This window comes from Pseudochaenichthys georgianus, chromosome 7, assembly GCF_902827115.2.
Source record: "Pseudochaenichthys georgianus chromosome 7, fPseGeo1.2, whole genome shotgun sequence".
NCBI classification, from domain to species: Eukaryota; Metazoa; Chordata; class Actinopteri; order Perciformes; family Channichthyidae; genus Pseudochaenichthys; species Pseudochaenichthys georgianus.
The window spans coordinates 14910058-15054236 of record NC_047509.1 but is presented as its reverse complement, the minus strand read 5'-3'; the positions used below and the strand labels follow the sequence as shown (position 1 = coordinate 15054236).

General features: G+C 41.1%; 7 protein-coding genes and 1 long non-coding RNA gene across 14 annotated transcripts; 4 read left to right on the top strand and 4 right to left on the bottom strand.

Annotated features, from left to right (window-relative positions):
• The first annotated feature begins 11534 nt into the window (after positions 1 to 11534).
• On the top strand, positions 11535 to 14138 carry bhlhe23 (basic helix-loop-helix family, member e23). The gene has a single exon (XM_034087732.2). It carries the CDS (start codon positions 11916 to 11918, stop codon positions 12600 to 12602), a length of 687 nt encoding a protein of 228 aa, XP_033943623.1. The 5' UTR covers positions 11535 to 11915; the 3' UTR covers positions 12603 to 14138.
• A 25902-nt stretch (positions 14139 to 40040) lies between these two features.
• On the bottom strand, positions 40041 to 53312 carry slc17a9b (solute carrier family 17 member 9b). Its single transcript, XM_034088203.1, has 13 exons — positions 52734 to 53312; positions 51928 to 52125; positions 51285 to 51424; positions 50737 to 50836; positions 50338 to 50468; positions 50110 to 50206; positions 49378 to 49474; positions 44653 to 44740; positions 44517 to 44551; positions 44283 to 44398; positions 43148 to 43203; positions 43027 to 43056; positions 40041 to 42651 (listed from the first exon to the last, which is right to left on the bottom strand). The coding sequence occupies exons 1-13, from the start codon at positions 52865 to 52867 to the stop codon at positions 42473 to 42475; spliced, it is 1401 nt and encodes a 466-aa protein (XP_033944094.1). The 5' UTR covers positions 52868 to 53312; the 3' UTR covers positions 40041 to 42472.
• A 682-nt stretch (positions 53313 to 53994) lies between these two features.
• On the bottom strand, positions 53995 to 56551 carry LOC117449188 (glucose-induced degradation protein 8-B homolog). The gene is made up of 5 exons (XM_034086647.2): positions 56438 to 56551; positions 55972 to 56101; positions 55666 to 55862; positions 55359 to 55556; positions 53995 to 55065 (listed from the first exon to the last, which is right to left on the bottom strand). The coding sequence occupies exons 2-5, from the start codon at positions 56087 to 56089 to the stop codon at positions 54892 to 54894; spliced, it is 687 nt and encodes a 228-aa protein (XP_033942538.1). The 5' UTR covers positions 56090 to 56101; positions 56438 to 56551; the 3' UTR covers positions 53995 to 54891.
• A 734-nt stretch (positions 56552 to 57285) lies between these two features.
• Positions 57286 to 85619, top strand: dnah12 (dynein, axonemal, heavy chain 12). Its single transcript, XM_034086646.1, has 74 exons — positions 57286 to 57377; positions 57574 to 57804; positions 57924 to 58005; positions 58100 to 58126; positions 58220 to 58409; positions 58489 to 58552; positions 58656 to 58814; positions 58909 to 59104; positions 59334 to 59522; positions 59633 to 59786; positions 59871 to 59962; positions 60036 to 60214; positions 60315 to 60450; positions 60556 to 60681; positions 60768 to 60902; positions 61503 to 61696; positions 61775 to 62018; positions 62113 to 62298; positions 62403 to 62603; positions 62717 to 62911; positions 63018 to 63139; positions 63221 to 63356; positions 63441 to 63587; positions 63715 to 63834; positions 64648 to 64804; positions 64904 to 65076; positions 65186 to 65338; positions 65440 to 65679; positions 66231 to 66476; positions 66601 to 66720; positions 66812 to 66921; positions 67506 to 67689; positions 67836 to 67976; positions 68059 to 68142; positions 69898 to 70086; positions 70200 to 70319; positions 71196 to 71381; positions 71458 to 71609; positions 71761 to 71899; positions 72354 to 72520; positions 72961 to 73216; positions 73335 to 73631; positions 73730 to 73908; positions 74095 to 74287; positions 74406 to 74567; positions 75020 to 75214; positions 75325 to 75458; positions 75545 to 75707; positions 75798 to 75878; positions 75971 to 76147; positions 76237 to 76368; positions 76470 to 76559; positions 76645 to 76785; positions 77679 to 77920; positions 78418 to 78565; positions 78663 to 78808; positions 78911 to 79125; positions 79218 to 79410; positions 79503 to 79695; positions 79789 to 79961; positions 80763 to 80903; positions 81019 to 81177; positions 81834 to 82129; positions 82196 to 82449; positions 82560 to 82700; positions 82793 to 82930; positions 83010 to 83243; positions 83323 to 83511; positions 84155 to 84258; positions 84356 to 84560; positions 84650 to 84787; positions 84886 to 84977; positions 85087 to 85154; positions 85318 to 85619. Exons 2-74 carry the CDS (start codon positions 57590 to 57592, stop codon positions 85506 to 85508), a joined length of 11910 nt encoding a protein of 3969 aa, XP_033942537.1. The 5' UTR covers positions 57286 to 57377; positions 57574 to 57589; the 3' UTR covers positions 85509 to 85619.
• Positions 85620 to 100628: 15009 nt separating this feature from the next.
• asb14b (ankyrin repeat and SOCS box containing 14b) lies at positions 100629 to 104447 on the top strand. Of its 6 annotated transcripts, XM_034087527.2 has the most exons (11): positions 100631 to 100714; positions 101281 to 101443; positions 101518 to 101570; positions 101655 to 101786; positions 101861 to 102019; positions 102110 to 102355; positions 102610 to 102778; positions 102869 to 102966; positions 103072 to 103403; positions 103536 to 103689; positions 103758 to 104447. In XM_034087527.2, the coding sequence occupies exons 2-11, from the start codon at positions 101319 to 101321 to the stop codon at positions 103931 to 103933; spliced, it is 1644 nt and encodes a 547-aa protein (XP_033943418.1). In that variant the 5' UTR covers positions 100631 to 100714; positions 101281 to 101318; the 3' UTR covers positions 103934 to 104447. The 6 variants fall into 6 exon arrangements, with proteins under 6 accessions (XP_033943417.1, XP_033943418.1, XP_033943416.1 ...); XM_034087526.2 differs by having other exon boundaries at positions 100629 to 100714; positions 101286 to 101443; positions 102869 to 103403; XM_034087525.2 differs by having other exon boundaries at positions 102869 to 103403; positions 103758 to 104446.
• A 1098-nt stretch (positions 104448 to 105545) lies between these two features.
• On the top strand, positions 105546 to 120505 carry tasorb (transcription activation suppressor b). Of its 2 annotated transcripts, none has more exons than XM_034086870.1 (23): positions 105546 to 105950; positions 107266 to 107411; positions 107634 to 107726; positions 107818 to 107890; positions 108302 to 108393; positions 108485 to 108619; positions 108730 to 108854; positions 109177 to 109208; positions 109426 to 109531; positions 109763 to 109866; positions 110118 to 110227; positions 110672 to 110744; positions 110859 to 110933; positions 112273 to 113127; positions 113666 to 113976; positions 114068 to 114170; positions 114264 to 115117; positions 116548 to 116670; positions 116935 to 117094; positions 117494 to 117602; positions 117729 to 117907; positions 118396 to 118530; positions 118779 to 120505. In XM_034086870.1, the coding sequence occupies exons 1-23, from the start codon at positions 105647 to 105649 to the stop codon at positions 119990 to 119992; spliced, it is 5511 nt and encodes a 1836-aa protein (XP_033942761.1). In that variant the 5' UTR covers positions 105546 to 105646; the 3' UTR covers positions 119993 to 120505. The 2 variants fall into 2 exon arrangements, with proteins under 2 accessions (XP_033942761.1, XP_033942760.1); XM_034086869.1 differs by having other exon boundaries at positions 118776 to 120505.
• Positions 110155 to 127721, bottom strand: LOC139434178 (uncharacterized). The gene is made up of 4 exons (XR_011643592.1): positions 127601 to 127721; positions 126111 to 126269; positions 124026 to 124085; positions 110155 to 110237 (listed from the first exon to the last, which is right to left on the bottom strand). It is a non-coding gene; the product is annotated as an uncharacterized lncRNA (long non-coding RNA).
• Positions 127722 to 139076: 11355 nt separating this feature from the next.
• Positions 139077 to 141489, bottom strand: LOC117449897 (amphoterin-induced protein 3). The gene is made up of 3 exons (XM_034087811.2): positions 141402 to 141489; positions 141072 to 141166; positions 139077 to 140456 (listed from the first exon to the last, which is right to left on the bottom strand). Exon 3 carries the CDS (start codon positions 140406 to 140408, stop codon positions 139077 to 139079), a length of 1332 nt encoding a protein of 443 aa, XP_033943702.1. The 5' UTR covers positions 140409 to 140456; positions 141072 to 141166; positions 141402 to 141489.
• Positions 141490 to 144179: the final 2690 nt, after the last annotated feature.

Here is a 144179-nt window from a genome sequence, read left to right as displayed (position 1 = left end):
TATCTTTGTACATCCAGCACTAAACTGTTTTATTGTAGAGATCACTTAGTATCTTCTTGACTTTTTATATTCTATATTTCTATCATTGACCTTCTACTTTCCCCCTATGAAAGTATGTACTCTTAATATTGTTTTGATGAAATAAGATTATTCAACAAAAATAATTCAATAACATGCTTTAACCACTAGGCGGTGCACACAAGGTACACACAGCATACTAATAATAACTTTGTATTATTAGTGTAGACACTTATGTATAACATCTGAAGATGTGTAGTTTTATTCATGTTTTTACATAATTTTACAGGATATTGCTATACTATTTCTCTTGTTTTACTTCTACACATTAATATCTGATTTGTAAAACATCACAGACAGAAAGGCATAGGCTATCCGTCATTTAATAGTAAGCTATTGAAATTGTGATTCCATAGATGTGTCTCCCATCACCCAAATCCCCTGACTATTCTCTCAACTCAGTATTTAGATTCTTATATTCAAAGAAAATCAGTAATATCTTTAAAAACTACAAGTCCTTTTCTATCAGCTGTGCACCGTTATGGTGTAAATATAACCTATATACCAATTGGATCAAATATAAAAGTCAGCCGAATTACTATTGATACTGCAAGGAGACGTATTTTGTGAAAAGAAATGGAAGATGTTGTTTAATTGTTGATATATTTATGATCCACGTCAAGTATTCAGTTTTGGCAGCAGTTCTCCTGTTTGTATGTGTATGTGTTCTCCGGCAGATGTGTAATATTTAATGCAGCCGAACCGTGTATTACAATGCCGTTATGTGATGACTTCCAAAGAGAAAAGCAAGCACACTCTGAATTAGGTATTATTTTATTTTTCGTTGTCGGATATCATATCTCCATATCATATCAACACCATATCAACACCATACCCCCGTATCCCCCGTATCCCTAGTTCATATTATTTTTGCAAGTAGTCTAAGAAGTACTAAGTACAAACATGGCAGTTTCATAAACTACTTATAGAGGAAATGTTTTTTATCCCACATCAAAGTTGACAAAAATGCTCATTCTTGTTCTCCAGAGAGGACTTTGAAACTCAAATTACTCAAAAAGTACACAGTAAAAGTAGTTCCTATTATTTGTGCAAGTAGTCCTAGACGTGCTAAGTACAAACATGGCAGTTTCATAAACTACTTATGGAAGAAATGTTTTTTATCCCACATCAAAGTTGACAAAAATGCTCCTTCTTGTTCTCTGGAGAGGACTTTGAAACTCAAATTACTCAAAAAGTACACAGTAAAAGTAGTTCATAGTATTTGTGCAACAAGTTTATGAAGCAATAAGTCCTAACATTATTCTCATAAATTACCCTGTTCCTCAATCGCAAATAATATAAATGAACCACATGCCATCCTTTACTTTGAAATCCTCACCGGAAGTGTTCCTTTTTTGTGATTTTCTGTAGCTTTAAAGTGGTCGAATATATAATACTGCACACACGAAACGTCCAGCTTCCCAGGGTTGTTTTTATTGCATTACCGTAAACCTGTAACTAATCGCGCACTCGAAATACAGGGGCGGCTAGTTTGACCACGCAAAAGTGAAAGACGGCTGGCTTGACCGCAGTTATCAGTATGTCGTTACGGGCTGGGACAAACCAAACTGTGCTACTGCTGCACTGGTAAAGCGCCAACAGTGAATCTATCGAGGCAAACACACTCACCTTTTAAATCGCGCTGTTCATATTTCATTGCAAATATAATATTCCTTGACCACTTTGTCCTTCTCTAGGCTGCAGTGAAACTGACCGCATCACGTAGCGTCGCACATACTGTTGAGTATTTATTTTGTTGAGCTGGAGCCATGAACACCCCCCTCTCCCGAAATAAAAAACGATTCAAATTTTAAAAAGTGCGCCAGTGCCATAGTTTCCATTATAAACGGCGAATGCCGGAAAATAAGCCTTTTAAAAATATATATTACATCTGATGTGTGCAACTTGCATGAAACCGGGCTAAGTTTGCTAGCACGATATCGAGCTCGTTAGCCAGACTCTGTCGGCTAATGTTAGATAGCCTTACATTTTTAATAACCAAATACTGACTTCAGCTGACAAGCTAATAGGAATGTAACAAGTTAACCAAGCACATAAACATACTCACATGACTCCACATCGATGAATATTCAAATGAAATTGTCGACCAAGCAGTCTTCAAGTTCCACTCAAATGTCAACCTTCTGAGTGGACTGTCCGTGCTTGTCTGCGGGGGCAATGTGGGCGGGAAATACTCTCCCCTGACGTCACCCACAGTTGTTAACTCGCATTTCCCATGTACATTTTAATAGCTTTAACAGGTTGTACAGTCAATACAATAATGTAGGTCATATTTACTTAGTGCTATTGTTAAAATTCACTTATCAAAATGAAGATTCAAAATTACATATAAACACAAGTAACACATTAAATAAAAGGAGACATTTTGAGTAAAATTACTGAAATAGTAATGTATTGTAGAATTTAAACATATAATCAAAGTAATATTTACAAAGACAAAAAGTCCTTTTTTTCAGTGCTCCTTTGAATATCATTTTTATATATTCCTACTCAACCCATGTTTGTATTGTAATGCCACTATTTTTTTTAATTGTATTTTAAAGTGACATTGAATGCTTTGAAAGGTGCCCTAAAATAAAGTGTATTATTGATCTTATATCTGTGCCTCTATTACATTACATTTCATTTTCTATCACATTATTAATGTCCTTATTTTAGACTAGGTTAATCCTGGTGTCAATAGGGAAGATCTGCACTGTTCTCTACATAACATGTTCAGAGCAGGTATTTCTCCTGCCGGATTTGGAACCCTTGCAGACACAACTAAAGAGTGGCTTCCAAATCCGGCATCCGGTATCCATTTAGGTTGCGTTCCAATAGTCCATTTAGTTTAGGAACCTTCCTAACCAAATGAAATGACCCGGAAGTACGTCAGTGGCAGCCATGTTAAGTGCCGTTCCAATTCTCCAAATGAAAGGAAAGGAGGTTTCAAACTTCCTTTATAACCTCCTTTAGCTTAGGAACCACTGGACCTCCCTCACCGAAAGGAGAGGAGAAAATGCTGCCCCACAATGCATTGCAGCCGCAGCATTTACCGTCACTCAACAGTCGGCCGTTCACGGAAACAACGATTATGACCGAGAAATTATATCATGAACGTTACGGTGCTTATTAAGCATTTTAAAACGTATGTGGTAAGTTGCCAAAGTGCTTTGTTCTGAACGTTCATCAGTATTATAATAAAGAGAGAAATATGAACGTTAGTTTTTACTGAAATGATCAAATAAAGTCAACATTTCACAGTCTTTACTGAGCTGTGTGGAGTTTGTTCAACTTTTAAAATATGTTTGAATGGTGATATACACAGTGATAGATGTTAAGGACTAACGTTTATAATAAATACATTTGTATTCATTTTAAGATATTTTCATAGTTCATAAAATCATACGTATTGGGATAATTTGTATTAATGTGGACCGGAGGGAGAGGGTGACGAGCATACATTTCACTTTCCTTTTTTATTTCAATTCCAACTTTGGTCATGAAGAATATGTTTCTCTGTTGTCCACGTTCATAAAGCATAAAACAACAGCATCAGAGCACGGTGCAGAGTCTCTAGATGAGTTTACAGTAGTCCGTGGTTCTTATTGAACATCCATGTTTTAGTCCGCTATAGAAAACTGTAGTTTCCATAGTTTCCCCACAGCAGCAGACGCACATTCATGACGTCCGCTGGCGCATCATAAACACGTCGGATAGTGAAAGTGCATTCGGATTCTAAAGTACCGCAGTCTCTTCTCCTAAGTCCTTTTGAATTCTCCTATCCACTATCCTTTAACCCCGTGATGTTTCACTCAGAGGTCAAGGAATAGGAGATAGGGTTAGAATTTAGGAGCTGATTTTTGGATTATCGGAACGCAACTTTAGAGAATTGGAACGGCACTTATCATGGCTGCCACTGACGTACTTCCGGGTCATTTCACTCCGTTAGGAAGGTTCCTAAGCTAAATGGACTATTGGAACGCAACCCGGTACTGCGTACCGGTAAGTACCGGCCATAGACTGTATATATCATCAGCAAAAACACGTGGGTTTGCTATCCTGGCTCCAAAATGGTGGAATGAGCTCCCCATTGACATCAGGACAGCAGAAAGCCTGCACATCTTCCGGCGCAGACTGAAAACTCATCTCTTTCGACTCCACCTCGAGCGATAGAATTACTAACAAAGAACTGCTAACAGAGCACTTATATACTAATAAAGGACTGGCTTATCTATAGCCAGTTGAGTAGCACTTGAAATGATTGGCTCTATGAAACCTGATGTACTTATATGATTCTGTTTTCTTCAAGGTTGTGTCTTCCTGGTCGAATGTACTTATTCTAAGTCGCTTTGGATGAAAGCGTCAGCTAAATGCAATGTAATGTAATGTAATGTAATATATAAATTCAAGCACTGGTTTCATCCAATCACAGAGCTTCTTGACTTTGTCGGACAGGCGTAGTCACAACAATAGCTGGGGATTGTGGGTAGTGTAGTTTCTGGAGCTCCACATTTCAGAGAAAACAAGTTGTTTCTCAGAATTGAAGGGAAATACACAAAAGCATTGCACACAATTTAAACCTATCAAAGTCGTTTAATTAACAAGGATAATCTGGTGTTTTTGAGTTGATGAGTAGTGGAGATATCACTGTCAAATCAATCGACAGTAAGGAGAATACTTACATCCCGGTGTACAATTCTCCGTTATCCAATGGGAATGGACGCTCACATTGCCTTTTAAGAGCTGCCAACATAAATGGATGCGGTGCTTCCCTGAGCGTAAAATACCGCCGCCGATGGGAATACAATTGCAATCAGTTGAAAGCTCCTTGCGTCCGTTTATGAAGCTGAAGGAGGCTCGGCGCGTCCCAACTGTACGCCACGGGACCCTGACAAGCATCGCTCCTGGACGTTTAGGGAGTGAGAGTGTGTTGTACTTTGCATGTCATGTGAAAAATGTGTATTAGGTCAGCGTGAATGTTATAACTCATTCATAAATGGACATGTGTATTATACTTTTTAAAAAACGCACCCTTTCAGTAGTTATAAATGTTAGTGACTCATCAATAGATGGTGATGTGTTTCACACTTTACAATAAGGCTCCCTTTTACCAATTATAAATGGTTTTAACTCATTAATAAATGGGAATGTGTTTTACACTTTACAAGGCTCCCTTTTGGCAGTTATAAATGTTAGTAACTCATTCATAAATGGTCATAAGAGATGCCAAGAAACATCAAGATGGAAGGGGGGAATCAACTAAGTGAACAACAGATACCAAGGAAGCTGGCTGATGAAGAAGACGAAGTAAGCTAAGTAGCCAATATAAGGCTTAGCAGTACAGATAAATGTGGGCTCACTATTTAGCAAGCAACCGGTCACAGTTGCCCTGTTTATCTCATGTCTTATAAAAGCTTATTAATGATTTATAAAGTGTTCACAACCTAATTAATAAATGAATTACAAACTATTTGTAAACCCTTTATAAGGGTAGTCTTATTGTAAAGTGGTACCAACAGTTCTTATTTGTTATATCTCTATTGTTTTGACAATTCAGCAATGACTTTATTTAACAGACTCACAGTCATGGACCCAGTGACTGCAAATCAATGCAGCATTGTGTTACTCCACTTGACAAGAAGAACACACATCTTTTTGTAATTAGATGTTTGTCTCATTCCTCTTTTTTATTGGTTTCTAGTACTATTTCGATTTCATACAAATCCTGTTTTTTACAAATTCATAATGCATCATTGCATATCTATGCTGGAAAAGTAGGACAAACTTATAGTTTTTCCCATTTTACATGAACATTGTTGTGTAAATGCAGTTAAGTAGGGTTAGGGTTAGCACTATAACCACTTGACAAGTAGGACACACCTATTTTCATTGGATTTTAGTACTTCTTCTTTTTTTTTAATGAATATGATAATAGAAAAATCTGCTGTTTCATCTATTGAAAAACTCTTTGTTATGTTGTATAGTTTCCATGTTATGTGACCTTATGACTCCAAGGCAATGCAGAATTGTATAACTACTATATTCAACAATCAGGAATGTTTAGTAAACATCGATAACAATCTCCAGCCTCTTTTGTATATTTATTGAGGGACAGATGCAAATAATACAACCTACTGGCAACATTTTTTTTTGCTCAGCTCCGGTAAGGCTGGAGTTCGTTAAACGATAACAAATTTAAATAGGATCTTGAAAGAGGTTGTAACCTTGAATAAACACTCTTGCTACCATCAAAGAATAATATTCAATCTTTTTGAGGCAATACTTCCTGTTCATGCCAACCGGCAGCCCAAATGTCAAGAAATACCACACAGACTGCTTGGTGGCCTCTGGACACGCCAGATTCATTCATGTACTAAAGTCACACAGAAATCTCTGTTGTTAGCTTCTATTCCGCTGCCTGCAGACGTTGGAAGATGTTTAGATTATTCACCGTAAAATAATAATGCACATAGCATCAACACATTTATAACAGGAACGTTCAGCTTTATGTTGCCTAAAGCTTCATATTTTGGAAGGATAATGCAGCATACAGTGCTTTACTTTCACTCCTGTTAGCGTGACCTGCAATCTTGTGGTTCGCTCGACATGTAGACCCCTTCACTTTCCACAAGTCATTATATGCTCCAAAAAAACTCTTTAAATAACGCTCGACAGAGGGTATGGTAACATGGATAAGCAGATCCTATGCTTGCTCTGTCATTAAGTGGGGTATAAACAGGTCAAACATTTCTTGGATAGCTGCAGGGATTGATCTTGCGGCTAAGATGTTGAAACTCACCGGTGAATTGGTTGATGCGTTTGTGCTGCTTTAAACTTCCTATTTTGACTTTGGACAGAGTAGGGCTGCGGCACCTTTAAGGGGTCCGAAAGGGACTCCTAAGTGGGTCAGAGTAAAAATATCTTCAACAATTATTCATGGTACCCCGTCTATCTCTACCATACCTCCACCCTCTGGAAAATCTGCATAGCACTGCAATGAGAGGAGACAAAATGGAGATAAGGAGTCAGGAGAGACAGGAAGGAGAGAGGGTTGGGGTGAAAAGAGCAAATTGAAAAGTGGGCACATTGTTTACTTATTGTGGCTTGGCTTGCTATGAAACGTGGGTGCAATGTGCAACACACAATGTACAATGTGTGCCGTGCAAACACTTCCTTTGATGCTGGATGCAAACATCTTCCGACATTTGCTCTCTTGTTGACAGCAAGCCTCCCACCAAACACCAACACTGTACCCACCATTGCAAATGTCTGCCAACACTGGCTGAATCAAGCATACACCAAAGAAAACTTCATCTATGTCATGTAACCTTCTGTGTCTTCTAAGATTAAGTTTAATGGGTTTGGATTTAGTGGAAATACCTTTACAAAGCAGACTTTCTAAAGATTGTGTACACTCTCCTGTGAGTTTAGACATCGCTGGAATTTTGTAGTTTGGGTTGGGCGCTTAAGGTTGAATGAGTGTGAGTGCTTGTGTTTGTTTCGTGTTTGTGTGAGGGCCTGTGTGAAAGGCATCACTATTGAAGCAATGAATAAAATCAAGGGCTGTGATTGATTTCGAGGAAAACTAGATTCCAGCGCACAATAAGGGTGTCATGGCTGCCAGGTCCCTGTAGGTCTGCACTGTAAATCCACACATTAATCAGAGCCGGCAGGGAGAGATCAAAGGAGCCTGTTCCATCTTTACTCAGAGCAGCACTTTGATGTGTGCGTGAGAGAGAGGGGGGAGAGCAGAGAAGGAGTGTGTGTTTGAGAAAGGGGGAGAGTTGGGTTGAAAATTAGGATATGAGAGCCTGGAGAGAAAAAACCCTTCTGTGAGAAAGCTGCTGGGTGTGAATATAAAACATATTAGCAATAATCAGGACATGGTGTCACTATTAATATATCAACACCATTTACCACGAAAAGCATGTGCACTCTTCTTAAAAATGCTCCCATCTCACTGCATCCAAAAGGACAAACAGCCAAATCAACACAAAACAGTGGCAGTGTTAGGTTGAGATTGCACATTTACAGTATAGGTGCTTGGGAGTATCTGCATGCATGTATTCACATTTGTGCACACATGCATTGTTCCTGTCAAATATGTCAGCGGCACCATATCTTCTGCAGTACAAAATGCTTTCCTGCCCCATGGTGGTGCTCTCCTGTCACTGCAATATAAACTCAAGCAAATGTGCTATGCCACCATTGTGTGGCACCTGAGCCTACAGTTGCCATGGCAACCCAGAGCTGCAGCACAGGCTTTAAAAAGCATCATGTATTATTAGTTGGTGTGTTGACACTTTTGCGTTTCTTCCATTATCTGTGAACCAGAAGCTTTTAGTCCTTAGTCCCACCTGGAACAAACACATGTGTGTACTGTCGTCAGATGAACACTAGGGGATGTGACTGGAGAGGTGAATCTGTATCTTATTGCCTGCACTGGATACTTCATAAATCATAAAAACTGATGTTGATTTAATTTGACAATAATTCAGCATGCCTACTAAAATATAGACTCAAAGACAATCATTTTTTCTTTATGTCTGCATCTTATAAACAAACTGCGTTTTCATTTTGCCAAAGTTATATTGACCTGATTGTTGTGTCTAATCAAGATGTCCACTTGATAGAAATCACTAAATGACCAAAGATGTCCTCAGGTAATTCCTAATTGTTTTTATTGACTGATATAACAAAGAGTGGGTTGTCCGTTGGGCTATTTTATTTGCCAACTCATGGGCTTTGCTGCCATCTGCTGGACGCATTGTTTTTACATTATCTTTTTGGGGTTTGAGAGAAATTCATCACTTGATAACAAGACATATTTGCTGCAGTGCTGCTGTCATTATTGGATAACTGACCAGGCACAGACTCAGGGGCCCAAGGTGTAAGGGGCCCCTGTCCTTCACATACACAATGTCACAAAAAGAGAAACGTAGCAACCAGGGGGAGACTCAAAATGGGCCAAACACTACACAATGAAAGAGGTCCAAAACAGATACACAAAATGACTCAGAATGTCTATAAAAAGCAACAAAACAACCACACAAAAGGCACAAAATAATCCAAAGACACACAAACCGGTACATAGAGACACATAATGACCGCAAATAGACACAAAAACCACAGAGCGATGTCACACCTAAAAAGAGACCCAAATCAACAACAAAATGGCTGAACAACAAGAATAGTCCCTGTGTATTGCTCCTATGATTTTCTATTGATCACTCCTATATGACTTCATTCATCTTGTGGTGCTTCTCTTGGATACTTGATTCTCCATTTTGAGGTTCTTATTTGGTGTTTTACTGCTGTGTGATTCACTACTAGACTGTATTCCACACTGGTGAACAAACACAACTACAGATCAATTACAATAAATACATTTAAATGCTTTCAAATCAATTATTATTATTATTTTTGCCTTACAAAGTTATTAATAATCACAATCAACTATACCAGCCAATACATTCTCAGTTATGACTGTGTAAATCAGGTCAGGATGTCATGTAAGCTGTCAAAGATGTTCGGAGTACTACACAAAAGTATAGCTGTGTAATATCTGCGCATGGTGCATCAACAGTTCAACACTTCAGGCAACAACTTACCTTTAAATCCTTATTACAGCTAAACAATTAAGTCATTAGGAGTTAAATACCCATTAGGATTTCATTAAGATGTGTTTAATGACAGTCTGGTAATCATTCTCTTAATTTGCATACTTGATAACAACTGCATAAGCAAAAACATTGTCAAAACCAGACTACACTCACTAAAATGTATTTCCGAGATATTTATATAATCAGCACTAGACATAAATATGCACCATTTTGAATAATAGCGTATGTTGATGTGGTTTGGATGTATACAAAACAGCATCGATTTGCATAATATTATGTTAAGTTATAGCTGTTAGGTGTTTACATCACACTTTTTGAATATTTCCCCATGATTGGCGTTCAAACTAGTTGTGATCACTTGATTCTCAGATTGTTCTGTTGGAGGAGCCTGTGACCTAAGATTTCCATTGACATAACTACACTGTATGTACAAATGACAATAAAAGCCTTGAGTCTTGACTTTAAGTGGGACTACACACAGCCTCAAAACCGACCATCAAGTGGAACACAATTATAAAAAATTAAAAAAGGTTAATGTTAGTAACTGTTCACCTCAGATCCACAAGGTGGCACTATCATCTAACATTTTCCCCAATATTGCATACAACCTGCAGAGATCTGAGCTAGCAGGAAGCCATACAGTTTGTCCCATCAAGCTGTAGATTGTTCAGGTTGATCACACATAAAACCTCATTAGATAAGATACAACCTTATTTAACTTTCACAATAAACGTTGCTATGCATAAACTGCTTCAAATATTAAATAACATTTGATGACAATCACATAAAAACATCTGCTGGACAGACATCCAAGTGTAACTCTACTAGACACAGAGTGTCCGGTAGTAGTAGTGTCCAGTAGTCTATTAAGGTTATTACTTAGAACACCTGCTTCTCAGCCTCAATAGACCTTTAATGCAAATAATATGTATGTGTATATATATATATATATATATATATAATATGCTATCATACTATACTATGTCCTTTTTGGATTCTTATAATACAAATGACTGATTCTCTAATCTTACGCATATTATGCGATGTATTTACAAAATAGTAAGTTCAGTCGAGTTTGCTTTACACCCTGTATCACCTTTGGCATCACTCATTTGTATGTACAAAAGCCTAGGGGAAACCTATAATAGTGTCTCATTAAAATGCATTAATAGCAGCTTGTCTCAATGAACACAGACAACAAAGCTTTTTGTCTGATTTCTGACTGGCCAGCACATTACCTGTTTCTGTGCTGAATCTGCTGGCATGCAGGGTGAATGCATTTCCTCCAATAAAAGCTTGTTGATCTGTTCAGAGCAGGCTGGAAAACTACAGCCTGCCATCTCACTGCCATCTTGTCCATGTATGACTGTCAGTATGGTGGCACTGACTTTCCAAAACCAATATTTTAGACTGGATAAGAAAGAACAGAACCTGGATGTCAAAAAGTCCTTACTTATTCTCAGTTTCCTGCTCCTCCACTTTAACCTATGTATAATGTAGACAGACATCTTCAAACATCACTATCCACCTGTATGATACTGCCACATAAGGGCTTGCACAGAGCTCATGTTGTTTGTAACCTGTTCATTTTCTAGTAAGAATATCAATTAACTTTGAGTTTATCAAAATAACCACAAAAAAACCAGATTGAAATCGGTTGTACAGTGTGGCTGGGCAGCGTGTCAGTTTGTGTTGCAATTATCATATTATGACTGAAATTGGGAGTAGACTCGCGCTCTTCCCGAGTTAATTAAAACGCCCCCCTGATTGGACGGGTGGATAATCCCGACGGGCCTCGTGCTCCTACTAACTTGCGAGCAGGGCAGAGCGCGAGTCACAATCTGCCCAAGGCGAGGGAGGGCACGAAAGAAGCGCGAGAGGAAACCGACCGTACGAGGGGGACACGAGCGCTCCGATCTCACCGAGCACAATTAGAGAAGTGTTGTTGAACGTGGGCTCTGCGCGCAGCGAGGGGGGAGCGCAGAGTACAGAGGAGGTGAAAGCTTGTAGAGCTTCAGATTCACAGCCTCTTTCTTGAAGAATCACTACACTGACAGAGGAAAGGAGTGAGAAGAGAGAAACTCCTAGAAAACCGCAACTCTTGGAAAGAACTACGTGAGTACAGAATACAGTTTTCAAAACAAGAGTTAGGATAGAGAAACAAGCGGAAGAGTAGACTTTTCCTGGTCAGAAACTGCTCTGGAAGAGAAAATGAATGTCAGCGAAGAGAACCTGCTCAAGTCCATCAGCAACGACGCGCTCCTCGACCTGACGCAGCGCTACGGCCAATCAGCCTTCGGGTTCGGCCCCGGCACAATCGCGGGGAGTCCCGGACGGTTCCCTCTCACACCGGCCACCGACTTCCTCTCCGGGCAGACCGCGAAGTCCAACGAGAGCGGCGGAGAGCACACGAGCGACGACGAGGACGGCTTCGATTCGCTTGAGTCGCGGAAGAGAGGCTCGCCATTTGGGGACGATAAGTCCGGGGGGCCCCTCGGCAAAAAGTCCAAGGAGCAGCGGTCTCTGCGGCTCAGCATTAACGCCCGAGAGAGGAGGAGGATGCATGACCTGAACGACGCACTGGATGGCCTGCGCGCTGTCATCCCCTACGCCCACAGCCCCTCGGTGAGAAAACTCTCCAAAATAGCCACTCTCCTCCTGGCCAAGAACTATATCCTGATGCAGGCTCAGGCCCTGGAGGAGATGAGGCGGCTGGTTGCGTACCTGAACCAGGGACAGACCATAACGTCACCTGTCCCAACCGCCCTGGCACCCTTTGGACAGGGTGGTGCTGTCTACCCATTTTCGGGCTCTGCTCTTGCCACCCATGCCGAAAAGTGCACCACTTATTCCGGGACACCGTCGAGTCTCTTCAAACATTGCAACGACAAGCCTTGATCTGCTTTAATTCTCTTTCCTGAACTTTTACCTTTACAGCACCCATGTCGGTTTTTCTCCCACTAGTTTTTTTTGTATTCTGTGGAAAGTTAAACAAGTTTAGTCTAATGCATAATCTTGAAATATGGTTAAGTAATTATATTGCAACGTTACATTCAGATTTAACAAACGCTACAAATGAACAGTTTGGGCCTACTTAAAAGATGAAGTGACTTTCTCGCTCGTACTTTACAAACACTTCAGGCCATGTCAAATTATGAGTTGATGTACATTATAGGAAGATTAAGTTATCAGCTTTTATTTGTAATCTATGCAACATTCAACAAAAACAACATGAAATGTGGAAATGCCAAGATATGCGACCTAATCTCGACCTTTATGTAATAGGTTACAGCAATTATGAAAGGACTGCCCTCGTACTGATGCTATGTGAAGGAACAATGTGATATTGGATGAAACGATGTGTTTGACACGTTTGTTTGTTTTTTATTGTTTTGAATTATTGCACATCTCACATGATTGTACAACTTTGAAAAATCAAATGCTCCAAGCCTGGCTATTCTAATGTTTATAGCTATAACTACAGCCTATTCATTGAAGAAGCGTTTTTGGTTGTGTTGCGACATGGATTTCATATATTGTTTATATGTCTTTATAATTAAAACACATATCTATGCTTTGACCCGGTTTGCTTCATTTCAACAACAATTTATCAGCTTCTTTTTACATTGAGAACACATTAAATAACGTATAAAGGCTACACTATAAAGATCACTTTAAAAAAATGACATACATTATTATTTACATTAGGCTAATTAAAATTGTGATTTCAAAAGTCATGTTGCTTGTAGTTATGGTGTGTATATAACGTAATGAGAGTCCTTGATACACTTTTAACGCATATGTAAAATGGCTGTGTTTGAAAAAAGGTAAACTATGACAATTAACCGTAAATTGCAGCCGAGGACCGATACAAAAAACAAATCTGAATATTAAACAGTCACCTCTCACATCGCCAAATTGATTTCGAGTTCTCACCCTCTGAGTGTCCCTCCCAAAATGAGTTGGCAACTTTCCTTTCGTGCATGAGATGCCTCTGACACGAGGCGCTGGGTATACCCGAGCTCAGACGGGCTGGTGGGGCCCGTTTGGCACGCAGTGGGTCGGTGGCGCTGAGGGGAAGGGCGCAAGAGTCGCCCCGGGCACCCAGGACCTGTCTCTGGGTATTTCGGTGATGCAGGCTTCCTTGGCGGGCTCTTACATGGTGGACAGCTATTAACACGATTTCAGCTCCTGTCTTCCTGCTCGAGTTAATGCAGTGAACGTTACAGGGCCACTTTTATTTTGCAGGTTTTGACTTGTGAGTGGATGCATTTAGAAACGAGTTGGTCATAGTGTAGTGGTTTTTATTTCTGAAAACATATCTCTGTGTGATTTTGGTGTCCTAATTGTGAAAAAAAAAATGTTTAGCAACCTTTACCTGGACACTTTCTTGGTCTATGTGTCCATGATGGTCTTGGAGGATGTTGGTGCTATTTTGTTGCTCTTTTTTTAGAAACTTTAAATTCAGGATTTTGAAATAAAAATACCTGGCTTGATAACGGAAAGCATTTCTTCTAATGTTTGTATAACCTTCAAATTAACACCGTAGAAGTGGAAATTATTTTTTAAATAGAATTCACAAAGTACTGAATCAGATGATATTCATACAATTCTCAAATCAGCAAACATGTTATCCCTTTCACGCCCGCTCCACAAAGTTTTGTCATTAAAATCATCTGTCTTTTATAATAGTTTTTAATGGACACAAATAACACATTGCTATCAATCTCATTTGGGCTCCTCTTCTATTAGTCTACATGTATTTAATTATTTACACATGTTTTTAATACATAAGAGCCAACATGTAGATCAGGCCAGCCTATTTATGCTAGTCAGAGAGTGACTAAGTGATCCACCCAGTCTCTCTCTTACAATTTAGCTGTATGTCACAACAGCAGGCCACCCATGGCATCTTAAATTGGCCCTCTGATGACACATGTCTTGTTTGAGGCCCCACGAGACATTCAGGGCAGCGGGGATGAAATGTGACAAATGCTGCTGATGATGTGAGGGCCCTGCGCTCCATCAGTCTCCGCGCATCCTAATTGCCATAAATGAGGTGGTTGCCTTTTTGCACGGACGGTTGGGTGGTCACTTTCCCTCCCTGTTGGCCTCTAATGTCAAGCTGCTGAAATATACATTTTATTGTGTCACCTTATTATCTTAATGGCCATCAGAGTACATGGTGGCACCGTGTCATTTGGCATGTAGGCTGAATCTATACATTAAGACAGATTTGTGATGCTACTGGTCACATGTTGGTGTTTCCTGACCCTTTAGCCTACAAATCATCTTCATCTTTCCCCGTAATGAGATCATTATGTAGTTTAGGGATGTGTCAGCTCAGTTTCTTTGTATATTTTGCATTCCCGAGATGAACGCCTGCAGAGTATTGAAACAATGTCATTAAATAGGTGTGTTTTTTTAATTTGATGGTAGAGAAAGGTATTTACAGTGCTTACATTTTTCTTTTTCTTAATGAATACAGAATTTGTCGCATATTTTTATCTGAATCACAACAGCAGATACATTTAATTTAAGTGTTTTGATAAATGAAAACGCCCAGAAACATATTAATTTGTTATACCAAGCAATAATATTGCATTACAGACTGAAACAAACATACAAGAAGTGGCTTTAAGCGATACAATAATAATTGAACAAACACATACATTTTTGGATGCCACAAAGCAAACAGTTCAATGCCTCAATATGCCCTGGGCATGCCCCTGCAGAAAGTCTGCATGTGCGTCAAGATATACAAATAAAAACTCCAAGTGAGCATGTCCAAATCACTTAAACGCTGCAGTAATTAAAAAAAACTTCTTGAAAATTATGATAGAAATAAATGTGATACAAGTCCCAGAGTAAGAAACATTATCACAATTAAAATATCCTAATGACAAAGCCTCAATAGCATCTAATTGAATTGTTGAACCAAGACACATTTTGACCTGCATTCTCACAAAAAATACAATTTCATCCATGTGGAGTATTGAAGACGGTCATAGTTATATCTGCATTTATAATGTCATGTTATTGTCACACTGTTGCTTGCATTTGTTCCATGAACGGTTTTAAAAAACACCAAATAATTATTGTAGTTTAAACTGTCAACCCACTTTTGTAGGTGTTTCAGAGATAAGGACATTTGTTAGAATGATTAATGTACAGTATTTGTTGTAACAATGACCACTTCTCCTGCAAGGACATGTTTTACACAACTGCTTTTCATTAAATTGCCATTCATTATCTTTTATACGTCTGCACACAGGAGTCATAGTTGTTGACAAATATAATAATGAACACTTCAGTTACGTTATAGAGTGTGATTTAAAATGTAATGTTTATAAAGGCCTACTGGTTATAAATGCTAAAAAGATTAAGACTAAATAGATGAAATGAACAATATATAAAAACAGTATAACAAAGAAAATCATGGTGCTTATTCTTTCCGTTTGTCTGTGTTTGACAGTGTGTTTATGCAGACAAACACACAGCACTACAGTCAGTGCACCACCTCTCTCACGACAGCCCAGTGTGGTGCAGAGTGCGGACAGACTGTGTGATGTCTGTAAACATTTATGTTTGCTCTCAGTGGGATAGAAAGGGAGTGATTTCATTAGCATGGCTCGGAGCTCTGAGGTATGTTTGTGTGCTTTTCTCCAACCCGATGGTATAGTACTAAAACCATATGCCCTTAAGTGTGTACCTCTGCCTAATGCATGTGACAGCGCTGTTTTCTCTAATTAAGTTCTCTCCATGTGCAAGCTCATGTGTCTGGTGCACATTGTTGCACTTCATCTCACACACACAGCCCTGCACAGACTGTACTAACAACAGAGGCCTTGAAGGAGAATGAGCATGCTTCAGCTCTGATTATGCTTACAACGGGGGATAAAGGAGGTTTATAAACATTAGATTTGTATTTTTTTTCAAAATGTGCTTACAGAAGCATAGTTGTGGCTTTACAGGCCAAGTGACACGGAGGATTTGGTGTATTCTGGCAGGTTCATGACTAAGCAGAGAGGTGAGGAGGTGGGATAAACATGAAGTTAAACAAGTGTGCATGTGGGATGGTAGAAGTAGAGTTTAGGATGTGAAAGAAGAGACGGTGCCTCAGTGTTTTTGTGCCGGCGGGGGCACTGCAAGGACCCCCCCCCCCCACCCACCACCCAATGACCCCCCCCCCAACTTCTCTGCTCCACGATGACATCACACTCTGTCGTCCCTCGCAGCCCCGCCTTGTCGGAAGCGATGAGCGGGTGAGTCAGTTGGTTCCGAGGAGCCATGTGATTCGGGGCGACGTTGCTGCAAGTGCAGCAGGATGGGCCGGGGCCCTTCATTTCATTAATCGGACGTCTAAAGGGGGGTGGAGAGGAGCACGCCTGTTTGTATGTGTCTGTGTGTTAGTGCATTGTGTTTGTGTGAGCCTGTGTTTTGTGCTCATATTGACGCAAACCCTCGAAACATGGCAAAGCGTTTTGCCTATCGCCACAAGGCACCTGACACCACGCATGCTAAACCCAGACAGTGTGGCAGGGGCCAAATTGGGCCTGGTGGGAGGGAGCGGGAACGGAGGAGGGTTGTTGAATATGATGTCCTGTTCAGGGCCTCGTTGGCTCACCATAGGTGCTCTTTGCCACTCTGGAGCTAGATCCCATGACGTCCCCGTTTTGTTTTCAAGAATTCCTTTTTTCTTTGTTAAAGCCTCTATTTTCCCTTTTCTCTTTTCTCCTGATAACATGCCTCAATGTTTGTCCTCCCTCCACTATCCCTCCCCCTTTACCATCACTCTCATTCTTCTCCCTTTTAGCTTGTTGTCTTGACAGAGGATACGAGCTGACAATCGGGGGCATCCGTTACTGTAGCACTGCCTAATCTCTGTAATGGCCCCCACAGATAGAGGACTGGTGGTGAGCAAACACTCACACACACTTACACGCACACACACCTCAACTCGCTGGACAAATGTACATGCAAAGCCCTGGGGTCAACAATCATCTCTCTGTTCAGCCTTTTGTATACACCATAACCTCTTCACTCACATAGACAACTCTCTGTATTCTGTGCTCCCTCTCTGTCACACACACACACACACACACACACACACACACACACACACACACACACACACACACACACACACACACACACACACACTCACACACACACACACACACACACACACACATACACACACACACACACACACACACACACACACACACACACACACACACACACACACACACACACACACACACACACACACACACACACACACACACACACTGCCCAGCACCCCTCTCCCTGTTCAGTACCAGCTGAGGAGCACCATGGTTTAGTGGGGAGCAGGGGGAGCTCGTTATCCTCATTAATTAATGACAAAAGCGATGTAATTGGCCATCCATAATCCTCCATGCGGAGAAGGTGTGACAGGCAGAGCCGGGACCATCCTCTCTACAGCAAGTGTGACTCATAAACACACACACACACACACACACACACAGCAAATGAAGACACATTTTGTCCTGTTTGTGTGTGTGATTGGTGTGTGAGTGAGACTAATGACGCACTTGAATACAAAGACTGGCCAGTAACGTCAAGGTGATGGTAAATGACCTAACAAAAGGGACGTTTAAAACTCTGAATCTACACAAATAGAAGACCAATTCGAACTATGTCAGCTGATTTTCTCATTTTCATTATGTTGTGGCATTTTTAGGCACCAGGCTGCAACATGCTGAACCCCCCCCCCCCACTCTCTGAATGAAAAGACAAGATTAATGGCACTTCCTGTCGCCGACGTTCTCGAGCTAGCCTAATTAAAACCATTGGAACATGCACGTGGCCAAGGATCAGTGGCTTTTAATGAGGAGCTTGTAGGCTGATTTGGGCCTCATTTTCTGCTTAATAAGGCCGGTTTAAAAAGTAATTTTGGAGGGATGTGACTCCTTTAAACCTGCTCATTTTCAATGATAGCGCTTCACTTAAGTACTTCAGGAAACGCTGTGTTTAATTAATATTGTCTCGTGCACGTGGATTAGCTGACAGGCTGGAATGGTGGAGTGCGAGCAAGTGAGCAAGGGAGCTGAAATTGATGAAGAACTTTCAAGGGCACTGATTTCATTAAGCAGCTTCATTACAGCCCAAATAACTCTTCATGTCATTTCAATGCTTCAGTCGCTCTAACCACACACACACACACACACACACACACACACACACACACACACACACACACACACACACACACACACACACACACACACACACACACACACGCACGCACACACGCACGCACACACACACACACACACACACACACACACACACACACACACACACAGCTGCTTCTGGCAATTACATTATTTCTCTGACAACATCTTTTTCCCTTCCTTTTTGTGTGTTGTTGTTTTCCCATTTTATGAATTGTGTTTTCTATTTATGATTTCCTTCTCATTTCACAGCTTTTTTTCTTTGAGAGCTCATAAACATAGCTTTTAAGGTCAAGCTGTTTAAGAGCTTGAGAGTGCTATAGCAACTTTCACTGTGCACTGAGGCCACAAAGGCTCTTCATCCCATTTTGATAATCTTCTTAGTCCCTGACTCCACTGTTTAATATGTATGGAGCTGAAAAGAGCTGGACTTGAGGGGCTTTGAGTGTCCTGCAGCTCAGCTTCTGGGATTTCTCTCTAGGACCAATTACCACACACAAACAGTCTGAGCACTTTGCTCTATGACATGGGGCTCCTTTGTTATACTGCGAGGCTTAGTGTACGTCAGTCAATCAAGATCTCGGCCCCCCCGCAGGTGATTATTGCCAATCCATTTATTTTGGCTTGCTGTGCAAAACTGTTTTGCTTAGGCTGTTTTTTATTCAGATCAAAATGCAACTAAATGAGATGAGTTGATTTAGAAGGAAAACAAGGCCAGAGCCTTCATGTGTCCTTGATTTCACTTGTCTATAGAGAATAAAAAACATAATAAGTAGCCTACTCAAGCATAAAAGTAGGATTTGTTGGATGCAGTTTGTAAAAACAATATTGAAATGTGGATAATTCCTAGCTTCCAAATAGGCACAAACACAACACTGGAGCTCGCTGTCATAGGTGTATGCATGGGTGACTTACAGGCCAATTGTGAAGCCATTTGGCCTGATAAGGGTCCTACAAGAAATGTCTAGAGATCATGACGGGCGCTAGACTTGAGCAACAAATTCATATGTATCCAACAGTTGCAGAGACATTTTACTCCAGACCACAGAAGTCAACTTAACTGTGGCACTAGTAAAAAAGTCAGTCAGTCAATATGGATTCAGCGTCTGGACAAGATTTTGTTCCAATCTCTCAAAGAGATCTTGAAATTACCATATCATTATATACCATGAATATTATTCAATATGTTATGGCAATCTCATCCTTGTTGAAATGTTTCAGTGAACCTTCATTTCAAAATCGGTACTTTATGCTACATGTGTGAAAGGGAAACTCCCGACAATGTGCAGAGTTCATAAGAGGAAACAGCCATTGTCTGAAGAAAGAGTCGCGCTACATTCCTACATAGATGTTCCCTAAAAACAGCCTGGCTTGCTAAAAAATGCTTTCTTATGAAACTGCATTGTCAATAAGCTTTGTGGGAAATGTATGTTGTCTATACCAATGTTTGTGTTTTAAGTATCACAAATATGTAGGAGTGGAGACTGCTGTTTGTGTCCCTTATGAAACCAGAACTCTACCTTAACATATAGTTACTACATTATTTCAATAACCTGTTCAAAGAAGCCAAACCATTACCTTTTTTTAAATCCTTACCAGGTAGTTGTGTTTCTCTGGACTCAACAAAGTAGTTTTAGCATTTTTCTTCTTGCTTTATTTCCTTTATTTCGATTTACATACACAATGTGTGTGAAACTGAGACTGTAATCTGGGAGAATATGTGCTTCTGGAGTTTAGTTGTATAAGAGCGTTATTTTGTAGGAGAAAGGGTTGTTCAAACTATTCCTTTACTCTCTCAATATTAACCACTTTCTTCCAATTAACCCCTGTCCTGCACAATTTGAACATGGCTTTTGTTTTATAAGCTTTGACACAAAGGAAAAGGAAAACAATCTTTCAGTTAGATGATCATTTAATCTGGAAAACAGAGGAGGCAAAGCGGGTTAATACAGAGAAAACAAGGCGCTACATTTCGGGGAAGAGATAAATTGGGAGTGGGACATGCTCGCTCTAATCTCCACAGTGGGGACCTGCTTAGATTATTTTTGGCATGTATTGTTGATAGTATTCACACTGTACAACATCCTATCAGGTAATATCACAGTCTTCGAAGGATTAGCAGGAATAAGAGGGATTTTATGCTGTTTTGTGAAAGGGGATAATTCCTTTGAAATACTCTGCTAACATGTTCAAACTAATATGGAAATGGATTTCAGCTTGTTTTTATTTCATCCTGAGGTTTCTTCAGGACACTGTTATAGAAGCAAAGAGAGGATCCTTTTAAGTATTGAAAGAGAGACAGAAACAAATAGAAACAGATGCTGCGTTGTGGGTAGAGGGGAATGTCAGCAGGAATGTTATTTAATAAAGTAATTTCTGTTTGTCTCACTCAGTAAGAAAGAGTCACTTTTAAGGCTTTCAATTTTTGTCACCTTGTCTTTTTGGCTTCATGAAGGAGTTAGCATAGGCTGCTAATGCTAATGCCTCATTGGTGAATGCAGGGGCTCTAGATAAGCCCCAGCCCCTCTACCTTGTTATCCCCTTTTCATAGAATGCAAATAAGAGGATAATAACGCCGGATATGATCCGCTGTCACAGTTTATTGTCCTCCTATTGTTTTTGATCCCGAGTCAAACAACAGAAAAACACCTCTTGTTTGTTTCCGCGGTATCCCCTGCTGATTTTGTTTTTGCTAATATGAATATCTGAAAGAGATGAACTCTTATGTGAGACATACCAAGCACTGCAGTGAAAACATCACCTTGTTAAAAAACAATATTGTTCCCAATTAATGAATCAATTAAGTTATCTAACTGCCAGGCTACTGTATATAAATTATTCATTATCAACGCTCTGTTAGCCATCTAGTGTTATCTCAGTGGTCCAATAGACGTCCCCCTAGTCCCTGTCTCAAGGTTGATCTGCACAGAGGATGGACAAGAGACAGCTGCCCATCAGTCTCCTGTCTCTACAGGCCATTAGAGCACGGCCTGTGTTTGTGTCTATGTGTTTGCCATTTGCAGGTATAATTAGACACTGCTGTTAATGGCAGAGATGACTTTGGGGCGATGGATGAATGACACTCTGAGGCAGCAGGGCTACAATATGTTTCACTAAGAGGTGAGGAGGGGAGGCAAAGAGAGGACACTACAGAAGAGGAGAGGAGATAAAGCAGAGGGGAAAAGTGAAGGGTGAAGGGAGGGTCATATTGATATTATTTATGAATGGGTGGTTCTGTGTGTGTGAAAATGTGTATATATGTGTGTGGTTGAGCGATGTGTGTGTGTGTGTGTGTGTGTGTGTGTGTGTGTGTGTGTGTGTGTGTGTGTGTGTGTGTGTGCGTGTGTGTGTGTGTGTGTGTGTGTGTGTGTGTGTGTGTGTGTGTGTGTGTGTGTGTGTGTGTGTGTGGTGTGTGTGTGTGTGTGTGTGTGTGTGTGTGTGTGTGTGTGTGTGTGTGTTATAATGGAGCCACATACTGTATCTCTGCTGGTCCAGGTCACCTGCCGTTCCCTCTGTTGTGCTAAGGATTATCCCAGGAAGTGAATTGGAGCAACAGTAATGTGAAGTGTGCCTCTCAGGAGGAGTCTCTCTCTCTCTCACACACACACACACACACACACACACACACACACACACACACACACACACACACACACACACACACACACACACAACACACACACACACACACCACACGCACACGCACACACACACACACACACGCACACACACACACACACACACACACACACACACACACCCTAATAATTGCAGCACTGCTGAATAAACTTAAAAAAACTAAAATAAGTGATTTGCCTAATGGAAACATCTTTGCAGGGAACAGAGACTGTCAGTTTAGTTAGAAGTGGACTTGTGCAGTCGTCACCCAACGGCAATAAGACATTTATATACATTACAATTCTCAAAAAAAGTATAAAATCGGGAATGAACAAATTCTTAGTTGCAGCCCTACTTACGACTATAGAACATGGTATGAAAGCATAGCTGATTTGTATTTCATATTTTAAAACGAGATCTTTATTGCCTGATTTATTAACAACCCCAATCAAAAATCGCGCAATGCTTTTGTAATGTTGTTTTGAGCTTCACATGTGTTGTGCAGGTGCTTCTGTGCAACACTATAAAAACTTGTTTTTTTCAAACCATACTTCTCGTAAACAAATTAATGTATTACTTTTTTGAGAATGGTAAAGCTTAATATAACTAATCCAATCAAATCAATCGTAATCTTTCTTCTATTAATATTGCAAAAAATAAAAACTGTGTTTTGTGGTCCGAGTCAGGGAATTACGCAGGACACATTCATATTATCCCCCCCCCCCACACACACACACACACACACTGATCTTCCTTATAAGGTGAACATGGGATTTCTGGTAATGTCCCGGATCCATTTTCATTTTAATCACGGCAATGGGATCAGGCATGCTGGTAGGGCGGGCTTGGCCTAGCATGGTTGATTGTTCTGATTTAGTTTTCTTTGTTTGGCAGATATGTAATACAGCCTGCTTAAGAGGATTTGATAAGAGAAAGGAGGTTATTGTGTGATTTAATCATGTTCAGTGAGGTGAACCTGCACTTGTCCACTTCCTGACAACGGCCTTCATTTCTCAGCAGAGAGGGACTAGTCTGTTGGAATTAAAACCATACTGCTAGTATGCCACAAAACTTTAGGACAATATTTCCTGTTGTCCTTGAGCAATTTTATAACAGTGCATTCGATTTGCTATCCTGGCTCCAAAATGGTGGAATGAGCTCCCCATTGACATCAGGACAGCAGATAGCTTACACATCTTCCGGCGCAGACTGAAAACTCATCTCTTTCGACTCCACTTCGAGCAATACAATTACTAACAAAGCACTTATATACTAACAGGACTGGCTTACCTAAAGCCAGTTGAGTAGCACTTGAAATGTTTTTGCTCTATGAAACCTGATGTACTTATATGATTCTGTTTTCTTCAAGTTTGTATCTTCTTGGTCGAATGCACTTATTGTAAGTCGCTTTGGATAAAAGCCTCAGCTAAATGCAATGCAATGTAATGTAATTCAGAAAGTCCTTTTTGTTGTGTTGCAGCCTCATGCTAACGTTGTTTAAATGATTTTTCCCACTCATCAATCCACACTCATTGCCCCTTAATGATAGAGCACAAACTGGATTTTTATATTGTGTTATTTAAAAAAAAAAAACTGAAATATCACATTGATATAATTATTCTTTTCAGACGTTTGGCTAAAACACTTGAAATTAAGCTCTTATTTCTCTTGGTCATCAGGTTTCTACACCTGTATATTCAAATAATTGCAAACACCTGTCTATATAAGATCTCACACAAAACAAACCCTGTGGACATCAATTATTGAGGGTTTGGTGTGTTATTTTAGCCATCAGGCTGCACAATCAAGGTTTAACCAAAAATAACCTGCACTGTATCACTTTCACTTACACTTGCACCTGCAGATATTATCTATCTTCACTCATATCTGTAAAGCAGATGCACAGACTAAAGCAACATTATAGATGTCTGAATGCATTATGTTTAGTTTGGGGTAACCTTCAACATTATAACTGGAATTTAACAAAGATGGATTAGTAAATGGAACATCCTTCCAGGGAGATAACAGACAGATTATGGACCAAAAACATTTATAAAGCTATGTCATGAACAATGCTCAAAAATGAAAGCAATGCATGCATTGAAATAATGAATTTCTAAAGTGAATAATTTTTTTTGAATGTTTAGAGTTAAATATTTCAATGAGCACAATGGCAAATTTAAACATTACCGTGCCAGGTTTGAATAATAAACAGTATATATCTTTTTAAAAGCTTGTATTTGTTATACTTCAGTTGTTTTTCATATTTACATAAAAGACATGTGGTCACCAAGGTAAAAGCATTGCTCTAAATATGTCCATAAGGGTTTCCCGATGTCTAACTGGTCTTGCCGTCTGCCACTGGGAGGATTAGGCAGGCTGAGGTGGCGGGGTGACCCCCTTCCCCTGATGTTCACTCTCCCTCTTATATTCCCACTCTCTACTCCTCATTAACATCAGTAACAATAATCATCTGAGAAAACAATCATCATCTACATTCATACAGTTCAGTACTGAAGCAACTGTGTGTGTGTGTGTGTGTGTGTGTGTGTGTGTGTGTGTGTGTGTGTGTGTGTGTGTGTGTGTGTGTGTGTGTGTGTGTGTGTGTGTGTGTGTGTGTGTGTGTGTGTGTGTGTGTGTGTGTGTGTGTGTGTGTGTGTGTGTGTGTGTGTGTGTGAGAGAGTGTGTGTGTGTTTGTGTGTTTGTGTGCATGTGTGCGTGTGTGTGTGTGGTGTGAGAGAGAGAGAGAGAGAGAGAGAGAGTTAAGCCTAGCATAGCATTAGCTTTGCTCAGTGTGTGGGTTTTCCTCCATCAGCAGCAGTATTATTTACATGAGTCCCAGCAGGGGGCCTGATCCTCGGCCAACACTTTCGCTGGTTACTCATTGATATTTTGACATGACAGTTTAATCTAGATTTAAATATACAAGTCACACAACATGCTCAATTTATAACTTATTTTACTAAATTACATATCATATAATTATCATACATGTGTCTTTTTACAATTTCACAAAAGAATGTACATGATTTGGAGGGATTGGATTTAAGCTTTACAATATTAATTTACATTTTTTTTAACAGTGCAACCTTAATTACTTAATCCTGTAATCCCCCCCCCCCCACCATGCTCTAAAAAACAGGGTCATCAGTGTGAGTGTGTGTGTGTGTATTTATGTGCTTGTATGTACTTAATATCATGGGAAAATGTACAGTGTATGTGCGTATATGTCTAATATGTCCTGACATGGTACCCCACCCAAATACACCGCAGCTCCATGACCTCAGCTAACTTCACCCGTCAGCCCCTCCCTCACCTCCTTCAGCCTCAAATCATAATCAGATCAAGATGTATGTTTATGCGCAGTATTTATTATGAGCAGCAACAACCAAAGTCATATCTTTAATCTGTGATACTGTTTAAAATGTCTTAAATGTAGCCTTTTGCTGCAACGTGTGACATTAATATTTCCTATATTTTTGACTTAATTTGCCTTCAGACAACTATTCACCTTAGTAGTTTTCAGGCAAAATACTCACATGAATCACTACTTAAGTCACTATCTGCTAAACCATTTCATAAAAATTCCTCTAGAATATTTCAGACTCCTCCTTTCTTGTTACTTTTTGGGCCTTCTGACTGCACAAAGGCTTTGTGGCTGACTTGCTGGCTGGTTGAGTGTGACTGCTTGGCTTAGCGTCAGCTGTTGGCCCAGCCAGGCTCAGCTCAGATTGCTCCAGATTAGGAGATGGGGCACTCTGAGAGCAACTATGATCCATATTAAAGCTGCATAAAATGAAAATTGCAAAGATTTAGAGGCGGATCATAGGCCACGGAGAATTTAATCACAACCTGGCAGTGTGTGTGTGTGTGTGTGTGTGTGTGTGTGTGTGTGTGTGTGTGTGTGTGTGTGTGTGTGTGTGTGTGTGTGTGTGTGTGTGTGTGTGTGTGTGTGTGTGTGTGTGTGTGTGTGGTTGTGTGTGTGTGTGTGTGTGTGTGTGTGTGTGTGTGTGTGTGTGTGTGTGTGTGTGTGTGTGTGTGTGTGTGTGTGTGTGTGTTGTGTGTGTGTGTGTGTGTGTGTGTGTGTGTGTGTGTGTGTGTGTGTTCTGTGTATACAAACTCTGCATAATACAGAGCGCATAGTAACATGAGGATTATCGATGTAGGCTGTATTTACTCATCAAGCGAGTGTTCAGAGATGTATCACAAATGTTTTATCTGTGCTGCAGTTCCTTTTCTGTCATGGCTACCCGAGAGCCTGATGATGCATGAAAACTGTGGAGGTTTTTTTTTTTTTTTTTAAAAACTGTTGAGACAAATGTGATGTGTTCACAGACAAAAACAAAATGTAACGGACATGAATTTGTTCTGTGTTGGTGTGTGAGTGGGCGAGAGTGTGTTTATGTGTGAGCGCAGCCGGGGATGATACTGTTCCGGTGTCCTCAACACTTGTAATCCCCCTAAAGCTTTAAATACTGTTACTGTGTATTCAAAGGGTAGTCTAGTAACAGATAGCTGCACAGGTCCTGCATTTGTGGTTGTATTAATTACACACATGTTCTGAAACTTAAAAATGAAAATGCATACCTGTTCATCAATATATAAACATTGGATATTATGTAAGACTTAAATGACATACTGTTCTCCTGACAATTATACAACTTATGAAATGTCAGCATGACAAAGAATACAATATGTTTAAGGAAATGAATCATCACTCAATTACAATTTAAGATAACTTGTACTTTCCTTCAGTAGTTTTAGTATATGATACTTTATACGTTTTCTTCCCAAAATGTCAAAACAATAGATATTATATTTGTCTGCACTTTATTTATTTTAAAGCTGCATTTATCACCCCTTTCATACAAAGAAACAAAACATGCAATCAGTTATTTAAATATGAAGTTTCAGATGTAGATTAAACTCTCAAGTAGCCTAAAAGGTGTGAACACAAAATATATGATTTCCTTTATTTCAACCAGCTACAACATTACAATTCAAATAATTAATTACAATTATATATTAATTATTATATTTTGCAAATGTTATTACTAGCCAATATTACAATACCAGGGGCTATTCTGTATAATGATTATGTTTACTTCAATTCTTACAGTAAATCATTTTAAGTGATATTATTTCTGCACTTTAACTTAAGTGAAGTAGACGTTGTGTTTTGGAGTATGTGTGTGTTTTGCCAGAGGCTACATGTGCTGGAGAAAGCTGACAGAAATCATGACTTGTGCCCTATTTGTGCTCACCTGTATCTCGGCTACATCTAAACACATAATGATGTTGCTCACATGAATATCATTTCTTCCCCTCCTTTTCTCCCACTTCTATTGTCTCTTCCTGCAGTTTTGTGCAGGTTTTGTTGCATGTCTCTCTTGTGTTAGCTGCTTCCTCCTCTCTTTCTTCCTCCCTCCCTTTTCTTCCATTCCATATTTCCAAATCCCTCTCCAAGAGCACATTGTGTGCGTGTGTGTCGGCAGGATTGTCATACACAAATGTGCAGACACGCACATGCACAGAACGCGGACTTAGATGGAGCAGATGGTGACCGTATTCATTTTTTCCCCGACTAACATTAACCATTCATTATAGACAGCAGACTAAGCCAATCCCACATCCTCCCCCATGCAACATGTACACACACATCCACACACATGTCCAATAATTTTGCCATCAGCCCATTGACAGTCCCAAAATCTTGTGTGCCCCTCAGTCAGTGTTGATACTCTCTCCTTCCAGACGGTCCCAGCTCTGCTCTGACTCAATCTGTTGACATTTCTGATTCCATCCCCATGACTCAAATGTCTCCTCCTTCACTTCAGCAGCCCACCACAGGAATAAGGAGCATCTGACGCTTCCCTCTGCCTCCTCTTCCATCCAATCCCTCTATTGTTTTTGTCTTTGTTCTTTCCACTTTCACTGTCTGGCTTCCTTTGGCAACTTCCCCACAAGTAAGAGACACAATCACTGTTTACTTCCTTTGTTTCTCTTTCCCACTGTGTCTCATGTACGTCCGCTCTTCATTTCTCTCTCTCTCTCTCTCTCTCTCTCTCTCTCTCTCTCTCTCTCTCTCTCTCTCTCTCTCTCTCTGTAATCAGATAGGAAAAAAAAACCTAAAACCTGTTAGGCAGTAAATCAGTTTTAATCTCTGGCTTGAAGAAAAGATGAACATTAATCCACATCTGTCCAAACAACTGTTTGCCGCTCATATTTCAGACCTCATTAGGCCCTGCTGTTAAGCTGCATGCTCACGGTTATACATGCACTCTGCAAGGGAAACTGTACAAGACAAAGGCAGAGGGGTTTTCTGTGTGTGTAAAAATGTGTTTTTGTGTCAACGTTGTTGCGCTCCCAGACATGCCCGCTCACCTCCTCGGATGCCCACCCTGTAGTGAAAGCCATCTGAGCAGGTTCTGGCCCTCTCTGTGTTGTCTGAAGGGTGCAGAGGCAGAGAACGTTCACACACTTACACTAATGAGAGTTTTAGATGCAGTTTGAGTTACTGTTCCTCGGCCACCCGCTGGACATCAATCGCCCTGCGGCCTGAAGGCTTTACTCAGTTCCCCTTGCTAAACTGCACTCACCACTGCCCTTTACACACACACACACACACACACACACACACACACACACACACACACACACACACACACACACACACACACACACACACACACACACACACACACACACACACACACACACACACACACACACACACACACACACACACACACACACACACACACACACACACACATTTGCACAGACCCACATTTACGGACAGCCAAAGCCATTTGAGGAGTCTTATCTGTGATCTGCATCTGAAAGAAATGTATAAAAATAATCTGCAACAAGATCGAGACAGAAGACTTCAATATGAAAGTATTGGGATTTTGCTGCATCTAAGGAGAACACACAACAACTTGAGCAGCTGTAAAAAGTGTTTTGTTTATTAAAAGTAACCCTGTGATGTTGCTGGCCAATTGTAACTCATGCATTGCTGTACACAACCCTGCAACAGTTGTATTGGAAGCGATAACACAAGAGGAGGCAAAGCAAAGGCAGTGAAGGAGATGACTGCAAGCTAGCAAACATGAATGTATACAATGCATTTAAAGCTGTGAAATTAATGAATGTTTTTTGTTAGGCCTCTAGAACACACAATGCTTTTTAACGTAAACATCATTTTGTTTGTTCACATGGTTACTCGAGAGAGCAAGCCAATCCAAGATAGTAACTGTTTTGTTCATACGTATTCATTAAGCTGTTGCATCAATAGTGGGTTAACATTTATCAATAGACTTGTCTAAATGAGAGGAACACAATTCTCTTGTATTTTATTTTATGCATGAGGTTTATTTTATGCATGAGGTTCTCGACCTTCGCCTTAAAACATTCAAAAATGTATCAGAGATCCAACAGTCTCATCAGAAATGTACCATCTTACTCTTCGTATTAATTTCACAGTTAATGTATTGTGTTGTAATATCTTGTGCATATTTCTGCCCACCCCATATTCATTATATCATTATTCCCATCATCAGACATTGTTAGCCTTACATACTGACTTTATTAAGTGGGATCACAATAAACTGTCGATACTTTATTCATTGCATATTCATTTGATATTATCCACACACATAAACCTTTACTTTGTGTGTTGACCGATGATAATCATTCCTATTCCATTATTCATAAGTGTGGTCATGAGGATTATTATACTGGCCGTACTTGACATATCCTTTCATGTGTTTGCTCTAATATCACAGTTGTATCAACAAGCATTTGACTGTGTCCTTATTTATTCATTTTGTCTGGTTTTTTGTTGCTAAATACAACCCTCCCCCCCAAAAAAAGCTGCAAAGACAAAACGCATTAACACCACCCCTGTCTGTCCTTTTGTCTCCTTATCCAGCTCCCTTTCTGTCCGTCACCCCGCTGCCCTAAAACTGTCCTAAATGACTTAATCTACAGCGCGACAGTACTCCAGAGAGGCTGGTGAGTGAGGACGCTCTCTGTGTGCTGTAAGGGGATTGCTGTAATTACTGGGATCTGTGCACCGTATTTATCTTTTCAAGGGACGGGTGATCCCACCATAAAAAGCTCAACATTTGGCAGTTAACTAATGCACACCATTAGATTGATTGTGCTGGATTTGTGTGTACGTGTGTGTGTGCGTGCACGTGGCGTGTGTGTGTTTGTGTGTGTTTATGCCCCATATTTCCCTACTGCTGTCATGCTCTGTGATGTGTGTTAAATAATGCTTGGTTGTTCTCTGTAATCCTGATTAAATGGGGGTTAATGTGTGTCTGTTATACTATTTCACAGACTATCCAGCATGACCTTCTATGACTAAAGACTTTGCATAAATGAACTGGTTTACGAGACATGATTAGACGGGGGGAGATGCGGTGAGACAAGGCAGAGGTGCGAGGTTCAGGTGGCATCAATGGGTCTTTCTGTATTTGCTGTCTTTATTTCTCACTGCGTGGGAACAAGAGACAGAACAACTGACATTTTGTTGCAAAATAAATACAAATTATTGACTGATATGCTCTTTTTTCTTAAACATAAACCTCTGCAGCTTTCAAAGTCTGACATTAGGAGTACAATAAAAGGGAGAAAATAATGAAAGAAAATTAAATTATCACTCTTCTTGGATGTGGCAGCGAAACAAACAGATTGACCACGCTCTTCTTTCCAAAAATCCTCCCCCGTGCAGCCAACATGTTCCTCACATCCATCTTGGCTGTTTTTTCAGATATTTGGTGTCAGTGTGTGTGTCTGTCTTGTGTGTGCGTACGTGTAAATGTGAGCATGGGTTTGTGTGTGTGTGCGGGTTGTGAAGACGGAGGCTGCAGCAGGCTGTCCAGCCTACACACAAACCGTCCCATCGTTAAATCACCTTACTGTTCCATCCAGCATCCACTGCCCTGAGCATGTTTTTCATTTGATGTGTGTTTTGGTTGAAATGAAAGACACACGGCGAGAGGAGTGTGAAAATAAAAAGCAGGGGTATCGAGAAAGGATGCATAAACATTGGACGTCAAAGTCACTTCGGACTGAGCTCTCTTTGCATTAATAGAACTAACTTTTGCCATCTTTTGTCATTTCAAACTCTCCTGCACACACACACACACACACACACACACACACACACACACACACACACACACACACACACACACACACGCACGCACGCACGTACATACACACACCACACTTTCATTTAATCTCTCTACTTCTGTCCCCTTTCTCCCACTTGTTCCTTATTAATTTTTATGTTTCTGACCTCGGGAAGGGGCATGAGTACACAGATATATTACAGTAATTATCTAATTTTACAGTGCCATTAAATGTCACAGAAAACCAGAGTTATGACATTAATACAATAAAGAGGGTTTGGGCTAGAGGGATGATAACTTAATACTTGACCAGACTGTAACAAACTGTCTACGATGGATTTTAGCCCTTTTTTTTACCATCATAGTCAGTATCTTTCATAGTTAATTTGACATTGGCAGCGTGATAAAAGAAATTGTATTACTATCAGGTGAAAATCTAGTACCAGGATAAAGAAAGAATCGACGAAATGTAGAGCTTGTTAAATGTTGTGTGCTATTAAAAACATTTTATAATTAACTGAATATTTAGAGCAAAATAATAGTTCTTCATGATTTAAAAAACATACATTTTACATATCTGTATTTAGACGTTTACCAACAAACTTCAGATTTACAACATTTTATATTTAGATTCTCCTCATTTTCCCGATTCCTGGCCGGCAATAGTGTTATTTACTGTGGCTCTGACTGAGGCACATTTGGGAGCAGTTCAAATTCAAAGCTGTGCCAATCTACCCGTTCCTTTTTTTTTCAACCCCTTCCATCACCCTCTATTTCTCTCACTCACTCTCCCCTCATTTCTACCCACCTCAATCCCAGTAGATGGAGAAGTGAAATATTAAAATACACTTTGTTGTTTGGGGACAATACACTTCAGCAGATGGGCCATCGCCGCACAGACCCCAATGTATGCAAATCTCCATACAAAGCAGCCCAGGATGTTTTCAATATAACACAAGTGCCTCAGGCCCTGTTTTAATCCCTCTTTACCCACAGCCAATGCACTGTTTCATCCAGTCAAACGCCTTAAGCGCTATGTCAACTTGGACATCTGGCCACATAACTGAACCCAACAAAAAAAAGTGTGCATGTGTGTTTAGAAGAGAGAATGTTTGTGGAGGGTTAGAAGGAGATAAAGGTGATACAGTGCATGCTGTTGGCCTAAAATATCTAGAGATGAAATTATCGTCATTAGTGGCAAAGAACATCAAAGGAGCGGCAGAGTGGTTTCTGAGGTGGATTCTTCGCCCTCCACTCCAGGGGAAGCAGGTGCCAGGGTTGCTTTCTTCATTGTCTCTTAACTTGTTTTGCTGTTTTCTCACTTGTTTTTCTCACCCCCCACCCTCTAGGAATAAGCAACCTGAAGTACGCACACAAGCACATGTGCATATGCGTGCACAGATGCACACACACACACACACACACACACACACGCACTTGTGTAGACAAAGTGTAACACACTAGTGCTGCCTGCAGACTTTCTGGTCAGAACACTGATTTCTGTCGTTGTGACATCTGAAGGGTGCTACAGCACAGCCAGACACCTGGATACACATGGCATCTTTCACTACTGTGTGTGTGTGTGTGTGTGTGTGTGTGTGTGTGTGTGTGTGTGTGTGTGTGTGTGTGTGTGTGTGTGTGTGTGTGTGTGTGTGTGTGTGTGTGTGTGTGTGTGTGTGTGTGTGTGTGTGTGTGTGTGTGTGTGTGTGTGTGTGTGTGTGTGTGTGTGTGTGTGTGTGTGTGTGTGTGTGTGTGTGTGTGTGTGTGTGCTCGCTAGGTGTGCGTTGGGTGTGGGGGAAGGTGCCATAGAAGGCAGCATCTCCTGAGGGTACCTCATCAGCTTTTCCTGGACGGACCAGAAGTTCAGATGCTTGTGGCAATGTTGTCCTCATTGACCTACATGATACGGAATACACACATACACATGTGACACATATCTCCATACAAACCTACATGTTTACACGGAAAGATGTAGGCATTCACATGGGAGACTGAAGTCACGTATGCTCATGCAAATCCTTGTCAATGTTGATGAGGATGGGGCGCTTTATAAGGTTACACATTTCTAATCGAACACTGCCCAAACCCTGTTGTCATTTAAATGTGCAATTAACAACAGTTTATTTATTATTTACTTAATATTGTTCTTAAAACTAAGCTGAAATCCACTTTATATCACAGAGGTGAAGGTTTTCTCCTTTGTATTTTAAATGTTCTCTAGTCTATTTGCATAAACAATCCAAAAAATAATTACAAGTACAACTGCACATAATTACGAGACAAAACATTCATTTTGATCAAATAACATGTAAATATAAATCTCTTATTTTCTTCAGTATCTAATATAACATTTATAAAACAAGACTTTGAGAAAAACACATTCAATTGTATTTTCAATGATTTGACCTAAACTTATTTAATTATAATTTCACTGGTTTGTATTTTCTTAAATAAGAGGCAACAGAAATAACGGTATCTTTAGAATACATTGGATACCTGCACCTCCTTTACATCTTTAAAAAAACATATAGATCAAATCAAATAAAGTATAGACGAGTGATTAAATGACAAGTAACAATTGATTTGAAACAATGGTCTTGAGCGTATTTAACTTGGATTTTTAACATCGTTGTCATCAAATTGTAGAAATGTGTTCAGGTTATGAGTTGCTGCTATATATCGGAGTTCTGCGAGCATATTCCTTTTTCACCGTGTTTTTAGCTGGCATGAGAGAGACTGCCTGCAGCTTGTGTGATGGTCTGTGGATATGTGTGGATGTAGGGGGGGGGGGGATTGTGTGTGCATGTGTACTTAAACCTCAGGCCATGAAAGTGTGTGCGTGTGTGTGTGTGCGTGTGTGTGTGTGCGTGTGTGTGTGTGTGTGTGTGTGTGTGTGTGTGTGTGTGTGTGTGTGTGTGTGTGTGTGTGTGTGTGTGTGTGTGTGTGTGTGTGTGTGTGTGTGTGCGTGTGCGTGCGTGTGTCTGTATGTGTGGCTCATTATGTGTATTGCGGTTGCATGTGTTAGCATCAGTGCGTGTGTGTCTGTGTGTGCAGGGGAAGAAAGAGTGTAGGTGAGTGCAGAAGACGAACCTGTCAGTTTCACAGCTGGTTTCTCTGGCTGCAGGGCTCAGGCCGGAGCAGGGTGACACTCGGCATCACAGCAACACAGCACAGGGCCTGGGGTAAACACACCATCATATACTGTAGGCTGATGTACGCACACACCCACACAGACACACACACATACCTTGGTCGACTGCCCTCACCCTGCAAGACCAAGAGACCAGTGAAACACACCACCTGGGCAAGTCATCATATCTTGTCAAGATTTTTTTTTTCTTTCTTTTTGGCTCGTTGGAGGTGTGAACAACATCACAGACCAGATTGCCTGGCAATGGGCTGACCATCATGTTGTAAGGAAGGGGTGGGGGGATGTTGAGAGGAACACTGAGTGAGAGAAATTAAAAGAGTATAATGTAAGATGAGAATGGTGTTCCTTTGAAGGATGGAGCAGGCTTGTCTTCCTGCATCATGAGCCACAGTAGCCTGATCAGGACTATTATGGTCACTCATGACACATTATTGATGATAGGAGTTGATGTGGACTATTATCTGGATGGTCCCTTCCTGCGTCAAGAGGAGACGGCGTTCCCGTCCTTTGGTCTCATTCTGGGACTCGCTTCATAGCGTTTTCCCGAGCGCAGTGGACTCTCTGTGGGGAAAAGAGCCTCAGGCATTCCCCCCCTGCCTCCCTCCCAACCAAAGCGTCTCCCCCACATCCACCACCATTCCCACACATTTCCATCTCCACTATGATGGAAGTGATAGAAATATCTTCAGGGTATTAGGATGATGTTGGCTCTTTTTTTTGTTCTCATAACCAGTACAGTTGTCATAAAAAAGCACATCAAGTTAGTGAAATAAAAGGACAGTTAAAGCACTGAGGTTAAGAGACTCAATTTATCCACAATGTGCAATGTTAACGAGATAATTGTGATTCTGTACAGCGCTCTTGAGCAACAGAGTGTAGGTATGCTCAGAAAAATAAACAGCCACCTTGTGAATTCTGTTGACATTTTGGGGAGAAAGATCCTAAGTGGAGTCAATTATAAAAATAAAGTAAACATGTTGACAGGAGAAACGAAACTGTGTTTTGACTGCTGCTGTCAAGGGAGGTTTGCCTGTCTAAAGTTGACACAACAAATGATTATGCTTCACTGATTCTGCCCTGGATATATGTGTGTCCGTGTGCGTGTGACACTGTGTGTTTGAATGTGTGCACTCAGCGATCAACTTCTGCTAAATACTAATTACTGAATACTTAGTACGGATGCCCTTTCTATTGGGTCCCTTTAGTATAAACATTCATTATGGCTCTTTTTCTCCTTTGTAGCCCCATCATCATTATTCCATCGCATCCCCCGAGGAGTGAGACAGAGCCGAGGCCAGGGCCGGACCAGGCTGGGTGAGAAAACACTGTAGAACCAGAGCACCAGGACCTGGGAATGCACACAAGTGATATTTGTGCGCGGAGATCAAAAAGCATTTACCTTTAGATGTTTCCCTGATATGAATATTCAACATCCTTATTGAAATCTAATTTGGGTCTCCTTGTCTCAGGGGTCTTTTCATCAGTGCCTGTTGCCTGAGGCCACTGCTGATTGACAGCCAAACTTTAGTAAAGAGCCAGCAGGAAAAAAGGGGAGATCTGGTGGTGTTGGAGATGTGAGCGCTGTGTAGCCGGGGAGAGCTGGAATAGATGAGTGGAGGGGTGCTGGGGGGGAACGACAGGGGTGGGGTATTTAACCTCCTCGCGTGCATGCACAACAGAATGCTGCATTATTAGGAACTGTGAGGGGAAATAATAAGCCGGACAGAGAGATTTAACAACTATAAATCTACCTGGTTGGTGTTTGCAAATGGGGATCATTTAGTATTTCTCAACAGCAACAATTAGGAAATCAATGATTTGTCCGTTTTTTATCTTTTTCATTATTTAAGCAAACACTTCAATATATTCGATGTTTTCGAGTGTTTCAATCGAGGGTTCGCTCATTTTCTCTGTTTGATAACATTGTAAACTGTATATATTTGGGTTTGAGTCTGATACTCAGAAAATAACATGGTATTTTTTAAAGCTATATGGAAATGTTCCCAGTTTTCTGATATGGAATAGCCTACGCACTTAATTGATTTGATAAACTCATCACCAAATGAATTGAACACTGAAACAGCCAAAGATCTGCACTCTTGCTAAAGCACATTTTCTTTGGAGCAATCATCTTACCACTATTAAATACTTAACTTATTTCTCGTCTGATTTATTTTCAGAACCACAAATATACTTTATTGATATTCAATCATTTTGTATTGCAAACACAGTAAAGATGGTTTGAATTCAAATGAGCTTTTCACAATTTACAAAAAATAATTTAGCTTTTTATTAATGAAAAAAAAAATCAAACAACAGATAACTGCGGCACATTTCGAAAAAGAAGAAAAACGGATAATTTTCTGATAAATTATTTAACATTTTGATTTAGAGGTCTAGAGGAGAATAAACTGACTGAATAACATTTTAAAGACCAAACAATTCAGAGAGCAGATTGAACAATACTGGAAATAATCGTGAGCCACAGCCCAACTAAAAGTGTACAGATCAATCGTTAGACTGGCGTGTCTTTCACGGTCAATGGCAGTATAAAATCATTCACATTTAATGAAAACAGTTTACGTTGTTATGGAGATAAAATCTGCTTTATTTACACAGTTGCGAGAGTATTTAATTTGTTCCCATCTTGTCTTAAAACTAAGCATCTGACGCTCCCTGCCAAAGGCAAAGCACCATATTGTTTTCTAAAATTATATTTCTAAACATTTGCTCAGTCATTTGTCTCCATTGCAGACTCAGGACCTGTGAACTCCATTACCATTCATTTGGCAAAATAAGAATAAATAATTAAATAAAACTCTGTTCTCTCACTCTGTCTGCAGGGGAGAGATGGTCCACGCAGATAGAGTGAATTTGTGTCTTTATTTTATTTTTTTGGCTTATATAATAGCAAATATTAGAGATTTAAAACAGCCTGAGCTGCCCCTGAATCCAGAAAAAAAACACTGTGAAGAAGGATTCAAACCGAACATACATGTGGAGCCTATAGAATTAGACATCACTGTAAAAACTGTGTTGGATTACTAACAAAGATTTCTTTGTTCTGTAAAGAGTAATATTCCTGTTGCTGGTGGGTCTGAATAAAGATGCTGTGTGCATGTACACACACACCCAGACCAACCTGTCCTCATCTGGCCAGTGGGCTGTGCACGGTTTAATGTTATTATTACGCAGGTGTGGGTCTTGTCCCTCAGGGTTCCATTAAAATGATGCCCCTCTCAATAGCAGCTCGCTTTGCTCTTTAGATTTAACACAGGCCATATGTCTAGCAGGAGGCAAACAGCTGATAGGGTTTAATTGACAGAAATCAACATATTTGGTTGTGTGTGTGGGTCTTTGTGGTGTGCTAATGGTGGATGTGGTTGGGCTCATGGGATCCTTTTAAAGGGTCAATTGTGTATCAGAACAGAGTTTCGAAAGACAGGAAAAGAAAAAAGAAGGGGGCAACAGAGAAGAGAGGAAGAGACACACACAGAAGGAAACAAAAGGAATTCATAATGGAGACTGAGTAAACTACCAAAGACTCAAAGCACAGTTTAGCATTGCAGGACATAACCCCGGCATATCAATGTGTGAATTCATTTCCTTCATTTTGGAGCTGACATTCTTGTCTATTCCGGGAACACCGCTGTGTGCAGAGTGTTAACTTCATGTTTCATCTCGCTTCACAGAGACATTGTCCCCGGCTGCAGTCAAATCATGTAAAATTACCTTTGTCACAGAGCTGATTTGGGCTCAGGAGGGGATCCAATACAAATGAGGGTATCCACCGCAGGGCCCTCAAACTCAATCCGACTATGCAAGACATAGAAATAATTAGATTTGACAAAACAAACCATTTAATGGTAGCTGGACAGAATTTTTTTCTTGGATACATTTTTGAAAACTTGGAGAATGGTTAAAAGTAGTTCTTAGTCATGAGGGATAACGCAACATTAGGCTAACAGGCGCAGCACAATTAGCACATAAACCCTGTCAATGGCCCTCAATATCACAGCCCTCAGAGGAGGAAATGACTTATAATGCTTCCTGATCTACCACTACAAAGTCATTAATCCTTCCTACACAATGACCAGTCTTAAACACGGCCTCCATATTATTAAGTAGCCTTATATGGTTTAGCTTTATACTAATTAGCATTCAGATCAGGGACCAGAGGCAGCCCCTCCACCACCGAGGAAGGACATAGGATGAGATGGAGACACAGTGAAATGTCATTAACTTGATGTTAATTACTAATTAATGGGGCTATTTCATTTACATGTATCTCTGGCTCTCTGATGGGGGCTGCCTTTACTGGGTTACTCTTACTAGCCCACAAGTTGGGGGAGGGTTTATCTCCCCTCTCCTCTACGCTCACCCTCACAGCGTTTCATCTCTGCTAATTAAATAGTGGGCCACTCATCATGATGTCTGCCTGCTTTTACACCACTATTTCCTGGCAGCGAGAGCACTCCAATAAGTGACTGACCACCTCTTTAGCACCATGGCTGTTGTATGAACTATACATCAAAGGCCAAATTCAGTGCCAACTCACTCCACCCCTGACTTCTATCTGACTTGTTACTTTTACTCACTTGTGGCCCTCCTCCCTTCCTTTTTCTTATTGCCACGCGGCAGCCACAAGCCGTCCGTCTCCATGGCAACCTGAGCCATTCTGTCCCATGAGAAGGAGTGGGTTGGGTTGACTAGCGTCTGGCCATTCACACGTGGGCAGTGCCAGCTAGCCAACATGGCACACAGCATACTGCCATATGGTGCCACCACATACGTCCCGCTAGCCCGGACTCGAGATCTGGGCCTGCAGTGATCCGCTGGTGTGAACAGGACGGACCTGATCTAGACGCGGCTCAGCAGCTGATCCACATGCAGACTTGGCTTCTGATGAAGAGTTCTTAGCTTCACAGACAAACATGCCCATAATGTAGTGCTTCTAGGTGTATGATACTAATGTTCATGTAATCAACATTATTAGTAATGGGCAACATTTCCTGTAAGTCAACTCATAAGCTTTAGGAGAAACTCCACATACAAGGCCTCTGGACTTCATGGCATACAAAGTATTTGGAGGCTAGATGGAGCCATGTGCTCTCCTCATTGCTGAAACTGTGCTGCCTCCTTGTGGCACTACAGAGAAAACACATGTTCATCATGATGAAACAACTCAACAGTGTTGACAAAATATATCTTTATTCAAAGTTAATATATGCTTTTAAATACAACATATCTAAAAAGCATTAGAATACTGCATTTTTCCCGGAAATGTATTCTTTTTATCTTACTTACATGTTATCAAAAAGGATTTGTCAGAAGAACCTTCAGTGAGATATGTTGGTGAACAGAATTCCAGATATTTATCATGTTAATGTCAACACAGTCACAAAAAAAAGGGACGATAATGGCAGCTGTATATAATGCTCATCTCCTAAGGCGGGGTAAACATACGAAGATTGTGGGGATTTTTGGTTTGACAATAATAAGGCTAACATGGTGGAGGCTATGGCCTTGTGAAAATAAATTATCTTTATGAAATGTCTAGGCATACACTTCTTGTGTATAATCACGACAAAACATAGTGTAGGTACAGGATCCTAGTTTCATTTGGTGTCGACATAATTTTTCAGATTAGATATTAAATTAAATTATTCATTATGTTCAGTAGATGTATGTGTCCTTGTAATAAGCACACAAACAATTTAAATATGTTACACAGAAAATGCATTTATACTCTGAACATTTTTAAATAAAAATAATTTCTTCATTTACCAAAACAATCTAATAAACATTGGGTATTTCGGAAATGAAAACAACCAAACAAAGAAAAAAACGGACAAAAAGAAAGTACAAAAAAAAGTTGAAGAAGCAAAACACTAATTAAAACAAGGCACAAATGTAATAATGCACAATAATCAACAGATGACACTGTGTGACCACAGTGAGCATATCTTAAAGTTCTCTCATTCCTTAAATCAGGCACAAGAAAATGTATGCATAAATTATTTTAAGAACACGTGTCAAGAAAGCATCTAGATTGAAAGTTACATGTTTAGACTGTGCTTTCAAAGCTAAATCACACAATCACTTTAACATTTCGACACTTCGACAGCCAGAGTTACGTAGCTAGCTTTAATGACACCACACACTTTCCAGTAAAATGGATAAACCAAATGTTTTCCAGTTCCTCAACTCAACCTTACAAATTATGAAACCTGCCCTGCAACATTCATTGTCAGTTTGTAACAAAGACAATTATATTTAGCCTTAACGAGACATAATGCAGACGCACTTCCTCTGACACCACCATGATAAGTAAATGAGCTTCCTCCTGTGCGCAGCCCTTCCCAAATACTGACATCACTTCCTATGCAGCGTTAAGATAACATTGATGTTAATGTGACAAAAAGGTTGTTTCTTTGCAAAGCAAAATAAGTTTGACATCCGGTTTTCACCAAAATGATATACCAACATGTTTCTTTCAACCAAAGTACAGGTCAGAAAGCAATAATAAGTGAGGGAACTAGACTTGCAGAAATATCTTATATAGTTATTCATACTGCATCACACTGTCAAAATTACTTTTTACTCACTATGATTTTTTTTTAATCTTACCATATATATTTATTTTCCGTGTCATCTAACTTAATATATTTATTTTATAAAAAACATTAGTTTGAAATGGACACAAAAAATCATATGATTTTATAAATAAATATACACTCACTTAAGTAATACCTCACTTAATTACACAAAAATAATTAAGTGAGGTATTTCTATGACATGCAATCACATATAAGGAAAATAAAAATAATGAGTTACCTTTGGTCTTTGAATTCGCAAGATATTCGACAAAAAACAATGAGGATGCATTACATCAGAGCCTTGTTGTAAAACAGCATCCTCTTTCACCTCCTCTGACTGTAACAATAAGATGAGCTTGTAACCATGGAGATGGGGACTATAGACGGTAGATCGTACGGGACATTAGAGCGCCTGCCAAGTAATTAGTGGCTGGGTAATGAGGTGTCACTCAGACATTGATGGGTGAGTACTAATAAAAGACTTCAGGTGCAAGAGGCCAGACCCTCCCCGCGTCACCCACCCCCGCAGGGTAAGAACTCACACCTTGGTCCGTCACAACTGTCAGAGAGCGTCTGAGACTGCCACATCTATTATTCTTACATATATTATTATGTGGATAACAATTTACACAACTTCTCTTGTTCTAAGTAACACATTCTGTAACAAATGATGAACTCAGAAACCTTATAAATCACCATTCGCTACACAAACCAGACATTGAGGTTGGGTAGACTTTTTCTTTCCCGTTCTGCTACGAACTGACGCATCCTCTGACACATCTGTGTTTTTCTAGGATATGAAGATTATGATACAAGATTGTTCAGTAACAGTGTGCTGGCTCTGCTTTATGCTTTTCAGTAACTGTTGCAATACTTCCTCGACCAGAACCAGAGCCTATCAACGTTTTCCAGATGTTGTATGCAGGCTTGCCACATGCTATCCATCGGCTAGATCTCCAATGTGGATAATGTCTTAGCTGCTGGTTGCCCAAGGTCATGTCTCCATTGGGGGATAGCATGCTTGATGGCTGAGGATTTAGATGTGGATGTTGTGGTGGCGGACCTTACTGTAGTCAATGTCGACCCGTCGGGCATCAGCGAAGGCCAGAAAGGTGCAGAGGCCCAGCAGGTTGACGGTGGTGATAAGGGCGAACACTGATGTCCAAGAGCCTGTGGACTCGATGAGATACCCAGAGAAATACACCAGTAGGACGCCTGCACAGACACACACAGAAACACCATTAATAATGCATTATCACAAATATTTTAACAAAGAACACAGTGCCTTCAATGTGATTGTTCAGTGTTTCCGCAGAGAGAATGTCACAGTCCATTACACGTTTCTCACAGGACCACAAACTGTCATCCCCTGTATTATTAATCTGACACAAACTCCATTATGCTCTCTTGATGAAATATGCATGGCACATAGGAGCCAGGAAGACTGACAGGAGATACATCAGTGCAACGTTTGAATTTAGAGAGGTGGATTAATTATTTCAATTAATAGATGTATAGGTGTCATTTAGCAACTGCTGGTTAAAGATTCATCACAGATATTTGTTCCCAATGTCTCTGCCAGAAACTCACCTAAGAAAGCACCACATGTATTCATGACACCTGTAAAAGAAATGCAGAGGCACAAATGTAAAATTCAAGACTCAATTAAAATGTTTTTATATAAAGAAAATGTCAGGTTTATTTAACTTACCAAATAAAGCACCAGCACAGGAAGGAGCAAGATCTTGAACATTTACAGATACACCGCTGTAATTTAAACACATTTCTATAGTCATTTCATCAGCAGAATAAGATGCTCAATTGACTCTGATTTGAGTCAAAATAGTGTTACTTAGGATTTGAAGCCATCCCAAAAATGTAAAATAAAATCTGCATTTGTCCTTCTAACCAACAGTTGGAAACTTATTTGAAGTAATATAGTAATACTAGACAATTATATAAGATAATAGATGTTTTAACTTAATAAATGTTAGAAAAAAATCATTGTTGAGAAAAATATATACAAATACTCAGAAAAATGGAAGACAAACACATATTATCGGCAACTTTTCAAATGACAGCTGATGCTTTTTCCTACTTGTGGTTATGTTTCGTCATCATTTTGTTCTGTCTCTATAGTGACTAAGCCATTAGTGTCGACCCGCCCCAACTTAGAATGCAATTATGTTATTGTTTTGCATAAAATGAAGAGCCCATAGAGCAGTTCAAAAAAGGATAGGTCTGGTTATATTGTATGTTGACTGTATTATCAATATACCCGTGAATAGCTTGTCACCATCTTGGTGCCAACAAATATTCATTAGCACACTAAATGTGTTTTGATCTGAACTTAAAAATAGTCCACAATAGATGCACTATTTACTTCCTTACGAGAAATGTTTGCTAAAGCTCTTCTTTTTAATGTATTATTATTTGTATTCAATTAAAGTAACATCAATGACATATGTTTAGCAGGCATGACCTTTGCTATGACAGAAATTATAATGAGGTCCTTCTTTGGGCGATTTTCCTAATGTGGTTAAAGTGCAAAACACAGTAAATCATAGACGACAAGTGGGTCGAACAGCTGACCAAAGCTTTTTGAAGCTGAGATGCTGCCAAGTCTTTCTTTGGCCGAGCATGGTAGGCCGAACTGCTTAAGTTATAACACACTTATTTATTGGAGAAGGTTGTAATATATTTGGCTGAATGGCATGGTTTAAACGGGTTATGAGACAACAACACAAAACGGACCCTAGAGATACCCGACATTTTAGTCTAAAAAGAAAGGGTCATGGTTTTAGGGTGAGAGACAGAGAGTGTAAGGACAATCGAAGAGCCAGTACCTGTGACTGAAGGTGGTGAGGCCCATGGTGGCCGACACAAATGTTACAGCCCAGGGGAAGGTTGTTTTTCGACAAAGAAGAAGGGTAAACACACTCGACACACCCATAGAGAAGAACTAACAGGGGAATGAATGCACACAAAAACCCAACAATCAAATGTTTGCATGATGTTCAAGTATAAATAGGAAAAGGACAATAACTTAACAAACATAATAAGGCTTTCAAAGTTAGTACCTGCATCAACTTCCTCACTGAGGCTGTGTCAAAGCCTGTGGGTATCAAGGGAGACATTAGGACAATCAGGACAATGATTTAGCTGCTTTATAAGTAAGAATAACTCATCTAAATATTTGTTTATCAGTTACCCTACCTTGCCTGATGAGGTGGTCAGACAAGCAGCCACTGAAGAGGGATGAGGGTATGGCCACCAACCAGGGAACGACATTGAACACCCAACCCTGGAGGGACAACAGATTTTCTAAGCATGAATTACCTTAACCAAACAGCAGGGTACAAGTGAGGTCTCTCATATCGTAATAGGTACATTTCTAGACGTGACTCTATAGTTGGCAATCCACAGATGAAAATATCTCATCGTGTAAGTCATGGATTGTTATTAAATTGTGTTCAGACATCATGGTGTCCAGAGGATGACACCCAATGACTCTCCAGAACATATATGAAAATATATGTACCGATTACTATGAAATTCAGATATTGGATATCACTAGTCCCCAGAGGATGAATCCTAATGACTTGGATGATTTCATGCATTTTTGTCTGTGTACAGCAGCATTTCAAAGTTTGTATTTATCCAGAGAAAATCTCTCCAAATACCTGATGGATTGGCATAACATTTTAGACATTCTTGGTTTCAATGCAATAAATCATAATGACTTTCAATCAGCCTCAGCTGTACGTTTCTGTTTAGTGCTTATTCATCATCATCATCATCATCATCATCATCATCATCATCATCATCATCATCATCATCATCATCATCTTTATTTAAAGAGACTCTTGGTCCAATATTACAAGACCTACAACACTCAAATATAAATTTAAAAAGGCAGTTATACCAATGTTTCCACAGAGGTGACTGGTATCGTACAGCACTGAAACACGGATTTGACAGCAGCATAATGACAGAGTTATGAGAAACATTTAATCGACAGATGAATTTGTACATCAGATTTCTCAAAAGAGCATGGAACGTGTTGACTCGTGCATTACAGAACATTTCACTTGCACTGCACCACCTTGGTTTTCTAAGCAGTATACGCAAACAGTCATTATATGCAACCTGGAGCTTCCGGAGGCTCGCCTTCTTATACTTGACCCACAAGGGGCAGAGAGGAGTGCAATAAGCTCTAAAGAGGTTCACCTTAACCTCATCTGAACACCAAGAGAATGTTCTAGCCAACATGTTGGCTTGTATATATAAGACACGCCGCTGTCTGTACATGTCATCATCATCAGCCATTTCATCTGTGATGATGTGTCCCAGATACTTAGTGTTACAGCAAACAGACAGCACCTGTCCTGACAGGTAGCATGTTGGAAAACAAAGGTTCTTATCCCCTTTTGCTCTGCAGATCATTACAGAGCTCTTCTTAGCGTTGTATTTAACGTCAAATTTGACTCCGTAATCAGAACAAACATTTAGCAACTGTTGAAAAACAGCACTGCTAGGAGAAACAATTGCCAGATCATCAGCATACATAAGATGGTTTACAATCACACACCCTGTTTTACAGACACTTAAATCATCTGATAGATCGTTCATATAGATATTAAAAAGGCTTGGTGAGAGGAGCCCCCCCTGGCGGACTCCATTACCAACACCAAATGGCGCCGAGACTGCATTCCCCCATTTGATCCGCATGCTCTGGTTGGCATACCAATAAGCCAGGATCCTAATTATACTGTTAGGCACACCCCTTTGTCTCAATTAAAAAAAAGTTTATGATGGTTAACTCGGTCAAAAGCCTGAGAGGCATCAATAAAACCAATCAGAACAGTGGAATTCTGTCTTCTATATGTTTCTACCATTTCCTTCAAAGCATAGATGCATAGCTCAGTACCATGCTTAGCCTTGAAGCCAAACTGGTTATCTGAGGTACATAAATAAGAACATAGTCTATCTCAGGGGTTCCCAACCTTTATTGTGCCAAGGACCGGCAGATACATTAAAAAAAAAATCGCGGACCGGTTGTCAATTTTAACTGATTTTAATATTTACTCACCACCAGCAGGTAGCAACAGAGGCTAACATCCTGAACAAATACTAGAACAATATGCATCCAAAACATATTAACAACGTTTAAAAAAGAACCGGTATTGTTTTTTGGTTTTTCGGAAAAACCGAAAACCAAAAAACCGACGTTATTCGGTTTTGGGAACACCCGCATATAGGCTACCTATGGAGTTAGCCAGATGTGTGTAAATTACTGCTCATGGTCATTTGAAAACAAATGCCGGTGTCAGACAGACACAAACACCGAACACACAGAGCTGAGCAGAGCACATACACACACATCATGCGCCTTGGTGACTGGACATCTCCTTTAAAAAACTAATAAAAGGGAGAGTAATCGGACAGTTCGATGTGTGTAGAGATGTGTGTAGAGGTGTGTGTGGTTAACACGTAGCAGCCTGCAGTCACTCGCTGTTCTGATGAAGGTAAACACAGTGAAGGCGGTGCGTAAAAAGGCACATCTTTACCCGCTGGCTGGTGCTGCACTTCTCAGAGGCGGAGTATACGTCCCGCTGCCTCCTGATGCTGCAGCCATTTTATGAAGTGAAGGAGGTTTTCCTTCTATAAAACAGCTGCGGGCAGCAGATACCCGAGAGACCCGGACATGAATTCATAGATCAAGGCAGACTGGTTTACTCTCCTGTTTTGCCAATCCGGTGCTTAAACAAATAGCTCCGAGTTTGAAATATATCTCAAATAATGTATGCACTGCCATTTCCCCACATAAACATAACAGGCTGCAATTAAACGGTTGTCTCCTGTGCGCTCCTCTTCCTACTTGGCGCACCGGTAACTTTCTCGTGTGCACGAGAGGCTGAGACCTGAGCCGCCGAATCGCTCGGAACATCATAAAAGCCATTTTCAACGGTTTTCTAGTGAAAGATTAACTAGGCTACTGGATGAAATAATATCACTGGTATAGGTGCGAAAATTAAACACTTTTAAAAAAAAATATTATGATAAAATATTTTTATATATTTATAATTCTGCAAATATTACGATAAACTCACAGCTATTTCGCGGCCCGGGAGTAACACCTCCGCAGCCCGGTACCGGTCCGGGGGTTGGGAACCCCTGGTCTATCTAACAAAATTATTTCCAGGACTTTGGATAACACACTGGCTAGAGCAATTGGTCTATAGTTATCCAAGCTCCCTACCTTGCCCGCTTTGTCCTTAATGACAGGGACCAAAGTAACCGTCAATATGGAGTCTGGCAACATACCATGAGTTATGAGGCCGGTAAAACAAATGGCAAGAATAACTGCAACCTTCGGGCTTGCCAGTTTAAGGTGCTCTGCAGTGATTCGGTCAGAGCCGCATGCTTTGTTATCAGCTAGCTGTGCAATTGCTCGATAAACCTCTTTAGCTGTGATTCCCACTGTGTCACTTTTCACAACATTACCAACTTTGTAGGGGTCACTTTTAACACAATTAAGTATAGTAGAGTAATGTTGCCTCCACAACTCAGCTATGTTATCGGCTCCAGATCCTCCCTCTATGGTACACGGTAATGATGTACTGGCCCTGTTCAGAGCTCTCACCTCCTTCCAGAAGCCAGTCACATCATTATGAAGGAGCTTTTCAGCCATAGAGTCCGCTCTCAATGTTTCTGTATGTTTGTTGACATAACGAACTGCATATTTATATCTAGCATTTGTACGCTTTTTGAGATCCAGGACAAGCTCCTCCCTGGGCCTTCCTACCCGGACCCAGGCCCCAAAAGCATTCTTGGCTTCAGCGTATTGATCAGCCACATGTTTATTCCACCCTGGCTTGACGTTGTGTCTCTTCCTAGAGTAGGTACAGCACGGTCTACTGGCCTCCCATACAGCTCCCACGCAATCATACATGTTACAGAGGATTCACGGTGAGAGCTTTCATTACAACCCACATCAACACACAGAGTTGCCACTTTGGGTAGATATACATCACTCAATAGGACATCAGTTCTCCCATAGTACAATAGCCTATCCTCATGTGTGAGCTTGGACCAGTCCACTTTAGTGGTACAAGCATTTTTAACCTCCTGAGACATCTCAGGGAGACTATCATAATCTAGTGACATTCTCTCTGTGTATGAGACATTGATGCCTCATACACAATCTCAATTGATCTTACAATGTCATGGGCATTAGCAGTGCTGATGCAATGGTCAAGCCATGAAGTTGTATGCCAGGCCTCGCTTATATATGAATAGCTATCTGTAGGCAGAAATATTTGGCTTGATAATATAAGATTGTTATCATCACAAAGCTGTAGCATATGCTTAGCAAACAAAGACCTTTTGTCTGATATGTCAGCATTCATATCACCCACTACATAAACACTGGTGGAATGATTATCAACAATACAAGAATGTATAAAAGCAAGTCTGTTCAGGTATTCATCTTCATTATGTTGTGACTCATATGGTGTATACATTGAGAATGCTAAACTCCTTGTTATTCATTTTGATCTGTACAGCAATACACCAACTTCAAGTCTGATGACATTAATGACAGCGTCCAGCTTTTTGTGCCACAGGATAGCCACGCCCCCTGCTATCCTTCCTCTCACTATTCCCAGAGATAGGTCCGTAGTGGACTCACCAGCCCCGTGAAAATTGTCATTAAGTAAGAGAGTTCAACTTTCCCAAGTCCTGCTTTGGTAAGAAAGTTTCTTGCAAGAATAAAATGTCACATTTTTGTAGCAAGTTGTCCACCACTACACGTCGGATCCTATCAGCAGCGCTGTTGCCCAGGCGCAGCCCGCGACAGTTAAATGATCCAACCCGCATAACGTTTAGCTAAGCAGCTCAGCCGTACACCAAATGTGTGATCAAATGTATCCTGTTTACCTTGGCATCAGGGAACGTGTCTTTAAAGTATGTTGGCAGCCATGACAAAAGAGTGAAGAAGGTGCTCGCTGCGCAAAGGTGTGTAACGATCACAGCACTGTTGACAATAAAGAGAGAGAAACAGATACAATAAGTTAATTGAAACTATATGTATACATACTGTAGGTTTACCAAAAGTTGCTCAATGTTGTTGACAAAAGCAATATCCCAAATCTCATGATCTGACAAATCTTGTGTGCTACGTGTTCGACATCTATTGTTTTCCTGTCTAATAAATCATATCTGTGTTCTGGCAAGTAGCGTCTCAAGAAGGATCAGATACATCAGATGAAAACCACAGAGATTCTCCCTGTCACTGAAAACTGAGCAGATCAGTTACATTACAGTGTATACAAATCATATTGACCACAGGGAGATGCTGGAAGGACATCGAAGAAATTTAGATGAGAACATACAGCAGAGGCAGCAAGAGACGGGGCCTATTGTTCCAACATTTGGTACATATAAAAGCTGGACTTTAGTCTACAGAAACCGTTTTGCTACAAAGATTTGACCTGTCAAGATTCAATAAGTTTTACATATATTTCCACATTCTTCCGCCTAGATAATTTCTTCTTAATCTCTATACCTACATACAAAGGAGTCACACAGAGAAAAGATTGCATTCATACACAGATAGACTTGAACACACATTCAAACTCACACCTAACACTTCCTTTATCTTTATCTCACCAGACTGCTGGTTGTTTTAGGAGCCGTAACCAATGTCTTTTAGACAGTTTGGACTGGGGCCCACCACTTCCCAGGGACTCCAGGGTGATGATAGGCCCTGCAAACACAGACCAACACAGACACGTGAGGATACAAACGAACACTGACTCCTATTGTACAAAGGAATACAAGATAGGACTGTGCTATGATGTCACTAGATAGTGTTGACACATGTAAAGCCTCTCTTGCCTTCTCCCTTGAGCAGATATTTCCACACGCAGTAGGCCCACAGCAATGAGAGGAGACCAGACACATAAAAAACACTCTGCCAGCCATACAGGTCCAACATGAGGGAGCCAGCCCCTCCTATCACCAGAGTGCTGGGGGGAAAAGGTCACAACAAGACATGACAAGTCAGACAAACGTACCTTTGTAAACAGAGTGCTTAATTAGGCACACTGTAAAGGGCATGAGCAGAACTTGTAAAGCAAACACATATCAGTATCATCTGCATAAAGAATATAACAATTCTATTATTGTGGGATCACAACAGACACAGCTTTTAAATTAACCCGTCCTCTTTGCATTTTCTAGGAAAATAAACACTATTTCCCACCATTCCCATTTATTGCATGACGCTTGACTCACCCCAGGTAAGAGCCACTACCCACGGTGCTCATGAGGAAGCCCCTTTCACTTTCCACCACCTTCTGAGAGCACAGACTCGCCAGAGAAGGGTAATGAACTCCTAAAATCAGGACACGATCAGATTAGTTGATATTTAGAAAGTCATTCAAAAAGAAAGAAACAAGAAAGAAATAAAAGCAAGATTTTTACTGTGACAACACTCAAAACAAACATCTGAGAAATGTAGTCTGATGGGAATAATAATACTTGTACAATTTTCAATTTACAGTCTCTTTCAAAAAGGCCTGTCACAATGCATAACAACTTATTCTAAAGACAGACAACCGCACATTCATTTTATCTACTGTGTTTGTGTGATTAATGTTGTCGGCCTGTTTCTAATTAGCAAACACAGCCAGCAGACTTTAAAATAAGTTGCATAATTATGCACTTTCAAGACCTTGAAAAAAGTGCACAGCATGTTTTTACAAATTAAGAATTAGGTTTCTCCTTAATAACTTACAGAAATCTTAAAATGCAATACCTATCATTCACACTGTCCTTCTCACCTTGCAACAAGCCCATTAGGAAGCGGGCCAGTGTCATGGAGAATATTGGCTGGGAGCAGAAGTGGGCCAGGATGGGGGTGAAGGCCGTCATCGACCCCCAGGCTGCCGCGGACAGCAGGAGGACCTTCTCACCTCCAACCCTGTGGACACAGAGTAAAGAAACAGTGAGTATGAACTTTAACTTCTGACCACACAGAGAGCTGCTTTTATCATTTAAAGGTTGCTAGGGGAAGTACAACTATGATCATTTGGATGTCTTATAACATAATGTGGTTATTTTAGAAGATATGAACTGAAAGATAAAGCATTTTAAGGAATCATTTCAGACCGCTAACATTGGTGTGACTATTCTGGAGTAAATAAAACTCTTATCTGTACATGACGCTGTCCGCCTGCAAGAGTTTACAACATGATAATACAGAGTAAACATCAAGCCCTATTTATGGTCTTATCTAATCCACTATGAGCAAACACATCGGGGCTGTTTGCATCACTGCCAGTAACGTTCTCGTGCAAATTACACCTGATGAGCAGTACGCTAAAACAGCTGGCAATCGAAAACCAGTGTCATTTACAGCATTCCTAATAAGATAACACTTTTATCTCACAACAGGACCACTGTTTGAGCTCTAAAGATTCCCACCGGTCGCTGACGTAGCCTCCGAACACTTGGGTGAAGCAGTAACCCCAGAAGAAGCTGCCCAGCACCATGCCTGACTCGCTCTTGCTCCAGTGGAACTGCTCTGCCATGTTGACAGCACAGATGGGCATCGCCACACGGGCGCAGTACAGGAGGCATGTCCCGAGCAGCAACACCACCGTCCATACCCTCGCCACTGGCCTGCACAGGAGAGAAGGCAGAATGGATTGAACAAAGGCAACATTTGGGACAAACTTTAGATTTAGAACCAGTTTAAACGTGAATGTCTTATCTATGTAGGGGAGGTAACCACTGTCCACAATTTGGCTGCACTCTAAGTATATTTAGCCCGAGTTAAAGTGGATTCTATGAAGGTTACATTTAAGAGATTAGCTGTGGTTTGGTTGAATCTACAGGGGATACAGCACTATCTTGAAAATAAAGGAAATTACTTTAAGACTAAGGTGTCAAAAAATGTACAACTGATGATATTTTATGATCTTTATTTTTTCAGAAAGGAAGCCCCCCTTACCTCCCAATTTACGAGCCATGTTTGTGACCTATGTGACACACCAACTATATCCTCAAAGCCATGAACTGCCATAGATGATACGTGTCCTTTAAACCAACTGGTTTAGAGGTACTGTGTTTACAGAATACCTGTAATCCTGATTCATAAATATAGAGCAAAGAGTTGCTAAAAAGTATCAATATTGATTTAAATTAATCATGTTATCCTAAATAGCTACAACTTGGGTACACAGGAAAAACAAACAGCAGTGAAACTCGATGAGGATTAAAGGTGTTACCTTGTCCAGTGTGTGTTGTGTTCAGGCCACTTCTTGTGACATCCAGGAGCTCCGAGTTTGTCGGACGGATGGTTTTCCCTGTGACAGACCAAATCTGGACTACAGCTCTTGCCATGTTTTTGAATAACTGCCATTCAACGCGAGTTAACAGCAGCTTCCGTTCAACCGCTTCGGCTGTTTGATTTCAATGTCTTCCGGTCGATAGGTGTGTAGTCAGAAAAGTAAACCTGTAATATAAATAATCCTGAAAACTGAAACTGGACTGAACAGGGACGTAAAGCGATGTTCGTGGAGCTGAAGCTGGAGAAGGGAGTCTGATACCCTAGGAGGAGTAATCCACGTGTCAGTTTTTCTCTCCAGCCTCCTTTTGCCGGCGACGCAGTTCTTCTTTTGATCGGTAGGGTTAATCTGGAAGTGATTTTTCTAAACGAATCTAATAAACCGATTCAATCCCAAAAAAAAAACAGAGTGACGCCTCCTCTGGCTCCAATCATGACGGTGCAAAATATGTCATAACGGTGTCGTCTATGGGAGCATCGTCCGGGCACCAGGATGTGCTTTCCCCCTGACCCGTGCCTGCCGGATGGAGACGGGATGGTGCCCGTGCAGAGGCTGCTGTGGTGCAGGGAGGTGCGCAGTGACAGCCTCCAAGGTTGTTTTAAGGGTTTGTCTGTCCCTGGCTATGCGAGGCTTTAGCAGGAAATCGTTATATAATACCCCTGCATTCAGCACAACTTTTTTCCTGATTTCGCAAACTCCAGGTGGTGGTGGTGGTGGAAGGAGCACTCACATCCTTTTTTAGGTTGAAGTGATGCATTATATATGAAAACTTGCATTGCACAGTAGTACAACCGGTACTCAAGATAACAGCGAAGTGTCATAATATTATACTGCTAGTTACAGGTCCTGCATTTCATTTAACCCTTACTTAAGTAACAGTACAAAAACATTATTATCCAATGTAAAATTGGTCATTATCCAAATTGACCCTCTTCAGAATCATATTAATTATTTGTTTTTGTATGAAACTCGTAACCTGTAGCTAGTCACTAAAGCTTCCAAATAAATGTAGTGGAGCATAAGAATAAAATACTTCAAATGCATACATAGTGCTTGATTTATGTCATTTCCAATACATGTTACCCTTGTAAAAACACTTAATGTTTAAGTGTTGCAGTATTGAAACTTGTGTACTTGAGTGAATGGACTTAGTTATTTTGCCGTTACACCATTTGAAACATAGAAAGCGTCATTCCTAGACTTGTGCAGTTTAAAAGTCACTTTTATTGCAAAATAATATTCCAGAAAAAAAAAGCACATCACATTTTTGCAAAATAGCTACTTATTCCATACATGTAGATAATCGGTCTGTAAAAGTGTCTCCATGTCTGCGGACATAGATATTCATTCACATTTTTTATATCATCAGTGATATTTTGTAACGGTATGAAACTGAGGATGCCTTTAAGCTTGCAGTCACAGTATGCTGGACAGTTTTTAGCATTTCTGGAATCTTGCCTTATCCCACTTATTTGCTGCCTAGATGTATAGCTCAAATGTTTCTCTTTTCTTTGTTATTGTCTATATTTGCATCTTTTTATAGTGTCTCAAGCAATGATGAAGTACGAATCTTAAGCTAAATTCAACTTTCAAAGTCACAATACTTTAAAAGATTCCATGTATCTTGCTTTGGCTATTGCCGTCACATAGAGGACTAGCTAAAATCTACAAGCTGAAATGTGTGAGAAAAAGTTTGCATTTATTTGAGGCAGTGCACACCGAGCCATCCCTGGACATCAAACTGGTCACCCACAAGAGTGACAGCCTAATTTAGGCTTTATCCACACCCTTCTATGCCAACAACTTTCCCTGCCAACAGACAGAAAAACTAGTATAAATCAAATATACTATTTTACATAAACAAATAGTAAATTATAATACCAAGTAAAATAACTGTCTGCATGTTAGTTTAGTGTGAATATTCATTTTTAAAATGCCATCAATCCAGTTTGCGCATTCTAAGTTATTAAAGTATCAAAAAGCAACCCTTACAAAAAAGAAAAGGTTGTACTCTATATGAGTCAGTTTGTTGGGGTATAAATAGATAAAGGAAATATGTCCATTTTGTAATGCTGTGGTATGTTTTCACTGTGGGTCCTTATTTGGGGTCCTCGATGGTTCCCTTGCTGAGGTCTGTCATTTTGGGATACTTCACTTTCTTTTGGTCAAGTTCATTTTGAGCCCACAGCAGTAGCTTCAGGAGCTTGGCCAGCTTGGGAGTTGACTCTCTGTTTTCGTAGTCTAGCACACACTGATTCACTTCACTCCATACCTGTAACACAAGGACACATACATGTTTGTATTTATACTTTACATTTTACACAGACACACACTAATAAAGAAACTCATATGCAACTGATTTGAAAACAGGAGACACAAATACTAAATTTGTCTTCAAAATAATGCAGCATTAACATTCAATGTTTGACCTTGTGTTGCAGGGATCAGATCAACATTTTTGTCTTGTGAGATAATTAAATTACACGTGGCATGCAGTTTAAACTGATTCAATTGAATACAGATGCAAGACAAGACAGGGATGATGCTAATATGCTTTAACCGTACCTTTTGCCTCTGCATCATATTGAGCAGATCTCCAAAAGGTGACTCCTCAGGGTTGTCAAAAGCAAGCAGGGCCAGTGTCCTTTCCATCTCAGTCAGACATTCTCGGCTCTCCTCCCCCTGCTCTGCTAACTGAGACTGGGCAAATTCCAGGGCAGCTTCAGTCTCCCTTAAACGAATCAGCTCAATCAGATGCTGCTGCTGCAAACAAAAACAGCCAGAGGGTGCAACCGTGTGAGATGAGAAGTCAAAAACAGGCAGTACGAAACCAAGAGGTCTGAAAAATTAGGGGCATTTTGTTTTGTTTTACCTGTAGGTGAAAGTAGAGGTAACGGTTAGTATCCAGCAGTTCTGGGTGCAGGCTGTTAATCAGTGCAATGGCGTCCTGGATTTGTCCCTTCAGGATCATCTCTCTGATCTTAATTCTTTCATCTAGGGAATCCAAGTCCACACTAGGCTCTATTCCAGACTCCATCCTGAACTTCTCAGCTGCCTCCTTGAAGCCCTCTGTGGAACAACAACCGTGGTAAAACTCTGCACATTGCTTTTATCTGCAAATTGACCTTTAAAAGACAACCAAGAACAAACTTAGAGTAATACAAAATCGGTACTTCACCTGTCACCAGATAGTTCATAATTAGCCTGTTCATATCGGCTCTCTGAATATGGACATTGTTGAGTTTTTCCATCCACTCTTCCCTTGTAATGTCCTCTGGCTTCTCTGTATAACTCATTTTGTAAATATCCTAGACGAATGCAGAAGGGTTATCTTATTAGTTGACAAATAGACATTACATCCAACCTAATTATACAATGTTTTAGCGGTTTTGGCAATACGCTCTTCAGTTTCTCAGCAACACTGCACCGGAAATTATAAATCACAACAGTTTGGGCCTTCGATGAAAAACACAACATTGAAGCCTGCCTTTCCTCAACACGAATCAAAACAAACACAACCTCCTCATTTCAGTACATTTGTATAGAATACACACACCATCAATGAATGCTTTTAATGTTAATGTGCTTTACCGACTTGTATCGATAGCCCAATAGTAGTATTAAAGTTATAAAATTCACAATACCTGAAAATGTTTTCGCTACTTCCCAGCAGTAGCTAACTAGCTAGCGGAGGATAGCTACTTCTTCTTCTTCTTCTTCTTCTACTACTTCCTCTATTTCCGGTACCGGTAACTACAAGGAAAGTGTAATACTGCCCCTAGAGGATATAAAAAGCATTTTATGACTGGTTGAGAACTGCATGGCTAATGTGTTTTTCCTACTATCTTAACCAGTTACACCTACTGCATCTGTCTTTCTGACTTTCTTTGAGAATGGACACGTGCAGTAGTGGCATTCGTCTTACTATTTGGATGACGATTAATAGGAGTGTATCTATGTAGTGTGCTTGTATAGTGACTAGTAATTTTGTATTTATTTTATAGTTGTTTTAATAACATGGCACAGCATCACTTGACATAACTGCAAGTTTAGCATGCACAACACATGAGGATGAGAAAACACCTGTTATAAAAGGAACTACAGCGACCTCAAGTGTTGTAATCAGGCAATAGACCAAGATTACTCGAGGTAGCAAAGGGAATATGGACCACTCCTCAAAGGATTAGAATACTATTAGGTTTTATTTGTCACTATAAAATGTATAAAACATTGTTGAAATGCAATAAGTATGAACATTATTATCTAAGTAGATGTAATACATTATTAGAATTGCCACAAAACATATATAATCAATATATTATGATTTACTGTTTCACTATTTTATATTATTTTCTGCAGTCTATTAGTCATTATAGTGTAGGCTTGTCCTGTTGCTAACCTCAGTTTGCAGATGTTAGCAACAGGAGAAGCCCCGCCCCCCTCCTGGCTTCCTTGTTTGTTGTCACTATGGAAACCACGCTGTTAACTTTAGTCCTAGAAGTCCGTTCAGAAGCTAAACTCAGTTAAACAACATTAGCTGTTAACAAAATAACCAAAGCGAGAAGATATTGAATGAAAGAGCAGGTAACCCGATTTACAGCCTGTCGTTATTTACTGCAATAAGCTAACTTTTACGATTATTACAGCGACCAAAAGTGTGATTGTTTTTGTTAACGTTATGTATGTAGCATTAGCACGATAACTAACTAGCTTAACTCAATTAGCCTTGGAGTTAATGAAAGACAGCTGTAATAGCCTTACTTTTGCTTGTTATTTTCAGTGTCTTGTTGCCAGACATGGCCAGCTCTCCTGGAGTCAGCGAAGGCACATCAGCAGTGAAGAGCATGCCGCAGTTTCCCGTCCTGCCCCCGATTGATGGCGTTCAGGACCGGGGGGAGGTTAGACAGACCACTGCTGGAAAGAAGGAGATAGCTGAGAAGATTACGGTTCGCAAGAAATTTCTGAGGCACAGAAGGAGCAAAGTGCAACAAGAGCAACTCCATGCCATATTGTACGTTTTTAACATCAACTGTGGCAGCCCTTTAGTCAATACATCAATATTAGGATATGACAATGATCTCAGTTTGTAACAAGTTTGTTGATGTGTGACAATTGGTTGAATAATTACAGGGTGTCCAGAGCCATGGAGGCTTACAGTCAGACCAAAGAGAGGGAAGCAGTGCACTCACCAGAATCAGAGTGTCCTCCTTCTGTATGACAATCACCTATGCACACATTTAAAATAGAAAATTGTATATGTATATTGCAGTCTATAATCTGGCATATTTTAATCATTCTTTTTGCAGACGATAAGTGAGGAGCGCAAGCGAAGGGTAAGTCCATAGTTTAGTTCAAGTAAAATTCAACCATTGAGGGACTAAACCCTGTATGTCATGCCTCTCCAATGTTGTTGTTCCAATTTGCAGATGAACTACATGTTCCTAAGGCAGTGTGTAGAGAACCGCCCATTCGCTCCAATCCAGTCACAGTGGTTGGAATCAATTGTTGCCCGAGTGTCACCTAATTTTAAAAAGGGCCCTGAAACCAATAAACTACTTCAGGAGCTCTGCAAAGAAGTCAGCGAGGACTTCCACAATGTGATTGTCAAGCACACAGGTATTGTCAAGTTAGTATGTATGGATGTATGGATCTATGGGTAAACAATGTCTTATTATGCCATATTCACTCCTTTTAGTGGATACAGTACTAAGGAATCCCCAGATAAAAGAAGCAGACAAACCGACAGCGAGTCAACCAAAGTGAGTGTGAAATGTACAACAAGTATTTATTGATAATAACCAAAAAGTAGTTGGTCAGTATTTACAATGCCCTTTTTGTAAGTTACCTTTCCATTGTTGGCAGAATTCTGGATTTCTCTCCATCATGGCATAATAGCTTTGTCCGAAGCCGCAAAATGATGAAATCAAATTTGCACATTCTTCATCCGGTAATGCAAACTGTCTTGAATATTGGATACTTAACATTTTCTCCAGTGGTCCTGGTGGACCTTACAGGATGCAGGTAAGGAAAGACACACATTCAATGTGGCGCTGCTTAAAAAGGAACAAAACTCAGATTTCCCATGTTTTTAATTTGTTGGCTTCTGTCTGTTAAGGGCTTCGGGACCTGTAGACTGTAAGAGCCTACAGAACAAAATGGCAGTGGAGTGTAAGAGGACAGAAGATTGTATCATGAATACCTGGTTTCCAAAAGTCATCCACTTATTAACAAGCTATGAAACACTGAAGGGAGTAAAAGAGGAGAAACTAGACTCATTCTATGACTGTGCATCAACCCTCATCTCCAATCAGGTGAGATCATTCTGATTTGAATTTAAGCCTAATTTGTCAGATTGAATAGATTACAGTTATTTAAATGAAGGTTGTTTCACTGTATCAAAAACAGTACATACATACATGAATTATGTTATACTCTCCTATATAATTTCATCATATTAAATGTTTGGATATAATGGCATTCATTTTATGTTTTTTTTCTCGACTACACATTATGACTGATTTTTCTTTTGTTAATTCCCAGTTGAAATCCCTGCTTCAGTCGAGTATAGAGGAGTTGGTCAATCACTTTGATCCGAGCAATGGCCAACGCTTGCCCCTCTTTCGCATGGCTTTGACATTTGATGATGAAAAGATGGAAATGTACCCCACATTACAAGATCTGGGAGCTGCCATTTTGGAGATTCTTAATGCCATCACAAACACGCTGCAGGTGAGGTTATGTCCAATAGCAATTTAAAAGGAATGACCACTTTATGGCACATTTTAGAGGTAAAAAAATTATTGTGTGCTAGTATTGATATCTATGACATTGATCCACAGAAAGTGCAGATGGTCCAGTCATGGCTGGCACAAACCTCACCTTCCTTTATTGATGCCAAGGTGGCTGATCACATCCTAGCTTGGGCTCAGGTCACTATAAAGACAGCTGTGTGCAAGAATCTAGAAGAACCTGACGGACACTTCAAGAACTATGGTGATGTTTTATAATCCATTCATTTCCTTTTATCGTGATTACGTTTAATTCCATTCATTACTGACTTTTCTGCTTGACTTGCAGTTGAGAACTATGACTGGTTGATCAATGGAGCGGCACAGGCAAGAGTAGAAAAGTTCATGCAAGAGGAGCACTCTTTTGACGAGTACACTAAGGTAATTATCAGACAAAATACAATTGATGCTGCATACATTATGGAGTTATTCTTATTCTCGTTTTTATTTAAAGCAAGTGGAGGAGTTTCGTGTTCTGTCAAAAGAGATTCTCAACCTCCCAGCAAAAGCCCACTTTCCCATGGTCCATCTGGACTGTGAAGAGCTGAAACAGGGGCTTGCCAACAAAACAAAAAAGTATGCTGAAATACTTCTGAAGAAACTGATCACCAGCCACCGTGAGCAAAACCAACAGTGAGTCACTTCTTGTAACATTCTTTAATCAAACTGTCTGTCCTTGGGTTTTTTTATATTATTCAGTTTTTCTCACAATCCGTTTTGTGTCTGATTAAAGGATCTGCACTGAATTTGAAACCATCAGAGAAAATGTTCTGAAAGTACCAGAGAACACGGAGGACATGAGTCAGATCATTGATCACATTACATTCACTAAGGCAAAGGGTATTGCTGAACTTAATACAAAACTAAAGGTAAACTAATTGGATCTACCTGTTGTATCATACACTAAATCATATCGATTTCAGTTTATTTATTTGAATTCTAACCGTATTTACTACCACATCGCGTTCTGACAGGAAGCCTACGTAAGACTGATGTACATCCTGGATGTCCACATCATTGAGCCAGAAGATCTGGAGCTCAATGCGACTGTCTTTCTCTGGCCACAGAAAATCCTCCATGCCTTTGACCTCAGTGATAAAGTAAGACTTGTGTTACTGTTGACAATAGTATGTCAGAGTTGTTTTTTAACAATAACCTGATACTGGACGGCTGCATCCTTTTCCAGGTGATGTCGAAGGCCAGGCAGAAAGGGGAGCAGGAGCTGATCGCTAAAATTGAAAAATTAATGATTCAGCTGGAAAAGTTGGGACGCAGGATCGAAGAGCTCCCACATTACTCTGAGCTGGATATGATGCAGCAGGTAAAGGGTCTTTAGCACCTTTAGAATTTGAAGAAATAATAGTTCTGACATTTTGGGAAATATATATATTTGCTTTCTTGCCGAGAGCAAGATAGAAATATCAATACCAGTCTCATAACTCTCCATAAACCCACCTATTGTTGTTCTTACACTTCAGATTTGTACGTTTTAAACAAACTATATATACATTGTTAATTAATAAGGTTTAACGGTTGGTGGATTTTGATACTTCAGACAGAGCCAGGCTAGCTGCTTCCTGCTGTTTCACTTCTAATGCTAGGTTAAGCTACTTGTCCGCTATCTCTAGCTTCATATTAAACAGATAGATATGATGAGAGTGGTATCAATCTTCTCTTTTAACTCTCTGCAGTAAAGTGAGTAAGTGCACTTCACAAAATGTCAAACTGTCCCTTTGAACTTAAAATAACTTTATATTCATTTTAAAATATGCTGTTTAATTCCTAATCAGTGTAAGTACAAAGCAAGTACTGATCAGATGTGTGTAAAAGCATCATAAAACCAAAATGTTGTGATATTTTCTAGCAATACAATGACATCAAATGGAAAATATTTGTCTTGTCTCCCCTCTTTTTCAACAAGTATATAACGGATGTCAGAACAGTTCAGAAACTTCTCCAGGATGCTGAGGAGGCCATCGTCTGCATTAACAAAGAAGAGGCCTTCTACAAACGGGACCAAACCTTTTACCCAGAGGTTGATGTCATCAGAGACACCATTGACCCGTATCAGAAGCTGTTCGCACTTGTGCAGAAGTGGCAGCGCACCCAGAACAGGTCTGAAAGTAATTTAGTATGTGTTGCATTCTAATTAAAACAATTCTCCTGACATCCTTTTACCTTCTTTCTGAATAGGTGGATGAACGGCTCCTTCCAGGAACTAGATGGCGAGAGCATGGAAATAAAAGTGGACGAGTTCTTTAGGGAGATCTTCAAAATGCTGAAGTTATTCCAACAGAAGCAGAATAAGGCTGAGCAAGAGATGGAGAAGATTGCGGGAAAGTCTAGGCCACGAACTGCCGAGGCTGATAAAAAGAAGCAGGGAAGCCCCACAGTCATTTTGTGCTCCGCTGTAATGGAGCAGATCAAAGAGTTCAAGGTAACTGTCATCTCAATCAGGCTCGTTAATGAGGTCTTGTAGCCAGTTCAATCTTGTTTGCTGATGCTCAACCTCGATGTGTTTTTCTCAACAGGACCATATCCCCGTAGTTTCCATTTTGTGTAATCCAGGCATCAGAGCTCGCCACTGGGAACAAATGTCAGAGGTCGTGGGGTATGACCTCACTCCTGACTCTGGAACTACACTGAGCAAAGTTCTCAAACAAAACCTGGATTCTTACCTGGAAGAGTTTGATTCTATCAGCGCTGCCGCTAGTAAAGTGAGAGTTCCTGAAATGTTGTGTTTGTTTCTTCGGTGTTTGATAAAAACCTAATACTAAATGTGCTGACCACCCTGTACCCCCACTATCTTGTGTCTCAACAGGAGTTTTCCCTGGAGAAGGCTATGCAAAGCATGGTGCATATTTGGGATATTATTTCTTTCAACCATCAACCTTATAGAGAGACCGGAGTGTCCATCTTGACCTCCTTGGACGAGATTCAGACAATGCTAGACGACCAGATTGTGAAGACTCAGACTATGAGGGGCTCGCCGTTCATCAAACCTTTTGAAAAGGAGATCAAGGTAAGCTTTGAGTTTTAGAATTCACCAAACGCTGATGAATACATTTTTCAATCTCAACTCTTGGGAGTTTTACTAGTCCTGCAAAGATGTACCTGTTTGTTCTGTGACCTCAGCTTTGGGAGGAGCGTCTGCTTCGTATCCAGGAGACCATCGATGAATGGCTGAAGGTGCAGGCCCAGTGGCTCTATCTGGAGCCCATCTTCTCTTCTCAGGACATCATGCAGCAGATTCCAGAAGAGGGCCGACTTTTTCAAACTGTTGACAAAAACTGGAAAGAGGTCATGAGGCACTGCATTAAGAACCCTAAGGTAGTCGTCGAAATTATTTTGTGGTTGACACTTTATTCCTATTATTTGAAAAAAGGCAAATCTGAAATGTAAACTCTTTGTGTTAACTGAGGATTTCTAATCATAGATTCTGGCTGCAACCGCTCTGCCTGGTCTGCTAGAGAAACTGCAAGATTCTAACAACCTCCTGGAGATCATCATGAAAGGGCTGAACGCCTATTTGGAGAAAAAACGTCTCTATTTTCCACGGTAAAGAAAACTATTTTTCAGTGTGTTTTTGTACAATGCTTTGTTACATATTTTAATACTTTCTACCAATGCTGCTGCCAGGTTCTTCTTCTTGTCCAATGATGAAATGCTGGAGATTCTGTCTGAGACCAAAGACCCCCTGCGAGTACAGCCCCACCTGAAGAAGTGCTTCGAGGGTATTTCCAAATTGGACTTCCTACCCAATCTGGATATCCAGGTAAGGCTGTCACACATATTGTTATTGTTATATGATAACATGGTTGATGAACGTTTATTCAATTGTTTTTAAATTCTCCCCCAGGCGATGTATAGTAGTGAGGGGGAGCGTGTTCCGCTGATCCAGAACATCTCCACGTCTGACGCCAAAGGAGCTGTGGAGAAGTGGCTACTGCAGGTGGAGGACTTGATGCTTCGCAGTGTCCGAGGTGTAGTGGCACAGTCCAGGCTGGTGAGATCACTGTTCCAATACCTCATATAATAAAAACTACTGTGATGTTTGTACTAAAATACTATCCTGTGTATTGATCTTACTTAATAAGATAAACCTAAGTCTGTTATTTTGAATGTACTGACAGGACTACGCTGAGACTGCTCGGAGCCAGTGGGTCAAAAAGTGGCCGGGCCAGGTGGTGCTCTGCACATCCCAGATCTACTGGACCTTGGAGGTTCATGAAGCCATCAGATCCGGAGCAGATGTAGGTTTTCGCACTGTTTTACACCCTTTATTCACAGCTTCCCTAATGGAACTGATGTTAAGTGTTTTTCTGAATATGAGAAAAATAAGTTCTGAGGATTCCAAGTTAAACTTAAAGTTCAACTATTATGCAAAATCCACGTTTTCATGTCTTTTATACATCAACATGGGTCCCCTCTGTGTAAAGAGGTTCTGAAAGTTTCAGGAAAAAAGATTCGCTCACTTTTTGTCCTGATCCATTTATATAAAAACCTGTCTGAAAATGAGCTGATCAGATCTTGGACACTTTATGATGTCATAACGATTTTTTGGCTTGTGTAACCATTAGCCAATCACCAACCAAGGTAACACCCGCTCCACCTTATCACCTGAATCTCCTCCGAGAGCACCTTTGTGTTATTTGTAACCAAATATCTCTCAGAGGGGCGTGGCTCCTTATTTTTCATCTAATGTAAAAGACAGCACTTTTGAAACAGAGCTGAAACAGAGGATTATGGGATGCTACAATGCGCAATCTGTTTGGTGTTTCAGCCAAACACTTCAGAGACATGTTTTGGATATATCTGACACCTATAATATATTGATGAAAAACAGTATAACAGGGGACCTTTAAAACTTAACTTATCAATAAAAACATAAAACAAACTTACATCCAGTTTAATAGTGCTGAACACAACAATGAGCTTTTACAGTGTAGTCTACAACGCAGTGATGTCTGTCCCTTGACCTACTAACTTTCGAAAAGCATGGCACCATAACAGTACCACCTTGGGGGAAAAAAACAAAACATAATTTAGTCTTCTGCTTTCTGTAGGGCTTAAATAACTACTCCCAGCAAATCCAGAGTCAGCTGACGGACATTGTGGAGCTGGTGAGAGGGCAACTGCCCAAGCAAACCCGGACCACTCTGGGAGCGTTGGTCACTATTGATGTCCATGCCAGGGATGTGGTCTTGGAGCTAATTGAGAAAGGTACATCATGGCACCAAATGCTTCACTATTCACTATAAAGAGCATTGCCTTAGTTTAGAAACAGCATCAAGTAAAAATAATTGTTTCCATTTTTAACAGGAGTATCAAATGAAACAGACTTCCAATGGCTAGCCCAGCTTCGTTACTACTGGAACAATGACAATGTTCGTGTTCGCATTATCAACTGTGATGTAAAATACGCCTATGAATACCTGGGGAACTCGCCGCGTCTCGTCATCACTCCACTGACTGACAGATGCTACAGGACACTGGTAAAATATTCCACTAATAGCCGTCTTAAACCTGAATGCTCTTATATTCGAATAAGGCTGAGTGATCAGACATTTTAACAAGAATTAAGAAGTTCACCTTTTGTTTTAGATTGGTGCTTTCTACCTGCATTTGGGGGGTGCACCTGAGGGTCCTGCTGGAACAGGAAAGACGGAAACCACCAAAGATCTAGCCAAAGCTTTAGCTGTGCAGTGTGTGGTCTTCAACTGTTCTGATGGACTTGATTACCTCGCTATGGGCAAAGTACCACCAGCATGACATTTTTGTATTTGAATTCCTATTTATTATGCCACATTATAATGTAAAAGTTTTATTTCTAAACCAATGTTTTCAATTTCTCTCAGTTTTTCAAAGGTCTGGCTTCATCTGGTGCGTGGGCATGCTTTGATGAGTTCAATCGTATCGAGCTGGAGGTGCTGTCTGTGGTGGCTCAGCAGGTTCTCTGCATCCAGAGGGCCATCGAGCTGGACCTGGAGTACTTTGACTTTGAAGGGACCATGCTCAAACTCAACTCCAACTGCTTTGTGTCCATTACAATGAACCCTGGCTACGCAGGGCGCTCAGAACTCCCAGACAACCTCAAGGTCTTTAATCAGTCAATAATTATTTTATCAGGCATTTGTGGGATTCAAAACAAATATACGCTGTTACTACTTCTGCTCCGCATAATTAATTATTTTATTGTACATAACTTAATGGCCCTTTTATCAAATTATAAGATGAGATAAGATGTACTTTATTGATCCCAATTTGGGGAAGGTTTGCGTTGCAGCAGCATAAAATACAAGGCATTGAACATAAGAGAAATTAAGAGTAGAAATACACAATTCTAAAATGTAAACATCTCGAAATAGAAATAAAACAGCAATACAAAAAGTATAAAATATACATGTTGAAATACCAATTTACAGTAAACAAAATATAAAGCAGGATATGATATACATTAAGTGTGTGAGGAATGGAATATTAAATAAAATATAAGTGTCAAATGTAGATTGTGACTTTAAGTCCAGTATATACACTTTAATGAATGAATAGTGCTTTCACACCCTTCATTATAATGTTATATAATAGACGGATGTGTGACTCTTCAACACTGCCATTACTTAATTAGTTCTATCATTTCTCTGTCTAGGTGTTGTTCCGAACAGTGGCCATGATGGTCCCCAACTATGCCCTGATAGCAGAGATCTCTCTATATTCATATGGCTTCCTCAATGCCAAGCCGCTGTCAGTAAAGATAGTGATGACCTACAGGCTCTGCTCAGAGCAGCTCTCCTCCCAGTTCCATTACGATTACGGCATGAGGGCTGTCAAAGCTGTGCTCGTAGCTGCAGGAAACCTCAAGCTCAAGTTTCCGGACGAGAATGAGGACATTCTGGTATTTGTGCTGAAATAATTTCTCTTAACTTGTTAAATTAGTCTATTCTGAGTCCTAATTGTGAACTTCTTTATTTTGTAAATTGGTTTGCATTGTTTTTTTCCGCACATGTTGTAACGTCAAGCTGCTGAGGTCCATTAAGGATGTCAACGAGCCCAAGTTTCTCTCCCATGATATTCCGCTGTTCAACGGAATCACCAGCGATTTGTTCCCAGGCATCTCACTTCCCGAGGCCGACTATCAGGTCTGTTAGTCTTAAATTTAAGAATGCCGTACACCTGTATTCATATCGCCTTGTGTATAATATTGAGTGTTTTTTTTTATGTCCATGCCAGCTGTTTCTGGAGGCTGCTTTAGAATGCTGTAAAAATCACAATGTGCAGCCAACAGAGGTTTTCATACAGAAGATTATCCAAACATATGAGATGATGATAGTCAGGCATGGGTATGTTGAATTCCAATTTCACTGATATCATATTACGATGTTTACCATTTCAATCAGGAGAGACGGTTTTGATGTGAGAATACATATTTATTGCCAGGAATACACATATTAATGTAATGGAGTTTTGGCGATTAGGCCCTGTTGTGCGGGAGTATCATTCGGGAGGGGAGAACCGATCCGATGAAACCCCCCGGGGTCAAGACACTGGTGGTGGTGAGTGGATAGTTGGGTTCGGCCTGAAGGGGAGTGGCTTAGCTTGACCCTGGATTCAGAGGGACAGGGGCTTAAAAATGGGTGGAGAAGAGTTGCGTCGATTCACCTGGAATGACAGCTGTCAGAGGGGAGAGCAGATTTAAAAGGTTTAGCGGAGCGCTATGATAGGCTTGTGAGAATAGAGCGAAGTGATTGGTTAAGCTGGGGAGTGACGCCCCCGATCACTTATTGAGAGGAGAGAGAGTAGTAACATGGAAATAGTAAATGAATGAGTAAAGAAGGTCTTCCTGGTTGAACTTGCGCTGAGCTTCATGTGTTCAAGTTACACTATTTGAAACGTGATTACAATAAGATATTCCTTTTTCTGTCAGGTTCATGCTGGTGGGGGAACCTTTTGCTGGGAAGACCAAAGTGCTGCACGTTCTTGCTGACACGCTGACCCTCATGAATGAGAGAGGGTTTGGTGAGGAAGAGAGGATCATATACAGGACATTGAACCCAAAGTCCATCACCATGGGACAGCTCTTTGGACAGTTTGACTTAGTTTCTCATGAGGTAGACCTGAGCCCTGGATCAACACATCACAAATCTGTATCACAGATAAATACAATATTTGTTTATTAGTATTGATCTAGGTCTTGGACAACAGGTGACACTTTCTTCCTCTAAGTCTTTTCACTTTTTCCTTTCCTCATTATTAGTGGACTGATGGGATTGTGGCCAACACATTTCGTGAGTTTGCATCCGCTGACACACCAGAACGTAAATGGGTGGTGTTTGATGGTCCCATAGACACACTGTGGATTGAGAGCATGAACACTGTGCTGGATGACAACAAAAAGGTTCAAATTTCACAGTAAAAAACATTTGATAATTATATGTATTTCTTTCTAACACCATTTTGGATTTTATTTTTCTTCATAGTTGTGCCTGATGAGTGGAGAGATCATGCAGATGTCCAATCAGATGAGTCTGATTTTTGAAGCAATGGATCTCTCCCAGGCCTCAGTGAGTTCGATATTTGGAGTTGAATACATTTTTTTGATTGTTCTGTCTTGAAAATTACAAATTGCTAGTTTAGCATTTTGCAGTTATAAAACTTCACCAAATTAACCAACAAGCTTAATAAACAAGCTTTCCTTCCTGCAGCGTTCAGACTATACAACCAGCACAGCCCCTAGTTGACCCCCCCCCCACACACACACACACACACCACAACACAGACTATATCACCCCTTGCTGTTAAATACCAACCACCTATGTGCAATATGTGCTAGATGTGCAATATCCTCCTGGGACCCGAAGAACAAATGTGTCTTCCAATTTCCTTTTTTTTGTGATTTCCTACCTATTTAGGTTTAAAAAAACATCTTGCAATTTAGACTTTTTTTATTTTATTTTATTTTAAAATGTTACAGTATGTCCACTGTAGAGGACGTCGGGACCATATTAGTTTGAAAAGACAGCCAAAATTAACAGATGGACTATGTAACGTATTATGGTTATAGAGTGATATTAATACATTCACCTTTATTTAAAACATGAATAAGTAATTGATCTGAACATTGCTGTTTATTTGGTCAATACAAAACTAGCTTGTTTTTTGGTGAATCCTTCCAGATCGTCAAAGACTTTGTAGTCAATGTAGTGGGAAAGTACCTCATTGACTCCAGTCAGCACGGGCTGTAGGGTCATCTTGACTAGTTGTATGGATGCATTCCTGAGGCAATTCTCATTTTTCGTGGCTCCACTTAAAATAAAAACAACAATAAGACATACGTGCTACTCTTGGCCCACAGGGGGCCATGTCTTTCCAGCTCGTCCCTATCTGTCTCTATGTATCTATCTGTGCGCTCATGGAGCATCCTGCATCTTTCCCCCCCTTCTTCTTGACCCTCTTCTATCCAAGGTGTGAAAGCCTCATCTCTCTCATCATCTGAGAGCTCAAAATCTTTATCTCCCTGAACTATCTGGTACAGAAAATGTCTGCTTCAGTTCCGTCTCCTGCAACAATATTGAGTCAAAAAGTCCATGAAGATAGTCCTGACGTCCACTAGAATGGACATTTATAAAAGGGCTGTTATTTGAAAACTTGAATTATTTAATTGCTTTCAGAACTAATTATATAGTTCCTCACATGTTAATAAACAAGAATATATATGATTTTCATGGTAAAAATTACAATTATTCAACAATATTTGACTTCTCCTCCTGCTTCTATACAATTTTGTTTTTCGTATGCCAGCCATTTTGGATGAAAAGAAAGAGGAACTTCCCAGCATGCAATTTTAACCAATGACATATCACTGGAAAAACCAGGATGTCCTCTGTACAGCACATCAGGGATTGATAGAGTAGCTCAAAAGAGTAAAAGGAGATGCATGTTAACAAAATGTCCACTACAGTGGACATTTTCAATGGGCTGGGTCCCAGGAGGATATATATAGATGCCGTTAATAACTGTAATATATACCTGGCTGCTAAATCCTAAGAACTGTTACAGGATGTGTATTTCTTTAAATTATGTAACTTTTTATTTTTTATTATATATTCTTTTAATGATATCATAATTTAGTACTTTTTTTAAAATGCATGTCACATATTTAACATATGTAACATTAAGCTGTCTGTGGCTGTAACTACGCAAATGTCCCCTCCGTGGGACTAATAAAGGTATTCTGATTCTGAATAAGATAACCAATGGGAATTAACAATGTATCGAGCCTGATTGATCGTTCGTTCGGTTATTATCCTCCCCTGTAGCCTGCCACAGTCAGTCGGTGTGGGATGATCTACATGGAACCGTCTCAGTTGGGCTGGGAGCCCTTGATGATCTCCTGGATGAACAATCTTCCTGAAGTCCTTCAGAGACCGAACAACCGCTCCCTGCTGCTGGAGCTCTTTCATTGGCTCGTGCCGCCTGCCCTCAGGATGCTGCGGAAAAACTGCAGAGTAAGGGACCCCAGGCCCCAGATCAACCCAGACTCTACTAACGGTTGACAGTAGAGAATAGTTATTTGAATACAGTAGTGTTGACGTGTTCGTTTATTTTATATTCTCTCCAGGAAGTGGTTCCCACTAGCAACAGTAACACAGTTGTGTCCTTGTGTCGACTGTTTGAGATGCTGCTCTCTGAACCTGTGAAAACGAGTCCTGAGGAAAAAAATATAACCACTTGGATCATGGTAAAAGGAATTGTTTTCTATTTGAATGATATGTTAACACTATATCTCCGCTAAATAATGCTCTCTAATGCACACCCATGCACACCCATGCACACATTTTAGTGTTTTTGTTTTACTTTCCATTTCAGTTAAAGGGGACCTATCATGGAAAATGCACTTTTTGATGTATTTTATACATAAATATGTGTCCCCGGTGTGTCAGGGAACTCACGCAGCGTCAGAAAATAAAACCCTCTCTCTTTTCCTCCATACCCAAATCTCTAAAAACGGGGCTACAAAGGAGCTGATCCAGATTTGCGTCCGATATGACGTAATATCGGAAATGTGGACCCACGGCACTATCAGAAAGTTGCTATCAGAAACAATGCCCGACTGTTTTGGACGTAATATGGTCGGTGTTTACATTAGCATCGCTAACACTCAGAGCTAACCTGTACTGGAGAGCATGTGTGTGAAGAAGCAGGAAATAAAAAGGAACTCACCTTGTGGTATAACCGGCAAGAGAGAAAGCCTTTGAGCTCCAAACTGTTTCAGAAATAATCCTTGATAATCCATGATATGGCGTTTCATGACGGCAGTATTTAGTTTAGACAGTAGCTGCCGGGTCCCGCATGAGCTCAGTCCCCTCCTTTTTTTTTTTAAAGCTTTATACCCCAAATCAGCCCTTTTCAAACAGGAAGTGAAATAGAGGGATATGAGGCGTGGCTAGAATGGGTGATCTCTTTGGTATTTTGAGCAAAACACTTCATAGACATGACGTTTTTTATATATTTGTATATATCTGAGACCTATGCTATTGCCTAAAAATAGCATGATTGGTGACCTTTAAATTACATTTTTCCTGACACCTTCACTTCTGTTTCTTTATGATTGCAGGCAGCTTTTTCCTTCTCCATGGTGTGGAGTGTGGGTGGCAGCTGTGACTCCGACAGCAGAGAGAGGTTTAGTGAGTTCTTCAGGGTGATCGTGTCAGGAAAAGAAGAAAATCCTATCCCAGCCTCTGTGGGGAAATGGGAGTGTCCAATGGATGACAAAGGGCTGGTGTATGACTATTACTATGAGGTAATTTGTATAAACATCATTCAGAGATGTTTTGCTTTTGTTTAAATCAGTAAATCACATTGTATCCCTTCAACAGTTTAAAGGAAGAGGCCGCTGGATTCACTGGAATGATAACATAAAAAATGTCAACCTGGGGGACAAAAACACCAAAGTGCAGGAGATCATTGTTCCCACCATAGATACAGTTCGTTACACCTACCTCATGGACCTCTGCATCAGATACGGAGTGTTAGTATTCTTGTGTCACTGATACATACATGTGCCTTTTGTTTTACTTTGATATGTGCCATATAAGCTGTTTTCAAAATGGTGTGTCTAACTCACCCTAGATTTATTTAAATTGGATTTTATTTTTACACCTCTCCTCTGTTTTTTCTAGGCCTCCCCTATTTGTTGGTCCCACTGGCACTGGGAAGTCAGTGTATGTAAAAGAGAAGCTGCTGAACAACCTGGACAAAGACCAGTATCTACCCTTCTTTATCAACTTTTCCGCTCGCACTAGCGCCAACCAAACTCAGGTCAGGATTTAGGAAGCAAGGATGGAAGAATTTCTTGCAGAGTTTTTGGGATCACTAGAGAAGCACTATTATGTCCTCTTTTAAACAAAAAGACATGGCAAAGGTTTAATTTTATATTTCATTTCATTTAATCGTTTATTTGAACCAGGACAGTGCACATTGATGAACACTTTAAAACAAAATAATGCTTACAAGTGTAAATGAGCCGGATTTGAGCTTTTAGCTAATTTCCATCCGTAGTCCTGTCACATACAACATATAAGAACATGGCGTTTATATACATAGCAAAAATAAATACATGATATGCAGGAAGAGCATGAGCAGCATACAATCATTTACCACATGGCGGTACAATGTAGCAGCTATGATATATAAAGTGCAAGATAAGATAAAAGTGATAATTAATTTTTTTAAAAAAGTTTATATTTGACACTTTATTTGTTGCATATACTAGACTATCATCATGTCCAGATTGGATAAGAGAAGGAAGGGAGTGTTCGGGCCCCCCATGGGAAAGAAGTGTATCATCTTTGTGGATGACATGAACATGCCTGCACTGGAACAGTTTGGAGCGCAGCCACCTGTGGAGCTTTTTCGGCAGTATATGGACCATGGAAACTGGTATGAAACCATCCACTGTTAGATACCACTCTCATATCAAAAGGAAAACAGGAATAACTAATCTTGATGCATTAAGATGAGTCACTCTCTCATCACTTACCTCAGCCACAACGTAGTCTCAATATGCATTACATTAATGCACACAATGTTCATACTGCTTACTGCACATATTTCTTGTTTCATATTTCATATTTTATATCCTATAATTCATTAATAGAATTCTATTTCCATGTAAATTACTGCTTTATTTTGTTGCTATTTAACTATATTTTATTACGGTGTCCTTAAAGATTTTTTGTTATAGATTTCTTGTTTTATATTTTATGTATGCGCCATGACATCAAGTCAAATTCCTCGTATGTTTGAACCTACCTGGCAATAAACCTGTTTCTGATTCTGATTAAAGAAGCATTGTTGAGTAAACCTTTGTGCTCTGGCAGGTATGACCTGAAGGATACCTCCAGGATCTCTCTCGTTGACCTCCAGCTCATCTCAGCTATGGGCCCCCCCGGTGGCGGGAGGAACGCTGTGACGTCTCGCTTTCTGCGGCACTTCAACATTTTTAGCATCAATGCCTTCAGTGACGACACCATGGTTCGCATCTTCTCCAGCGTGGTGGCCTTCTATCTCAAAAACAATCAGTTCCAACCTGAATATTTCACTATTGGCAACCAAATTGTGACAGCTACAATGGAAGTGAGTCCCAAATACACACAATGACATACCTTCAAATTAGCCTTTTTCATGTGTTAAAGGCTCTTATCAATCATATCTTGTCTGCAATGCTATATTTCTATGTTTTACATTTCAAAAGGTGTATAAGAAAGCTATGGAGAACCTACTTCCAACTCCAGCCAAGTCTCACTACACCTTCAACCTGCGGGACTTCTCACGTGTTATCCAAGGCTGCCTGCTGCTGAAGAAGGACTCTCTGGAGAACAAACGCACCATGATACGCTTGTTTGTCCACGAGGTCTTCAGGGTCTACTATGACCGCCTGGTGGATGACAAAGATCGAGCATGGCTCTACCAGCTGATGAACGGCATCCTCAAAGATCACTTCAAAGAGTCCTTTGACCAGGTGTTTGATCACCTGAAGCAAGGCAGTAGAGTAAGTTAAGCTGCCCCGGATTTGAATACGATGTTATATCTTTCTTCGATATACTTTGTACAAGCATCTGAATGTTTTAAATGTTCTTGCTTCCTCAGCTGGTTGAGGAAGACATGCGGAATCTTCTCTTTGGTGACTACATGGACCCTGACCTGGAGGATGATGAGCGCTTGTACTCTGAGGTGCCCTCAATGGAAAGCTTTTCTGAAGTGGTGGAGTCGTGTCTTGATGAATACAACCAGATGCACAAGAATCGCATGAACCTTGTCATCTTCCGGTAAACAACTTTGGTTTTATGAAGTCAACAAACTACATGTGCTATAAGGGCTGATGCTACAGTATTTATTGTTAAATGACAAACAACCCAATGACTTGAACTAAGTTCGGTTAAAATTGAAATTGTGTTTTTATAACGTTGGATGAAAACTTGATCAGCTAAGTAACAAAATGTGGCATTATGTAGCTATGTCCTGGAGCACCTGTCCCGTATCAGCCGTGTGTTGAAGCAGCCTGGAGGCAATGCCCTACTGGTGGGAGTGGGAGGCAGCGGGCGCCAGTCCATCACCCGTCTAGCCACATCCATGGCCCACATGACCATGTTCCAGCCTGAGATCTCTAAGAGCTACGGTATCACTGAGTGGAGAGACGACCTCAAGGTCAGCTTTGTGGTCTAGGACAGACTTCTGTGTTCTATGTCTTTTTCTGATACCATTTTCATCTCTGTTTGTGATTCTGGAAGATTTAAGAGTCTCTTTGCTCTGAATTATACTTTAGATGCTGCTGAAAAATGCTGGGGTGAAAGGTCAGAAGACAGTGTTCCTGCTTACTGATGCTCAGATCAAAGATGAGGCTTTTCTAGAAGACGTGGACAGTGTCCTGAACACAGGGGAGGTGCCCAATCTGTTTGCCATAGATGAAAAGCAAGAGATCATGGAGGTAGGCGGGCACAAGCTCTAAGCATATCCTTAATAGAGCAATGTATTTACTTTAATGTACTTTGTTAGAATTATTAATTTGAGTGAGAAAAAAAAAGGAAAAAAAGAGAATATATATATATATATATATATATATATATATAATATAATATATATATATATATATATATTATTGTTGTATGTTTTTGTTTCTGTTTTTTTTTTTTTAAATGTATCCCTCGCAAGGACGTAACCATGGAGTCAACATTGGGGGGGACCAAACATTATATTTTAATTTTTGTATATCAGTTAGGCTATATATTGGGGGGGGGGACAAATTGAGCGTATCTGAATATTGGGGGGGATGTGTCCCCCCAAATGTATATGGTAAATTCTGCCTTGATCCATCGTATGAAGACCATAATAATTTGACTGTACTATGTTCAATGTTGCCTCTATTTCATCTCTTTCCAGACAGTACGACCCTTTGCCCAGGCTGGAAACAAGAATTTGGAGTTGAGTCCTTTGACTCTGTTCGCCTTCTTTGTGGCACGCTGTAGAGAGAACCTTCACATAGTTGTGGCTTTTAGTCCTATTGGAGATGCATTTCGAAACCGCCTGCGCCAGTTCCCATCTCTTATCAACTGCTGTACTATTGACTGGTTCCAGGTAATGTAAAGGCTAATGGATACTATTATTCTACGGGGTCAGCGGTTTGCTTTTGCATGCTTTCACCTCCATCAGTTTCCTCACAGTCCTTTCTTTCTTGGCCCTGACAGCCATGGCCAGAGGAGGCTCTTGAGCGAGTAGCCAACTCCTTCCTGGAGTCTTTGGACATGAGTGAAAATGAGAGGCGGCAGGTCATACCCATCTGCAAAACATTCCATACATCTGCCAAACAGCTCTCAGATAGGTACTGTATGACCTGTGGTCTTTAATAACGTGTACGTTCGGAGGTAAACTATGACAAGAATCTAAACTAAATTGTTTTCACCGCAGATTCCTCTCTGAGCTAGGTCGCCATAATTATGTAACACCCACATCCTACCTGGAGCTGATTGCAGCTTTCCGTCTGCTCCTCTCTGAGAAAAGAGACACTGTCATGAAAGCAAAACAGAGGTATACCAACGGGCTGGACAAACTTGCCTTCGCTGAATCTCAGGTATATGCAGCAGCACCACATTTCTTTCTTTTTTAATAAATTGTTTTTTATCATATTTTGGTTTAACTCATTTTAAACGTTTCTCTGCAGGTTAGCGAGATGAAGAAGGAACTTGTAGACCTGCAGCCCAAACTGGAACAGGCCACGATAGACAACAACAAAATGATGAAGGTGAATGAGAATCACTTCTTCATTCAAGTCAACCTAGAATACCAGTACATATGAATATACTGAATTAAATTGTTTAATGTTATGACTTTCAGGTGATTGAAGTGGAGTCGGTTCAGGTAGAAGCCAAAAGTAAAGTTGTGCGTGTTGATGAGGAGGCAGCAACTATTAAAGCAAATGCGGCTCAGGCTCTGAAGAATGAGTGTGAGAGTGACCTGGCTGAGGCCATCCCCGCGCTGGAGGCTGCTCTCTCTGCCCTGAACACTCTGAAGGTGAGCTCTCTTCAACTGTTCTTCAATATCAAGTTTAGCCACTCGCAGCTTAGACAGTCAAATAAGTGGAGCTGCTTGTTTTCTTTCAGCCCTCTGATGTCACAATCGTGAAGTCGATGAAAAATCCTCCCTCAGGGGTGAAGTTGGTGATGTCTGCGGTGTGTGTGATGAAGGACATAAAGCCGGATAAGATAGTTGACCCAGCAGGGACTGGCAAAAAGGTTGGACTGAAAAAAGACATTACGAGTGTCTGTCAAAAACATTTTAACATTGCAACTTATATTAGTATCTCAATAAATAACATGTTTTCTTTATTGTTAAGGTTTTGGACTACTGGGGCCCAAGCAAGAAGCTTCTGGGTGATATGAACTTTTTACGAGATCTAAGAGAGTATGACAAGGACAATATTCCTGTAAGTGTCAGAAAAGCTACATTGCTGATTTGCTTATTAAACATTCACCAGTTCTCTGACAAACGGCTATATTTCTTCTTTGCAGGTCCATGTGATGCAAAAAATCCGCAGTGAGTTCATGACAAACCCTGACTTTGACCCCAGTATAGTAGCAAAGGCCTCCTCTGCAGCAGAGGGCCTGTGCAAGTGGATCCAAGCAATGGAGGTGTACGACAGAGTGGCAAAGGTGCAGTGTTTTCAATAGACTTTTTCCCCCATGATAACACGTGCATGTTTGCTTCCTCAGGGTGTCTGCGGAGTCTTAAAAAGCTGATAAATCAATTTAGCGAAAATTAAGGCTATTAAAAAGTATTAAAGGGCATTTTCCAAGGTATTACATTTTGTAGCTTGTTTTCAATAAGTATATAAATAATAATAATAATACATTTTATTTTTAGGCGCCTTTCATGACACCCAAGGACACCGTACAATTTAAAATAAATAAATTAAAAAAAATAACTAAATAAAAAATAAATAAAATAAAAGCTAAGAGGCAACAGAACAAGATAAAAACACAAACAGGAAATCATGGAGGAGACAGTCAAGTGGACACAAATGAAACATATAATGGGGAGCACTACAGTGAGTAAGCAGATTTGAACAGGTGGGTTTTTAATTGGGATTTGAATAAGGTGATTGTGTCTGACTGTCGTCCAAATGGTCCAAAGAGGTTGTATTCTACAGTCTGCCTGAATGTAATCATTGCGTAGGTGTGTAGTGTGATTCTGTGTAGTTTATTTATGGAATCCCGTTGGATTTGACATCATCTGAACAGGACATCGCACGCTCACTGCATGATAGCGCGCGAAGGTCCGTTTACACCGGTTGTTAAGCAACATCGTTATGGGGAAATGCAAGTCTGCTTCCAAATGGTTGGAAGATAAGGAGGAAGGACAATCATTACAGTATATAGTAAATGTGTCGCCAATGTAACCGTTTAAAGCTCAAAGTGGCGATGAGGTCTTAAAATGTATGGAAAGGGTCTTAAAAAAGGTCTTAAAAGGTATTACATTTGACTTCAGGATTCCTGCATATACCCTGTTCCTGTTCTTTGAAATCAACCGCTCTCTTTGGTTTAAGGTGGTGGCTCCTAAGAAGGCCAACCTGGCGGAGGCGCAGGAGTCCCTGGCTGCGACCATGGCCCTGCTGGACCAGAAGAGAGGTGAGCTGAAGGAGGTGGAGGACCGGCTGGCTGCCCTTCAGAAAACCTTTGAGGAGAAAACAGCGGAGAAGGCCCAACTGGAGTCCCAGGTGGAATCATGTGCCAGGAAGTTGGAGAGGGCTGAGAAACTCATTGGGGGTCTGGGCGGAGAGAAGACCAGGTCAGGAATTGCATTGCAGTCTCCTTCTTTTATAATCTAATCGTCGCCCTTTTTTTTGTGAATGTCTACTTCCTCCTGTATACTCCATTTTCACTTATAATTAAACCACACATAAGTTATGCAAGTAATACATGAACTTTGGTTGAATTCATCACATCTATATATAATGTTAATAGCCCAATTTCCTACAACAGGTGATCTGCATACATATTAAATTGTTTATTGTTGGCTGCAAGATAATTAAAGTGTTCCACTCATAACAATGCATGTTTGCACACATGTCTGCAAATACTTGTCTTTAGTATCTTTTTTCAATGCTAACGTGTTCCTTAAAAATACTTATTTTGTATTATTCTTATATATTCCTTTTTTTACCTACTATTGCAAATTATTTTCTTAGATTGTTTATGTTCGCACCACCAGATACCAAAGCAAATTGCTTGTATGTGTAAACGTAGCTGGCAATAAACTTGATTCTGATTCTGAACGTGGTTTAGATGGTCCAAGGCAGCAGACGACCTGCAGAACACATATGACAACCTGACTGGAGATGTTCTCATCTCCGCGGGGGTCATCGCCTATCTGGGTGCCTTCACTGCTGGCTTCAGACAGGACTGCACTATGTCATGGACCAAACTCTGCCAAGTAACACTCCTCCCATTCTTTATCCTACCATTTGATCACATTATCTGGCATATTAAAATACTCATTATATTCTTTTCACCTATTTTGATATATCTAGTCTAAGAAGGTTCCATCAGCAGATGACTTCTCTCTCAGTAAGACGTTGGGAGATCCCATTAAGATCAGAGCGTGGAACATCGCAGGTCTTCCCAGTGACTCTTTCTCCATTGACAACGGGGTTATTGTCAGTAATTCACGTAGATGGTAAGTCTGTATTGCTGAAAAAATGGTAGTGAAGTTGCTGAAAAATGTGTCAAGAAATTTGAACAATTCGACCTAAGATTTATCTTATCCCTTTTTTCTTAGGCCCTTGATGATTGACCCTCAGGGTCAGGCCAACAAGTGGGTGAAAAATTCAGAGAAAAAAAACAAGCTGAGTGTAATCAAGCTTACAGACGGGGACTACATGAGAACTTTGGAAAACTGTATTCAATTTGGAACACCATTGCTCCTCGAAAATGTAGGAGAGGAGCTGGACCCATCATTGGAACCACTGCTGCTCAAACAAACCTTCAAACAAGGTGCTGTGACTGTGATATTTGGTGGAAAGAAAATACTTGAATGTAAAACTAAAACTGTGAGAGTTCAACATGTATTCTTTGTTTTCACACAGGTGGTGTGGATTGCATCAAGCTGGGGGAGAGTGTGATTGAGTACTCCCGTGATTTCCGTTTTTACATCACCACTAAGCTGAAGAACCCTCACTACCTACCAGAACTGGCCACCAAGGTGTCCCTTCTCAACTTCATGATCACACCAGAGGGCTTAGAGGACCAGCTGCTGGGGATTGTGGTTGCCAAGGAGAGGTAACTGCCATAAAAAGGACAAGTTGGTATACAAACTGAAATACTTTTGATCACTTCTTTAGAGCACTGTTTCTGCTCTATTTGCTCTGCAGGCCAGAACTGGAAGAGGAGAGATGTGCACTTATCCTGCAGTCAGCTGAAAATAAAAGGCAGCTAAAGGAGATCGAGGACAATATCCTGGAGACACTGCAGTCCTCTAAAGGGAATATCCTGGAAGATGAAAGTGCCATTCAGATTCTGGACTCAGCAAAAATCATGTCCAATGAGATTAGCAAGAAACAGCAGGTGTGGACAATGCACTAATCACAATACCTGGACTGTGAAAATGACTAGTCAGCTCATTGGTAATCTATTTGACCCCTTCACATATTTCCCTAGATTGCAGAGAAGACAGAGATCAAGATAGCAGAGTCGAGAGAGGGTTACAGAGCCATCGCCAAGCACTCCTCCATCCTGTTCTTCAGCATCGCCGATCTGACCAACATAGACCCCATGTACCAGTACTCTCTCAGCTGGTTTGTCAACCTCTACATTAACTCCATACATGACAGGTGAGTAATGCACATGAACTGTGTTCTGCAGTGTCCCAAAAAACGATTACATTGATTAGCCATAGCTCTGCTGCTCACTGCTGTAGCATGGTCAGTAGCTACTGCTAGTGCTATTGCTACTGACCATGCTACAGATGTTAGTGCAACATCTACAGCTCCTCTACCACAACCATCAGCAACAAGCGGACATGGAGAATGACATGAACTACATGTTGCTAAATCTACCGTGGGGCATAAACAGAAGGGCAACCATGCTCGGGGGTCTTCTTCGCTGCTTTTGGTGTATTTTGTGGCAGAAGTACAGCGCCACTTACAGGCCTGGCATATGTACGACAGCGTTTCCAGTGGTCTTGTGTGAACGGACACAGACTTTTTGATTTTGCGTTTGTGCTCCCATGTAAATGGGGTCTAAGACTTAAATACATGCATCTCCACTGTTATACATCAACACAAACCTGAATATCATATAAGAATTACACGTTTACAAATGAGGAGGTGTATTGCATCAACTCCCTGTCTATTTCAATGTCAGGCTCAGTTATTGTCTCAGTCAGAATTGTTGTCAATGTGAATTGGAAGAGATTAGTGACAATGCTAGTGGTACCCACGCCCACAAACTGGCAACTTTCCTTCAAAATCATCCCTAATGTTTGGTCAATTCAGTTAACCCCGCAGAAACCTTATGATTAAGGACACATTGAAAGCACACAGATTTTTTCAGATTAGGCTTATACTGTACAACTTTTAGGAGTGAGTCTGTTTTCATCTGAAGCTTCCCTCGTTTTGTTTTTTGTTCATCAGTAACAAGTCCAAGATCCTGGAGAGGAGGCTTCGGTACCTGATCGATCACTTCACCTACAACCTGTACTGTAACGTCTGTCGCTCTCTGTTTGAGAAAGACAAACTCCTCTTCTCCTTCCTGCTCTGCAACAATCTGCTCCTGTAAGTGTAAAAGCTACTAGAGAAGTATTGATTAGATTAATTAGATCATTGTAATTTGATTTGTCAGATACAGATATACTGTGAATATTTGCTATCCTTTTCTATTTCCCCTCAGAGCGAAAAAGGAGATTTCATACTCTGACTTCATGTTCTTTCTGACCGGAGGAGTGGGCCTGCAGAACACCATCGCTAACCCCGACCCCAGCTGGCTGCAGGACAAGAGCTGGGATGAGATCTGCAGAGCCAGTGACCTGTCTGGCTTACAAGGAATAAAGTAAAAAGCATCACTCAGTAGGGCTGCTCGATTATGGCAAAAATCATAATCTCGATTATTTGGGTCAATAATTGTGACCACGGATAGTGGTGGTCTAATGGATAGTGAGGTGGGGTGAAGATCGGAAGGTTGTGAGTTCAAATCCCGCCAGGAACACCACCACTAGTGTGCCCTTGAGTAAGGCACTTAGCCCTTAGTTTCTCCAGGGAGAATGTCCCTGTAATTGGTAATTGTAAGTCGCTTTGGATAAAAGCGTCAGCTAAATGAAATGTAATGTAATTGATATCACGATTATTAAAAACGATTATCCATTTACTTTGAAAACATCAATTTATTGGAGAAAAAACATTTGAACAGTATGTTTTTAACAGTTGATTACCCTGAACTTTAAGTATAACTAAACTGAAAAACCAATAAAAATAATAAAAAATAAATAAATAATAATAATAAAAAAATAATCGTTATATTTCGATTACATTGTTTTCGTAATCGTTGCAAGCCATAAACATAATTGCGATTAAAATACAATTAATTGAGCAGCCCTATCACTCAGTCAACTAAAAAAGCTTTTTCCGGCTTTTGTCTAGTGCTAAACTGTCTGTCTGCTTTAACGCACACAAAATCCTAATGGAGTGAATGTATTATTTATTCCACAGAGAGGCTTTCATCAAAAACCCAGAAGACTTTAAATCTATTTATGACAGCAAAGAGCCCAGCAACACTCCTCTGCCCGCTCAGTGGTGTCAGAAACTAAATGACCTGCATATGATGATCATTGTTCGCTCTCTCAGACCTGATAAGATCGTTCCAGCTGTCATTAAATATGTGACTGGCAAACTCGGGAAGAAATTCGTCCAGCCCCCTCCATTTGACCTGTGTAAGAGCTACCTGGACTCCAACTGCACCGTCCCACTCGTATTTGTGCTGTCTCCAGGAGCTGATCCCATGGCTAGTAAGTAATAAGATTGACTATCAAGGTTCTTTATAATGCTTCAGAAATAACAACATCCCTTCACAGGCTTGCTGAAGTTCGCCACTGACAAGAACATGGATGGAGCCAAGTTCCAGTCCATCTCTCTGGGGCAGGGGCAGGGACCCATCGCTGCCAAAATGATAACCACAGCCATGCAGGACGGGACGTGGGTGTGTCTGCAGAACTGTCACCTGGCCGTCTCCTGGATGTCCAGCCTCGAGAAAATCTGTGAGGACTTCAGTCCAGCAACATGCCACCCAGAATTCCGCCTTTGGCTCACAAGCTACCCTTCAGCCAAGGTAAAGTGCATCTCATTTGGCTCTTGTGTATACACTTAAAACCTTAAATAGAAAGACAGAGATTCATTTGCATTATAGTCCTAAAGAAACAACTTTCTTTCTGATATCAGTTTCCAGTAACCATCCTTCAGAACGGGGTGAAAATGACAAATGAGCCTCCTACTGGACTCCGGCTCAACCTGCTGCAGTCTTACGTGTCAGATCCTCTGTCTGACTCAAACTTCTTCAATAACTGCCCCAACAAGGAGGTGGTGAGTGTTATATATGCGATTATTTTGCATTTGTTTATTGAAAAAGGGTTGTCTTGTACTTTGAAGGACATCTCATACTCTTCCTTCACCAGATCTGGGAGAAGCTGCTGTATGGACTGTGCTTCTTCCATGCTCTTGTTCAGGAGAGGAAGAAGTTTGGTCCACTGGGCTGGAACATTCCCTATGGCTTCAACGAGTCTGACCTGCGTATGAGCATCAGACAGCTACAGGTATTCATTCAGAGTTTCAGTGCTCACGTTTCTACATCACAACATTCTTAAAGTGCATTTGATGTATCTCTCCATTTAGCTGTTTGTGAATGAATACGACGAGGTGCCCTTTGAGGCCATAACCTACCTGACCGGGGAGTGTAACTATGGCGGCCGCGTGACAGACGACTGGGACAGGAGGCTCCTGATGACCATCTTGGCTGACTTCTACAACAATGACATCATTGAGAAACCTCGCTACCCCTTCTCACCTAGCGGGGAATACTTTGCCCCACCTAAGTCTGTCTATGATGACTATCTTGAGTTTATAAAGGTACAGGGCCCGAGATAACACACACAAACAAGATAAATATATGTATTTGATTTTTTTTTATATCTTTTGTGTGTTCTAGGAGCTTCCTCTCAGCCAGCATCCAGAGGTGTTTGGGATGCATGAAAATGTAGACATTTCTAAAGATCTCCAGCAAACAAAGCTGCTGTTTGATTCGCTGATACTCACCCAGGGTGGAGGAGCTAAGGGAGGGGCTAGCAGTGGGAGTGACAACACGCTATACGACATAGCGAATGACATCCTTACTAAGGTATAAACCACTCAATCTCCTTTTTAAAGGGGACCTATCGTGCAAAATGCACTTTTGTACGTCTTTTATACATGAATATGTGTCCCCGGTGTGTCAGGGAACTCACCAAGTATCAGAAAACACAACCCTCCCTCTTTTCCTCCATACCCAAATCTCTAAAAACGGGGCTGCAACGGATCTGATACAGACTGATACAGATTTGAAATTGTTCTGACGTCAGAAACTGGGAGCTCCGCCTATATGGGCAACTCTCCACCTATCAGGGGAATGAGAGGTTGCCGTGGCATGGTAACAGCATGGTAACAGCATGGTGACATGACGCTCGTGCCTCGCCCCCCTCCTTTGCAGGAGGGCGAGGTCAGCTGTAGCTCATTTGCCACAGAATCAGCCCTTGCAAAAACAGGGCTGGAATACAGCAAATAGAGTATACGTATGGCCCTACAATATATTATTCAAATATAGCATGATAGGTCCACTTTAAATTAAAATGTTCTGGATGTATGGTTCATATTTTGGAAAGAAATGCATAGGTGTAGCTTTTCACAAATGTGCCAATATCGGTTGGAGTTTCCTTTACCTTGATTCTAATCTACATTCACTCAGCTGTATATTCTTGACTGACAGACTTGCTTATTTCCTCCAGTTTCCAGCTAACTTTGACACAGAAGCAGCTCTCTTGAAGTTCCCAGTGCAGTACGAGGAGAGTATGAACACTGTGCTCGTCCAAGAGATGGAGCGTTATAACACGTATGAACAAACACCTCACTACAGACAGTTAAAACACACACACATCATCACCTATATGACTTGATGGCTGTTTCTGATTCCTCCCTCGCTCTCTCAGGCTGTGTGGGACGATCCGTCTCAGTCTGCAGAATCTGTTGAAGGCCATCAAGGGTTTGGTGGTGATGGATGCGGAGCTGGAGGCGGTTGCTGGCAGTTTGGCAGTTGGAAAGTTCCCAGAGAAATGGGCAAAGTACTCATACCCCAGCCTCATGCCATTGGGCAGCTACATTACTGATTTTCTCTTAAGACTCAAGTTTTTGCAGGTGAGAAAACTTAAAAAATGATAATTTAGACTAACAGGAGATAAGACTTTGAGTGTTTACACCTATAGTTTCCCTTTGTGTGTCTGTAGGATTGGTACGACAGCAGCAAACCCAACGTGTTCTGGCTCTCGGGCTTCTTCTTCACCCAGGCCTTCCTAACTGGGGCTATGCAGAACTACGCCAGGAAATACCACATCCCCATTGACCTGCTAGGCTTTGATTTTCAGGTCAAAAAACACACGCTTTGTGATCTCTGTCACCACCTTAGAGATCTTCTTATTTACCTAAAAGTCTCTGGTTTTGTTTTCATGATTTTATATCACAGGTTCTCACTATTGATGAGTCAGACACATCGCCTGAGGATGGCGTTTACGTTAATGGAATGTTTCTGGATGGAGCTCGATGGGATAAAGAAAGGTTAATATTCATACATGTTTTTTTATTTTAAATATTTAACTATCATTGTTTTAAAGACGTGCAGGGAAACTTGATAAACCTTACCTATTGTTTGTCTCCCTAACACCAGTGGAGTTCTAGCTGAGCAGCAGCCCAAAGTCCTGTTTGATGTGGTGCCAATCATCTGGGTCAAACCCAGTAAGTACATTTCCATATTTTGCACATTGCATGTCAATTGAAATGCCTGCCATCCATGTCTTCAGGTGTCTATTTCCAACCCATAATTGTAAAAGTGTAACTTTTTATTTTGCTGTTCATCCTGACTTTGCTTTTTCTTTTTGCTTCCTTTGTCCCCATGCAGCTAAAAATAAGAGCTTTGATCAGACTCAGTTGTATGTCTGCCCTCTCTACAAGACCAGTGAGAGGAAGGGCACCCTCTCCACCACAGGCCACTCCACCAACTTTGTCATTTCCATGGTGTTGCCAACAAACAATCGCCCTCAGCACTGGATCAAGCGTGGTGTGGCTATGCTCTGCCAACTTGATGACTGAATCAAACAAACTATTTAAGACTCTTCACAGTGACACTTTTAAAACTTTGATGACTTTTCTTGATTGTCTGTCCCTTTATAATGCAACATTAAACATACCATCTGTTTGTGACCTAGAGAGTATTTGTTTGAAAGTTATGGATAAAGCGTTTTTGTGGAAGCTATGGGAGGTATGAGGGACTTGTGCTTGTTACGCTTTATAGTTCAAACGCTCTATTAGTTGCTGCTACAAAATAAAGATTGTGACAGTTTTCTGACACGATTTCACAAAAAAAAGAGAAAGAAACTGAAAACACTTAAATTCACCTGGATGTGCATAGACACATTGTGACATTTCAATAAACAAGGTATACAAGAGTGCACTGCATCGGTTTTATTATATTAAACAAACGTTAGAAACATGCAGCCATTAAATTCACATCTTCGACATTTTTACAAGTTTGTTCCACATGTTGGCCAACAGCAACTCTATTCTGATCCTGATTCAAGCACTCCACTTGTGCCGTTGAGTTTTACACCGGTTCGAAATATCCTTTTGTTGTCATCGAGCTGGTTACATTTACAACATTGCTTGTGGAACACATCTGCACTCATGTACTGTCACACTAATGTGATCACAACCCAAATGAAAAGAAAGCTTCCTAAAATGTAAACCAGATGGCCTATAATGAGAACCAGGAAAACTGGTTACTAGGAATGATGATTTTCTAAGCTGCTGCTGCTATAAAAACGTCACTATCTTGCTTGTCAGCTGCAAATATTCTTTACCTTCCTTGCCAATTAAGGCAGTTGTTCCTTTTCTAATGTGTCCACCTGCTTCAGTTTGTCACCTGCTGTCTCTTGGTTCCTCATTGGGAGCTGATGAAGCCATATCTAGGAGCTTATATTATTATTGCAAAAAAGACCAAGTACATGACCTTCTCTCGCTCTCGAGCTAATACAGCTGTCCCTCCGATTCTGACACTGGAAGGGACATGCCTTGACAAAGTAGCATCCTACAAATATCTGGGCATATGGATTGATGAAAAGATGGCCTTTGATGTTCATATTGGGAACCTACTGAGAAAACGTAGACCTAAACTGGGCTTTTTCTTCCGTTTAAAGAAATGTTTCCCGTCTGAAGCCAGGAAGAGAATTGTGCAGAGTTCCTTTCTGTCTGTATTAGACTATGGCGATGTGATCTATATGCATGCTTCTTCCTCCCTGCTTAAAAAGCTGGATGCTGCGTACCATACTGCTATACGTTTTGTAACGGGTGCAGGCTCTCGCACCCACCACTGTACTTTGTATCAGTCCTTAGGATGGTCCTCTCTGTACCAAAGAAGACAATCACACATGTTGATTTTTATCCTTAAGTCATTGCTAGGTAAGCTGCCCTTATATATCTCCAGACTTCTGTCCTTTTATACTTGCTTTTTTAATACCAGACGAGCAGCAAATGGGATGCTTTTAAATGTTCCTTTGATGCAGTCAGAGCTTGGTAAAGCTGCATTCTCCCACTATGCTCCCTTTTTATGGAATACGCTGCAAGTAAAACTTTGTCTAGAGGCACTTCCTACTGTAAATGCTTTTAAAGGTATGCTACGATTAGCCCTTCATGAAACATGTAACTGTTTTACCTGATGCTATTGCTGATGTGATTATGCTTCTTGCCACTGCACAAATGGCCTTCTGTATTTATATTTGAATTGTATGTTTTTTTTGTTTAATGCCCTTGTTTTATGTTGAAACTTGTTGTGTGCCGTGTTGGTCAGGAGTCAGGACTCCCTGGAAGAAGAGATCTTGTATCTCAATGGGACATTCCTGGATAAATAAAGGATAAATAAAATAAAAATGTTTTAATAGTTATCCATTTATTTTATTGTTCTTTTTTGTTTATAGTAAATCTTCCTTTTAATTCTTACTTAAGTGTATCAAATAAGTTGTACTATGCCTCTGTTTTGTAAAGGCAGCCTTTGGGCACGGGGGATGTGAGACCTGCTCATTATAAATATGGGAAACAGGTGGTAGTGGGCGGCGCATCCGGTAGGCCTATGGTTGTTTACCATCGGGTAAGAACCCTTTATATATACAGTCTATGGTAAGAACGAAGAAAAAAAGCTTTGTACAGGCCTATGTGTATAATAAATTGCACTAAAACGACTTTTGCTCGGACCTTGATTTTTACCCATGCGTAAGATTCGCTGACGTGTGCCTCAGCGGCACTTTGCTTTGAGTTATATTTCTTTCTTATATTTTTATGATTTTGGCCGCTTTATAGTAAAAAAAACCAGCCTCATGAATGGATACTATTTTTTGGAAACCCTTTTTCTGTGGATGGCCCGCTGCAAAGAAGGATAAAAGGATGTCCTTGAGTTCGCTTGGAAAGACAAAATAGAGGAAGACAGACGCCGGCCTCGTTTTGGAAATGTTTGTACGCGAGGCAGTGCGCGTGGGACTCGTGAGTAAACAAGAGGAATAAATGAATGAGTCATGCTTGTTGTGATTTAATGGATGCATACGCAAATGAACATATAAGCCAAACGTGTCAAATGTTATGGATGGAATAATTAAACTCTTCATCAAAGAAATAAGGACGTCTGTGCAAGCCAGTTGTATGGATTAACGCAGACGCAATCTGATCAAAGGAATTGAATACAATTAAAAGCAACTCAAGTAAAAATGACTGAACCTAAAACTGTCATGGAGGCCACACCAGAGGGAAACTCGGAGTGTGCACAAGAATACTAAATGAAACTAAAGCCCTGCTCACTGACGGTGGACATGTTGATTGTATGGATATGTTTAAAACTGCTATGGATGAATTCAATAAAGTGCATAATTCTCTCCAACAACTCTTATCTGAAGAGTAAAAGGACATCGATGTAACGGACTGGTATGAACCCAGAATTATGAACTTTAATTACTTTGCAAAGGAAGTTAAAGCATGGAGAAGAGAACTTATTGCACAACTAAGTTGATCCACTCACTGACAGTATCTCCAATGCCTCAAAAAGGGCTACAACATCAAGGGCCTCATCTGCTGCTAAGTTAGCATCAGCAGAAAGGGCAGCTCTGGAAGTCTGATGCTTTAAAGGACATGCATGCACTGTGTCTGGAGGAAACAATTCTCAAATCAAAAATGGAAAAGGTGGAGATGGAATCACAGATTGCAGTAGCAGATGCCAAAATGAGGGTACTTCTCAGCCCAAATGAGGATGCTATGAATGCTTATTTAGATGAAGAAGTCTGGAGCAAACGGACACTTCTGTCTTGGAATTTATTGAAGTAGCTGCTGTACCTAAAACTCCACTACATAGAACAATTGTGGATTTCCATAAAATATCTCTGCAAGCAAAAGGGGCATCAAGCCCACAACTGGAAAATCCTGCAATCAACACTTTTACTAAGGAAAACCTCAACACACTGGCACAGAGACAAAGGGACATAGCTGATCTCATGATAATGCAACAAAATCTATCCCTGCTACCTAAGAGAGAGGTGCCTGTGTTTAATAGTGACCCACTCTCTTATCAACCTTTCATGCATGCATTCAGATACCTAATTGAAGAAAAAACTAGTAACTACCAGGACAGGCTCTACTTTCTTGAACAGTTTACATCAGGTCAAGCCAGAGATCTGGTCCGTAGCTGTCTTCACATGGATGCACAAAGAGGATATTCAGAGGCCATGCAACTTTTAAAGAGACATTATGGAAATGAAATGAAAATTGCAAATGCTTACTGGATAAGGCACTCAACTGGACAGCTATCAAGCCAGATGATGGAAAATCTCTTCATGCCTACTCACTACCTCATACTACTACTACTCATTACCTAAGAGAATGCCTTAACGCCATTCAGGACTTGGAGTACATGGATGAGCTAGACATCACATAAACTTTAAGACTAATTGTATCCAAGCTACCATATAAGCTCAGGGAAAGATGGCGCACAACAGCTTATGAAGAATTTCAAAAGAAAAATATCAGAGCTAGATTCAAACATCTGGTCGACATATTATTGCACCCAGTGTTTGGAGAAATTAAAGACTCAAATCCCACTAAAAGGATAATCACCAACAATAGGACAAGTGACCTCAGAACACCTAAAAGGAGCAGTAGCTTTGCCACAGCTGTCACCGCAACTAAACATTATGACACCAAGCTACAGGCATTTAAGGTGCAGCAACCCACCTACATCAAAGCTGCCCCTGCAACCATATGTAGTTTCTGTCATGGCAGGCATGCAGTAGTGGACTGCTTAAAACTCAAATCAGAGCCTCACGACCAAAAGGTTAATTATCTACAGACAAATGGTTACTGTTTTGGTTGCCTTGAGAAGGGTCACATGAGCAAAGACTGTAAATTCAAGCTAAACTGTCTAACATGCCAAAGGAAACATCCAACACTGCTGCATATTGATGATTTCAATTCAAAGCCAGTCACCCTGCAAAACAGTAGAACAGAACCAAATCGAGCGTCCATCAACAGTGCGAAAGTATCAGCTGATCAGTCAACAGGGGCCAGTGAGGATTGTGCCCTTGCTATTGTTCCGGTGTTTTGTTAAAGCAGCAAAAGGAAGCAAGTATATTCAAACCTACACTGTAAGCAATTGCTGTTAATTTACAGCCAATTTTCAACACTAATCTACTGTATTCATGTAATAAGGTTTTGTACTGTAGTTAGCAATGCATTGTGGGCTGGCCAATGTGAAGCAGCAGCACAGGGAACCTAAACAGTATACTAATGTTTTAAAGTACAGTATTTTTTGGAAATTGGCGGTAATATTGTGGCTGGATAAGAAACGTCATTAGGAGAGCCGCTTTTCCAGAGAAGGACCCATTTCGGAGGACATGTGCGGATCAACAAGAAGTCCTGCATCATCTGTATCGATCAGGTTGTGCATCTACAAATTCGACGGTGATTAAAAACCATCTTATTTTCCAGTAGGCTATATTATTCATTCTAGCATTACTTCAAAAAATGTTTAAAATCAAACTGATGCTCAGCCAGCCAGCTGTCTAAAGTTAGCTAGGGAGTGTGATTTTAAAATGTCACTTATGAGGCCTCTTTGAATAGCTCAAACATTTATATTTCCTTGCATTTCAGAGTCATCGTGTTTTATCAAATGCTAACCGTTTTGGATCATCTGTGCATTTTCTTAAGATTGGTTAGCGGTTGTTGCTAGCTAGCTGATATCTTTGCCCCTTGTTAATAGCTGCAAATGCGACGAAAAAACACTAAACAAACTTGACGGTTGGTATAAGTAGAAAGGTGGTTTTGAGAGGAGAGCAAGCTGATGTTAATGTGTGTTAGTGTTTATTGATTTATTTCAATGTTGATTTCATAGCCAACTTGGTTTATTACACTGAACAAAAATATAAATGCAACACTTTTGTTTTTGCTCCCATTTTTCATGAGATGAACTCAAAGATCTAAAACATTTTCTATATACACAAAATAACCATTTCTCTCAAATATTGTTCACAAATCTGAAAACATCTGTGATAGTGAGCACTTCAACTTTGCCGAGATAATCCATCCCACCTCACAGGTATGAAGATGCTGATTAGACAGCATGAGTATTGCACAGTCAGGTGTGCCTTAGGCTGGCCACAATAAAAGGCCACTCTGAAACGTGCAGTTTTGCTTTATTGGGGGGGTCCGAAAACCAGTCAGTATCTGGTGTGACCACCATTTGCCTCACGCAGTGCAACACATCTCCTTCGCATAGAGTTGATCGGGTTGTTGATTGTGGCCTGTGGAATGATGGTCCACTCCTCTTCAATGGCTGTGCGAAGTTGCTGGATATTGGCAGGAACTGGAACACGTTGTCGTATACGCCGATCCAGAGCATCCCAAACATGCTCAATGGGTGATATGTCCGGTGAGTATGCTGGCCATGTAAGAACTGGGATGTTTTCAGCCTCCAGGAATTGTGTACAGATCCTTGCAACATGGGGCCGTGCATTATCATGCTGCAACATGAGGTGATGGTCGTGGATGAATGGCACAACAATGGGCCTCAGGATCTCGTCACGGTATCTCTGTGCATTCACAATGCCATCAATAAAATGCACCTGTGTTCGTCGTCCATAACATACGCCTGTCCATACATAACCCCACCACCACCATGGGCCACTCGATTCACAACTTTGACATCAGAAAACCACTCACCCACACGACGCCACACACGCTGGCTGCCATCTGCCCTGAGACGGTTTCTGACAGTTTGTGCAGAAATTCTTTGGTTATGCAAACCGATTGTTGCAGCAGCTGTCCGAGTGGCTGGTCTCAGACGATCTTGGAGGTGAACATGCTGGATGTGGAGGTCCTGGGCTGGTGTGGTTACACGTGGTCTGCGGTTGTGAGGCCGGTTGGATGTACTGCCAAATTCTCTGAAACGCCTTTGGAGACGGCTTATGGTAGAGAAATGAACATTCAATTCACGGGCAACAGCTCTGGTGGACATTCCTGCTGTCAGCATGCCAATTGCAGGCTCCCTCAAAACTTGTGACATTGTGCTGGGTGATACAACTGAACATTTTTAGAGTGGCCTTTTATGGTGGCCAGCCTAAGGCGCACCTGTGCAATAATCATGCGGTCTAATCAGCATCTTGATATGCCACACCTGTGAGGTGGAATGGATTATCTCGGCAAAGGAGAAGTTTGTAGCCTTTATTTAACCAGGTGAAACATTTCTGATTTCAGGCGCTTCATTGGTATCAACCCAGAGAGGAACAAAGGCCATCCGGGGCAAAGTTGTCTCCAAGAAGACGGCTCACTGTCACAGATTTTTTCCGATTTGTGAACAATATTTGAGAGAAATGGTTATTTTGTGTATATAGAAAATGTTTTAGATCTTTGAGTTCATCTCATGAAAAATGGGAGCAAATAAAGTGTTGCATTTATATTTTTCTTCAGTGTATACATTTCAGCACGAAGATTGGTACAGAAAAGCAGCCAGTAATTAATTATACTGGGCTTCTTGTTGACATATTTTAGCCTAATCAACATTAATGCATAATATGTTTCATTATGCCTTTGGTTAGTGTCTTTGTCTGTTCTCTACCGGTGTCTGCCACCGCAGCTGACGTTGAGACAACCCTCACTCTACCTGCAGTCCTCGTCTGATACTGCTTGGTATGCATTTCATTGATAGACATATTATATATCAGATTGGCCATTGTTCTTTGAGTTTACAGATTTTTACGAAGGTGAGATGCATTCTGACGTTGCTATTACTTTAAGTTTCAGGTGGATCCGGGCAAGTCACTACTGGACGATGGATGATCACCCTTGAGGGCCGTGTCATATCTGAGGTCATCACATCAACCTTTTTGACGGGACTTGTTGCCGTCTTTGCGATCTACTATATATTCAACCTGCAGTATCCGGATGAGGCAGCCTGTACTCTGGAATTCATTCAGAGGTAAGACTCCTTTCATTTCCTTGTAATCATTATGTTTTTTTATTTACAATTTTTAAAATCTTTGAAACCTGAATAATCACAAATCTTTACTTTGCTCACTTAAAGGGATAGTTTGGATTTTTTGACACAGACATTAACTCAGGCAGGCAGTCAGAAATGTCCCTGCCAGCTGGTCAATTGTTTGGCAAAAATGCAGAACATGGGGTCAGGTAACAAAATGTTCAAGCCTAAAAAAAAAAAGAAAACATGAACCATTCACACGAGAATACAACATATATTGAGTAATTCTGCTGCTTGAACTCTCTATATCTTGACATTATTTTCTTTGTTAATTATGTGTATTACTCTTCAGTGGAGCCGATTCCCATATCAAGCCGCCAATAATCTTGAATAGAGGCGTAATATGTGAACTGGCTCCAGTGCGTACAGTGGCGTTTCTATATGTACAAAAGTGGTGGGGCACAAACAACTCAGATGTCTATATATAAGCTATATAAGAGAGGTTCATGGCTGGTAAGGCACTGGCACCGACTCTTCAGGTTTACAAATATATTAAATCAAAATATAATATTTTCTGATGCTTCAATTACTTTTAATACCCAAACAAATGTAATTTTATCATTTAAATATTGAATTGTTCTCTCTTAGTAAGATTCCATTTTCAATAAAATTGCAGTCTTACCTTGACTTGAAGATTAAGTCCATTTGCCTATCCTTCTGGACAAAAATCTCTATTACTTTTTTGTAAAAGTCCTCCTTATCTTCTTGTAGTTTCAAAAGTCTATCATAAATCTAATCTAATCAATAGATCTTTGATTCGAAAATGATAAAAGTAGGGTAGACATGTGGATATTATCCGGCTGAACAAAATGTACATTTATCTAACAGCTACGTTTCCCACAGATCTTATTTTGAGCTATTTTCTAAAATCCTATGGAGAAATCTCGTTGCTTTTTTGTGGAGGGAAGCCATGCGCAGCTTACTTCCTGGTTTTAGGACGCCTCACTGCAGCTCTCTCTCCTCCTCTTCACACACCACACTTTTCGCGGCACACGTACTTACAGCCAATCAGCTCTGAATTATGTGAGATGACGTATGGTGGGGATGGCAGCACTTTGCCCCTATGGTCAGTATTTTTTGCCACACACATTAAATAGGAAAATACTCTGAGCATGCGCAGTGTAGTTTTTGCAGTCACCGTTCACTTAGACAGTCAGAGGGAGGGGCAGGATCAGGTTTTTTCCCACATGACTCTAAACAGCTCAATAGGCACACACTGTAGACACTAATTAGAAGAACACAGACTAAAACAGCAATGTACAGACGAATCAGATGATTAGACATGATCTTCAAATATATTTTATATATTTTTAATTTATTTTTTGCATTTTGTTGTAATCATTATTTTAATACTTTCTGATGACACTAGGTGGGGCTGTGCCCCACCTGCCCCTAATGACCAGTCGCCACTGAGTGCGTAGTAATACACTGGCAATTTTCAACATATGAAATAGTTCCAAGATATAGAAGGGTCTGATAGGAAAAATCTAGCAGCGGAATTACACTAAATACCTCATTATGTCAGTACCGGTTAGTAACTCATATCACATTATGGAATAAAACCCAAACTACCCCTTTAAGAAAACAAAGTGTTCCTAATAGTTTTCCATTTAGTCTCTGATCTTAAAACATTTCTGATTTCATTGGTATCAACCCAGAGAGAGGAACAAAGGCCATCCGGGGCAAGGTTGTCTCCAAGAAGACGGCTGTGATCGTCCAGAAGAAGTCTGCCACAGTCAACACACACGTCTCCACACCACTGAAGAACCTCCTTGACTTTGAATGGGACTTCATATACTGTAGGTCAGTGAGCTCTCTCTCGTCTCTCACTCTCTCACTCATGTGTTGTTTTGACAGACTGACGTTGCCACATTATGCCACTAGACACTTTGGTATTACCAGCTTTATAAGCATTGTTATTGTACATTCCCGATTCTATAGTTATTTTTGATCAATTATTTTAGTTTGTTGCTGTTTTACAGTGGCAACACTGGTAAGGAGAGGAACAAGGTCCAGCAAGGTGTTGGTCATCTCTATCTGAACCAGAAGATTCCTCTTTGTATCAGAACTGTCCACACCCACCCAGAATCTTCTTGAAGTTTAACATACACCTACCTCATATTACTGTCCATGAACTTAAATTATAATAAAGATTATTGTGTTACCTGATATCTGCCTGCTCCTCGTGTGTGTGGGTTGATTGGGGGATTAAAGAACTGGGTGCCAGCAAGTGGGCCATTACATAGAGGGCTCACTCGCGACATATATTTTCAAATTGGCCTTGATGCACATTTAAAACATTTTCTTACTGATGTATATTTTCAAAATGGTCTTAATGCACATTTAAAAAATGTTCTTAATAGTACCGTTTGTTTTCTAAATGTTGCTTATAATGCATTTGTTCAAAAATGTTCTTACTGATTTTTTTTTTTTTTTTTTACAGTAGCGATATTTATGTTGACACTGCCAATTTAAATAAAAGTGTGTTTGCATTAAATCCTTTCCAAATTGTTTATTACTTATTTTGCATAATTTTCATAATGCATATTTTAAGCAGATGTATGTAGCAGAAACAATACATATTTAATGTTAATTTAATTAATAATGACTTTTTAGATATTCTAAACTGCTAAATTGAGTTGTTGTATTATCAATCTACTGGCAACCCCCTAACCAGAATGTTACTGTGAATTATTAAAATGTTTACAGTAATAAACTGAAATTGTTCAACAGTATGAATACTGTATAATTTCAGTATATTGCTGGCATCTCTGCTGCCAGTATGTTACTGTTAATTGAACAAATACAGCAGTATATTTTATTTTTACAGTAAGAGGCTGTAAAGTAATTTCACAGTATGAGTATTACAGTAAAGTACAGGCGTCTGTGCTGCCAGCACTTTGCTGTTATTTGACAGGAACGTTTGTTACAGTGTACGCCTTTCTTGACCCTGGGAGCACGACCACATTCTGTACTGAAAACCTAATGAACCAGCTGAATACCAAAGGACGAAAGACTGAAATTCTACTCCGCACAATGGGACAAAAAAGGAATGCAAAAAGCTATGAAATCACAGGACTGGAAATAGGAAACATAGATGGAGGACAATTTATCAACTTGCCTGAAGTGTACACAAAAACTAAGATTCCTGTCTCAAAGGAAAACCTTCTCACACAATCCGATCTTGAAACATGGCCTCATCTCAGTCAGATCCAAATCAAGGAAATTGATGCAGACATTGAAATGCTGAATGTTCCCAAAGCCTTGGAACCCTGGGATATAATCCACAGTCAGGGTAATGGACCATATGCAGTGAAGACAATGTTTGGATGGGTGGTCAATGGGCCCCTCAAATCTCACACTGCTATGGATACTTCTGAAACAATGTCAGCAACAGTCAATATAAGTTCACTGGATAATCTGAGGGACCAGCTAGTCTCACAGTACAACCAGGATTTCCCTGAAAAGGAATATGAGGAAAAAAGAGAGATGTCATGTGAGGACAGGAAATTCATGGATCATCAAAAACGGACATTACCACTTACCTTTACCCTTCCGTGATAAGGACTTGGCCCTGCCTAACAATTACAACATGGCACTACATCGCACAAACAACCTTGCTGGGAATTTCATGGCAAAGGTACTAGAAAAGGGCCGTGCCGAAAAAGTTCCACAAGATCAACTTCAAAGATCAGACGGCAGGCTCTGGTACATACCGCATCATGGGGTTTACCATAAAAGAAAGAAGAAACTCACGGTTGTATTTGACTGTTCATCTTCATTTAAAGGAAATTCCCTTAATGCTGAACTCCTCCAAGGTCCGGACTTGACTAATCCCCTTCTAGGCGTCTTGCTTCGTTTCCGTCAGGAAAAAATTGCAATAATGGCTGACATTGAAGCAATGTACTACCAAGTACAGGAAGACCACCGTGACTATCTCAGGTTTTTGTGGTGGCCTCAAGGAGACATCAGCAAATCACTGGAGGTCTATCGGATGAATGTGCATCTCTTTGGTGCAGTATCATCCCCAAGCATAGCCAGCTTTGCCTTGCAACAAGTGTCAAGAGACAATACCAGTAAATACAGCATGGAAGTACTGGAAACCATTCAGTGCAGCTTTTATGTGGATGATTGTCTCAAATCGGTGGCTTCTACAACTCAAGCTATCAAACTTACCAAGGATCTAATGAAGGCATGTGCCGAAGGAGGATTTACTCTTACCAAATGGGTGAGTAACAGCCAATACGTGCTTAGAACCATCCCTGAAGTGCACAGAGCTAAACCAGTTGAGCAACTAGATCTGGACAGAGAAAAAACACCTCTCGAAAGAGTTCTAGGCATCCAGTGGAATATCGTGAGAGATACTTTTACCTTCACTGCTGCCATCAAACACAGAGTTCCTACAAGAAGAACAGTTATTTCTATTGTCAGTTCTATTTACGACCCCCTCGGTTTCCTTTCACCATTCATCCTGAAGGCCGAGCAAATCCTTGGAATACTCTGCATTGATAAGTGTGGATGGGATTAAGTTATCCCAGAACACCTTTCAAAGTCATGGCAAAGATGGATAGCAGAACTAGATCAGCTGAGCAGATTTGAAGTGGACAGGTGCATGAAGCCTGAACATGTTGGACTCATAAGGACTGCTGAGCTGCATCACTTCTGTGACGCAAGTGAAACGGGGCATGGCACTGCAAGCTACATTAAATTCACGAACCACAAAGGAGATACTCATGTGTCATTCATTCTCGGGAAATCCAGAGTTAATCCTCTGAAGCAAATCACCATTCCCAGACTGGAGCTCGCAACTGCTACACTTGTTGTAAAAGTTGACAGGATGTTACAGAAGGAACTAAACATGAAACTACAGAAATCAACCTTCTGGACAGATAGTACATCAGTACTAAAATACAACCAAACAAAAAGATTCCATACCCATGTTGCTAATAGGATAGCAGTGATTCACAACTTGTCCCAAGAAAACCAATGGAGGCATGTAAGTTCCAAGGACAATCCAGCAGATTGAATATTGAACCATTCTTGTCACAAGATGGTTGAATGGCCCTGACTTCCTTTCAAAGGAGGAAGGTAGGTGGCCTGAAGTGCCAGAGGATCTTGGCCACATCCTCCTTAATGATCCGGAGATTAAAAAGGACATCTCTGTTAATATAACAGCTTGAAAATAAATAACTGTGCAACCACCGACCTCATTGAACACTACTCCTCTCGGAAAAAACTACAGAGCAGTTGGTTGGTTGTTGAAACTAAAAAGACTGCTTCAATCTAAAAGAGCTAAAGCACCAGTGACCCGCTCCAAAACTGCAGAAAGACAACAAGGACTATCTTTGGAGGAAGCGGAGAAATCCATCATTCACTAGTATGAACAAGAGCGCTACTTTGAAACCCGATAAGCCTTCCAAAAAACTCCCACATATCCAAACTCATTCTACGCGATATTCATCAGCAGGTCAGACACTCTGGGAGGAACCACATGCTCTCCAGACTAGGCCAGACATTCTGGTTACCCTCTGCCAACTCTTCTGCAAGGAAAATAATAAAGGCTTGTGTTTTTTGTAGACGCATGCAGGCTAGAGTTGGAGAACAAAAAATGGCTAACCTACCTGAAGATCGTGTGGCTCCAGACCTTCCACCTTTCTCTCATGTGGGAATTGACTATTTCAAACCCATCGTGGTTAAAAGAGGTCGAGGCCATGTGAAGCAGTGGGGGGGGGTAATATTTACCTGCCTTGTGAGTAGAGCTATTCATCTGGAGGTGGCGAGTACCTTGGATACTAACTCCTGCATCAACGCCATAAGGCGGTTTTCATGTCGAAGAGGACCAATTCTAACAATCGGAACAGATCGTGGGACCAACTTTGTAGGCTCTCAGAAAGAACTGGAGACTGCTCTAAACCAGCTTGATAAGAAAAGGATCCAGGATTCCCTGCTCTCTGAGCAAGTCAGGTGGTTGTTCAATCCCCCATCAGGAGCACACTTTGGAGGAGTGTGGGAAAGACTGATCAGGCTGGTGAAAAAAGTACTCTTTTCAGTTCTTAAACATTAGGTCATGGATGATGAAATGCTACAAACAGCCTTTTGTGAAGTTAAATCTATTCTCAATGACGAACCAATCACAACTGTGTCAGTTGATCCTAATGATTTAGAACCCCTCAGCCAAACCACCTGCTGCAGCTGAAAACCAAACCACTCTTACCACCTGGACTCTTCTGCAAAGATGACCTCTACACCAGAAATAGATGGAGACAAGTTCAATACATTGCAAACCTCTTCTGGCAGAGGTGGGCTAAAGAATATCTGCCACTCATGCAGCAAAGGCAAAAGTGGGTCAACACTAGAAGGAATCTTCAACCCAACGATATTGTGGTCATCGTCGATGAAACGGCACCAAGGAACTCATGGCCCCTCGGCCGTGTGGTTAAAACCCTGCCTAGACCCAAAGGTCTGGTCAGAAGTGTGTTAGTTCGGACCAAGACTAACATCCTGCAAAGGCCCATTAGTAAGCTCTGTCTACTCCTGGAAGCCAACTGAGCCAAGAGCTAGCCAATGCCCTACACCTTATCCCCTGCACACACATACTATCTTTCTTACATCTTTCCATACACAAACCTCTCTATTTCAAACTACACTGATATACTTTTGACTATTGTCTCCTGCCTCAGGGACAGTGAGTGGTGATGCCACAAAAGACACTGATGCAGCATGAACTTTGATCTAAGTTGGGGGCTAATTGAAATGACTTGTTGAATGTATATATGCATATTAGTAGATTTTGTATGATAAACGGAAATGTGATTTCATATTTTGCGTATTTTAAAATATTTAAAGGTGTTACCTGGCTCCATAGCATGTTTTGTTGCAATTGATTTGCTATAGCATCACAATTAGGGGCCGGAATGATTAAGCCATATCTAGGAGCTTATATTATTTAATTGTTATCCATTTATTTTATTGTTCTTTTTTGTTTATAGTAAATCTTTCTTTTAATTCTTACTTAAGTTTATCAAATAAGTTGTAATATGCCTCTGTTTTGTAAAGGCAGCCTTTGGGCACCGGGGGATGGGAGACCTGCTCATTATAAATCTGGGAAACAGGTGGTAGTGGGCGGCGCATCCGGTAGGCCTATGTTTTGTTTTACCATCGGGTAAGAACGAAGAAAAATGCTTGTATGTGTATAATAAATTGCACTAAAACGACTTTTGCTCGGACCTTGATTTTTACCCATGCGTAAGATTCGCTGACGGGTGCCTCAGCGGCACTTTGCTTTGAGTTATATTTCTTTCTTATATTTTTATGATTTTGGCCGCTTTAGGAGCCAATATGGTCATACTTCATGTCTAGACTCTCTGCACTCTCGTTGTTATACAGGCGTTCATGAGTTCCAGCACAAAACGGTACAGCAACGACATAACCTTTAGCTATGAATTATCACAAAATAAACAGTGAAAACATACACAAGTTCATGCATATGTAAATAATAGGCTTCTCTTTATTTTTTTATTATGTCAATAATGTTATGAGCGCAAATGCATTAGCTGCATGGTGGCAGTTGTTGCAGGGCTCAGTGGGTCAAAGCTAGGTGCTGGCTGTGAAGACCCCGTGATCTGATATTTATAGTGGTACATGTATAAATAGCTGCAGCATGTGTGTGTGCTGAGGAGCCTGCTGGCAATACTGTTTTGAAAGCCAACGAAGGCGCACAGCCATCTGACTGAAGGTAAACACCAGATAATAAATAAATAATGCATATGGTGAAAAATGAGGGTGATAAGTGTGGAGTGTGCTGTGTAGGCAACCTGTTTAAATGTGGCTATCGATCTTCCATGTTATGTTGTTGAATGTGTCAGGTAACTTGATAGCATTTGGGATTTTGTTGTTGAAGTATTTCTTGTTACATCTCCTTTGATAAGTTAATATTGAGTACATGCTCACTGCAATCATTCATGCAGTTTGAATCTCCATTAATTTAATTCAATCACCATGAGAGGTGTATTCTGTAAATTATCTGATCTCACATGGCCTGTTAAGTTAGTGCTGCTATGCAAAGATCTAGGACAAAAATGACTGCATGGAATCATTATAATCCAAATCTTTGTTTTGGTATCCGTCAGCCCATTTTTAGATCTAATTCAACGACAGGAATAAGTATGTCAGCAACTCCTGTGATTAACTGCACTGAGCTTTTGTGAACTTTTCCCTGTCAGTATTCAGGGCTGCAGGTGGTGTTCGAGTTTTCGGGTGCCATATTTAAAAGTATTGTCTCCCTTATGGCTGTCTCCCCAGGGCAGTTCCTTGTGCGTTGACCCTTTCTGGACCTACAGATGAACAAAGAGACAGAAGATGACTTTTATCAATCGGAGGACGACTTGGATGAGGATGAGGCGACGCAATATATAATTGAACAAAGCCTGATTGAATATAGAAAACTCAAAGGATTGAATCCAAGGTTGATCTCCGACCACCTAAATAACCCTATTTCTCTATACAGTATCTCTTCATCATTTACATTTCTCTCAACAGCGATCTGAAACCCAGTAAAGACCCTGATGAGATTTTCAAAGCAATCAAGGAGGGTGAGCTGATGTAATTCTTAAACCTGTCCAAACTCATTTTCATTAGATCTTGCCATAGTTCTGAGAAAATGTACTCATGTTTAGGTGATGAAGATGCCCTTAACAGACTGGCAGCGCAACCAGAGGCTCTGTCAAGAGTTGATGAACGAGGATGGATCCCGCTGCATGAGGCTTCGGCGCAAGAGAATAAAAAGATACTAGAGATTATCTTCTCAGGTAGTGATGTTACTAAAAGTAATACTTTTTGGGATTTTTTATTCAGGCACGTTTTTATTAGTTTTATGTTCCAGCATCACCTCCAGGTGCAGCACAGTGTCGTACTCTGAAGGGTGAGACACCACTGTTTCTGGCTGTGGTTCATGGAGTCAGAGACAACGCTACATTCCTGTTACAGAACGCCAGTAGCCCAGATCTCCAGAATGATGAGCAAGACTCTCCATTAGTGGCAGGTATCTGACATCTGAATGCAAAGTTTATCTCATTTTGCACCCACCCAAAGATATTTGCCCATTTGTATATCTACCTTCTTTGCCTCTTAGCAATTCTGAATGACCAGTACGACTTGGCCACACTGTTGCTTCGCTACAGAGCCAACGTGGACCAAACGGGACCTCTAAACAGGACAGCTCTACATGAGTCAGCCTTTTTAGGTCTGGAGAACTTTGTCCATTTGCTCCTTGAATCATGTGCCGACCCAAATGCCCGTGACATCAAAAAGAAAACTCCTCTGGCTCTGGCTGCGCAAAATGGACATCTGAATGTGGTGGAAGCCCTGTTACAAAAAGGTATTGTTAAAGTGATTTAACTTACACGTTGGGCTTAATATTTCACCTGATAAGCTCAGAGTAAAGCGCTTTTGTTTTCGTAAACTAGAGGGGAGTAACTCACACCAGAGTGATTTTGGTGAGACAATCCTGGCCAAAGTTACTACATTACATTACTGTGCATTTGACCCTCTTAGATTAATAACATATATTTTCCAGGTCTGAAAAATGGCTGTTAAATGTAAATTCTAACAGCATCTCTATCTATTTTGTAGGAGCCAATGTGTGTTGCGAATCAGAGTCAGGCCCGGTCTTGTTTGATGCAGCGGCATCAGGAAACCCTGACATTATCTCCTTGCTGCTGGACCATGGAGCAGATCCCAACCAACCTCTTTCCAGTGGCCATCTGCCAATTCACCGTGTGGCCTACCATGGACACATACTGTGAGGAATATATTACATCTAACTTTCCTACTTTTAAAATAGAGGTTGAACCCCCTGTCATGTTCTGACATTAGGATCATTCACCAACAGGGCACTGGAGCGCCTCATCCCAGTCACTAAACTGGAGGCTGTAAAGGAAGGCGGGATGAGTCCTCTCCACTCTGCAGCCGCTGGGGGACATGCTCATTGTGTGGAGATACTGCTCAAAGCTGACTACGATCCTAACTTCATGCTTCACACAAGTGTGCGCTGCAATTATGATGATGATCGCAGGTCTGCCCTCTATTTTTCAGTGTCCAACAATGATCTTCAGTGCACCCGCCTGCTGTTGGAGGCCGGGGCAATGGTGAACCAGGATCCTATCAATTGTTTGCAGCTGGCTCTCAGACAGGGCCACTATGAAATGATCAACCAATTGCTGAAGTTCGGGGCGAATGTAAATTACTACTCTCGTGTCAACACCACTCACTTCCCCTCAGCTCTGCAGTACGCCTTGAAAGACGAGGTCATGCTGAGGATGATTCTGAACCATGGATATGATGTCAAGCGTTGCTTTGACTGTCCGTATGGGGACACTTCCCATTACTATGCTCCTTGGGCGACCTCAATCATCAAAGACCTGGTGGTGAGGTGAAGATAGTCTGAGAGAAAATGCTGTTAACATTTGAAAAACAAGGAGAAACTGGCAGGGGAATCAGTGGAGTAGGTCAAGGTTTTGTTTTGACTGCCACGTGTGTCTTTGTGTTTGTCCTTCCAGTTCTGTGAGGTGATAACAGTGTCCTGGCTTAAGCACTTATCTGCTCAGGTGGTGCGCATCATGCTGGACTACACCGACCACGTCTCCTTCTGCACCCAACTCAAGGACACCTTGAAGGAGCAGAAACAGTGGATGGAGATCTGTCATATTCAAAGTGAGAACTGAAGGATATTAATTACATTTTTTGCATTCATTGATTTAACTGACTTGATTTACACTCAGGTAATACACGAAGCCTGAAGCATCTGTGTCGGTTGCGGATAAGGGAGCATCTCATTCACCTGCGCTTGAGATCCCCAGTTTTCATCAATTATCTTCCTCTTCCTCCCAGGCTGAAAGACTACATACGCTACAAGGAGTTTGATGTATACAGCAGAGGCAGTATGGTGAACCCATAGTGAAAACACATTAGCTGCCACACAACTGGAATAAAGGGACAAAGACAATCAGTGTTCATTATTTATGTTTTTCATGTACTTTAATGATTGAAATAATATTTGTACAAACCTGTAAGTGTTTTTGGCATTCTTTATTTTTACATTACGTTACATTACATGTTACTTGTTAGACGCTTTTATCCAAAGCGACTTACATACTCAATACTGTGGGCAATCCCCACAGGAGCAATTTGTGGTGCAGTGTCTTGCCCAGGGACACAACGACATGCTGACTGCAGTGGGACTCGAACTTGCTATCCTCTATCGCTAGCCTTTATTACCACTCACCTGGTTAAATGGGTCCTAAAGAAACAATTTGAGAAATTATGTATCTTTGTTTCACCACCAGTCTTATAACAATAAGATCACCATTTTATAATGTGAGTACAAAAAAAATCGAAAAGTGAGATGGCGTTAAAGCATGAAACCTGTATGCATAAAAAAAACCGTTAACAATGTAATATAAACATGTTTATGATTCTTGAGTCTGTCTCTGGCTCTTTGTCATAATCTGGTGGTATAATAAGGTATTACAAAAGTTGGATTTGTTCTGTATACAGAACAACAAATCCCACAAACGATACCCAATATATACATTTTATATATTGCGTATCGTTTAAAGCTAGTGTATTTGTCATCTAAAACCATCTCAATTAATTTATAAACATTAAGGGAATTGTAGCTCTCTTCACGACACAGACACAGGTCGGTTCTTTAAAACGGGCGTTTATCCTGTAGCCTTCCCTCTTCCGTTACGCCGTGAAAATTCGTTGGCCGCTTGTCGTGAAAGGAGATTAATTTAGTTCCTTTTCTGCATAACTTTGTCACAGACTTCTTGTGACATTAAAACTTTATCACAGACTTCAGCAGAGCTTCAAAAAAGACGTCAACCCACGTTGAGTTGTACAGTGTAACAGCAAAACATGCAGTACCAGCACATGAACAAACATTAGTTCCTAGGCACAAGAAACACACGCATATCGGTTTAACATGTAAAACAAACTGTATTAAATCATGCCATATTTAAAATATGTTTATTATAAAATAACATGAAATAAAGTATTTATTTATCTCATTGAACTATGACATTAATTGTGTTATTCTTTTTAATTAAGGCAACTTCGTTACGTCATTTTCAGGAATCATTACAATTACACAACGTGTATCTTCTATACACAACAGCTCTTATACCAAAATGGTACTGAGCAGCATAAACCATTTAGATGAACATTAAATTAGAATAATAATGGTGTTGGTCATTTTTATGGTTATAAGGATATTCCATTGATTACATTATTTTGGTATCTTTTACACATTTAGATTTCAATTCAACAACAACATGTTTAGTTTCATTATAGTAGTATGTGACAAATGGGTGGGTCTTTATACATTGTGCCTTGTAAATAGAATGTGTCCTAAATTAGTTTACATTTGCATACATCCTTCACCGCCATGTTCACTCACTATTGCATCCATCACCGGTCCGGCAGTACCCCGCTCCGCCGCTGGATGGCGTTTGTAAACATCGTGACGGCAGCGTTTTGCAGTGGTGGAGAAGAACGTGTACGTCATTTTCATAATGGCGGAGGCTGGTTGAGGAGGAGTGTGTGTAAGTGAAGCGCCGCCGTAATCGTTTAAGCTACATTGCCCGTAATACGTGCACGGTGCCCGAAAATGGCCCTGAACCCCAACGCGGTGGGGAGAAGGGACTCAGAAAGTACCGCGACGGACGAAATGCAGCTGGAGGGAGGCGAAGCCTTGAAGAAATCAGCCGCCACCTCGGCCACAGCCAACCAAAATGGCGATCAGCCTGGATGTGGAGACGGTGTAATGCCCGAGAAAGAAGCCCCTGAGCGGCGCAGGAGCGTGCAGGCAGATGCCCGGAGCTTTGGCAGTTCTGCCTTGCAAGGCCAGAGACCGAGCGAAGAGCTGCCACGGAAGAATTTCCAAATCCCGAGGAAGATAAGAGAACGGAAAGGTGGTGCCATATCGCTGCTATTTTGAACAGAGCCTGTCCTGTCTTTCATAATTCTGATGCTGCATGTTGCTAGCCTGCTAGCTAGCTGGATGGCCTCGCTAGTTTTACTAGTTTAACTTAATGTCCACGGGTTAAGATTAAACCAACGACGTAGTATGTAAGCTATCGGACAGTCTGGACTAATGTAGCGTGAGTTGCTTTAGCAGAGCTAGCTTTGGTGGTCCAACCCAGGTTACAGCAGTTGGCTACATGTCCCTTGAAGGCTCCTGAAAGCAACACACTGCCCGTTTGAAAGACCACCTTGTTTGGCCGTTACCTTTTTCGTGGGACTATAGAGTTTGTTGCAGCCATCACCTGACAACATGTTGGTGTCATATTGACCTCGGTGAAGGGCATGAATAATCCACCCCACCCAACTTCTAAAAAAGGTTTTCACAATACCAATAAGTAGGGCTGCCCACCAGCTTGCTGTCACTTGTGTATCAGAGCATCCTTCTTACACCTTCACCTCACAGTACAATACAACGACACTGGCCCCATCATGTCTCAAAAAGGAGGTAGCAGAGTGGTTGTTACAAACCTTGCTGTCATACATCACTTGTTTGTGTATATGCAAAGTTGAGCTGAAGTTGCTAGACTAGAGCCTTTATTAACCAGCCACGCTTGCAATATCTGGTCAACTCATCAAGGTTCATATGTAAAGCAAAAATAATGTAATTATTTTTGGTAATCTTAAATGTGAGACAGACCTGGCTGTGTGCATCTCCAGATTTTAGTCAGTCAGCGTGTTTCCTCACCTGAAATATTTATCACTTCTTGTTACCCCACAGCTTGAGTGAGGCTGACACTGCTCCGTCCAGTATTTAGCAAGTGCTTGTTCTCTTCTTTATATGTTTTTGGATTTATAAAATAAACCTTTTTGTAAACACAGACAGAAGCTAGGTTTCGTCACGTGTTGGTTGATATAAGAGATTCCTACTTACTGCTGATCAGTGTTCAGCTTATTCCTTAAAGGACAACTCGGTAATCTATTCTAGTCAGCTGGCTTTAGCACATGGGAAGTAGAGGCAGCTGGGTCAGTGCAACCCCAGTGAGATTCACTTAATGCACACTAAGAGACTTTCTGATAATAACTGAAGTCTTAACACAGGTCACATGTATCCTCTTCTCGTGTAAGAAAGATATATTGGTACCCTATACATGAGGATGATTGTCAGCTTGATGTTGCCGTCTCCTGTGGATTGAGTTTAAGTGTTGGAATGCTTTACTACTACTCTGCACATTTCTAATGCACTGATCTCCTCTCTGTGTGCAGGCTTGTACCAGTTCCTGCCCCCTGACAGCCGGGAGTTTGAAGACCTTGTGAAGATCTTCTCCTCGTTTTACCTCGACTCCTCATCACGAGGAACCTTCTCCTACTGCAAGGCAAGGCTCATTCACAATGAGCTGCTGGAGAAGGAGGTAGGTCAAAGTCTTCCTGTGCCGCAAAATGTCTCTACACACATTCAGTCTTTACGGCTTAGCTGGTCAAACGACTGTTCTCGTGGCTCACATGGCAGAATAGAGATCATGCTGAGGCCCGGCTGTAATAAAATGTGATCTTTACAAGTTACACATTCTACCAGTCATGCATGTTAAGGTTTGCTGTATTTCATTGGCTGTCTGCTCCATGTTTTGTGCCAGTTCATCGAGAAGCGGAGAGAGATGAAGCAGGAGGGGCGGACGGAACCAGAGCTGATCGAGTCATACTGCTTCCTTTTCCCAGACAAATCCAAGGTAATAATAATGGACGTGGTCATGATGGTTTAAAATGATGTTTTCTCATTGTGCATGATTCTGAGCTCTTCTTGTTCTCTTGTTTGTGTAGCTCCAGTGGATCTGTGAGAAGGGTCTGTCGGTGGGACACTCCAGGATTACTACACTAGGAAACAATTCAACGGGTGAGTTAGTCTCTGGCCTGTTGTTTCCTCAAAGGGAGACAGTATTGTTTTTGATTAGATGTTCTTTATGTCATGTTATTGTTTTAGCACTGACGGCGGTATTTGTTTCCTATTTCAATATATTTCATTTGTTAGCCAATTGATAAGCAGCTACGGTTCTTTGTTTGTTGTGACCTGATTAATTTACAACCTTACGTGCTATATCAACAGCTGGGAATGGCTCTTAAATATAAAAAATATATCACTTTAATTTTGGTTCATCGCTGACGAATGTTTTGTCCTCTCAACGTATCACCATGTAATTGACGTGATTATTATGGTTTTGAGTGTACAAAAATGATACTTTAATGCATTACTGGTGGAGTGTGATTATGATGCTGTTCCTCTAATCCAGTTATTCTGTCGTTGTAGGTGTTTATGTCTCAAAATATTCTGATCTGTTACAAATCAATCCCTTCGAAGTGGGCTCGTCTGGAGACATAATCATTTTCAAAGTCATGAGGGTATGTCTACCACTCTATTTTCATGTTGTGCTGTTGACAGATTTCTTATTCCCGTGGGATCTTAAGCTCACCAGTCTGTTTTGTCTCTCAGGGCCGAATAAAGCACATCCATGAGAACATGCCTAAGAACGCTATGGAACCGAATCAAAAGTTTGACTCTCACTTGTCCAAAAGTGCCAATAGAGTTACGTCTTTGCTGTCTTACAGGGCTTTTGAGCTCACACAGGTAAGCGAGAGTTCTTTGTTATTTTACTTTATGTTTTGTATTTTCAAATTAAGTTACTTTATGTCATGGACAGAATTGGTTAATAACACATATTTCTTGTTGTCTTTTAGCAATATTTTTTTGAGTTTGCATTCGATGAGATCAAGGCACGACCCCGGCACGTGTGCCCCTACGCTGTGGTTTCCTTTCAGTACAAAGGCAAGGAGGCTGCAGCAACTCCTATGACTTCACACAGGTGCGTATCTTCTGCCCATCTCCGCTGCTAGTGCACTGAAACTGTACTTTGAACATTTAAAATATATTATTAACCAGCACTTATTAAAACTATTACTTAGTTGTTTATCTAGGCCCTTTTTTTGTTTTATGTATATATGTTACACTGTGGGACTGGGGGAAACGGTATCTCGAGATTTCTGGATGTATAACACATAATAGTAATTTTGACAATAAAGCTGACTTTGAAGTGATGACACTTGGCAGTACCTCCCGGCAACTGGGGAGGTTTTCATAGTGTTGTGTGTTTTGTAATGACCCTGTTTTTTCATTTCTTTTAACAGGTTCAACACCATTTCACCTGAAGGAAGGCGAGGTAAAACTATTTTAAATCGTACTTATTTGATAAATATTGAATAAAATGAAAAAGCCTATATGTGTGACGCACCCTCAAAATGGTCCAAATTCAACGACTTTCCGGAGAAGAGATTCTGTAAAAACAAAAAAGAGCGGGGATTTCAGGGATATTCCAGCAGTTCCCTTCTCTCTGCATCTTGTCTGACCTCTGACCTTTGCTGTTGCTCCTGTTGCAGGGAAAAGCTGCTACACTGTGTGGAGTGGTGTACTGGTGAACAAGGGCCAGGAGTTATTCCCAATCTGTTTACGATCCTCCTCGCGCTCCTACCTCCCTTACAAACTGTGAGTCAACCTTTAGTCTCTAACATCATTCTGTGTAGCTCTAAATGACCTTCACAGTGCTATTAGAATGTCCACTGTTAATTATTAAAGACCCCTTTTTGCATAAAACCCCTCTATGTGCTTACATAACACTGCCAAGAGGAGGTTAAAATGAATGTGTGCAATGAAAAGACCGTTTTTGTGTGGATTTTGTTATGATTTGCTATTTCAAATCTGTTTTCTCCCCTGAAGGCCTGAGAAGCTGTCGCTGAGTCGAGGTATGCAGCTGGAGCAGGTGAAGCGAAAGATCCCCTCTGTGCTTTTTTCTTGGGACACTTACAGCGCATCACGGGAAGGTCAGTCCGAACTGCACATGTGAATATCTCATAATGAAATGCTAGGACAATGCCCTGGTGATGCAGGATGCAATGGATTACTTGAATTTGAATTCATTAAGCTATTCTAAATGCATACGCTGCATTTTGTATTACCGAAACAGCTACTTAACTTAATCAATGTATATGATTGACTGAGCATGCAGAAAACTACTTCTTTAGAGGACTTATGGGTCTGCTGTTTATTTGAAGTTGCTTTTCTTGGTCCGCAGTGATGAGGTGTGGGATGTCCTGCAGCCTGTTCGATGTGACTGACGGAAAAGGAAAACCAACCAATGGCAACTTGGCAGCGCTGGTCCACAAACTGGAGAGGGACAGGATGGTGAGTCACCCTAAAGGGAAACAAAAAAGATACAAAATCCCAGTTTACCAACTCAATAAACTTGGGTCCAAATTGAATTCAAAGAATCAGGATGTCCAGATTCAACCATAGTATCTTCCTTCGAATCCTCCTTATTTCACAATCTGATAAAGCACACAGAAATAAAGGAATCAACAATTTGTACACACTGTTGCATTGAACATAATCATTCAATGTAATAAAAGTAGATTTTGTTCAATAAACAGTTATTTTCCCCAATAAACAAGACAATTATCCAGGTAAAAACATCTCTTCTGTTTTTCTTTTACTTTATCTAGTCAGGTTGTAGTGCGCACTAGACAAATAAAACCTGTCAAGCACCAAACTGGTGTTATGATAGCTCACATTATCTGATAATGATACACCCCGGTGCTTCTGACTGCAGTGTTGCCTCTCCTCATTCAGGTGCTGGTGAAGTCCTTGTTTGACAGGGGCTTTCTGTTCCTGTTGTCCTCATCGCAGATGGTGGAGTCCAAAGGTGCCAAAAAGCTTTTACTCTCCTCTCATAATTCTCTGTGTCAGTAAAACACCTACTTGATTCCTTCGGTCGGTGAGGGTTCAGCTTTGAAACAAGTTGCTGTTTGTTTTGCAGAGCGGCGGGGGCGCGTTGAGAAGAACCTGCAAGCATTATTCATCTTTCAGGAGTCAAGGATGGTTGTCAAGTATTGTAAGTATTGTTCACACTAGGCATGCTCCGATCGATCGGTCACCCATCGAGATCGGCCGATACTCACTCTCTACCGATCGATCGGTGCTCTCTAAACATGCCGATCGCGAGAGCCGATCGCATGACGTAAAATACATGACACTTTTCTCTGTGTGCGGCAAAACAAGCTCGCCAAAATGGCTTCAGCGGTCTGGCATTATTTTAAGGTGTCCGAAAAAGACAGTAAAATAGTGGTATGCAACGTGTGTGAAGCAGAAATCCTGCAGCTCCGCCCGCCGGACCGGTAAGCGCAGCGAAACACACACACAGGGAGAACCAGACCGCAGTTCATTTCCTCATATTCCAAACGAGAAATTACGGTAGCAAATCACCCGGTTCTTTACGACCAGAACTATTAACGGGATACAAACCGGAGGAACCAGGCCTGGAGGGAGGTGGCAGAGACAGTGGGGGAAACTGGTAGGTTTTCGCCTGTTTGGGGAGTTTATATATATATATATATATATATATATTGCTCGCATAAAATCTGGGCAAAAAATTCCCACGCCTTCAGACACGCCCAGCTCCAAGATTTTCAAGATTTTTGAAAAGCTGCCGTGTGGAAGTACCGTAAGAGTTAGACCTAACACACTTACCTATTTTATCTACCTCTGGAACAAGCTAAACTAGTTATTATAAATATATGTATTCTTCATTGTCGGGTCACTCAATACTGGATCAGTGAGCTGCATGAGATACTGACAGGCTGTCAGGAGAGGGAGAGAGGGGGGAGAGAGAGAGGAAAAGAGAGCGCTTCCGCTAATTTCTCCCGTGTTATTATCCAAAGTGAATGTAAACTTGAATAATGTACATCATTTGAATGTAATAATTAAGTTGATTGTTGTTTGTGGAAGCTCCAGTGAATGAGCCCCATTAACTGAGTTTTAAACATCACTTTAAATGGAAGATTTAAAGTGATTTAAAGTTTAAATCTTCCATTTAGGCCCCGCCCACTCGATCAGATCGGCGATCGGTATCGGCCGATACTGATTCCGGCGATCGGCCCCGAAATTGGCGATCGGAGCATCCCTAGTTCACACCATCCGTTCCTAGTCTAACCCTGACCAGCAGTGGCCGAATCTGCATGAAGCTCCCCACTTCAATGTTTTAATGGCAAATAGAGAATATTTGGATAAGACAAGCGCATATATTTACTGAATGACAAAATTACATAAAAAACGAGTTGTGATGTTTCCATGTGACAACCCCAACTCCTGTAATGAAGCTCCTGTCTCTTACACATTTAATAGTGCAGATAAAGTATTTTAGCTGACACTAACTTATGTGTACTCCATTGTAGCATCCAGACTGTGCGAGCCAGAGACGCCGGAGCCCAAGCCTGCTACCGTGTCCTCGATGGAACCTTTCGTCCCCGCTCTGCACTACGCACTGTTCAAGCTGCGGCCCAACCCTGGCAAGGACCTGAGCTCTGGGGTGGAGCGCCAGGCCACAGACTACCTAACTCGTATGGAATCAGGCACGGTGCGGCCCTTCATTCCGCCCGAATACAAACAAAACGTGGACGAAAGGACCAACCCGCTCCAAGTGCCCAGACCCAAATTTAACATGGAAGCCGTGCTGCATTCTTACGTCAAAAACCCCGCAAACTCGATTTTACCTCTGAACAAAATGAAGGACATCCGTGAAAGGATACAGCACCCAACACCCATCCCCATCCCCACACCTGCCCCGGCCCCGGCCCCGGCCCCGGCCCCGGCCCCGGCCCCAGTGGAATACAGCCCCGTTTCCGACTGGGGCGGCTCGGACAGGGGCTCAGACCGGGCAGAGAGACCCGCAGAGAGGCTGCCCACGGAGAAGCCTCCTCCAGAGAGGCCCGCACACGAGAAGCCCCCCCCGGACAGCAGCAAGCGGAGACAGGGGTTGGCCCATTCTAACGGGGCCCAGCCGCAGCCCAAGACGAACATTGAGACCCCGGCTCAGGCCCCTCAGAAGTTGAAGCTTTCCCACAATGAGTACGATAAGGACAAGATGAAACAGTTGCTCAAGCTGATCCAGCTTCATAAGAAGGCACTTCCCCACAAGGAACGGGGAGAGGACGCCAACAGTCTAAAGAGGAAGTTTGAGGGAGAGGAGATGGGGGGCATGAACAAACACCAACGCACAGACCCGCATAGCAACGGGGAACCAAGCAGAGGTGAGGATGGATGCCTGCAGCTCTCTCTCTGGCTATATTTAAATTGTGTAATTTAATTTCCCGATAATTTCCACCTACTGCCTCGAACGTAATAATAATAATGAATATTATATTAGTTTCACAACACTGTCTGAGTTCTGAGTAATTGCATTGTAAACTAAAAACAACATCCCAATCGGCACCATATCGACATGGAGCCAGTGTATAGGATTACAAATTACTTTATGATTGCTTACATTTTTAAATGTCAAGCATGTTCGGGGCTCATCCAGGTATCTGTTAATATACTGGTGTGCCAGTTCATCAACTGCTGCCACAATTGTAGAGTTAAGTTCATCAGAAGCTGAAAAGCTTCCTCTGAATTCAGGTAGTTTCACTTCCTACATCTAGAGTAACATTTAAACATTTTATAATAATGCATATCTATCTTCAAGTATTCTGTAATATGTACAGAACAGCTTTAATTGTGAAAGTCTACAATACTTTCTTACACACTAATATTGCAAATGTCTCTAACTAATTGTGTGCACCCTGCTAGGAGCCACAGCAGATGAGATCGTTGATGAGGGCGGGCAGAGTGACAATCTGACAGCAGTGATGGAGAGCATGGGCATCTATGACACGGACCTGAGGGCCCATGGCAACGCAAACCCCACGGCAGTCAACGACACTCAGCGTCTGCTCAAGATCCTCCTGGCCACTCTCAACAAAGCCATGGCTCAGGGTGCGATGGCGGTGCCGCCAAACCCCGGGGAACCATCGACGGGTTCAGGGAGGGCGGAGCCTGCCATCCCTGAGCCGGACCTCACCAAACTAAATGAGCCTGTACCTCAGACGAACTACACAGAGGTGAAATATGAACAGCTGTTTTATTACAGAATAATTCCACCATGAAATCAACCTTTTTGGGAGCCTAAAAATATGTTTTCTTTCTTTTTAGGAGGACATGGACTGTAGCCCTGGTAGTCCACTCAGCCTCGGATCCCCAACAGAGCAAGCTCACACCTCAGGCAACCCAACATGGGTTCCCCCCGCTAATGAAGGTACCTCAGAGCTGTCACTTTACACAGACCTTTCTGGACATATTTAGATCTGATTCATCACTGTGACACGTTTACTGTCTTCTCTCCTTACAGACAAAGCACAGCCTTTTCCTGAGCCAAAGCCCGAGCCTAAGCCTGAGCCAGTATCTGTGACGATGGCAGACAGCTACCCAGAGCCCAAGACCCCCGCAGCGGTGGAAGTAAAAAAGGCGGTCGCACCCCCCACGGTACCAGTCGTAGAGGAAGTTCCCTTCAGGCCCTCCATCAGCCTGGACACCATACTCAACCAGGAGATTCACAGTCTCACCTCTAACATCAAAAACATCATGCAGACTCAGCACATTTGCTATTCTTCGCGGCTCTCCCCGAGGTTGCTCCCTCGCCACAGCTGGCTGCCCAACAGCTGCTTCTCCGACTTTGTCATACCCTACGTCTCGCCCGTCCCCACTCAAGGGGAGGTCAAAGCACTGTGTGAGAAGATGGACAAGCTGATCCCCAGCCCACCTGCTCCCCCCAAAGTCACTTCTCCACCTCCCGCAGTCACAACATCTAATCTTACCACACCACCCCCCACCCCCGTACAGACTCCTAAAAGTAAAGCAGACCCCTCCCTGTCAAAAAGCACCCCCTCCTCTCACGGTGGTAAAACGGGCACTGTCAAAGGATCCGCTAAGTCTAAATCAGAAGGCTTGTCGGGAAAGGTTAAGGGAGAGCTCTATTCTCCCTCTCAGGTCACACCAGACTCTCCAGAGCTGAAGACCCATAAAAAGGACCCTCCTTCTGGGAGTGGGCCGGGCCTGCTGGCTGGCAGCCTCATCGGTCAGCTGAAGCCTGAGGTGTTCAGCAGCCTGGTGGAGATCTTTAAGGACGTCACCAAGAATACGGTCAAATTCTACATCTACTCCGGGGACGAGGGGGACGAGAGTTCCGTCTGCAAGGAAATCAAGGTACAAAACAAGGGCTCAATGTGGTTTTGAAAGTGAAGAACTGGGGGGTATACTACGAAGCAGGATTTTCGCTTAGCCGGCTAAATTCAGGGAAAACTCTGGGTTTCCGGTCCTACGAAGCTGGTTCTCTTTTTAGCAGGCTAGATCTCCATGGTAACTTATGCTTAGCGGCTAACCTGGTCGGGACCAGGTTAGGTTGCAGGCTAAGAGCTCAACTCAGTGAAAGCACCGCCTGCTGACCAATCAGAGCTCAGTGTGCGGAGTTTAAAGCGATCAAGTCATATTACAGGAGAAAGGAAATACAGAAAAGCTGCCATTGCAGGAAAGACGGCCGGCAAAAATCACCAACTGTGTGAACGTGAAAATGAATAGAATATCACCTCCATCTTCAGAGCAATCTGACTATTATAACATTAGCGTTAAGAAAGCTTACTTAAATATCTGCCACAACATAAGTACACTGAGTGCAGACGTCGACGTGTCCCATTATCATTCATATCACATATCACTTCATAATGTATCATATATCTCCTTATCTGAGTCAGCTGAGCCGTATCTGGCCGTGCAACACTCAGTGTCACATACTGTATGCAGAAGTATTATTTTAAGCAACACATTAAGTTGACGAAACACTCGAGACAAATGTAATTGAAGTCAGATCGTGTTTTAGACGGGGCAGTGATATCATAAACCTGTTAATGGACGCATTCAAACACTTTTTCTTTTGCCAGCTGTGTTCACCTTGCAGGTGCAGCTATGTGGCTTTTATCCTGGATCAAGTGTTTAAGTCATGGATGTTTAAAGTTTAACTTCTTCATTTTTGACTAGTATTAAAGTTCACTTTTCATTAAGGAAGTATGACGCTGTGCTGTCAGTGCGCTTCTCCATGTTTGCGATTGGTCGAATGCTCCAGATACCACCCCTTTCATGTGAACGCGCACCTAACTAGATAGGACACGGCTGGCTTGAGCGATCCACTTGATAACCAGCGTCGTAGGACCGTTTAGCGAGAGCGCGTATGTTTTGGATTAGGCCAACCGGCTAACTCAAACATATCCAGGTTAGGTTGAACCAGCTTCGTAGTACAGGCCCCTGTTCATGGTTATTTATAATCTTTGGGATTGTGTTGTGCTTTAAATGTTTGTCAATAAATGTCAGTCTCTCAGAGTTCCTAGAACCTTTCACAATGGTGTTTTGTAATAATTCAAAACCAAAATATTTATGAGTTTATAAGTACAACTCAAAAACATTCCTCACAGACCGACAGCAGGAATGTGAGAGGTTACACTCTCTCCTCTTTGCCACTATGTGTTCCGTGCCCCTGAGCTCATCCTGTATCTGGCAGACAAGTCTGTATGTGAGTTGAAAGAGAGAAGGACTTGTTCATCTGTCTGTCTTTAACAATTACGTCTCTCCTGTCTGTCACAAAGGACTACTTGAAGAGTCTCGGCAACAGCGAGTGCAGCCCGCAGACGTTTCTGGAAAACAGCAGCAGCTTAGATAAGCTCCTCATCATCATTCAGAACGAGGACATCGCTGCACACGTGCACAAGGTACGATCACCTCCTGTCTCTATCCTCATCTCATGGCCCCAGCTGATCCACACAGTGATCAAACTTTAATATTAGCATCCTAATTGAATTCAACATCTGCTGCAGAGTATTGTTTTTCTTAACTGGCTGCTGGCTGACTTTAATTATTCTATAGGGTTCTATGCGCACACTTTGAAGACAATATGCACATGTATATATTTAGATATACATACATTCAATACAAATGTAATAAAATAACTTTGAGTTCACCTTTTCATTCTGCAGATCCCAGCACTGGTGTCTTTGAAGAAGTTGCCCTCAGTGAGCTTCGCTGGAGTCGACACTCTGGACGATGTCAAGAACCACACTTATAACGAGCTGTTTGTGACCGGAGGCTTCATGGTGTCTGATGAGTTCGTCCTCAACCCTGACCTTATCACGCAGGGTAAGTTTGACTTTTCTGTGTGGGAAGTGTGCGAGTTCATGGAAATGTTTGGATGAAATATAAATGTTTTCTGATATATCCTTGGCCTAGGTATAAAAAATAGATAAAACGACAAGTATTCCATGCAAAACCAGCACACCCAAAGCCAATAGAACACACATTTGTAATCACCCTATCAATATCAGTGTGTCAAGTTTCAGCCTTCTCTGCAAATTCTTCCATCCAATAGGGGAAAACATCCGAAAGCTGTGTCTCCAAGATTAGGTTTTACTACAGGAACTTAAAGTGTAAGCCAGTCCTGAGAGTATATGTTATAGGTCTAATTACTTAACCGTTGGAATGGCAATAAAGAAAGGGGTAAATGTTAACTTGAAAGCTTATGTGGCTTGTTTTTTCCAGATCGTTTGCAGGGGCTGCTGAAGTTCTTGGAAGAGCAGAGCACCCCTGAACACCCCTGGCAGTGGAAGGTGCACTGCAAGTCCCAGAAGAAGCTTAAAGAACTGGCGAGGTGACTACCTAAAATGCATTATTAATAATAGATGGAGAAAATGTTTCTTTTGACAGACATATGTCAGTCGCCTAATCGTTGCAGCTGTAATTCAAATCAAATAAAAAAAATTCCGTTCTCTTAAAGGTTAAATGCCAACGCCATGGGGCTGCTGAACCTCCTCACCGTGTATCAGAAGAAGCACCTGGTGGAGTTCCTCCCGTATCACGAGTGTGACACCCAGTCACGTCAGGCTCCAGACCTGGAATGCCTGATCAAGCTCCAAGCTCAGCACACACAGCAACGGCACCTTATCTTCCTCACAGGTATAATCAGCTTCATCATTATCAACTAAAGTCACATTCATCAGTCTTCTAAAAGTAGCATAAAACAACAATGTATGTTTTTTTTGTTAATTAGAAATGTTTAACTTCTTGATTAGGGATGTTGCTTTACCAGAAATTCAGTAAAAAAGAAAATATTATTTATTCAAGTTTCTTTCCAAAAACCATGTTTGACATTTGTAAATATCATGACAGACTTATAACTACCTTTGAACTGAATACAGCCTGAATGCACCATAGTGCAACTCTGTAAAACATATCTTTACCAGCTGTTAACAGCTAATGTTGACTAGCTCTCTTGCACATTTTGTTGGCATCAACTTGGCACCGCAGTATCGGTTTTCAAGACATCCCTATTCCAAATGATATAGAGGAACATGTAGATGATGTAAAAGTATTAAATGTGTGTATCGCTGTCTTTGATTCATTTTAAATTGCTGACTGAATTATTGCATCTTGTGTTTCGACAGAGAGGCCATTTGAGATGTTCCTGCAGTACTCCAGAAATGGGATTGTGATAGGGAGCATTGATGATGTTATGAGCGGTTTCCACAGTCTCATTGGCTCCATCAATCAGAATGAGCTCCCGACACCGCCCTCCACAGGTGGGTAACGTCGTCATCAGGCATACACACAAAAACCCTGGAGATTTCCTGTTGTTTTGCTGCAGTGTAATTGCTTTGCCAAATTGCCTTTTGTTCTGTTCATTTATCTCGCCTGTGAAAATATGATTGTACTGTCCAGCAGCGCTGTTAAAACACACTTTGTGCCGGTAATGCATCTATAACGCATTCCTTGATAATATCTTCCTTTTCCATTTCTCTTTCTCTGCCCTCTCCTGCTCTCCCAGTAGTAAACGCTGAGTGTGTGGAAGAGGAGGACATGTCATTAGACTCTGATGATGGTGAGTCAAACACCATATTGGATCCCTCAGAGCAGAACAAGGCAGTTCAGAGCGCTCCGCAGCCGCCCCCACCGGAGACGGAGGAGTTTCGTCCTCCGCTTCCAGACCAGCAGGCGACTCCTGATAGAACTCCAACGCTGTCTGACTACAGTGCTCTCAAGACAGCCATCTCTCAGTTCAAAGCCACCAACCAGATGGGAATAGGCTCTTCAGACATTGGCAGCTTATCCCCGGGCAGTTTTCCTGTGAATCCTCACCAGAGCTTCCTGTGTCCTTCAGCCTCGTGGTCCTCCTACACTGGCTCCTCCAGCTATGCAGCCTCCCCCGCCTACCCTGCCTCGCCCTGCAGCAGCACCCAGGAGCAGGAGTACCGGCCTGTCCCAGCTCCAGCCTCTGCCTCAGCAGGACCTCTAGCCAACCTGGCTTCCCTCCCCATGGAGGTCAGACCCCCTCCTCCACCTCACCTCATGATGCTGGGACACACGTATGGCTCGGACACCGGAGGAGCTGGGCCTTCTGGGAACTCTCCGCTCACCACCACGCAGCCCTACACAGACCACAATGACTCAGCCCAGCCGGGTTACATGACCGGCATTCCATCACATGCTGGCGGGACCCCTACGCAACAAGACAGGACACACATTGGACATGGGGAGGGTCCTTGGGGGTCAGCAGGTGCCAGCACTTTTCAGACTGCCAGCAGCCAGGGTGGGGTCACTGCTGGCCAACTGGACCCAAGCGGGCTCACTAACACTGGGGAAACCCTCGGAGGAAACACCCCTGGTAGTCAGGGGGGCAGTACTCCGGTGAATTGCACCAACAACTTTGGAGCCTCTGTGGGCTTACCCGCAATGGCCACCAGGGGGGGCTCGATGGTCAGACCGAAGCTGCCTCCACATCTAATAAGCGCTGTGGGTTATGGTTGCATCCCTGGACAGATGGACCATGGGCCCATGAGGGGGGGAATGGGTCCTGGTTCTTTAGGGGGCTATCGGGGCAGAGGACTTCCTCCAGTAGGGCTTTGGCCACGGCCTGGACGAGGACATGATCGGGGGAACGGGTCTGGAGGTGGACCCTGCTCATGGGGTTACCCAGCAGGCAGGGGGAGGGCACAGGACTACTACTCAGACTACACATACACTCACAACTATCCTCCTGAATAGACAATCATGTTTGAAGGGGCAACACAACAGCCAACCTCCAGAGACTATAAGTGCAGGCTGAATGTAAATATTTTCTTGTCAAACACATTTATTTGAATCAGTAAATAAGGATCCTGGTTTTTCTACATTAATAAAAAATGATACAGGCAGTGCAGAGTGTCCTACTGTTGTGTAAACTGTATGTACCCTCTTTCCATGTGAGCTATTTGAGACACTGTTCAAACCACTATATTTATATTTGCCAGCAAATGTTAATGGCCTTCCAGCTTCTTGGAATTTAACTTGTAATTTCTGTTTCATTCTGTAATTCCAGGTTTTGAAACGGTAAGGGGAAAGGCTGATATTTTTTTAAGGAAAAAAAAAATAATGAATGAAATTTCTTTTTTGTTGTTTCCTTTTTTTTTATTTTACATATTTGGTTGTCCAAAATTCTATTGAAATAAACAAATCAAGTTGTTTGTGTGACCAGTTTGATGACAGTGTCAAGCAAACTATTAAAAATATGAATTAGAACTGTCTTACTGTCCTTTCACTTAAACTCCATACTATATTCAGCTACCTACGATTTATGTGCTAAGCATGAGGCTGGATAATTTAACCTGAAAGAGCCCTAAACTAAAATGGGGTAATATGGAAGACAAGTCTGAGATACTAAGATTTCATCAACATATTCTAATAAGAAACGGGTCTGATTCCCAGGAGGAAGGATGTTAGTGCTCATAAAACGATTGTTGTCAAAAACCTTTCAACTCTATTAAAAACTCATTTACTGACCATGACAGAAGGCACAGTTCACTGCAGCAAAAACTATTTCACTTGAAGCTAATGTCTAGCCGAGTAAGCAGTGTGTGCAGAGCCGTTTCGAGGAAATGCAACACTTAAAAGCCTTTTGAGACCTCATGCTGAGTGCAATTCGTCCCTTAACTCTCCCACCACTGAAAGGATCATTAGGAGGGTCCTCTATTATGTGTACGTATATTGCATTGTTAACACAGTGGTGCATCTGGTGGAATGAATCACCAGAGGTCGCCATTTACTCTTAATGTGGAAAATAGGTTAACGGTTTATCTCCAGAGTCTCATTCTGGTTGTGAAATAGATGCCATGGTAACTCGGGGAAACTGCGAGAACATGCCCCCCAACCCCCATTTAATCAATTGTAGCTAAGACCCAACACACAAACACTGGTGGGTTTTCGTTCACATTCAAAGAGCTACATTTAACACCTGCAATACTTCCAACAATGCAGTGTTAGTCCACTGTGGCTGATTAGGGTTGTCATTGTCATTCTCCGAGGTGTTAATGATGGAGGAAAAAAGCATACTGATCGTTGATTTAATTACTCTACTTGCTACACTCACTGATGTGATGGGAAAATTATATGAAAACAAAAAACGTGTTAATGAAAGTAAAAAACTAAGAAAAGTAAAGCCTTAAATTAATACAATGAAGAAATATTCTGAATTATTTGTGGGTGTGGGTGTGTGGGGGGCGGGGTTAGTTGAGTATAATTTCAAGGAATCATAACCATCCATCCATCTTCTCCCGCTTATCCGTGGTCGGGTCGCGGGGGTAGCAGTTCCAACAGAGAGCCCCAAACTTTCCTTTCCCTGGCCACATCAACCAGCTCTGACTGGGGGATCCCAAGGCGCTCCCAGGCCAGCGAAGAGATATAATCCCTCCACCTGGTCCTAGGTCTACCCATGGGCGTAGGAAGCATCCTGAATGTGGGGGGGACATTTTTAACGGGGGGTGTGGGGGTCCTCCCCCACGAAAAAAAATAGATTTCCTGTATTCTGGTGCATTTTAAGGTGGTTTGATACTTTTATGTGGCTATACTAGCATGAGGAAAATGATGGGTACATTTTGTAATTTCATCCAGTAGTAAAGAAAGGAAACATATTTTATTATTAATTCAGAGCCGTCTTTGAATTAATAAAAAGCAGTTTAAATGCCGATTTTTTTGTACATTTCAGGGTTCATACACTTTTTCACCAATGATTTACAATGACTTTTCCAAGACTTCTCAATGACCTTTACCTAATTTTCCATGACCAAAAAAAAATTACCACTGAAAATGGTTTATGGAACAGGAAAATAAGGTCTGCATATGAAACATGTAGTGCCTATCTAAAACAAATCAAATAGTAGGCTTACTAGCTTCTACACGCTAACTGTAGTCAGGGAGGGAAACTCATCAGGTATGAAAAAGGTGACAAGGACCCGACCCCACGGAATATCGGCTTTAAAATTAGGAATAACAGATGATTTTAGCAGTCAGAGCAACTAAAGCAGCAGTGTCAATAATAACAGAAACGCTAAAGAGTCACATCTAATAGAAATATATAAAAGCATTTATTTTTAATTGTGTAGCAGTCAGTTTATCATTTTGGCAGCACTGTTGAGCATTTTGAAAATCTATTGTCATGCCTCTGTGCAAGGCTTAGTCTTTCTATCTGTATAGCCACTGGTGTAAAGTAACTTAGTTCATAAACTCAACAAGTACTATACGTGGGTACAATTTTGAGATACTTGTACTTTATTTAAGTATTTCAATGTTTTGCTACTGTGTACTTCTACTCCACTACAGTTCAGAGGTAAATGGTGTACTTCTACTCCTCTACAGTTCAGAGGTAAATGGTATTTAATACCTTTAGTTACTTCACAGATGTGGATTAATGATGTGAAATATAATCAAGTGTTGAATCAGACTTTAGTTCCACCTGGAGTAAATCCACAAGCTACCCTGCAGTATACAAAGTCATTCAAACTAGCTGCACCTTTGAGAACACTTTCATGATCAATCATTATAAAACATATCATATATATTATTCTGAAATGGACCAATCTGCACAACGACTACTTTTACTGTCGCTACTTTCACTATATTTTGATGAGAATACTTTTCTACTTTCACTTGAGGAACATTTTGAATGCAGGACTTTTACTGTAACAGACACTCTGGTACTTCTACTTTTACTCAAGTACAAAATCTGAGTACTTCTACTTTTACTCAAGTACAAGATCTGAGTACTATACTTTAATTAAGTACAAGATCTGAGTACTTCTACTAAAGTACAAGATCTGAGTACTGAGCACAATATCTATACGTATACCACCTCTGTTTATAGCCTATGAACAAAACTATTAGAAAACGAAGGCTAAAGCTAACGTTAGCAGATAGTGACAATGTATGCTAGCTAGCTAGCTAGCTCAACGATTCCTTAAATGATATTGCGACAGAAAAACGTTTCAGTTCACATCACGCTCTGCCGCTCTGCTCTGAATACCTGAACGGCCCGTTCTAACAGCTGTTCACCAGCGGCTCAGTCTGTGCCACAGTGACTCCACACAGTTTACGAACGCACCGTAGATAATGTAGCTGACCCTCATCCCGGAGCAGCAGAGTTCAGCCGACCCGACAGGCAGGAAGACTCTAGCACACAGCTCGCGCTTCATATATTAAAAAATAACACCATGCGCATCATGATGGCACATAACAGCTCGCGACCGCAGATTATTTCGGCGATTAGATCAAATGTAAATTATATTTGACGCAACTTTAGTTACATTTCCATGACTTTTCCAAAACTTTGAGAAAAATATTGTTTTCCATAACTTTTCCAGGGCCTGGAATTTGCATTTTGAATTTCCATGACTTTTCCAAGTTTTCAATGACCGTACGAACCCTGACATTTATATACAACAATAAATATGTGTGAGTGCATTGAGAGATATTGTTGTGGAGAGTCATTTATATATAAATCGCAAAATACATTTGTGAATCCTTCTGTGAGGATTTATTAATATTGAGACTGATCTGACTCCATACAGATGTTAAGTTCACCTAGGAATGGTATCATTGACTTAAATATTCAAATAAATGTTGCTCTTCTGTCTATATTGGTCATATGATGCCCATTGACTGAAATGTTTCCTGTTCAATATCCCCACTGATTTCCTTAACATTCTGGGATGAGAGTCCACATCACAATTGACTCTAAACTGTAATTTCCCTTTCATCACTCACTCACCTCAGCAATGAACCTCTCTCCACTGTCCCTGTGTTCTGCCTCTGACTCACTCTCAAGCACCTAGATGTCAAGAGAGGTGGTGAAGAGATCATTATTTATTGAGCAGTATACTCTTTCACATTGAATCATGAAGTCATACTGAATGTAAATACAACTGACTCTAAAGTAAGTCCCAGTCTGTGACATTGGACATTTTGAAGACTCAAAGTCCCAAGCAGTAGGTAGAATATTAGCTAGTCTATGTAATGTGCGCAGAAAATAAACAGTTAACTGAATACTGGGATGTAAATTGCCTATAAGCACTCAGTAAAACATAAACACACACAAAAAGCTTCTGAATGATAAGAAGTATAATTAAAACATAATGCACATTACCATTTTGAGAGAGAGTACCGAAGTTAAAGAACTCTAAAATAATCTCTTATCGAACTGAGGCTCCAGTCAAACACACTGACTGCGTCTCTACATGGACATCATGGTGTTTACATGAGCACAGAGAGATTGGGTTATTCATGTTCCCTGTTTACATGATAAATACTAGTAACCTGGCATTTCGATGCCTTTTCTCATCTAAACTATTCAGTATTTGTATCTCTCTATTATGAGTGACATAAAGACGAAACTCCTCTCCAGAAGTGAGACGCTTTTGCCGCCGCCGCCATCACTGTTAACTGATTCTGCTACCAGCTGAAGACTTACTTTCCTATTCTTTGAACAAAATGTTCTTATGTCCATGTTGTCTGGGGGAGAAAACATATCAAACCAAGATTGTCAGCTTTGATTTTCGCTGTATTAACAATGTCCTGAACACTTGGTGTGTGTGCGCCAATTGGGTGCTACACCAATTGGGTAGCTGCATATACCGGTATCAACAAACAGATTTGGAAAAAATGGCGACCGCCATGATTTCATCGAGTAGCGGGGACGAGGAAAACGCACCAGAAAGTCTCAAAAAGTCAAAATTATCAACACACAAACATTGTTATATGCATATTATGTCTGTGAAGCACGAAAAGGTTGATTATTTTACCAATATCACACTGCAGGTCTTCAACAACATCAACAGACTGTACACCCTCCATGACAGTGGCATTGATTTTGAAGTTACAAATACAATATTATCATATTACAATAATAATAATAATAATAATAATAATATATATATTATATATATCTATAATAATAATCTATAATAATAATAATATATATATATATATTATATATATCTATAATAATAATCTATATATATCTATAATACTAATAATAATATATATATATATATTATATATATATCTATAATAATAATCTATATCTATAATAATAATATATAATATAATATATATATATATATATCTATAATAATAATCTATATATATCTATAATAATAATCTATAATAATAATAATAATAATGTAATTCATCAAATTATTATATGATGAATGAATAAATAAATGAATCAATGGTCATTGGTATAAGTACTGCATTTTATTGATCTAAATTACTTAACGTAACAAGTTAACCTTCTTCTTGGACGCAGCTATGTATGAAATCAAGTCATGTTTATTTTAAGAGTGCATTTAACGTGTACAGGGTAACAATAACAACAGACAGACAGACAGTCTAATGGAATAATCCACGAGCTCAGCCAATGAACCTAGCGATGCGAACATGGTAGTCCAGGAATGTTGTTGTAGCTGGAGTTGGCTGATAAATGCTGCTAGCCAATGTTGATTCGATGGTCAACTCTGTTCCCAGATAGTAAAACCTCTCACAAATACCGCGTATATAACGCAAATACCTCGGACTTAGTGATGTATTAAGACATATGACAAAACATGACATAAAACAAGCATACAGCACTGTTTAGAATCCATTTGGTCTGGTTTAGATACTGTGGAGCAAGTTCAGGTGAAGTGTCCAAGGACACACCGGCTTTACAGACGCAGCAGCGGCGGGTTTCACCCCTTGATCTGATGATCATTGCACAGCGCACTGCGCCACACCGTCCATCTTCACGCCTCGAGGTCATCGAGGCGCTTTTACAAGTACACATTGGTATTATACATGTACTGTGGACAATACCCACAGGAGCAAATCCGGGTGAAGTGTCTTGCCCAAGCACACAACGGCCTGACGCAGTGGGGGCGGGAGCGGATTTCGAACTGGAGTTCTCCAGCACTCCCCCTTGATCTGATGATCGGATGATTGGATGCGCCACTGCACCACCCGTCCCGCAATTACGTGCCTAGAAGAATTGACAGGAATTTTAGCGACAAACTTTTTTTTGGTTGATAAGCATGACTCGTTCTTTTTTATGAACTAAAGATTATGTAGTTCCACTTCTGTGGAGCGGGATTTCTTTTCTAAAGGACTTTTCGAGGTTCACCTTGCGGCCTACACCTGATGAATGTAAGTCCAACATTTATCAGGCATGAAAATCACTCACCTTTCGGCGAAATTCGCCGTTTTGAATCCAAAATATGTCGTTTGTGTGATTCATGTAGATCTGCAATAAAAATATTTTTGGGGTATGGGGGGGTCTGGGACCCGGAGTAATCTGCGGCCGCGAGCTGTTATATTCTTTTTTTATATATTATAATGCAGCACGAGCTGTGTGCTCGAGTCTTCCTGCCTGTCGGCTCTGCTGCTCCGGGATGATGGTCTAGCTTCAGCAGCCACATTACCTACGGGTGCGTTCGTTAATATTAACTGTGCGGTCCGGAGTCACTGTGGCACAGACTGGACCGCTGGTGAACAGCTGTTAGAACAGGCCGTTCAGGTGTTCAGAGCAGAGCTCCCTGTCGGAGCGCAGAGCGTGATGTGCACTGAAAAGTTTTTTCTGTCGCAATATTATCGTTGTGCTAGCTAGCTAGCATACATTGTCACTATCTGCTAACGTTAGCTTTAGCCTTCGTTTTCTAATAGTTTTTTTTTCATAGGCTATAAACGGAGGTGGTATAAGTATAGATCTTGTACTTGAGTAAAAGTAGAAGCACTCAGATCTTGTACTAGAGTAAAAGTAGAAGTACTCAGATCTTGTACTTGAGTAAAAGTAGAAGTACTCAGGTCTTGTACTTGAGTAAAAGTAGAAGTACTCAGGTCTTGTACTTGAGTAAAAGTTTAGTACCAGAGTCAGAGTGTAGGAAGGAATACTCTGTTAGTAAAAGTACTGCATTCAAAATTTTCCTCAAGTAAAAGTAGAAAAGTATTCTCATCAAAATATAGTGAAAGTAGCGACAGTAAAAGTATATGATATGTTTTATATATATATATATGATATATGATATGTTTTATAATGATTGATCATGAAAGTGTTCTCAAAGCTGGTAAAGGTGCAGCTAGTTTGAATGACTTTGTATACTGCAGGGTAGCTTGCAGAGGCACGGGAAGGTATTTTGAGTGGGGGTGCTGAGGTGCTGGACTCCAGTGAACACTATTACGGGTACTGTATAGAGCACGCACAAAAGCACTCCCCACACGCAAACACATAGTACACCCACGACTGTTACAATGAAGGCTCGATAGACTTAAGACTTAAGTTAACTATCTAAACACTCAGAGAGTCCTTTAGCTCACCTGAGCCTCTCAGTCTGAGAGGAGAGGACTCTCCTCCAGCTTGTTGTGGAACCAACAGCAACAGCTCCGTATGTCCGTTAGTGCAGCTAGCTAACCAGAAGCTAACAACACGGTCCCTGCTGCTGGCACCGGTCCCTCTCTCTCCCCCCTTTCTCCCTCTCTCACACACACTAAATGCGCTATGTCCGCACACACACACACACACACACACACACACACACACACACACACACACACACACACACACACACACACACACACACACACACACACACACACACACACACACACACACACACACACACACACACACACACAAACAGAGGGTTTGAATGACACAAGAGGCGCATTCACACTGCGGTACTTTTCCCACAAAGGTTCATGCGAACTTAGTTCATGATCGCGTTCACACCAAAAAGAGCCGGTACTAAAATTAGTTAATGCGAACCTTTTTACCCTTTCGAGCGGCTCTTTTGTGAGAAAAGAGCTATATTTCTGATTGGCTGGGCGGATTGCAAACCACGCCCCGTAAAACTCCCAAAAAGTTTTGTGAAGCCGCCATTTTATTATCCTCGCATTAGCATTATTAGCATTAGCCCAGCGCAGAAACGCAGGGAGACTAACTTATGGCAACACAAAATAAAACATGGGAGCGGTGGAGATGAGGAGGTGTCGGCGTTCTGGCGATTTACTCGGAAGGCTTAAGTAGAAGCTACTGGGACTCCCAGCAGCTTCTACTGAAGCCAGTCCCCAACTCCGGGGACTTCCGGCCGGGGACTTTGGGCGGCAGTATACGCCGTGAAGTGGTTTGCGGCCTGCCAGTAAACCCAAAGCAGAAGAAGAAGAAGTGACGTCAGCGGCTTCATTTGCCTAATCCACCCCCAGGGACTTTTTCTGGTGTGAACGCGATCTGTACTTAGTTAATGCGAACTAAAGAGTTCGCATGAACTAAGTTCGCATGAACCTTTGTGGGAAAAGTACCGCAGTGTGAACGCGCCTAATCACACTTTTATTTCCATGCAACTCTCTGATTGGTCTGGTGTCTTGCCTCTGTTGCATTCACTGAACACGGGAAATTACACACCTGCCGTCCTCTCGAGTGTCATGATGAGGTTCACGTAAAACACGGTTAATGTATTATATTATTGAGGTAGAATTGTCCGGTGCTACAGAAAAAACATTCGGGGCAGGCCAAATATTATTTTACCAACAATGTGGAATTTATTGGCTACATATTACACAGATTAGGCACAGCGGGAGCAGCAATAACCGTCAAATAATAATTCAGACAGGGGAGCTCCGCACCCCTTGCCTGCCGCTAGCGGGTGCTGCAGCGCCCTCAGCACCCCCCTTCCCGCGCCCATGCTTGTGGATTTACTCCAGGTGGAACTAAAGTCTGATTCAACACTTGATTAGATTTCACATCATTCATCCACATATGTAAAGTAACTAAAGGTATTAAATACATGTAGTGGAGTCAAAGTACACCATTTACCTCTGAACTGTAGAGGAGAAGAAGAACAAAGTAGCAAAACATTGAAATACTTAAATAAAGTACAAGTATCTCAAAATTGTACCCAAGTATAGTACTTGAGTTTATGAATTTAGTTACTTTACACCAGATGCCATAAAGATAGAAAGACTAAGCCTTGCACAGAGGCATGACAATAGATTTTCAAAATGCTCAACAGTGCTGCCAAAATTATAAACTGACTGCTACACAATTAAAATAAATGCTTTTATATATTTCTATTAGATGTGACTCTTTAGCATTTCTGTTATTATTGACACTGCTGCTTTAGTTGTTTTGACTGCTCAAATCCTCTGTTATTCCTCATTTTAAAGCCGATATTCCGTGGGGTCGGGGGGCTCGGGTCCTTGTCACCTTTTCCATACCTGATGAGTTTGCATCCCTGATTTATACTAATTTCAGATCAGTGTTGTTCTCCACCAAATTCCAGAGGGAAATATCTGGCTCTTAGCAGGAAATTACACCCCCTTGTACTCCAAAAATGTATTGGTCGCTAACTTTGCCTCTTGGCCATCCCTGCTTGCTAGGCAGGTATAATACCGCAGAATTATCCGCACTTTATCGCTAAAGACAGCTGCCTGGGCTGGTTTCTAATGACTTAAAACCATCAAAGTTGCCAATAAAACTAAACAACAGGTGAAAGACTTCAGCTGCATTGACCAGTGCTTACATCTTTGTTCATTCAGTTTCTCAAGTAACTTTATATTTTTTTCAATGTAGGTTTAGGCACTTGAATATTTCTCTTTAGCTTTCTTGTTGTTGTACTAGAGAGGTATATTATATTTTCACTCAATGTATGTGTACAGCTGTGGTAGCTTCTTACATTGCTATTACAAGTTATTAAACAATGTCTACTACATTGGCTTTCCTTGGTTTGCAAACCTCTTACATTCTTGTAGTGTCTCAGATGTGTCAGATGTCTGATACATTTTCTATCACCACAGACATTATCCATTCTGACATGGTTACATTGAAGTGCACGCTAAAGGCACAAATAGGTATAACTATACCAAGTATTTCACAAGAACTAAGCTCAAACAAATACACACATTAGGCATTTGGGAATGTCTTACTTGTATTGGGGTATTTTGTTATTGTTAGGTTGGTACTCTTACTGGAATAAAGGATGGATCTATTAATCCAGCACTGACCACAAGCAACCTCTTTCACAAACACATCCCTGTTATTTGATTCCACTTTTAAATGGAATCAAATATCAATGGATCAAGAACTAAAATATGAAATAGGTCAAGAGGAACCTGTTGGCTTTGTGTTCAGCTGCGTAGTTGTTCTAATGGGATCAGTAAGCTGACGAATTTCTTGGTGCCGTTGCAGGAATTAGGGCTTTAGGCTAGAATGAAATGTAGCTCTGCTCTTGTAATGGTGTAACCAATTATCACTTCTCTTGTTATGTGCCTCTACACCACCTCCGTGCAAATCATTCAGCTTCCACGTTTTTTTTTAGTGCGCAGCCTGTGATGCAACATTACCTCGGAAATGGAGCCAGGGAGAGATAATATAGAAATATGGCATATAGCTGCTAAAAAGGCCACACTGGATGTTGTCGGCAAACAAAACAATCCCAGAGGCTGTTTTTGCACCGAAGAAGAACCTAATCCAGTAATGCTTTGTGAGGCTACGTCAGCAACAACCTTCTAGCGTCTCTGTGCGGGCGTTTTTTGAGAACGCTGCTCTGAGCCAAATGCTAGGATTATTTATAAAATAATAAAGGAAATATGCATGCTAATGTGGATTTTAAGCGTAATGTTTGCATCTTAGGTAATATGGTAATATTTGCTATTCGCTCAGTTCAATCAAGCCTGATGGAAATGTTATAGGTAATCTTTAGCACGTATTTGGTCATATTTCATTAACACTTATTGTACGCTTGACCTGGTAGTGGCTGTAGAGAAAAGGTTAAGGAATCCCCAACAACAATGAACAATTCATGAATGTTTCTACCAAACTTCATAAAAAAACGTTCGCTAGTTGTTGAGAAATTGACTGCCTTCATGTAAACTTCCTGGCTGTGCTCCATGATCAAATGATAAATTAAATGATAAATTAAAATTAAAAACAGCTAATTTAATTTTGAAAAAGCAATATAATTGGGAGTAAACAAATGTGGGGCCTTGGATCACCCATTGTAAAGGTGCATATTATTGACAACCAATAAGGAGAAGGGGTCATTTGACCCACCCTGCAGTGGTTTTTAAAATCTTAGTTGCAGCTTCACAGGGAGCGCACGGCACCAGATAATGAGTTTAAAAGACAAGCATCACCACCGCCTAATGGACATCTATTTAATTAGTAATTAACTGACATTTAGAGATGTTAAAAAGTAAAAACATACCTACCATAAGTGATCATTCCTAAATTCAACTACAAACCATTGATACAATTACTTCTGTTTTTAAATACTTAATAAAGGAAGGACTGATTGTTACATGTTCGGACACCCAAGGTTCCACGCACTGTTAGGGAGGTTAAACGTTGTTCTTTAAGTGGACCAGAATTGAAGATAAATTAATATGAGTTATGAAATACATAGCAGAGCTTTACAGATCTTAATAATGTTTTGACTCAAGAAAATAATTATGTGCACAAGTTTCTGATCTATTAGACATTTTAATATAGATTAGGTGTTAATGAACTGCAGTAGTAGTACTATAAGGAAGTGAGTTTTGTACCAAGTTGCAGGAAATGTGGGAAACAGCTGTTCCAATGAAAAGTTAGAGATATCTGGAAAATTATAGTTGTAATCGTGAATTAATAAATGATGGCGCTCCATATATGACAGATTTTTGTAGACAAAGGATACTGGCCTATGCTGACATATCAAAGTCTCTGCAGAGCACGACACATGGCCAAAAACGCTGAGACCAAATGACCTTTGACCCTGACCGACAGTGTAACTTGAGAAGGCACTGTCAATGACTGACTCTGGGGTGAACCTGACCAAACTTGACTTTACAACCTGACAGTGTGAGTGTGAATGTGAGTGTATGTCTGCATGTGATCAGTGCAACTGCTTGATTTAAAACAATGACTAATCAAGCATGATTTTGGACTTACACATTATTCTGGGGCTCTGTGGGAAATAAGAGGTTTCCTACAACTCCACAGAATTGGAAAACCGCACTTGTGACCCGTTTCTAATCTACTTGATGATATTTCACTCCCACAGGAGGTGGCTGTTTGCAGAATGTGAAACTCAAACTAAAACATGAAGATTCTGTTTCTTTTAGGACTGAAAGATGGAGAGAAACACTTCATTTTACTGGAGTGTTTACTGTGGAAAATGATGGATGTACATTTGTGAATAATGTTTGGTATTTTCTTATAATCCATTATGACCTGAAGGTTTTCTTCCCATACAGGATTTTGGTTACACATGAGTTCATGTGTAAAAAGGGGGAGTGTAAACTTCACAATGTACATTTTTCAATCTGACCATTGATTGACAGTTTTAGAATGAACCTGCTCCATATCTGGGGATAAGATACTGTTTGATGGATGTTGACATGTTTCTAATATTGATTGAGTTATAGCAGGTAACACAGATGCAGAATCAGTGGCCAAGGGGCTACTGTGAGAGATGTAATTCCAGAATGGAATACTGAAGAAGTTGACCTGTGATGATGAAACAATTTTGTAATATTTCAAAAGGTATTAAAGTAACTGAGGTTTGAAATGTAGAAAGAACATATTACAGTTAAGCTAAAACATAGTAATGTAATGAGACAGAATTTAATTTAAACAACATCATGTAACTAGCCTGGTAAAGAAGTAAAAGCCATAGACTTTATTGTTTAGGTCATTATGGGGATATACATTTAATCTAAATTCATAATAGAAAGACATTTGATGACAGTTTGTTGGAATTCTGTATTCATACGCAGTGGGGGATCAAAAAGCTGAGGGCCCAGGAGCCCTGAGCGTAGGCTTGAGGGATTTGTATCAGATTTCTCCACACAGGTTGCTGGCGCCAAAAGGGGGACCCAGGAGGCTGACACAGCAGAGTCCGTCTGGCTGAAGGTCATCAGGACAAAGTGGCTCAACCCCAGGCTCTCCGGCCCCGCCCGAGTGACCCAGCGGACCTCTCATGCCGTCCGCAAAGGAGGAAAGGGGGACAGCTGGTGCCAGTGTGCGGCGGGGAAACCACCTGCTAGGACCGGGGACGACATCAGGACGGACGTGGCCCTCGCAGAGGAGGTCGACTCGGAAGCAGCCATCAGTGGACCGGAGGAGGAGGATCGTGAAGACATCTCTCCAGCAGTCGACCCAGAAAGCGCTGGAGAAGGAGGATCGGGAAGACATCTCTCCAGCATCGACCCGGAAGCTGCCATCAGCGGGCCGGAGGAGGAGGATCCAGAAGACATCTCTCTAGCAGGCAGCCCAGAAGCCGCCGTCAGCGGATCAGGCGGACAAAGACACGGCAAGCCAAGACGGCACAGGGGACTACACTCTCCGCTGAAACAGGTTGATATAGCCGGTGTGGACTTTGTTTCAATATCCCATTTTTTGAGGAACTTTGTTTTAATATCCCATTTTTTGAGGATCTTTGTTTTAATAACCAATTTTTTGAGGGAGAAGCTGCCCCTTCCCCTTCGTACCAAATGCCCTTTTTGGCTTACGCGTCGGAGGAGGACGAGCACGATGACTCAGCCGACAAGGACAATTTTTGGTCTCCCTCCACTGTCATAAGAAGTTGTTATGGTGGACTGTTCCTAAAGGTTTAAAGTGCTCTAAATCCCATCTTCTGATGGATTTATATAAATGTTGGGGAACAGATAGTAGAAAAGAATGACAGTGGTTATGTTTCAAATGCTGTGTATAAGTTGATCTCTGAAGGTGAGATCAAAAGAGGGATTAAAGTTAACAGATATTGTTCTAAACTGTATTAAAGTAAACAGGTATTATCTTGAAATGTATTGAAGTGAACATGTATTATTTGGGACTGTTTTAAAGTAATCCTATATATATAAACCTTCTTACTTACACTCCATGACCCATACACCCTGCCACACACACATACACCTCCTCTCATCAGCACACACACACATACACTTCCTCTCACCAGCACACACACGCATACACTTCCTCTCACCAGCACACACACATACCCTCCCTGACCCAGAATATCAACACACACACACACACACACACACACACACACACACACACACACACACACACACACACACACACACACACACACACACACACACACACACACACACACACACACACACACACACACACACACACACACACACACACACACACACACACACACACACACACACACACACACACACACACACACACACACACACACACACACACACACACAGGTTCTTTTCAAGGTTCTTTCTGGGGCCAATATAATCTCAAGCACCAATATATCTGTGTACAATGTTTGATTGTTTGGGAAAGAATAGTTTGTGTGAAACCTTCCTTGGGAAATTAAAGAAGTGGAGTCCGGTGGAAGATAAGAAGTGACTCTCCGCCCCAAATATGTCCATATATACTGTTGTTTATTCATGCCAAATGCCCCCTGTTTCTGACTGGCTGGTCCCGATATCTGTATCGCACGGCAGTAGAGCGGGGAGCCCGGAGTGCTCTGTTACAGGGCACTCTGTATTTCGTATTGTGTTTTTTACCATTAAAATCAGATTATTGTTATAACTTTTATGCCGGTGTTTTGAACTCCTTCTTTTATTAATCTGACCAGGCTCATCTAACGGACGGCGCGGAGCAGATGGGCTTTAAGCCACCACTACTGTGTTTGCTCCTACAATGCTAATGTGGATTTTAAGTGTAATGTTTGCATCTTAGGTAATATGATAATATTTGCTATTCGCTCAGTTCAATCAAGCCTGATGGAAATGTTATAGGTAATCTTTAGCACGTATTTGGTCATATTTCATTAACACTTATTGTACGCTTGACCTGGTAGTGGCTGTAGAGAAAAGGTTAAGGAATCCCCAACAACAATGAACAATTCATGAATGTTTCTACCAAACTTCATAAAAAAACGTTCGCTAGTTGTTGAGAAATTGACAGCCTTCATGTAAACTTCCTGGCTGTGCTCCATGATCAACAAAGTAAGCAGGTGTCATTCTTTGGGAACAGGGACCATTAATTTATTTTTTAAATTCATCCCCTAGTCTTTGAAATATTTCAGTCTGGACCAGTGTTTGATCAACCAACATTGCCTCCCTGCAGCCATGCCACTTGGATGACAATACATTAATAATGGGTTAAACAGCACCATAAACGACATTATTGAATATCACAAACACAGTAGCACATGCATAAAGCATCTCCTTTACCATCACTGATGTAAAGTCTTTTTTAATCGTATTACGAACATACATATATTTGATTACAGTTCACGTTTTATTTTAGTGGCTGAAAGTGACAGAACATAACAAGGGAAGTGCCATCACCACATGTTACATTACAGCTGGTAGGAGAAATGACACAAGCTGAACACAGAGTAAGCATAACAAGACAAGAGGATGTCTGAGAAAAGTGGCCAAGTGTAACAATGTAAACATGTATACTTTGAAGCATTTTGCATGTCAAATCCAATTATATCCAGCCAAATTCTACTCACTGCAGCCAATAACAGTCTCGGAGGAACAATACAGATAAAAGGCAAAAACAATGTATCACTGCATGTATTCTGTTTTTGAATTTGATTAATGAGGCATTCGTGTTCCATGTGCCCCACAGTGGAAAAGACTGAGACCAGTTTTAGACGTGGACATCTGGCTGGTTCATTCTCCATTGAAAACACAGAAAGTGGCCTGCATTCATATTCAGTGCAGAGGTAAGATAAAGAGCCTGTTGTCTGGTGTGCAGCAGTCCACATTTATTAACGTTTTTTTTGGAAGCGACCTGCTTGCCTCTTAAAAAAAATAAAATAAAAAGAGACATAAAGTATAGCTGGTTGTGGACTTTTTAGAAACAAGCACTGTCTATGTTTTTATTCCAAGTGTCCAATTAGAATGAAATACAGATATTACTGGGTTTGGTGTCATCAGGCCTGCACCGAGGCTGTGTATGTGGGTGTCACACGTCTTAAAAGATGTATAAGTATCTGCCACAGCTGGATGCCTCCACTCCTGGCTGATGACTGTTTTGACAGTTCAGTAATAGCCCCTATTGACAGTCAAGGCAGCCCTTCACTATTGGAAGCAATTCAGCTTGTGCTATTCACAGTAAAATACCCCTTTCACAGTAATTAGATTCTTGAATACGATGATTTCAAATCCCTTGGAGCCCAGCTGAACTAGGGGAAAACAATTAATCTGGAAAGACGAGTGCATGCTTTAATTGAAGCCCGATGGAGTGTTTTGCTTTGGAGAGGAGCATCTTTTAAAGCATCAATGAGTACTCCCTTTACATCTGGGTAATTTGTAAGATCGCTTCAGGATAATTTGCAGATGGAGTGAGTTATACAGACAACACTTTAAAATGCTATCAGCACTTCAAAGCTACACATAAATGTGCAGCTTTAAGTACTATACAATAATGTGTAAATATTAGATAACACTTCTATGATATTTCTATTTAGAAGTATGTGTATCAATCTGAATGAGCAAAAAATATATAATTTATGGAGTTAATGCAGTGTTTAGGCCTCTCAATATCAGTGAAGTGCTCGCCGTGAGAAGGTTGAAATAAAACACTAGATAGCAAATGGCATCCGGATAATAACTTCACTTATTCTACTCTGCCTACACACTGAGGTTGATTCCCGAAATCAGCGACATGGTTACATAACCAGGGTCACATGTGGACCTAAAAAGCCCTTGAATAGAAAATGCTCAAATCCTGTCCTCTATGTTTTAACCCGTCTGCTAATCATATCAAAAACATTAAATCCCGACCCAGCTGTGTGCTCTGTGTCAGAGAGAGGAACCAGATTAGAGGGATTTAAATACACTGAAATTGACAAAGCACCTGGTTTTTATCCTCGTGGTAATCTCCTCAAACCTAACCCCAAGTCATCACACAATGTGATGTCTCTAATACACTTTCTGAAAAACAACGGGTCATACCACTGATACAAGATGTTATATCACACGCACATATCGGCATGTTGCGTAACCTTTGTTCAGCAGTTTTAATGTTGCTTACCACGGCGAAACAGCTTTGTTAAATATACCAAGTCAGTAGCTGTGTGATTAAACAGAGTGATGCATCACAATACACTCTAACGGATTCTGGCTTAATCCCTGAGAGTTTAATTGTGATGAGACTTGCGCTGTGAAAGAACTCGTCTGTCCCACTTGCATGCATGGCTCGCCATTTGATTTTAGATTTCCCTCTTTTTTCCCTAGAATTTACATTCAAGTTGCACAACAGTATTAGTCCCCTCAGGCTTGAAAGAAGTCAAGTTTTAATTAAGGATTTAGAAATAATCAAAGGCTCCTACTCTCACGACATACTCTCCTTTTGTGGGATGGGTGGTTACTGACAACTGTTCTTTGATATTATATGAAGGATTACATCTAATCCTATTCAATCTTGGTGCAATCCTTAGTACCACGGTGTTTGCATTATGATTAAACTACAATCTCAAAACATTGTGTTTGCATGGGTTTAAAGAAATAGATTTGTTTCTTTTGAGGCCAGTGTTTTTTCTCATTGGATTTTTTAAATCCCTACATCCTCGACCACCCGTAAACTCTCTTTAGTCTTGCATATCATCAAATGAATGTTCTCTTCTCACACACTTATGTTCTTTCACAGCAGTGCATGCAAGGCCTTCTTCAACATCTTTCATTGTTGGCATTGCAGTGTGTAATTCTGTCATTTGAAGCATGTTACACTGAATTTAAATAAAAATACAAAGCTTTTCAAAGTAATGCCCCCTTCAGGGTTTTGCGTCTGACCTGCTTGAAGTAGGCTATGTGTCACTTCAGTTCAAATGTTGTGCTTTCGTTTGTTCCGCATAGTTCAAAGTGCTCTGCTGTGTTTGATCAAAGAGATGCTGTCTTTGAAACCATTCCAATTGCTGTTTGTTTTTGGTTTGTTGACACTCCTGATTCCTGTACTTATTTGCCAGATAAGCAGAGCGCTGATAGAGTCATTGTTTTTGGCTGGCAGATTAATGCAACAGGTGCAAATGGGAAATGTAAATGTATGATGGATCACTGCAGGATGCACCTCTGTTTTCTGCTAGATAAGATGATCAAATATGTATTGAATGCTATGGCTTCAGCACAGAAATGTTTATTCCTAGCTGTATCTTAATTCCTTTTTATTTTTCTGATATTGCTTATAAAAAGCTATATCACCAGGCCAGCTAACTGATCTGAAGGGAACAAATATGTTATTAGGAAGTCAGGCAACAGAAGTTTTCACGAGTTGGAAAGAGTTTTGGGTTTAGAAGTATTGCTGTATATTACATTTATCTTCAGCAAGTGCCTATCTCTGCCACACTAATTATGGAGCCCTTCAACTCAACCCAGATACACAGGCTGCACTTCCTTCCTGCAGTCCGTCACAGTCATGAACTTGCAGCGTTTTTTAGTAGCATTTAATACTCGTTAAATACTTTCTTTGAAAAGTGAGCCAGATTCACTCTCCGATCCCACAAGAAATATTTCTCCCTAGTGCCGAGAAGTTATTAGCTGATTTTTAGGTCTGACAACGGCTCCACAGTGATTTAGAAATGTCATACACTGCGGGTAATAAACCTAAGTTGAAAATGTCTCTGGACTTCTGGACTTAATGACAGAGAAAAGGAGAAACGGAACAGTAAATGTTGCTCTTTTGCTCAGGAGGCCTTTTAACTGGAGCCTGCAATCAGCAAAAATATGTGATTTTTTCCTTTCACAGCCTTGACACATTTCTATTGCACCTCAGCGCTAATTCCTGAGGGTCTTTTGTTTCCACAAAGGAAAACTAACACCGTGTTCGCCATTAACTTTTAGGTGGCCATTCAGGTTTTTCTTCAGTTAACATTGGCTCCATGAATGCTACACGCTTGCTGCTTTGGGACCTGTGATGGCTTCTTCTGGAGCTGGAGAAAACAGAGCGAGGTCCCGGCTGTGTGCAGCAGCTGCAGCGACACGGAGTCAGGTAGAGGTACACGAAGATGAACAACATGGACAACATACAGGCTATCAAGGTTGTGTAGCCTGTGTTGAATGTTTCGGTTTGTGGCAACACCACCGTCACATTCACCTCCCGGGTCGCATTTAGTGCGTGTTTCATATCCTGAGCTGTGCACACGTACAAACCTGAGTCATTGACCTTGGTTGCTTGAATATCCAAGGTACCGTTGGGAAACAAGTTCATTAGAGTGTCATTTATGCTCGTCTGGGTTATGCACCCCTTGCTGGGGGTGAGCCATGCAAATGAGAGGTCTCTGCTACTTAGGGATGTTTCGCAGTCTAGACGCACCATTTCTCCCTCTGTCACCGTCAGCTTAGACAGGAACACAGTCACCGGGAGTGACATGGGTTTTTCCACTGTGCAGTTACGGAAGAAGCGGGGTTGTCTCAGGAAACGCACGAACGATCGCGTGTTCCCATAGATGGTGCAAGTGTGCTCCTCCGTAAAGTCCCTCAGTGTTTCGTAACCCCTCAGATCCCAATGCCAGAAAACGCTGTACATGGAGCAGTCACAGATCAGAGAGTTGTTGTGGAGGTACAGCCCCCGCTGCACCAGCATGGGCAAAGCTTTCACATCCACCCATGGCAGACGACTCAAACGGTTGGACGAGAGATCCAGCATGGACATGAAAGGGTGACTATGGTCTGTGATGGAGAAGAAAGGGAAGTATGTGATCTGGTTCAGGCTGAAGTAGGCCTTTTTTAAACTGCTGAGGCCATTCAACATCCCAGCCTCCAACTGTGTGATCTTATTATTGAAGAGAAGGAGCTCCTCCAGCTTCCACAGCCCCTGGAAGTAGTGTTGCTCCACCACACGCAGCTTGTTGGAGGACAGGTCAAGGTACCTGAGGCTGGAGGCATTTGTAAACACGCCTTCGTCCAGGGAGACAAGCTCGTTGTGGGTCAATAGGAGTTTTTCCAATTTGGGCATCTTTTTGAAACTGCCCACACCCAGCCAGGACAGGTAGTTGTGGCTGAGGTCGAGGATGACAGAGTAGGTCGGCAGGGACTGAGGAAGCTTGGTCAGACCACAGGAGCTGCAGCCCGCTGTGTCAGATACACAGATGCACATGGGGGGACAGACTCCCTCAGAGCCGTGACAGAGCAGCACCAGCAGAGGATACAGTCTGAAGGTCATCTTTGTGGAAGACTGATCCTTCAAGGTTTCTAATCCCTCCGGCTCTCCCTGGTCAGATAAGAATCAAATCAGAAACAAAAAAGACTGTACAGTCAGGATAATCTTTTAAAGGTGAACCCCTTCACTTACAATGGAAGTTTCTGCTCTTTGGTTCCCACCTCTGACAACACATACAGATCTGTAAACTCTCAACTCTTTAAAGTCTGGGTAGCATCAGCACATATATTTCTTTCTTTGAAATAAGTATAGTTGCTTTTGTACTTGCGTTTTGTAACTGTGTTCACTTTATAATGTTGCATTTATATGCTTTTTGATTTTGCGTGTCTTGCCCTATGTTGTTGTTTCTATTTTGCCTCTGCAGAGATAATTGCCCTATATAATATATAATTGGGAAAAATAACATGAACAGAATGAATACACTATTTTGGTGCAGTAGTTATTGGAGGGTTGCAACAAAAGGCACATCAGTCTACAAAATGTCAGAAGATTGAGTGAGAAGCACACGAGAATCGTGGCCTTTCTATTACTTTAAAAAATATTTTAAATGAATTTCATCATCAAAATAGTTGCAGATTGACACCCTGTTGCATGACTCAACACTTTAAATAATTCTCAAGTAGGAAACTTTTCAAAGCAATATGAGCACAGATAGAAAAACCTCACCTTTTTAGAAGTATGTTTCTTCTCGGTTATTATCAGGTGAAGTTGAAGGCTCTCAGAGACAGTTCAAACTGATTTTCCGCCACTGACTTGCAAGTCTGTATGAATTTGATGGCAGAAAGGGGAAAAGTTCATACCAATTTCAGACGAGTGAGCTATTTGGCGCACTCACTTAATCCCATTCTCCCCTCCAAGAAAAAGAAGAAAAACACTTCCAACCACACATCCAAAGTAGACTACTTAGCGACAACATGAGGCTCCAACTTTCTGCGCTTCTTGGAAGTTATCCCATCATGAATACACATAACATTGCTGTCTAATCCTTATCTTTACCAAGATCCTCCTCCCCAGACGCTCGAGTAAAATGCTTTCGCCTTTCTCTCCAGCCAAGTTTAAGGTCTCCCTACTGGGTTTGTCTTCGTCCCAAATGAGAGTGCCGCTCAACTAACATCCTGCAGTGGTTTTCAGTGTATAACAAACAGCACAGAGCTCACTTAATCTCCCACAATCCCCTCCTCCTTCTCTGTGTCATTTTAAAACCAGCCTTGTGTCTCCCCCGTCATCATTAAGTAATGATGCTGATGGCTGCCCTTCCTTCTCTCTATTTATTATTTGTACCTCTATTGCCAAAATCAGTTTATCTCAGTTTAACATGACTACTTTTTAGGGTTTCACTTGATTACAGATTAGTAGAACCTAGGAGCTTTCCTCATGAATCCTACATGCGTCATCCGGTAACCTTCCACCAATAATCCCAGAGGACTGGAATGTAGCTATGCCCTCAAAATGTTATACTTTTTTGTGTGTGTGCAATCCTGCCTGGATGTCAGTTTACTTATCATTGCAAATACACCTGTTATTGTGTGTTCTTTAATTCGGCAAATCCTGTCCATCCCTTTCCATGTCTCTGTGTATGTTGTCAGCTCCTGTGTTGAATGTCTTCCTGACTGTGAAAGTCTCTCTTTACCTGTGTGCCTCCATACCATGTTGATTCTATTTCAGGGGTTTCTGAGTGGACGGATGTTGCCTACCCTGATGCCTAGAACACACCCACACACACCCACATAGACACACACAAACACTCTCTTTCTCTATCTCTAAGAGCCTTAATCAGTACATCCCCCCCCCCTTTATTTTCTGAGCGCCCGACATCCCTGCTTCCCCTTGGCTGTGGGTTTGACTGGATATATGCTGTCCATGCTGCTTGGTCATGGTGGCCCTGACAGCTCTGATTTCTGTCACAGTAAATTAGCTTTGCCTCTCAGCTGCCACCCCCTCACTGCTGCCCCCAAAACTCCACACCCCTCCCTGTGAGTGCTTGGGGCTTTGACTGACTCCCACTCATTCACTCACTTACTGTGCAGAAGCACATAGCCGATTCCCCATGGATTCAGGCGTGCTGGATGGGGTTCACTCAAAAGCGAACAGATGTGCAGTCCACAGGAAGATGTATGCAGGAAGGTGCAAAGGCTTCAGTCTGAGATCACTTTGAAATATCCCTCCACGTGTTTATGAATATAATTAAGGATCAGAAATCACATGAATGTTTTTGTGTCGATATGAAAAAAACACCACCAGATTTGGCATTGTGGCATTACACACAATCTTATCCCAAGGTTAGTCATCAGCTTGGCTGCTACATGTAAGAAATATATACACCCACACATGTACATCAGAGATATGTTAGAAAAGGATTCTTAGCAGGCCCTTCTTGTAGGTGTTATGTTTATGTGGGCTTATATCATGGCTCAAATAGCCTCGAAGTAATTAGTCTCTTTTCCTGTGAATTTCTTTTACTGTAAAGTCAACCTTGGTCTGAGTTTTTAAACGTGCAGGTTTCATTGCTTTAAGGTATTATGTTACATTCCTGTTTGTACAGTATGCTCACATGAAGTCCCTAATTGTAAATGCATCACACTAACATATAAACCATTCGTTCCTTCTGCATAAACTGGTGATGATTCATGTTTCTCTGTGCTCAGAAGAATAAAATCATTTGAATAAGGTGCATCATTGTGCCAGCATGATTCCAGTATTTGTTTTTAGCTACAGTATAATTGTGCGGGGGGGAGCATATCATTTTTCTCAGGCAGCCCTTGTTTCTCTGCTGTTGACATAACAATGGCATAGCCTACTGGAAAATGTCAGTGCCTCATTATTTTCTGTATTGACTTTCTTTCTGTAAAGGCTCCGTCGTTTTCGAGTCCAATCATTTATCAGTGTCCTCGGAGGTCAATTGAATCAAAGCATGAACAGGTAAACAAGACAGAGATAGTCGTTTTTCTGTGCAGATTTCAATTCATTTTAATGACAAGACAATTATTTGGGCTTTGACTGCTGATTGCCTCTTGTCATACAGTATTAGTGTGTGTAGCTTTAACAGAATGAGGTCCTCTGAGAATGTCAATATTAACGCCTTCTTTATATATTCCCGCTTTTCTCACTGGGGCGACTAAACATCTCTCTGTGAGTCTCGTTTTTCTCTGCATGCTCCTGAGTACAGACTGGACTCTGTGGCTACAGCCCGCTGCTTTGTAAAATCCCTAATCTAATCAGTATCCTTGTATCAAGCTGTTTTGCAAATCCCGCCCCCTTCTTTCGCATATATTTGATTAGACTCAGCGTATTCAAAACAGTCTTGTCAAATCGTCCAGGTTCACAGTGGACCTCAAAGCTTAAGCCCTGACCCTGATGTATCCGGCCCCCAGCAGAAAGTGATTTTCTCTTCACCATCTGCTGCAGAGGAGAAGAAAAAAAAATCTGAAACGCACCACAGCAAAGAAATGTCTGCAAGACGAGAGTCTCGCCCTTGAGAAAATGGTTAAGCTTCATACATGACAATAATATACCGCGTTATGTGCTCAGATGTATGCAGAATGTTTTTTGTACGAAGCACTGAAATGAAGGTTATGCATATTTAAGTCTTTAGTTTGTATACTTTAAAAATGCCTGCTCATAAAGACCAAGTCTTGAAATAATAATAATAACATTTATATTAGTTGAATACCATCTAACTGTGTCTTTTAATAAAATACTGTAATGTGATTTTGAAGAGAAATAAATTAAACTTTTCATTATTGCAAAGTATTTTTGCAAAGTGATGCATGGTGC

Coding starts and splice junctions, on each gene's coding strand:
- bhlhe23 (XM_034087732.2), top strand. CDS start 11,916: ATGAATGTCAGCGAAGAGAACCTGCTCAAGTCCATCAGCAACGACGCG.
- slc17a9b (XM_034088203.1), bottom strand. CDS start 52,867: ATGGCAGTTATTCAAAAACATGGCAAGAGCTGTAGTCCAGATTTGGTC. Junction 52,126..52,733: donor CACAACACACACTGGACAAG/GTAACACCTTTA, acceptor TCTCCTGTGCAG/GCCAGTGGCGAGGGTATGGA. Junction 44,399..44,516: donor CAGTGAGGAAGTTGATGCAG/GTACTAACTTTG, acceptor TTCCCCTGTTAG/TTCTTCTCTATGGGTGTGTC.
- LOC117449188 (XM_034086647.2), bottom strand. CDS start 56,089: ATGAGTTATACAGAGAAGCCAGAGGACATTACAAGGGAAGAGTGGATG. Junction 55,863..55,971: donor TATGAACTATCTGGTGACAG/GTGAAGTACCGA, acceptor GTTGTTCCACAG/AGGGCTTCAAGGAGGCAGCT. Junction 55,557..55,665: donor ACCTCTACTTTCACCTACAG/GTAAAACAAAAC, acceptor TTTTGTTTGCAG/CAGCAGCATCTGATTGAGCT.
- dnah12 (XM_034086646.1), top strand. CDS start 57,590: ATGGCCAGCTCTCCTGGAGTCAGCGAAGGCACATCAGCAGTGAAGAGC. Junction 58,553..58,655: donor CCGACAGCGAGTCAACCAAA/GTGAGTGTGAAA, acceptor CATTGTTGGCAG/AATTCTGGATTTCTCTCCAT. Junction 77,921..78,417: donor CTGGGCGGAGAGAAGACCAG/GTCAGGAATTGC, acceptor AACGTGGTTTAG/ATGGTCCAAGGCAGCAGACG.
- asb14b (XM_034087526.2), top strand. CDS start 101,319: ATGAACAAAGAGACAGAAGATGACTTTTATCAATCGGAGGACGACTTG. Junction 102,020..102,109: donor AGACTCTCCATTAGTGGCAG/GTATCTGACATC, acceptor TTTGCCTCTTAG/CAATTCTGAATGACCAGTAC. Junction 102,779..102,868: donor GCCTACCATGGACACATACT/GTGAGGAATATA, acceptor ATTCACCAACAG/GGCACTGGAGCGCCTCATCC.
- tasorb (XM_034086869.1), top strand. CDS start 105,647: ATGGCCCTGAACCCCAACGCGGTGGGGAGAAGGGACTCAGAAAGTACC. Junction 107,891..108,301: donor ACTAGGAAACAATTCAACGG/GTGAGTTAGTCT, acceptor CTGTCGTTGTAG/GTGTTTATGTCTCAAAATAT. Junction 110,745..110,858: donor GCAGATGGTGGAGTCCAAAG/GTGCCAAAAAGC, acceptor TTTGTTTTGCAG/AGCGGCGGGGGCGCGTTGAG.
- LOC117449897 (XM_034087811.2), bottom strand. CDS start 140,408: ATGACCTTCAGACTGTATCCTCTGCTGGTGCTGCTCTGTCACGGCTCT.